Here is a 144179-nt window from a genome sequence, read left to right on the forward strand (position 1 = left end):
CAGTGAACTCTTCTGTTTGAAAAACTAGTAGAGTTAAGAATTAAAATAGGTTCTGACTCTAGTATGAGCTTTTTGGTTGGCAATTCTTTTTGTCAATGTAACAACTTAATGCCTAATTTCCTTTTTATTTTTTGGAATAAAAGAGAAATTTCCTGTTCCATGTAACAAAATAGCAGGAAAGGCAGAGATATGGCTTGTCTCAGAAGATAACACCACCAGGAACTTCTTCCTTCTTCTCTAGTTCTGCATCTCTATATGGTCGGGTTGCTTTTCTCAGCTTCTCCCGTTATACAGTGCCTGAGAACATGGCTACTCCTGGAACCATGTCTCACACATTCCCCTCACATATTCCCCCTTGTGAGGTAATGGAAAATATATATTGGTTCTGCCCCCAGTTCCTGGCACAGAGCTCCTGAAACCCTTGTAATTTCCTAAGTGATAAGAGCTCTTGAGGCATTTCTGTTCTAATATTTGGTCTTTGACCCTGGTTCCTGATGGTGCTTCTAAACCTTTGTCATTTCCTGGGTGATAGGAGCATCTTTTGGAGAAGGCAATGGCACCCCACTCCAGTACTCTTGCCTGGAAAATCACATGGATGGAGGAGCCTGGTAGGCTGCAGTCCATGGGGTCGCTAGGAGTTGGACACAACTGAGCGACTTCACTTTCACTTTCATGCATTGGAGAAGGAAATGACAACCCACTCCAGTGTTCTTGCCTGGAGAATCCCAGGGATGGGGGAGCCTGGTGGGCTGCCATCTCTGGGGTCGCACAGAGTCGGACACGACTGAAGTGACTTAGCAGCAGCAGCAGGGGCATCTTTTAGTTTAATGTAGTAGCTCTGGATAGCTCCCGGATGGTGGGTGGTCACCAGAAAAGCTGAACCATATGATTAGAAGCTTGGAATTTTCAGCCCCACTTACCATGTTCTTGAGAAAAGAGAAGGCCTAAAAACAGAGTTAATGATTGATTGTGCCTTCATGATGAAGCCTCCATAAAAATCCCAATAATAGGAAGTTCCAAGAGCTTCCAGGCTGGTGAATGTGTAGAGGTTTGGGGGCAGGTGGTACACACAGAGAGAGCATAGAGGTACATGCCTTTTCCCCCTATGTTGCCCTATCACCCATTTGGTTGTTCCTGAGTTATATTCTTTTGTAATAAACCAGTGATCTACTAAGTAAAATGTTTCTCTGAGTTCTGTGAACTGCTCTATCAAGTTAATCAGGGCTTTGATCCCTGGGTTGAGAAGATCCCTGGGAGGAGGAAATGACAACCCACTCTGGTATTCTTGCCTGAAAAATCCCATGGACAGAGGAGCCTGGCGGGCTACAGTCCAAAGGGTCACAAAGAGTCAGACATGATTGAGTGACTGTGCACACACTAGCAAGTTAAATAAAAACCTGAGGGTCCTCATGGGAACCTTTGATTTTTAGCTAAGTTGGACAGAAGTTGGGGAAAACTTGGGAACCTACTAGTCGTGACTGACATCACAGTAAGGTGGGGATAGTCTTGTAGAACTGAACCCATAGCCTGTGGAATCTGATACCATCTCTCAGTAGATAATGTCAGAATTGAGTTGAATTCTGATATCTGGAGCATTGCTTGGAGGTGTGAAGAGAACCCTCACTCTCCTCCACCACAACACACACATTGGAATTGGTGATCAGAAAATACCCCTCCTAGAGCTCTAATTTAGAAGCCAGAGTAGAGCTCTGAATGGCACAGTTTCAGTCAAATTACTACACCCAGGCCATCCAGTTGAGGTTCTTTGATGGACCCAATTTGGATTAGGTGTCTAAGCATAGGCCTATCATTGTGGCAAGGAATGTGGGGCTTATAAGAGAATTACAACTCCATAGTAAACACTTGGGTAGCTAGCATGTATCTGAGTGAAAGTGGGAGGTTCACATCTAGGCAAATAAAGCAATATTCAATAAGAAGCCAATGTGGGGGGTAGGTTATTACTAATTACTAACAAGGAATGATTACCATGGTGCTGGAACTCTCCTATAAGCTTATTATTGCATTTAATACAACTAACTTTGATTTTTTTTATTGTCAAATGTTTCAAAGTTTTTCATTGCAGCACTGCATTGTTTTTAATAACAGAGAGGTTATGACAACCCCAAACTCTATTACAGGAAACTTAAAAAAAACCCCAAACCTGTTGCATTCATCTGGTGGAGTACTGTGCAGCTGTAAAAATGAGCAGGAAGATCTCTGTCCACAGATATGGAGTGATCATCATCATATATTATTAAGCAAAAAAAAGTGAAAGATGCAAAACACTTTTATAGTATTTGAATTTTGTGTAAGAAAGAGAAGGGAGTGTGACCATATTTAAATGCATTTGCTTGTATTTTTAAAAGAAACAATGAAAGGATAAACCAAAACTAAGAAAACTGCCTAAAGAGAGAGGAAAAGAATTGCAGAGATGAGGAGGAAAGCAAATTTTCTATTAATGTTCTTTTTTTAGAATAATTTTGACTTGTAACCATGCAGATATTTTCATAATTAAAACACAAAGGAAAAATAATTCTAAAAATTGAAAAAAAATAAAGTGAACATAGCTGTATGTCAAGTGAAAGGGATATAATTATATAGTAAAATAAGCTCAACAAAATTCTATTATCTTTTCTACGAATGGGAAATAAATATCAACTTAAAAATAGGCTTTTTTTAAAGAGAAATTTTAGGTTCACAGCAAAATTGAGCAGAAGGTATGTGAGTTCCCATGTTGACATCGTGCACCAGAATGTATATTTGTTAAAGTGATGACCCTGCATTAACACATCACTGTCACCCAAAGTTCACAGTTTATTTTACCATTCTACTTTTGATGTTGTATATTCTATGGGTTTTGACAAATGTATAATGACATGTATCCTCTATTATAGTATCATATACTAAATTATCATATACTACCCTAAATTTCTCTGTGCTCCCCCATTCATCCTTCCCTCCTGCCTCTCTAACCTTTGGCAAATACTAACCTTTTTACTAATCTCATTATGTTAATGAGTGCTCTAACGAAAACTTCATTTTTTTTCATCTTCCCCATTTACCTCCATCTCAAAGATACAAGGGTGGGAATTTACCACCAGGTATGCACTGCTCAGCTTTCCCTCTTCAGAAGAACTGTCCAAATTGCTTAAGAAGGCAGTTTTGTCGACTTATTTCTTCATAGGTCTTGTCTTCTTTCTGTCTTTTTGATTCTTCTTTTAAAGCTCTTTTATGTCCACTACAGGAGGAAAAACTTAAGCAGAAACAGGGACTTAATTGGATAAAGGTAGTGGATGGAGTATCAGATGACCATCAAATAGCTGTAAGAGCCACTGATGCTTTGAACTGAACACAAAGAAACTTACAGGTTAAATGGTAGGGATTTTTCAGTCTGCAGTTGAAAAGCTACAGCTTCTTATCCTGGAATTGCTCAGAGATGATAAAGTTCTTAATTTATATGACATTTATTTAATGCAGTTTTTGCAAAATCAAATCAAAGTTAATTCAGACTTTAAAGAAAACTTTTTCAAATTTTCTCTATGTCAAGGAGAGATCAATTAATGCTAAAACTCAGTGTATTTGGATTGCAGTACAACAGAAGCAGTTTGTTTCTTGTGTAAACAGGTCTTGAGAAGATAAAAGTGCAGAGGACAAAAAGAGAAGACTATGAGAGTCATTCTTTGGAACAGGTGATGACATTACTATCCACTCCCAAGTAGTGAAAAAATAAAGTTAAATAGGTAATTAAAATATTTTTAAATGCATATGTTATAATATGTTTAAATCCATATCAGAAACAAATCAGACTCCCATTTGTTTAAACATTGGAACCTGGTATTTATATTTTCAGAGTAATGGAAGAATCAGGAAAAAGTGTATTTACCTTCCCTAGGGCTAAAATCTTTAGCATCATAATTTAATTATACAGAAGAAAGATCATAAAATTCCTTTTGAATTTTCAAAAATAAATGTAGTTATATTAAACCATACCTCCTTTGATATTTTATTAACTTATTGAATTGGGAAAATAATTAAGGAGAAAAATAGGTTACTTTGGAATATTTTCCCATATATTTTACAGAACAATCTTATTGTGCCAGTATTATAAAACAAATTAAAATTATAAATCTGGTACTTTATATTAAGTTTCTAAATCTAGCTTTTAATGAAAAATCTTTGCTGTTTCTGTAATGGTAAGATATATTAAACTTCTACCTTATAATTGATAAGCTCACAATTAAATTTATTTTGTTAGAACCTGAAGAGAATGTGTGAGTGTGTGTTTTGGTGGGGGTTGAGGAGTGTGGGTGGAGAATATTAGGAGGAGGAATTTTGCATCTGAGTTATTCTTAGAGAACCACAGTCTACAATTTTGCCTTGATAGACTATTGTGATAGGGCATGATTTTATTCTGATTTTATATTTCAGTGTTGCTATTTCAGTTGTCACCTTTGTCCTCAAGTGGTAAGGTACAAGTGTAAATTAAAATGTCACATGTTATGGAAATATTAACTGAGTGAACAGTGGTTTCTCTTTGTATGTGAGTTTAACTGTACAGATGGCAATATTTCAACTTTATCACGCTCTAGATAGAAATCATTTAACACTTCTTTTCTAAAGCCGCTTGATACTTTAGTAAGTAGATAGTTTCAGACAAATTTAACAGGAATCCAGCAAGATACCACAGGGCATTCAATTGCTTAATTAGAATTATGTTAAATATTCCATACTAATAGTATAGTGATAGTAGGTATCAGTTAGTCAGTTCAATTCAGTCGCTCAGTCATGTCCGACTCTGTGACCCCATGAACCGCAGCACGCCAGGCCTCCCTGTCCATCACCAACTGCCGGAGTCTACCCAAACCCATGTCCATTGAGTCGGTGATGGCATCCAACCATCTCATCCTCTGTCATCCCCTTCTCCTCCTGCCCTCAATCTTTCCCAGCATCAGGGTCTTTTCAAATGAGTCAGATTTTCGCATCAGGTGGCCAAAGTATTGGAGTTTCAGCTTCAACATCAGTCCTTCCAATGAATATTCAGGACTGATCTCCTTTAGGATGGACTGGTTGGATCTCCTGGCAGTCCAAGGGACTCTCAAGAGTCTTCTCCAACACCACAGTCCAAAATCATCAATTCTTTGGCACTCAGCTTTCTTTATAGTCCAACTCTCACATCCATACATGACCACTAGAAAAACCATAGCCTTGACTAGACAGACCTTGTTGATAAAGTAATGTCTCTGCTTTTCCATATGCTGTCTAGGTTGGTCATAACTTTCCTTCCAAGGAGTAAGCATCTTTTAATTTCATGGTTGCAGTCCCCATCTGCAGTGATTTTGGAGCCCAGAAAAATAGTCAGCCACTGTTTCCACTGTTTCTCTATCTATTTGCCATGAAGTGATAGGACCAGATGCCATGATCTTAGTTTTCTGAATGTTGAGCTGTAAGCCAACTTTTTCACTCTCCTCTTTCACCTTCATTAAGAGGCTCTTTAGTTCTTCTTCACTTTCTGCCATAAGGGTGGTGTCATCTGCATATCTGAGGTTATTGATATTTCTTCTGGCAATCTTGATTCCAGCCTGTGCTTCCTCTAGCCCAGCATTTCTCATGATGTACTCTGCATATAAGTTAAATAAGCAGGGTGACAATAAACAGCCTTGATGTACTCCTTTTCCTATTTGGAACCAGCCTGTTGTTCCATGTCCAGTTCTAACTGTTGCTTCCTGACCTGCATACAGGTTTCTTAAGACACAGGTCAGGTGGTCTGGTATTCCCATCTCTTTCAAAATTTTCCACAGTTTATTGTGATCCACACAGTCAAAGGGTTTGGCATAGTCAAAGTTATGACCAACCTAGACAGCATATTAAAAAGCAGAGACATTATTTTGTCAACAAAGATCCATCTAGTCAAGGCTATGGTTTTTCCAGTGGTCATGTATGGATGCGAGAGTTGGACTGTGAAGAAAGCTGAGTGCCAAAGAATTGATGCTTTTGAACTGTGGTGTTGGAGAAGTCTCTTGAGAGTCCCTTGGACTGCAAGGAGAACCAACCAGTCCATCTTAAAGGATATCAGTCCTGGGTGTTCATTGGTAGGACTGATGTTGAAGCTGAAAGTCCAATACCTTGGCTACCTGATGCGAAGAGCTGACTCATTTGAAAAGACCCTGATGCTAGGAAAGATTGAGGGCAGGAGGAGAAGGGGATGACAGAGGATGAGATGGTTGGATGGCATCACCGACTCAACGGACATGGGTTTGGGTGGACTCCGGGAGTTGGTGATGGACAGGGAGGCCTGGTGTGCTGTGGTTCATGGGGTTGCAAAGAGTCGGACATGACTGAGCTACTGAACTGAACTGAACTGAACTGAAATATCCATACACCTGGGTAAACCTGACCAAACCTAATGGTTGAGCATAATTCTAGTGTCATCCACACATACACAGTTTGAAGGGAGATCATGGCTCAGCATGTTTATAAATGTCTGACATAAATGGAATGCTACAAAACTGGATCCACAGCAGATCGCCATAAAATGAATTAATAGAATAAAATCAGCATAAAGAAGTTTCCATTTGTTACCTAAATAGCTTTGTTTTTTCAACAATTTCTTGACAAATAATATTGAAAGATTATTAAAAATTATACACTCTGTATTACCAAAATGAATAAACAAAAAAAAGGCTTTGGGAAAATAAAGAAAGCATCATTAATATTTGTTTGTGAAAAGTTTACCAAGGCAAAGGTGTGCTTGATTGATGTGGTGATACTTAGCTCTCTCTTCTGCCTGATGAGGGCAGGGGAGAGAGAGTGCCTAAATAAAGGATAAGTCTTGCATTTCCATTTACACTGAACACACCAATGGATTATTTATTAGGTTTATATATCTGGCAAATTAATACATCTTTGTAGGGTGAATGTTATGAATAAGAAGAGCACAGAAATCATCAGTATGGTATGGTTTAATACCACTGTGATTAGAAGAGATACTTGATATGATTTCTATCTTCTTTAATTTTTGAGACTTGTTTTGTTGCCTTAACATATGATCTATCCTGGAGAATGTTCTACATGCCCTTTCAGATCAGATCAGGTCAGTTGCTCAGTCATGTCCAACTCTTTGCGACCCCATGAATCACAGCACACCAGGCCTCCCTGTCCATCACCAACTCCCAGAGTTCACTGAGACTCACGTCCATCGAGTCAGTGATGCCATCCAGCCATCTCATCCTCTGTCGTCCCCTTCTCCTCTTGCCCCCAGTCCCTCCCAGCATCAGAGTCTTTTCCAATGAGTCAACTCTTCGCATGAGGTGGCCAAAGTACTGGAGTTTCAGCTTTAGCATCATTCCTTCCAAAGAAATCCCAGGACTGATCTCCTTCAGTTGTAGGATGTAATGTTCTATTAGGTCTATAGTGTTGCTCAATGAACACTAATGAAGAAGAACTAAAGAGCCTCTTGATGAAAGTGAAAGAGGAGAGTGAAAACGTTGACTTAAAGCTCACCATTCAGAAAATAAGATCATGGCATCCGGTCCCATAATTTCATGGCAAATAGATGGGGAAACAGTGGAAACAGTGGCAGACTTTATTTTTTGGGCTCCAAAATCACTGCAGATGGTGACTGCAGTCATGAAATTAAAAGATGCTTACTCTTTGGAAGGAAAATTATGACCAGCCTACCCTGCCTGCTGCCTGTTAAGTTGCTTCAGTCGTATCCAACTCTGTGCAACCCCATGGACTGGAGCCCACCAGGCTCTTCTGTCCATGGGACACTCCAGGCAAGAATACTGGCGTGGGTTGCCATTTCCTCTTCTGACCGACCTAGACAGCATATTAAAGAGCAGAGACATTACTTTGTCAACAAAGGTCCATCTAGTCAAAGATGTGGTTTTTCCAGTAGTCATGTATGGATGTGAGAGTTGGACTATAAGGAAAGCTGAGTGCCAAAGAATTGATGCTTTTGAATTGTGATGTTGGAGAAGTCTCTTGAGAGTCCCTTGGACTGCAAGGAGATCCAACCAGTCCATCCTAAAGGAGATCAGTCCTGAGTGTTCATTGGAAGGACTGATGTTGAAGCTGAAACTCTAATACTCTGGCCACCTGATGCAAAGAACAATTCATTGGAAAAGACCCTGATGCTGGGAAAGATTGAAGGTGGGAGGAGAAGAGGACGACAGAGGATGAGATGGTTGGATGGCATCACTGACTCAATGGACATGAGTTTGAGTAAACTCCTGGAGTTGGTGATGGACAGGGAGGCCTGGTGTGCTGCAGTCCATGGGGTCACAGAGAGTAGGACATGACTCAGTGCCTGAACTGAACTGAACTCACAAGTGTAGCAGAACGTTATATCCATTGTTACAAGTCAGGATATTAAGGCTCCTGCTGTTATTGTAGTGCTGTTTGTTTCTTCTTTTAGTTCTATTAGTATGAGCTTTACATATTTAGTTGTTCCAATGTAGGGTACGTAAATATTAAACATGTTATATCTTGTTGAATTGACCACTTTATCATTATATAATGACCTTCTTTGTCTCTTGTGACCAGTTTTAGTTTAATGTTTATTTTGTCTGACTTAAGTATAACTATCCCTCCTCTCTTTTGATAACTTTGCTTGGAATATCTTTTCCCTATTTCTTCATTTTCAGCCCGTTTTTAAAGTTTAAATGAGCCTATTGTAGGCAGAATATTGTGGGATCTTTTTTTTCTCCCTTATTCACTCAACCATTCTGCCTTTTCATGGAAGAATTTAACCTATTCATGTTTAAAGTAATTATTAATAGGTAAAGACTTACTATTGCCATTTTGTTAATTGTTTTATGACTGTTTTGTTGTGCCTTTCTTCTTTTCTCCCTCTCTTGCTGACTACCTTTGTGGTTTGGTTACTTTTATATGGTGGTGTGCTTTGATTCCCTTCATCTTAATCTTTTGTGTATTACTGTACATTTTTCCATTGTGGTTACCATGAAGTTTATGTTATAAGATATCTTATTTTAAAATACTATCTTAAATTGATAATTTTGGCAAAATATGGAAACTATACTTCTCCCTCCTCTTTCACATTTTATTTTTTTATTGGCCATGCCCTGCAGCATTTGGGACTTTAGTTCCTTAATCAGGGATCAAACCTGTGCCCACTGCATTGGAATCATGGAGAATTAATCACTGGATCACCAGGGAAGTCCTCTCCCTCATATTTTAGGTTATTGATGTTTTACAGTTTACAGCTTTTAAAATATTGTGAATCCAATAAAAAGTCACTATAGTCATGGTTATATTTATTTATTTATTTATTTTTTATTTTTTATTTTTTTAAATTTTATTTTATTTTTAAACTTTACATAACTGTATTAGATTTGCCAAATATCAAAATGAATCCGCCACAGGTTTACATGTGTTCCCCATCCTGAACCCTCCTCCCTCCTCCCTCCCCATGTTTGTTTTTTCATTTTAAATCTTGGGTTGAAAGTTATTTAGGCACCACCATTATAACAATATTAGAGAACCTGATTTTTTACTATATATTTACCCAAAGGTCCCCAACCTTTTTGGCACCATGGACCAGGGGGTGGGGGATGGTTTTGGGATAATTCAAGTACATTACATTTATTGTGCACTAATGCTGCTGCAATCCGACAAAAAGTATTGATCCAGAGGCTGGAGACTGGGGACCCCTGTATTTACTTTTACTTCTGAATTTTACATATTCATATGCTTTTACACTGCTAACTAACATTGTTTCATTTTCGCTTGAAGAACTCTCTTTAGCAAATTTTGTAAGGCAGATCTGGTGTAGTTTAGCTTTTGTTTGTTTGGAAAAGATTTTATCTCATTTCTGAAGGACAGCTTTGCTAGGCATAACAATCTTGGTTGACAGTCTTTCTTTCTCCCCAGTATTTTGAATACAACATCCCACTCTCTCTTGGCCTGAGTGATTTTTGCTTTGAAACCCACTGATAGTTTTAGGAGGGAGGCTCTCTTAAACATTACTTTTAAAATTCTTTGTCTTTGACTTTTTCTAATAATTACAATGTCTCTTGGTGTAGCTCTTTTTGGGTTCAACATATCTGGAGACTTTTGGGTCTTGAATATGACCCAAAGTCATGTTCTCTCCCCAAGTTTGTGTCTTTTGGGTCTTGAATATGACCCAAAGTCAGTTCTCTCCCCAAGTTTGGGAAGTTTTCAGCCATTATTTCTTTAAATAGACTGTTTCTTTCTCTTTCTTGAATTCCTATTATGAATATATTATTTCCTTTGATGGTGTCCTACAAGTTCTTTAGGTTTTCTTCATCCTTTTAAATTCCTTTTCCTCTTTCTTCTATGATTGGATAATTTCTAATTATCTGCACCTTTGTTCACTGATTCTTTTTTCTGTTTGGTCAAGTCAGCTATTGAAACTCTCTGTTGAGTTCTTCAGTCATTGTATCCTGAATACAATGGGATTTTAGTGTGTGTTGGTTTCTATTTCTTTAACTTCTCATTTTGTTCATGTATTTTTTTCCTAATTCCACTTAGTTATTTATCTGTGTGTTCTTAATAGTTTGATGAACTTCTTTAAGAGGATTATTCTGAATTCTTTTTCAGAAAGTTAATAGATCTTTAGGGTCCATTCTTAGAACTTTATTAGTTTCCTTTGGTGATGTCATGTTTACCTGATTCTTTGTGATCCTTGTACCTTGTTTTGGTTTCTGTGCAACTGAAGAAGTAGTTTCCTTTTCCAGAATTTACAGGTTTGCTTTGTCAGGGGAAGAACTTCACCAGTTATCTCAGCTTTGTGTCCTGGGCAGGTTATCTGGTAACACCTGTGGGGAAGTAAGGCTTGTTCTCTAGTTAATACTTATACTGCTCATACTCTGAAGTGGGGGGAGAGAAGGCTCTGACTGCTTTTACTCTGAAGTATGGGGAGGGAAGGCACTGATTGGACACCCTGATTAGATGGGGCTGTTGGCTGTGCTCTATGGTCAGGTAGTGCCACTTGTTGGGTTCTATGTTCCTCTCAGGTTGGACAGGTCAGTTTGTGTTCCTTTGTAAAGCATTGCTGCTTATTGGACTCTGTGACTGGGTAGGGCTGCAGGCACACGTTGCAATACCACCTAGTCAGGTGGGGCCTCAGACTGTGCTCCCCATCTGGATAGTGCTACTGGCTAAAGTCTGTGTTCAGGCAGGGCTGCAGGTAGGGCTTTATGATAGGATGGGACTTCAGGCTGTGGTCTGTTGCCAGGTAGGGCTGCAGGCTGTGCCCTTAAATTGGTCAGGGTCACAGGCTGGTTTTGTGATTGGATGCTGCAGGCTGTGTGCCACTGTTGATAAAAGTTGCTCCATTGGGCTCCTTCATTTGGTGGGGCTGTCAACTATACTATACGGTTGGGTGGGGTGGAAACTGTGCTCCACAGTTGGACAGGGTTGCTGTCTGGGCTTACTTGTCAGGAGAGGGCCACGGATTATGCTCAGGCTATTCTCTTTGATTGGGTCACTGGCTAGATGAAGGCACAGGCTGTGCTCTGCAGCCAGGCAGTTCTATACGTTGGGCTTTAAGGCTTCCTGGGAGTCCCTATTTGGTTCTGTGTTCATGAAGGGCTGGAGGCTATACTCTTGAGTTGAGAGGGGCAGCTGGTTTACCTTCCTACCCCAATGCAGCTATAGGATGAACTCCATAACTGCCCATGTTTTTTGTCTAGGCTTTCCAGTTGGGCGAGACTAGAGATTATGTTCAGCAGTTGGAAGGGCTGCTGTCTTACTTCCCTGAGTGGCCCCTAGAATGGATGTTATAGCCAGTAGTGATGGTTGGCTGGGGACCCAAACCTGACATAACTGCCAGTTGAGCTCCCTGGGCACATGAAGCCAGTGGTCTGGGTCTGCAAATGAGCAGAGACCACTGGCTACAATCTCTGCTCAGGCACAACCAGCAGCAGGAATGTGATTTGCAAAGACATTTGTGCTGGCTACTATAAACTCTGCTGCCTTCTTTATCTCTGTCTAATATCAGGTGGTCCAGCTCCACAAATTCCTGTGAGGTGAGATCCAAGTGGGCCTTCTGAGAAGCATCTGCAATGCTGAGGAAGTTGTATGCCCACCTTGGGCTAATTCCCACTAGAGAAACTATAGGCCCAGAGATCTCTCTTGATACAGTGCTGTATCAGCCTTGGGAAGAGGTGATATGATCAAACTGAAACTGCTGCTCTTGCCTTTCTAATGTGGTCCTTTTTTTTTTTTTTTTGTCATCGGTCCAAGGAGAGTGCTTCAGTTTTACCTCTGGGTTCTGGAATTTTCACAAAGGTATCTTGTCTCTGGATAGTTGCTAGTCAGTCTTCCTCTAAGGAGAACTGAGGTCAGGGACAACCTACTCTTCCATCTTGCTGAGGTCACTCAAAATAACTTTTTTTTTTTTGGCCATATTGTGTGGCCTGTGGGATCTCAGTTCCCCAACCAGGGATTGAATCCAGGCCATGGGAGTGAACCCATCCACTAGGCCACCAGGAAACTCCCCAAATTACATCTTAAATGTAACCAGCCCTTATTAAAACTTATCTATTCCTTCAATTATGAACATGGGCAACAAAAATTCGAAGTGTCAGAGTACCTATCACTCCGTCACAAATAGAAATCATAAATATTCTCATGTATCACATACAAGTAGTTATAAGTATTTAGAAATATTGCTTGGCTCATCTCTGCTTTGAAATTATGACAGTTTATATATCTCACAAGAGATCTGGGTATCTTATGTATTAGTAAAGTATCACATTTACTTCTATACCACAAATTATTTTTAAAAATATTTCATTCCTTTCTTTCAGTACATTTGGTTTTCATTGTAATCCTATTATGCTTTATGCATGTAAAAACATCACCAAGAAGGACCATCAAATTGCCAGATTTATCCACTACACCAAACACATTCAGAAGCTAAGACACAAAGATCAATGTCATTGTAATAAGCATATCAAATTTGAGTGACTTTACTTAGTAATATTGCTCTTCACATTTCTCTGTTTTCTTAGTTTAAAATACAACATGCTTATTTCATATGGTGGGTTAATTTTGATTAACACATGCCAATAAGAAACTTAAAGGAGGCAATGCTAATTAGCTGTGGTGATTTGTGAAAAAATAAAAGATACTAACTTTTCATGAAGAGCTTGTCTGCTCAATGGTCCACAGGCATTCAGGGGGCCTTTGGTTTACTTGTATTAAACAGTCCTTCCACAGCAGCCACTCGAAAGCCATGGCTGATTAGGGAAATAAAAGATGCTAGGTCTCCCATAATTATATTTTACAAATAATCTTAACAGGATTCACCAGATAGAGTGAAATTAATTAAAGTAGGATTGCCAGATAATTGGATAGGGAAGATTTATCTCTCAGAAAACTACCCCCTCCAAACTAAAAATCTTTCCCATGGATTTAAAGAATCATCTTGTAGATAAAATAAAACATAAATCATACATCAAATCTGACTAAAACATTTAGCTTCCTAGAAACAATATACTTGGCTTTCCAGTGACTGAGGATATTGACTTAAGCTCTGAGAACTTCCAAGCCACAAACTGGAGAGCATTCAGAAATAAGCAACAGAATTTATATGGTGAAAAATGCTGTTATAGAAACAAAACAAACATTGTCCCTTAAATACATAATTAACCATTGTACATTTAAATAATATGAAAAGGAGGTAGAGCTAGAGGGAAGATGGTGGGGTTAGGAAGGACCAGGAATCTGTCTCCCTACCCAGACAAGAATTATGCTGGCAGAATCTGTCTGATGTAACTATTTTGGAGTCTATTGAAGATTTGCTATTCCTGGAGAAGGGCTGGTCCTATACATTGAAGTTGAATTTAGTCAATTTCAGCTTTTAGCACCATAGCAGTTACTCATCTCACACACTTTGAACCTTGTGCAGACAACCATGAACATGTTCCTGAAGCAGTTTTTATGTAGCTTGTGGAAACAGGGTGAGCAATAAGGAGAATGACCCCCAAATATTGGAAATCTTCTTTTACTGCTGACTACTGCTTCTGATGACAGAAGTGTGGACACAGAGACAGGCTGCCATTCTTGCAAGCCCCTCTTTATCTGGCTGAAGCAACTTCGAGAGGATGTATAAGTCCAGCACTTCTTTTCCTCTCTTAATTTTTCTTTCATTTTTGGGAGCCAGACATTTAAGAAGTAGGGCATTCTAAAGCAATCCCATATGTTAAGGGAATTAAGAAAGTCATAAATATCCTGGGAGGTAAGTAGCCTTTAAAAACACAACTGAAGGGGGAAACAAACATTTCTGTAATAATAGGGAGACGTTCAGTTCAGTTCCGTTGCTCAATCATGTCCAACTCTTTGCAACCCCATGAACTGCAGCACGCTAGGCCTCCCTGTCCATCACCAACTCCTGGAGTTTACCCAAACTCATGTCCATTGAGTCGGTGATGCCATCCAACCATCTCATCCTTTGTCATCCCCTTCTCCTCCTGCCTTCAATCTTTCCCAGCATCAGGGTCTTTTCAAATGAGTCAGCTCTTCACATCAGGCGGCCAAAGTACTGGAGTTTCAGCTTCAACATCAGTCCTTCCAATGAACACTCAGGACTGATCTCCTTTAGGATGGACTGGTTGGATCTCCTTGCAGTCCAAGGGACTCTCAAAAGTCTTCTCCAACACCACAGTTCAAAAGCATCAATTCTTCTGCACTCAGCTTTCTTTATAGTCCAACTCTCACATCCATACATGACTACCGGAAAAACCATAGCCTTGACTAAACGGACCTTTGTTGACAAAGTAATGTCTCTGCTTTTTAATATGCAGTCTAGGTTGGTCATAACTTTCCTTCCAAGGGGTAAGCGTCTTTTAATTTCATGGCTGCAATCACCATCTGCAGTGATTTTGGAGCCCCCCAAAATAAAGTCAGCCACTGTTTACTGTTTCTCCATCTATTTGCCATGAAGTGATGGGACCAGATACCATGATCTTAGTTTTCCGAATGTTGAGCTTTAAGCCAACACTTTTACTCTCCTCTTTCACTTTCATCAAGAGGCTCTTTAGTTCTTCTTCACTTTCTGCCATAAGGGTGGTGTCATCTGCATATCTGAGGTTATTGATATTTCTCCCAGGGAGACTTTAGTACCTCACTAATGAACAGTACAACCAGGCAGAAGATACATAAGGAAATAGAGAACTTGAACAATGCAATTAACCACCTAGATCTGACATATACAGAATATTGTATCCAAAGCCCAATGGGATATTTTCCAGAAGAGATTATATATTAGGCCACAAATTAAGCCTCAGCAGATTTAAAAAGATAGATATCATACCAAATCTCTTCTACAATCACAATAGGATAGTTATACCAAAATCATGGGATACATGAAAACACTGCTAAGGGGGAGTTTATAGCTAAATAATACAAAAAGATTGGAAAACTTCACTAAAGAGGCTAACCAGACTTATTTTAAAAACTGTATTCTTTTCCCAAGAAAAATATATTAATAATATAAAAACAAATTACCAGTGTATTGTTGGTTATAAACATCATTCATGTACTCCTTCCTTTGATAAACCTTTATTATTGATAAGTAGGTGTAATGTGCCCAAGCTTAAAGAAGTCCACACTTAGATGTTGTTCAGCTGCTGCTGCTGCTAAGTTGCATCAGTCGTGTCCGACTCTGTGCGACCCCATAGACAGCAGCCCACCAGGCTCCGCCATCCCTGGGATTCTCCAAGCAAGAATACTGGAGTGGGTTGCCATTTCCTTCTCCAGTGCATGAAAGTGAAAAGTGAAAGTGAAGTCGCTCAGTCATGTCAGACTCTTTGAGACCCCATGACTTAGCCTCTTTAGTGAAGTTTTCCAATCTTTTCATATTATTTAGCTATAAACTCCCCCTTATGCAGTGTTTTCATTGTATCCCAAAAAGACCCTACCAGGCTCTTCTGTCCATGGAATTTCACAGGCAAGAGTACTGGAGTGGGTTGCCACTGCCTTCCCCAGATGTTGTTCAGAGCTAAGTATTGTACGTGTCAGCGGCTGTTGTGCACTCTTTCATGCACAGAGGCTACTCTTTGCTCTTAAAGATTACACAGAAAAGGCACATGTATAGGAAACATTGCTTGACAGCCTGAAGTGTACAGCAAGCAGACCAGCAAAAACACCTGTCATGATCCCCAGCATCCTGAAAACCCCTGGCACCAGTGGCAAGACAGTGCCACCACCCCTGCCTCAGCATCGTATTGTTACCTACCCTGGATTGTTCTCTGTGAAATCAGGCAGAATTAGAAATCCCAGAGGCTTCTGATCCTCAACAGCCATTACAGATTTTGATCTGGGAAGTTGCTCAAACCTTGTAGCCTGGCTTGTTTCCAGTGTGGTACTAGTAGGGCTTTACAGGAGGCCCCTGAAGTCTACCTGGTTTGCCTGTTTGGAGACATCAGCATCTGTGCTGTCTGTGCCAGAAAGGTCACCTTCATGTCCAGGAGCTGCCAGCTACAAAGGGGCTTCCATGGGACAAACACTTGGCTTGTAGACTCAGGATAAGATATTGCTCAGCCTCCTGCAGAGATTAGACACTGGGTTTGCTTTTTCCATGGATAAGTCACCAAAACATATGCTGTAAATTGAAAAATAAAGGCCCAAAACCCTCACTTGCATTTAAAATATGTGGATATAAAGCATTAGTTCAGGGAATAAAGTTGCACAATTGATGGCAACTTAGTGGCTTCTGTTGCATGCTTAATCATGATTGCATCTTTTCACTACAACTTTCTATACTTATTTTCCTTTATCTTGTGAGTACAGTTTGTTTCTGCACTGTTCCAATAATTTTGACATGAAAATGTTATACTATCAAGTAAAAAACCACTTTGTCTCATCACTCCATTTGATTTCATCTCACCTACTGCTGAAGAATTTACAGGTATAGTCATGCCTTCACCACTGATGACTCTAAGTTTCCCTTAGGAATATGGAGGGGCCTCTGAGAGTTGAGTTAAATATTTTTTTCCTATTAAAATTTCTTTTTTATTGGAGTATGTTGCTTTACAATGTTGTTAATTTCTAATGTACAACAAAGTGAATCAACTTTGTATGTCAACCCATGTGACATACATTCCCTCCCTTGGGAACCTCCCTCCCGTCTCCCCATCCCATCCCTCTCGAGACGTCATCACAGAGCACCAAGAAGAGTTTCCTGTGCTATACAGTAGGTTCCCACTAGCCAACTGTTTTATACATGTTCATGTATATATGTCACTCTGCTCTCCAAATTTGTCTCATTGAGCTCAATCTTATCTCAAGGTCCTTCTCAAAATTCTCCACTGACCTTGAAGATGAGTTCTCAAACTCTGGCCCAAGTCATGCCCCCCCAAACTCTGTAACCTGGCAGGAGGCTATCTACTACTTGAAATGGTGTCTTTTTAAGGTTCTGACATAAGCTCTGGTAAAGAAGGAAAAATTTCATGCCTTTTGCCCATGATTAGGGCCAAATCACCTGCTGATCTCTAAATCTTTTGTCAGAGAGGTCACCATGAAGTGACTCCTGTACACAAGAGAACTCAAGATGCAGTTCCTGTGTTAAAAGGCATTAATGGAATCACCTTCAGTATAGCAAGGAAACAGGACTCAGGGCAATAGTGACCATTAGAGGATATGTGTGTGTGTGTTGCTGGTACTATCTTAAAGCGTGACTTCTGTCTAGAATAGTTATACATCTGCTGTGTAACTCCTACCCTGGTTGCAAGAACTTGTAACAGAGAACCCAAGTGACAATATTCCAGTTTAGTTCAGACTTCTATCAGAGAGCAGCTCTGGGGGGAAGGGGAGAGATAGTCACAGGTGGTGATTTCCCTGCTTTAGTGGAAAAGAAATTTCCTGGGAATTGGACACTTAGAAAACATTTTTGGCTGAGGTACATAGGCCAGTGCACAGGTCTGAAGCTTCCAAAATTTCAGGAATTGTATCATCAGATAAAAAGTAATGCCTCAAGAATATGAGGAACTCCCACCTATATTAAGGCTGAATCTCCTTTAGGCCTAATGTATTTTTTATTATTATCAGCTAAAATCTTGCTTTAAGCTCTGTTTTTAATAGTAGTAGTAAAATAGGTAATGGTTTGCTGTTGTTCAGTTGCTAAGTCAAGTCCGACTCTTTGCTATCCCATAAACTGCAGCACACCAGACTTCCCTGTCCTTCACTGTCCCCCAGAGTTCACTCAAGCTCATGTCCACTGAGTTGATGATGCCATCCAACCATCTCATCCTCTGTCACCCTCTTCTCCTCCTGCCCTTAATCTTTCCCAGCATTAGGGTCTTTTCCAGTGAGTCAGCTCTTTATATTAGGAGGCCAAAGTATTGGAGCTTCAGCATCAGTCCTTCCAATGAATATTCAAGGTTGATTTCCTTTCACAGTGACTGGTTTGATCTCTTTGCTGTCCAAGGAACTCTCAAGAGTCTTCTCCAGCACCACAATTCAAAAGATAATGGTTAGTTATTACTTATTGCTCATTCACTCTGTGCCAGGTATTGTTTAAAATAACTGACATAGATTAACTCAGAAAATGCCCTCAAGAAGCATTGTAGGTAATTACCATCATTATGCACCCCTCACAAATGAGGAAACTGAGGGATATAAAGGAGAATTGCCTTGCCCAAGGTCACACAGCCACATGGGAGGGAGAAGGGAATAAATATACAAGGAGTAAAGCAAGTGAACCATGTGACGAATTCAGAATCTGAGTCCCATAATATGCTGGAGATCCAAAATTCACTTTTATAATCTTTAAAATCAGATATATTGATGTGTAATTTATATAAATATGTGGCTCAGATGGTAAACAATCTGCCTGCAATGCTGGAGACTGAGGTTTGATCTCTGGGGTCAGGAAGATCCCCTGGAGGAGAGTATGGCAACCCCCTCCAGTATTCTTCCCTGGAGAATTCCATGGACAGAGGAGTCTGGCAGGCTACAGTCCATGGGGTTGCAAACAGTTGGACACGATTAAGCGACTAACATGAACATGCATTTTTGATACCTTCTGATGAGTTTTGAAAATTTATATACCTTTGTAAATACCATCACAATCTGCATAGAACTTTGTCATATTAAAACATTCCCTTGTTCCCCTACCAAATTAATCTTCACCCCACACCAGGGCAACCAATGGGCTGCTTCCTATCCCTCTAGATTAGACGTCTTTCTTAGAATTTTGCATAAATAGAATCATACAGCTCTACTTTCTTGTGCCTGGCTTCCTTTGCTCAGCCTAATCTTATTATTAATGTTGTTACATGTATTAGTGTAATATTAATAGGTTCTTCATTTTCACTACTGAGTGGTATTCCATTGTTAGGCAACATCACTGACTATACATTTATCTGCTCATGGACATTTTGGTTCTTTCTAACTTGGGGATAGTATAAATAAAGATTCTATGAACATTTTAATACAATTCTTTTTAAAAATTATTTTATTTTTTACAATAATTTAAGTTTTGCTGGGGGTAAACACCTAGAATTGAAATGGTTGGTTTTAGATAAGGTAGCATTACTTTTGGAGAAGGCAATGGCACCCCACTCCAGTACTCTTGCCTGGAGAATCCCATGGATGAGGAGCCTGGTGGGCTGCAGTCCATGGGGTTGCTGGGAGTCAGATACGACTGAGCAACTTCACTTTCACTTTTCACTTTCATGCATTGGAGAAGGAAACGGCAACCCACTCCAGTGTTCTTGCTTGGAGAATCCCAGGGACGGGGGAGCCTGGTGGGCTGCCATCTTTGGGGTCGCACAGAGTCGGACACGACTGAAGCGACTTAGCAGCAGCAGCAGCAGCAGCAGCAGCATTACTTTTACAAGGAACTATCAAATGGATTTTTAATGCTACCACATTATAGCATTATTGTTTTAATTTACACTTTCCTGATGATTAAAGCTTTGGAATCTTTTCTAGTACTTACTGGCTATCTATATATCTTCTGCTGTGAAATACCTGTTTTAATCTTATCTTTTTTCCCAATTTAAACTTAGTTGTTTGTATTACTGGGCTTCTCAGGTGGACTCAGATGATAAACAATCCACCTGCAATGTGGGAGACCTGGGTTTGATCCCTGGGGTGGGAAGATCTCTTGGAGAAGGGAATGGCTACCCACTCCAGTATTCTGGCCTGGAATTATTGCATTATGAACACAGCATATTGTGAATTTCAGTACTTTGACAGATACATCTATTAGAGACATTTTCTCCCAATGTGTGATTTTTTTGTTTTCAAAATAAAATCTTGAAAAGCAAACACTTTAAATTTTATAAACTCCAGCTTATCTTTTTTGCTTTTATGTCTCACACAATTCTTTGTATTACATCTTAAAAATCTCTCCATGCTTCAAAGCAGTTTCTATGTTTCCCAAAAGAAATTTTATACTGTTAGCTATTTTGTTTAAGTTTATAATTTATTTTGAATAAAACTTTAATTATTGTATAAATATCAAGGTGCATTTGAAATATATGAATATCCAATTATTTTATCATCATTTCCATATCAAATTACCCAGGAACATATGTCAAAAATCAACTAACAACTCTCAGTTACATTTCAGATCATTAGAGAGCAGGAAAAAGCATTGTTTCTATTCTTAAATAAGAAGATAGCTGGGAAGAGTTTCAATTAACAACTTTTTTTTGACTACATCAGATATCTGAGATTATGGGGCAAAAAACGAGTCCAAAGTCTGGAGAGCTAGGTAGCTGCAGGGAGAAACAAGAACTCAAGCAGTTGTTTAACTGAGACAGAGAATGCCACACACCATATAAAATGATTGTAAAAAAAGCTAAATAACATTCAAGATCAGATAGGTTAGTTCAAAAGAGAGAGAAATTATAGTAAAATTTAAATGCTGGAAATAAAAAAAAAACAACAAATGAAGAATGCCTTTTAAGGGATGGATTATCAGTATACTTGATACAACTGAGGAAGGATTCAGTGACATTGAAGAGAGGCAGGACACAAACACATTTACATAAATTTGTATGTGTGTAGGCTTCAACACAATATTTGTATTAGTGACCCTGAGATAATACAAAAGTACACAGAAAACAGGGTCTGTCTTTGTTGAAAAAAGACAGCTTAGTAAAAATGGCCTTTCCTATATGCACATGTCAGGAGGCAACAAGAGAAAAGAGATGTGGTATAGGATTTCGAATTTTCAGATACTTCCTGTGAAAGGTTTATTTGTTATTAATATACATGTAGATGATGTATTAATATCAGAACAGTTACTAAATAAGGGGTACATAATACTATTACAATGCTGTAGAGTTCTAGGATACATATAAAACAAACATTTAAGTGGCATGCACATACAAACTGATGTAGACAACAGAAAACTCAGAAAATATTCACATATATTCAACACTGTTTAACTTATACCATTTATTTCTTATTTTTAAAAATCTTCTTATTCTAGTAAATGTCCATGAACCAATACTGTTATAGTTCATTAAATGTCTTAATATTACACAAGAAACAACAGTTTTGATTAACATAAAGGCTATTATTAACTTTCTCAAACTGATAAATTTTTCCCTCATAACAAACTCTGAGTGATATTAAACTTTGATGACTCATTAAAAGCTTTGACACATTCACAGCTCAATTATCAGATATTCAATGAGATCTCATTTTTGGGGTAATGGATTACCTATAATATGCAGTAATATTAGATATCTTCCCCTGATACTCACCTGACTGACGAGGAAGAGATATGGACAAAAGCTATGGTCATTCAGGATTTGCCAGGGGTTTTTCCTGTGTGATATTTCTGATATACTTCACTGAGTTCACATGTCCACAGAAATCATATTCATAGGTTTGAGTATATGTCAGTATTAAGTATACTCGAACCTGCAGAAGCTCAATAAAGAACAATTCTATTTCCTCATAGCAAAAAGTCTGTGTACATGTAGGAAAAAATTCCATTCAATATTTATTCTTTGGCCCTGTTTCTTTCTATTTTGTACTCTTTCATCTTCTGTGCATAAGCCCCTTGGTTTTGCTGGGGGTCATATCCACAGCATTCTGACAAGGGACAGGAGAAGACATTAAGAATTTGAGAGATGTATTTAGTAAGACTTGTCATTGACCCCTACATTTCACTATCTAGAGGTCAAAAATATGATTTCAAGTTGGATGACAGTGGTTGAGAAATTTAAGCTAGGTGTGGCATTAGAAAAGGAGGAAATGGTTATTGGTGAACAATGAATATTTCATTATGTCATATATCATATGACATATGGCATTATATGTCATATAGTTATTACCCTTATGTTAGTCAAATTGAGGCTGGACATAGTAGAAGGATTCCCCACATCCATTACCTTGTTTTCTTGTCTGTTTTAATATACTGTAAGGTCTCTACCCTTTATGTTATTTTCTGCTTATTGAAAAAACTGGTGTTTGACTAACAGTTCTCACATTTACTCCATTCCCAATTTTCTCACTGTTTGATTTCTCTGATGATGAGTGAATTTTGATTTGCTGGGACAAAGTTATGACATATTCATTACATTCCCAGAGTTCTTCTGCAGCGTGAGTTTTCTAAGGATTGAATGCCTAGAGTATTTCTTGTATTATTTTAGTTTCTTTACTGGATTGAATTCTCTGATCTACAATGAGGACTACAGTCAAGATGAAACTGCCCATATAAAATATACTCCAAGAGATTTGCTCATGTTAAGTTTTCTGATGTTGAGTGAAACTAGTATCTTGCATAAGAACTTCCAAGTTTTTATTATATTCTTAGGAGTTCTCTCATATGTATTTTATATTGTGAGGCTTTATTTTCAGCTCAGAGTTTTTCCGTCTTCATTATATTTATATTTTTATTTCCCTGTATGGGCTTTCTGATGTTCTCTAAGGCTTGATTTTTGACTGAAAGTTTTTCCACATTTATCACATTTGTAGGGTTTCTCTCCAGTGTGAGTTCTCTGATGTACTCTGAGGTTTGATTTCTGGCTGAAAGCTTCACCACAGTGATTACAATTATAGGGTTTCTCTCCTGTATGAGTTCTCTGATGTTTTCTTAGGACTGACTTCTCACTGAAAGATTTGGCACATTCGTTACATTCATAGGGTTTCTCCCCAGTGTGAGTTCTCTGATGTCCTCTAAGATTTGATTTCTGCCTGAAAGTTTTTCCACACTCATCACATTTATAGGGTTTTTCCCCAGTGTGAGTTCTGTGATGTACCCTAAGGTTTGACTTCTGGCTAAATGCTTCCCCACAATGATTACATGTATAGGGTTTTTCCCCTGTGTGAATTCTATGATGTCCTCTGAGTTGTGATTTCTGACCAAATGCTTTCTCACACTGATTACATTTATAGGGCTTCTCCCCTGTATGAGTTCTATGATGTTTCCTTAGGCCTGACTTCAGTTTGAAAGCCTTCCCACATTCATCACATTTATATGGTCTTTCACCTGTGTGAGTTCTCCGATGATTTCTTAGGCCTGACATATGGCTGAAAGATTTTCCACATTCATTACATTCAAAGGGTCTCTCCCCTGTGTGAATTCTTTGATGTACTATGAGGATTGATTTATAGTTGAAAGATTTCCCACATTCATTACATTCAAAAGGTTTCTCTCCTGTGTGAGTTCTCTGATGTATTCTTAGTCCTGACTTTGCACTGAAAGCTTTCTCACATCCGTCACATTTATAGGGTTTCTCTCCTGTGTGAGTTCTCTCATGTTTTTTTAGACGTGACTTCTCACTGAAAGCTTTCCCACATTGATGACATTCAAAGGGTTTCTCCTCCATGTGACTTTTCTGAGGCTGAATTAGGCATGAAGTTTTAGTGCAGGATTTTCCACATTCATTACACTCATAGGGTTTCAACATTATTTGAGTTTTCTTATGCACATTGCAAGCTGACTGGTAACCCAAAGTGTCTGTACATGTGCCATAGTCATAGGTTTGTTCTATTGTGTGAATTCTCTGATGCACTGGAAGGGTTGAATTATGGCTGAAATTCTTTCCATATTCAAAGGATTTCACCCCTATATAAAAATTTTCCTGTTCTTTAGTGTGTAATTTTTGGCTGAAAGATTTCCCTTCTATGTCAGTTTTTTGAGTGATCCTACTAAAATTATTTCTGTTTTTAGTACATTCATATTTATTAAACTCATAGTGACTCTTCTCCTCTGGATGACTGCTCTGAGAAACTATCAAGGTTGATTTCTGATGTTGGTTTTCCCCAAATTTATTGAATTTATAAGGTTTCATTTTTGGATGGGTACTCTTGGACATAACAAGGGCAGTCTTTTCAAGAAAATCTTTTCTACATTCATTATATTCAAAAGCTTGCTGCAAAGTCTGAATTGTCTGATGCTGGATAACTTTGTCTTTATGTCCAAAGGTTTTCACATTTTTACTACAAACAAAAGAATTCTCTCCAGTATTAGTTCTGCCATCCTTAATACTGAAAAGCCAATTCTCACATACATTAGGCACATAAGTCTTTTTTGAATATTGACAGTGTGGGGCCAGTGAGCTAAGAAGCAAGTAAGTAGACCCTGTAGTGTCAAATTTACAGGGTATTGTTTCTGCAGGAAAAATGTTTATGTCCAGAGTACATGGTTTTCCTGATATTTCTTGTTCCATAGTCAATGATTTGTTGATGAATAAAACTTGCCTCAAACGTTTGCCTTGGTTTTCTAGGCTCTCCTCTAAGAGTTCATCAGGTTGGAATTCTTCTAAAAATGAGAAAATTAAAAATATTTTATGATATTTAACACACTTATAAAATGAGATTTATATACCTATGCCCCATTATGTGTTTGACTCCTTGGTGTCTGGCTCAGTTTCTTTCCCAAAAATAAAGTAATTTCAAGTTTATATTCTCTCTTCTTTTGTTGTTAAAAACTTTTTCTACTGGAAAAAGAGAGCAATCTAGAAATGAAATTACACATATCTTTGGTAACTTAAACCATAATTTTCAAAACTGGAAAGAGAAGAGGATATAAAGGAAAGCAACAATTAAGAAAGGAGAATATATTTAAGAGAGCTGAATCCTGGGAACAGAGAAAACAAAGACTGGAATGAATTTCACAAGGATTTTGCTCTAAGTAGATAACAAAATGTATCAATGGAGAATTGCTTTTTAGTGGCTTTACTGAGATCGAGTTTGCATTAGGGAAGCACACCAGTGACTATATTCACAGTGAAACATAGAGTACAATGATAAGAAAACCACTAGTCTGTATGTTTCCAAATGGAGCTCCACCCTGGTCTGGGAACTAAGATTCTGCAAGCTACATGGTATGGCAAACAAACAAACAAAAATCATGGCACCAACTTTCTTACATTGAAAGAAAGAATCAGAAACATAAGTGTATAGGTGGAAGTGAGAAAACTGATGAGAGTTAAAGTAATTTTTCTGCCTATGTTGGAGTTACCCCTCTTTCCTGGTTCTAGTGCCTTGGTATTATATCAGGGTTGTTCAGCAGTGAATCCCTCTTAATCATCAAATCTTTACTTTCCTTTTTTTTAATTTGTTCACTTATGTCCTCCAGACTAGTCTTGCTCCTGTCCAATCCTTAATTTCCATCTATTTTTCCACATATCTAGTTTTTATTCACTGCAAGATCTTAAGGATTGTGTTTCAAGTTGGCCCTAGAAATCTTATAAGTATCCTTTTTTATATTTATTTACCACAAATTTCCTGTGAACATTTGACTGCTATTGTCTTCTTGTTACCACACTCCATGCAAAAATGTCATGCCCATGCTAAAAATATTTGAAGGCTTTGGCTATACTACCTTAGGTACCAACAGATGAAAGATTAAAGTGATGTAATTCAGAAAAAGAAAGTTTTACACTAACTATATGCTCAGTATGTGTTCTTGCTACCAATCCTCTTAGCATGAGCATGCATGCATACTCAGTTGTGTTTGATTTTTTGCAAGCCCATGGACTATAGCCCACCAGGCTCCTCTGTCCATGGAATTTCCCAGGCAAGAATACTCAAGTGGATTGCCATTTCCTCCTCCAGGGGATCTTCCTGACCCAGGGATCGAACCCAGGTCTCCTGTCTAGTACACACGATTTTCTGCTCTAATTTTTGATAGCATATCAGTCCTCATTAAGTGGTTCATTTCCAACAATAACTTCATACTCAATTCTTTCCCTAAATTATCCTCCATTCTAGCCTTAGAACTATTGAGAACCTAGGTACCCTTCAGGTAGGGCACACTATTTTCCCAAATCTTAACAACAAAAAACAAAGTTTGTAACATCCTTCTCACAAATTTAAGCAACATTTATTTTAAAACCTGAAAGAAGCTACTACCTGTATATCATTCACTTTATAAAGGGATAAAAGCACCCATATCTGTGACTTTATAGTAAATACCCATCACCAAAATCAAGAGGCATCTTAAAATTGAAGGAAAATCCATAAATGAGAAGCATTTTCTCTTTCTTGGTTGTACCTAAAATAATAGTTCACCTTTTAATCTATAGCACCATAGATATGCTTTATGAAGATTTCTTTGCTCACTTTTCCAAAATAAAACCTTCACTGTGATATTCTTTGCATCCCTCTATAAATTTAGAGGTACATAAAAAGCTCCATGTCTAAAAGTTACCTAGAGTTCTTTCACATATAAGGGCTCAGATGCAATAACAACCCATACCTGATGATTCAAAAGTCACAGAAATTTGCTTATTTACATTCATGGACATTTTTTTCTGAGTGAATCAATATGAAATACCTCTCTCCACCTGACTTTGGAATCAGCCTACAATACTATTAAATAATATTTATTATGTGAAAAGTGCCCAGGCAGGAAGAGTGAAACAGAGACCATTCTTCTTGGGAGATTGTAATCCAGGTGAGGAAAGGAACTCTTGGTAACTGTATGCTATCTGGCACAGAATCTTATTTTCTTTAGACACATCCATCACATGGGTTAAGAGTTTACAAAAGTAAGAGATCACGTATAGACTAAAATATTCTGAGATTATATGATAGAAGTAGGAATCTGAGCCAAAATTTAAATGAGTAATAGTACTTTCTTCCCTTTTTCTAGCTGAGGTTAGCTATTTTATTTGCTTTTATTCCAAGAACCACCTTTTGGCTTTATAATTATAATGACTTATAACTATAATGTTTTATCTTTATTGCATCTTTTAGCTTGCTTAGTTTTCTTTTAAAACTTTATTGCTTTTAAAAATAAGTATATGAGGTGAAAATAGTTTCCTCTCAGCATTGCTCTGTCTACAGCTCAAAGGGTCTAATAATCATGCTTTTCATTAAAAAAGATTTCTGCATATTGTACCAACTTTGAAGAATAGGTTTTTAAAGATATATACATATATATAGTCATTATTAATTTTAAGATAGAATAATTTAAAATTTTCTCATATTGTCTGCAATTTATAGTGTTATATAACAATGCCTTTACTTTGTAGAATTTGCCTAAAATAACTTTGCTAAGTTACTTCAGTCGTGTCTGACTCTTTGCGACCCTATGGACTGTAGCCCACCAAGCTCCTATGTCCATGGGATTCTCCAGGCAAGAATACTGGAATGGGTTGTCATGCCCTCCTCCAAGGGATCTTACCCACCCAGGGATTGAAACTACCTCTCTTATGCGTCCTGCATTGGCAGGAGGTTCTTTACTGTTAACGCCACCTGGTGCCACCTTTACATTTTATCAATGTTCTAAGGTCATGACTTAAAAGGAAGTTTATTCTTTAAGAATAGTTATGTAGTGTGTTTACATAGCTTTGTTTTCAGAACATATTACATTCATCTTTATAAAATATGCTATTTATATTTCTAGATAAGAGGTTGGTAAACTTTCTGTGAAAGGCCATAGAGTTAATGATTTAGGCTTTACTGGTTATTCAGTCTCTATTGTAGCTATTCAAGTCTGCCTTGTAGCTTGAATACGTAAACAAATGGCTATTGCTGTGTTCCAATAAATGTTTCTTTGCCAAAACAATCAGTAGGCAGGATTTGGCATGTGGGCCACAGTTTGCCAAGCACTATTCTAGAGTCCTGGAGAAGGAAATGGCAATCCACTCCAGTACTCTTGCCTGGAAAATTCCATGGATGGAGGAGCCTGGTAGGCTACAGTCTATGGGGTAGCAAAGAGTTGGACACAACTGAGCGACTTTAGTTTCTTTCTTTCTATAGTTCCTTTTGGAGAAGGAAATGGCAACCCACTCCAGTGTTCTTGCCTGGAGAATCCCATGGACGGAGGGGCCTGGTGGGCTGCAGTCTATGGGGTTGCAAAGAGTCAGACACGACTGAGCAACTAACACACACACACACACATTCTAGAGTCCACAGGTTGTGAAACAAAATTAGAGAGGGATATTAAGGTTGACTACATATAATGAGTTCCTGTTTCTCCTTATAACTCTTGCAGTTTTTTGTTTTATGAATCTTGATGACAATTTATTTGGTGTACTAATATTTTGAACTTTTCTGTATCCTTTAAAAATTATCTTCTTTAGCATTATCAAAATGTCCTTTTTCCACCTGTTTTTGACCTGAACTGAACTTTGAAATAAATAAACACTGAGTTGCTTTTATGTTTACTGGCTTAATAATTCATGACTGCATTTTCAAACTTCCTAAACTATTTTGTAGATGTACTATTTGATGGGCTTCCCTAGTGGCTTGGCGGTAAAGAATCTGCCTGCCAAACAGGAGACGTGGATTCGATCCCTAGGTTGGGAAGATCCCTTGGCTAATGAAATGGCAACCCACTCCAGTATTCTTGCCTGGGAAATCCCATGGACAGAGGAGCTTGGAGGGCTACAGTCCATGGGGTCGTGAAAGAGTCAGACATGACTTAGTGACTAAGCAAGAACAATCTCTTTGATACAATATGATAGCCTTTTCTCTTAATAGGTGTATTTAATCCATTTACATTGAGAGTTGATATGTCAGATATGTTTGTCTTCCTCTGTTTTATGTTGTGTGTTTGAATAGCTTTTGTGGTGAAAATTTTTAACACAGCAGGCCTAGACTGTTACCCTTAGAAAAGCCTGCTTACAAGATGAGCCCTTAACTAGCATTTGGGAACTCAGATTTCAAGATGGTTACCAAGATTCCCAGAATTGCTAAGAGGGGCTCAATGTGCTTAAACTGTTTGTACAAAAAATATATTTATGCTGAATAATTAGCTTCTATCAGAAAGCCTAGAATTTTGACATATGGGTGCCTACAGTAAAAACTCTGGGTTCAGTTCAGTTCAGTTCAGTTCAGTTGCTCAGTCGTGTTCAACTCTTCGTGACCCCATGAATTGCAGCACGCCAGGCCTCCCCGTCCATCACCAACTCCCGGAGTTCACTCAGACTCACGTCCATTGAGTCAGTGATGCTATCCAGCCATCTCATCCTCTGTCGTCCCCTTCTCCTCCTGCCCCCAATCCCTCCCAGCATCAGACTCTTTTCATTGCAAATGAACTTTTCAGGTAGATATTTCACATGAGTTGTCGTAACTGGTTTTCTACTGACTTTGCTCCATACATCTGTTCTCTTTACTGATTTTGCTCTGTATGATTTCACGGTATAAATCTTAGTTACGAGTATGCCTGTGTGCTGAGTCCTCCAGGTGAATTAATAAACCTGATGATGATCCTGAGGACCCTGATATAGTATTTATAAGAAACTTCTCTAGTAATAGGTCTGTTTTCTTTAGTCTGTCAAATGTAAATAACTTTTAACAATTAGGAGGGTTGCACTTTGCTCTAGTCTTTATCCTTTCTAACTATACAATTTCTTAATCATCTATTAATTTTGATTGTATCTAGTAATTTATTATATAATGATAAAATTAATTTATTTCTCTCTTCTGCTCTGTTACTCCCAATTTCAGTTTATTAACTTTTCTTAGTTTTTACCTTTTTACTGTTAAATATGCATCCATTACTTAATTTTTCAGTTTCAAAGGGTATACTTAGCTCCCATCTTTTAAAGATGAGAATATCAACATGCTTACATTCCATTCCTTTTAGTTGTCCCCTTCTCACATTTTATTAGATTTATTATTTCTAAAATTTCAAATGTAAAGACCTCTAATAGGAGAGTGCTGAAAAACATTTCAAACTGCTGACTTCTATCTAGGTGATCACTTCGGATCTAATTTTCTTGGATGCCTTCTGCCAGTATTCAGTAACTCACCTGGGGAACTTCTGTTTATAAATTCTTTCTCTAATAACCATGGATCTTCTCCTTGTTCCAACATGAAGATCAGTTCTGGCTTTGTAAAGCAGTACCCTGTAAATGGGAAATACTTTAGCACTTGAGTTAGCTGCATAGGTTTCATTGTTTCTGAATGTGAAGAAAGGTACAGCTTCAGAAATGGCACATTGAGGGTGCTTGCTAGAATTGTTTTTTGGTGGAGGGAATGATAGCAAAAACCATTTTCTTATACTTATAAAGGATCACTCTTCTTAAAACTGTAAGTCACAAGCCTAAATAACATTAAGTTCTAAAATTGTCAATGTCTGTTCCTTAAGCAAGATTTCATCAGGACTGACTCTATAGCTGGCCGTAATGGAGTAAAAGAACCAATTTACCTCTCCACGAGGGCTTCTCAGGTGGTGCTAGTGGTAAAGAACCTGCCTGCTAATGAAGGCAACGTGGGTTACATCCCTAGGTGGGCACGGTAATCCACTCAACTGTTCTTGCCCGGAGAATCCCATGGACTGAAGAGCCTGGTGGGCTACAGTCCATGGGATCACAGAGTTGGACATGACTGAAGCAACCACACACACACACAAACACACACACACACCTCCATATCAGACATCTAAACAAACTATACAAAGTGTATGAAATGGGTTTTAGACTTTAGAAAACAGGCAGTACAGACAGTGATACTTGAGAACAGAGAAACAAATGAGGTGAGCCCTGTGATTACCAAAGCTTATTGCTTAGAGAGTTTTCAACCCTAAACAAAAAGAGACCACCAAAACTGCTTGGCGGACTCATTAAGTTAAGGCAATAGAATTGGACTTCAAGAAAGTCATGACAAATAGGATTTGTAAGAGAAAATACAAGAGAAGAAAGATACAGAGTCTTTGTCTGATCTGCAGAAGGGTCTCCTGAGTACTAACTTTTGAAAATGTAAGGAAAACACTTGAGGTTGGGGAAAAACCAGTGAAAAAGCGTAGGCTGAAATTTCACAAAGCACACAGAGAGGTATAAAACTTCGTAACCCATGGCCAATTGGATACAATAACCAGAAGGGCATTTATTGCCTTGGTAGAGGGGCCAAATGAGTCTGAGAGTAAAATGAGTTCTGAATCCAATATAACAAAACTTAAAGCAAACCTTAAAAGGATTAAAGTAATTCCAAGTAATTTAAATTCATCCTAGGAAAGGGCCCAGAAGATTTCAGACAATACAGCAATACTACCACTTAACAACATAAAATCTGTAACATCGAGCCCTCGATAAAAAATCACTTAATATGAATAAAAGGGATATATTATTGTAATCAAGAAGAAAAATGAATCAGTAAGCCACAGAATAAGAAACAACACATAAAATTAATAGTCAAGGCCATTAAAACAGTAAAAATACTCCATATGTTCAAGAATATGATAAGAGAATTTATTAAAAAAAGTTCTTAACTGGAATTCTCAATATGAAAAATATCTGAAATGAGTAAACAAATCAACCAAACAAGAAACAAAAAAAATGGATAAGATTAATAACAGTATACACACACACACACACACACACACACACTACATATGGAAGGTTAAATGACATAAGGCACAATGGATAACTTTAAGGTTAAAAACTATGAAAGAAGAAACCCACAGTGGATAAAGACTAGAAAATAATAAACAGTTATCTCTGACCTATGGGATAAAGTTGTCTAATATGGGTAACTAGTATTTCAGAAGGAACAAAGAGAGAATGGAAAAAGCAATAATGGGCAAAAGTTAGATTTTTGAAAGCAAAGTGAAAGTGAAAGTCGCTCAGTTGTGTCTGACTCTTTGCAACCCCATGGACTATACAGTCCATGGAATTCTCTAGGCCAGAATACTGAAATGGGTAGCCTTTCTCTTCTCCAAGGGATCTTCACAACCCAGGGATTGAACCAAGGTCTTCCGCATTAGAGGCAGATTCTTTACCAGCTGAGCCACAAGGGAAACCCAAGAAGTGTATAAATCCATGGACCTAAGAAGCTAAACAAATGCCAAGGAGAAGAAACATGAAGAACACCACACCAAGATACATTATAATTAAATTGCTAAAGTCACAGATAAAAAGAAAATGTTGAATAGAAAAAGACATAATATGTATGGAAGAAGAAAAAAGAATGGATGCCTACTTTTTGTCAGAAATTATACGTCAGAAGACTATGAAGTAACAATTTTAAAGTACTGAAAGAAAAAAGCCTGCCTAGAATTTTATACTTGACTAATATGAGGCATTTTCAAACAAATAAAAATTGAAAGACTTTATCACCAACTGATATGTATTACAGGAAAGTTAATTCTCTGAAAGAAATTCTTCAGCTAGAAGAAAAATGAGATCAGGTGGAAATTTGGATTAATATATAGAAAAAAAAGAGCACCATAATCTGGACACAAGTGGATAAAAATAAAATAAACTTTTATCATTTTCAGAACTCTTAAAAATAGTAAATTGTGTTTTAAAACAACAATAATGTACTGTAGGAGATGGGAAATAGTGCGAGTTAGGAATATTGGGGATTTTAAACTTATGTAGATCAGGCGTGCAGAGTTGCTGAGAAATTTACCAATATTTATTATAAGTTCAGTTCAGTTCAGTTCAGTCGCTCAATCGTGTCCAACTCTGCGACCCCATGGACTGCAGCATGCCAGGCTTCCCTGTCCATCGCCAATACCTGGAGCTTGCTCAAACTCATGTCCATTGAATTGGTGATGCCATCCAACCACCTCATCCTCCATCATCTCCTTCTCCCGCCTTCAATCTTTCCCAGCACAAGGGTCTTTTCCAATGACTCAGTCCTTAGCATCAGGTGGCCAAAGTATTGGAGCTTCAGCTTTAGCATCAGTCCTTCCAATGAACACCCAGGACTGATCTTCTTTAGGATTGACTGGTTTGATCTCCTTGCAGTCCAAGGGACTCTCAAGAGTTTCTCCAACACCACAGTTCAAGAGCATCAATTCTTCGACACTCAGCTTTCTTTACAGTCCAACTCTCACATCCATACATGACTACTGGAAAAACCATAGCTTTGACTAGATGGACCTTTGTTGGCAATAGTAATGTCTCTGCTTTTTAATATGTTGTCTAGGTTGGTCATAGCTTTTATTCAAAGGAGCAAGTGTCTTAATTTTATGGCTTCAGTCACCATCTGCAGTGATTTTGGAGCCCCCAAAATAAAGTTTCTCATTGTTTCCCCATCTATTTGCTATGAAGTGATGGGACTGGATGCCATGATCTTTGTTTTCTGAATGTTGAGTTTTAAGCCAACTTTTTCACTCTCCTCTTTCACTTTCATCAAGAGGCCCTTTAGTTCTTCTTTGCTTTCTGCCATCAGGGTGGTGTCATCTGCATATCTGAGATTATTGATATTTCTCCTGGCAATCTTGATTCCAGCTTGTACTTCATCCAGCCTGATATTTCGCATCATGTACTCTGCATATAAGTTAAATAAGCAGGGTGACAATATACAGCCTTGACATACTCCTTTTCCTATTTGGAACCAGTCTGTTGTTCCATGTCCAATTCTAACTGTTGCTTCTTGACCTGCATACAGATTTCTCAGGAGTCAGGTAAGGTGGTCTGGTATTCCCATCTCTTGAAGAATTTTTCAGTTTGCTGTGATCTACACAGTTAGAGGCTTAGTCAATAAAGCAGAAGATGTTTTTCTGGTACTCCTTTCCTGTTTCAATGATCCAACAAATGTTGGCAATATGATCTCTGGTTCCTCTGCCTTTTCTAAAACCAGCTTGAACATCTGGAAGTTCACATATTGCTGAAGCCTGGCTTGGAGAATTTTAAGCATCACTTTACTAGTGTGTGAGATGAGTGCAATTTTGTGGTAGTTTAAGCATTTTTTGGCTTACCCACCCACAAATGATTGATTTGTTTCCTGTGTTTACACTGTCAGCTGCATGATCTTTTTTACTATGTAAGTTGAAATTATTTATATTTTGGAGATTGACCCTTTGTCAGTTGTTTTGTTTGCAAATATTTTTCCCCATTCTGAGGGTTGTCTTTATGTCTTGTTTGTGGTTTCCTTTGTTCTGCAAAAGCTTTTAACTAGGTCCCACTTGTTTATTTTTATTTTCATTACTCTGGGAGGTGGGTCAAAAAACATCTTGCTCTGATTTATGTCAAGTAGGTAAGTAAGTGTTACTCGCTCAGTTGTCCCTGACTCTTTGCGACCCCACGGACTGCAGTTCACCAGGCTCCTCTGTCCATGAGATTTTTCCAGGCAAGGATACTGGAGTAGGTTGCCATTTCCTTCAAAGAGTGTTCTTATGTTTTCCTCTTAGAGTTTTATAGGGTCCAGTCTTACGTTTAGGTCCTTAATCCATTCTGAGTTTATTTTTGTAGATGGTGTTAGGGAATGTTCTAATTTCATTCTTTTACATGTAACTGTCCAGTCTTCCCACTACCACTTATTGAAGAGACTGCCTTTTTGCTATCGTTTAGTCTTGCCTCATATGTCATAGATTAGGTGACCACAGGTGCATGGGTTTATCTCTGGGCTTTCTATACTGTTCCACTGATCTTTATTTGTTTTTGTGTCAGTACCAAATTGTCTTTTTTTCTCTTAAAATGAAACAAAGATGAATATTTTATTAATAAAAGATACAACTCACAAAGAAGATAGACATCATAAACCATTAGATACCTAACAACCAAGAAACAAAGATACATAAAACAAAAATAAGAAATATAAGGGAAAACAAAAAATATATAATCATTGTAAGACATAATAACATTTCTCTGAGAATATTTTATCAAGTGCAGAAAAAATAATAGGAGCATCTTGAATGAGGTCATTAATAATTTAAATATAATAGATTTCTATTTATAGTACTCATATCATATACAAATATATTTAAAATTTTGTATCTCATACATTGTTATTAGATGTCCATAGGACATTTAGAAAAACTGGCAAAAAGATAAACATTACTAAATTTCAAAAAGTAGAATTCTTTTTTTTTGTGATTTATACATATATGCATATATTATTTTTGAAATTATTATCCATTATAGGTTATTATATGGAGAAGGCAATGGCTACCCACTCCAGTACTCTTGCCTGGAAAATCCCATGGATGGAGGAGCCTGGTAGGCTTCAGTCCACCGGGTCGCGAAGAGTCAGACACTACTGAGCGACTTCCCTTTCACTTTTCACTTTCATGCATTGGAGAAGGACATGGCAACCCTCTCCAGTGTTCTTGCCTGGAGAATCCCAGGGATGGCAGAGCCTGGTGGGCTGCCATCTATGGGGTCGCACAGAGTCGGACACGACTGAAGTGACTTAGCGGCATAGGTTATTATAAGATATTGACTATAGTTTCCTGTGCTATACAGTAAACTTTTGTTGCTTGTTGCATATCTATTTAAGTTAGAAATCTAACATTCTATTTATACTAAGTCAAACAAGTACAATAAAAATGCCATAAATTTTTTAGTTAGAAAAATTCATAAGTTTTCTAAAATATATATATATTATACATAATATTTATATATGTGTATACAAAAGCATTTCTACTATGCTTGATAAAGGCTTGAGAAAGAACATCAAAAAAGATCTTCATATATTCCAGCAGTCTTTAAACATGGCTACTCATTAGAAACATATCTGGAGCTCTGGTGAAAAAAAAAAGCAAAACCTGGGCATTTTCAAAAAATTCCAAGATAATTCTGATATGCATCTGAATTTTAAAAAGTGATTACAGGTTTTTCTATTAAATGGTAGTTTTGGTGATATAGAATTCTATCATTTTTCTGTTGACCAGTGATGATACAATGGTATTGTTACAGTTACATAATCACAATAGAGAAAGATGTTTATCAGTTTTCACAATCAATAGACAAAAAAATAATTACAGTTGCAAGTCATAATGGGAACATGATTAACCTAACAATATAAAATAATTATATACAATCTGGGGGGATCAAGTAGAGTCATGTGGTTAAGTGGAACTGGATACATGCACATGTTTTCATCTGTTCAGTTAGTCTATATATCTTTTGGTTGGTGTACTTAATCCATTTACATTTAAGCTAATTATTGATATGTATGATCCTATTACCGTTTTCTTAATTGTTTGGGGTTTATATTCTGTAGGTAGGTCTTTTTCTTTTCTTGTTTTCTGCCTAGAGAAGTCCCTTTAGCATTTGTTGTAAAGCTGGTTTGGTGGTGCTGAATTCTCTTAACTTTTGCTTATCTGGAAAGCTTTTGATTTCTTCAAGAAATCTGAAGAAGACTCTTTCTGGGTAGAGTATTCTTAGTTGTAGGTTTTCCCATTTCATCACTTTAAATATATCATGTCATTCCCTTCTGGTATGTAGAGTTTCTGTTGAGAAATCAGCTGATAGCCTGATGGGAGCTCACTTTTATGTTGTCGTTTTTCCCTAGTTGGTTTTAATATTTTATCTCTGCCTTTAATTTGTGTCAGTTTGATTACTATGTGTCTCAGTGTGTTCCTCCTTGTGTTTATCCAGCCTGGGGCTCTCTCTGCTTCCTGGACTTGGTTGCCTATTTCCTTTCCCATGTTAGGGAAGTTTTCAGCTATTATCTCTTCAAATATTTTTTCAGGTCCTTTTCCTCTCCCTCTTCTCCTTCTGGGACCCTTGTAATGCAAATGTTGGTGCGTTTAATGTTGTCCCAGAGGTCTGTCCCAGCCTATTATTTAAAATAGGCTGTCTTCATTTCTTTTCATTCTTATTTTTTCTATATTCTGTTCTGCGGCAGTGATTTCCACCATTCTGTCCTCCAGGCCACTTATCTGTTCTTTTGCCTCAGTTATTCTCCTATTGATTTCTTCTAGTGTATTATTCATCCCTGTTTGTTCTTTGTCCTCTTAGGTCTTTGGTAAACATTTCTTGCATCTTCTCAATCTTTCCCTCCATTCTTTTTCCAAGATCCTCAATCATCTTCAGTATCATTATTCTGAATTATTTTTCTGGAATGTTGCCTATCTCCACTTCATGTAGTTGTTTTTTTCTGGGGTTTTATCTTGTCCCTTCATCTAGGACATAACTTTCTGCTTTTCCAAGCTAATTAAGTTTCTGTAATGTGGCTTTTGTTTTTGTCACTGTGGGACTGTGGTTATTTTTGCTTCTTCTGTCTGCCCTCTGATGGAGGTTAAAAAGCTTGTGTAAGATTCCTGATAGGAGGCACTGGCAGTGGGGAAAAACTGGGTCTTGCTCTGTTTGGCAGGGCCATGCTCAATAAAGCTTTAATTCAAGTACCTGCTGATGAGTGGGGTTGTGCTCCCTCCCTGGTAGTTTTTTGGCCTGAAGCTACCCAGGCCTTGGGTATACGGGCTCTTTAGTAGGGCTAATGGCAACTTCCAAGAGGGTTTACACCAAGGGGGACCTTCCCAGACTGCTGCTGCCAATGCCCCCATCCCTGTGGTGAGCGCCTGCCAATCCACACCTACACAGGAGACCTTCCAACACCAGCAGGTAGTTTTGGTTCAGTCTCCTGTGGGGTCACAGATCCTTTCCTCTGAGTCTTGGTGTGTGCAAGATTTTGCTGGTGCCCTCCAAGACTGGAGTCTGTTTCCCCCAGTCCTGTGGAAGTCTTATAATCAAATCCCATGGCCTTCAAGTTCAGATTCCCTGGGGATTCCCAGTCCCTTTGTTGGATCCCCAGGCTGGGAAGCCTGACAGAAGAGCTTCATAAGCCCAAACTTCAAAAGAACCAACTGATGCGTTTTATGTCTCAATATCTAAAGAGAAAGAAATCTAGCTTTAGGTTTTGGTTAAACTTTAAATATCTTTCCACTTTTGAATTTACTGTTTTCATGTATTTACAACAGATATGCCAGCTTTGTTTCTACATTGCAACTCAGAGTTAATGCTTCTTGTCACTTAACTTGGAAATCTTTATTTACCCTTGTACCAAACTTCAGATTACCTTTCTGATATATTAACAAAATAGAATTAAGTGAAGGGGATGGAACTGAAATTTAGACCACACTTTTTTATTCTTGTTAATGTTCAGTTGTTAAGATATGTCTGAATCTTTGTGACCCCATGAACTGCAGCACACCAGGCTTCCCTGTCCTTCACTATCTCCCTAAGTTTGCCCAAACTCATGTCCACTGAGTTGGTGATGCCATCCAACAATCTCATCCTCTGTTACTCTCTTCTTCTCCTGCTCTCATTTCCCAACACCACGGTTATTTCCAGTGAGTCAGCTCTTCACATCAGGTGGCCAAAGTCCTGGAGCTTCAGTTCCAGCATCAGTCCTTTCAATGAATATTTAGGGTTGATTTCCTTTAGATTGACTGGCTTTATCTTGCTGTCCAAGAGACTCTCAAGAGTTTTCTCCAGAACCAAAATTTGAAAGCATCAATTCTTTGACACTCAGCCTTCTTTATGGTTTGACTCTCACATCCATAAAAAACTGCTGGAAAAACCATAACTTTGACTATATGGACTTTTGTCAGCAAACTGGCACCTCTGCTTTTTAATATGATGTCCAGGTTTGTCCTACTTTTTCTTCAAGGAGTTATGGCTGCAGTCATTCTCCGCAGAGATTTTGGAGCCCAAGAAAATAAAATCTGTCACTAGTTTCCACTTTTTCTCCACCTGTTTACCATGCGTGCAGCACTTTCACAGCGTCAGCTTTCAGGATTTGGAATAGCTCAACTGGAATTCCATCACCTCCATTAGCTTTGTTCATAGTGATGCTTTCTAAGGCCCACTTGAATTCAGATTCCAGGATGTCTGGCTCTAGGTCAGTGATCACACCATCGTGATTATCTGGGTTGTGAAGATCTTTTTTGTACAGTTTTTCTGTGTATTCTTGCCATCTCTTCTTAATATCTTCTGCTTCTGTTAGGTCCATACCATTTCTGTCCTTTATCGAGCTCATCTTTGCATGAAATGTTCCTTTGGTATCTCTGATTTTCTTGAAGAGATCCCTAGTCTTTCCCATTCTGTTGTTTTCCTCTATTTCTTTGCATTGATCGCTGAAGAAGGCTTTCTTATCTCTTCTTGCTATTCTTTGGAACTCTGCATTCAGATGCTTATATCTTTCCTTTTCTCCTTTGCTTTTCACTTCTCTTCTTTTCACAGCTATTTGTAAGGCCTCCCCAGGTAGCCATTTTGCTTTTTTGCATTTCTTTTCCATGGGAATGGTCTTGATCCCTGTCTCCTGTCCAATGTCATGAACCTCATTCCGTAGTTCATCAGGCACTCTATATATCAGATCTAAGCCCTTAAATCTATTTCTCACTTCCACTGTATAATCATAAGGGATTTGATTTAGGTCATACCTGAATGGTCTAGTGGTTTTCCCTACTTTCTTCAATTTCAGTCTGATTTGGCAATAAGGAGTTCATGGTCTGAGCCACAGTCAGCTCCTGGTCTTGTTTTTGCTGACTGCATAGAGCTTAATGAAGTTCCTCAAAAACTAAAAATAGAAGCAACATCAGATCAGATCAGATCAGATCAGTCGCTCAGGCATGTCCGACTCTTTGCGACCCCATGAATCGCAGCACACCAGGCCTCCCTGTCCAGCACCAACTCCCAGAGTTCACTGAGACTCACGTCCATCGAGTCAGTGATGCTGAAAGTGCTGCACTCAATATGCCAGCAAATTTGGAAAACTCAGCAGTGGCCACAGGACTGGAAAAGGTCAGTTTTCACTCCAATCCCAAAGAAAGGCAATGCCAAAGAATGCTCAAACTACCGCACAATTGCACTCATCTCACACGCTAGTAAAGTAATGCTCAAAATTCTCCAAGCCAGGCTTCAGCAATATGTGAACCGTGAACTTCCTGATGTTCAAGCTGGTTTTAGAAAAGGCAGAGGAACCAGAGATCAAATTGCCAACATCCACTGGATCATCGAAAAAGCAAGAGAGTTCCAGAAAAACATCTATTTCTGCTTTATTGACTACACCAAAGCCTTTGACTGTGTGGATCACAATAAACTGTGGAAAATTCTGAAAGAGATGGGAATACCAGACCACCTGATCTGCCTCTTGAGAAATTTGTATGCAGGTCAGGAAGCAACAGTTAGAACTGGACATGGAACAACAGATTGGTTCCAAATAGGAAAAGGAGTTTGTCAAGGCTGTATATTGTCACCCTGTTTATTTAACTTATATGCAGAGTACATCATGAGAAACGCTGTACTGGAAGAAACACAAGTTGGAATCAAGATTGCCAGAAAAATATCAATAACCTCAGATATGCAGATGACACCACCCTTATGGCAGAAAGTGAAGAGGAACTAAAAAGCCTCTTGGTGAAAGTGAAAGTAGAGAGTGAAAAAGTTGGCTTAAGGCTCAACATTCAGAAAACGAAGATCATGGCATCCGGTCCCACCACTTCATGGGAAATAGATGGGGAAACAGTGTCAGACTTTATTCTTCTGGGCTCCAAAATCACTACAGATGGTGACTGCAGCCATGAAATTAAAAGACGCTTACTCCTTGGAAGGAAAGTTATGACCAACCTAGATAGCATATTCAAAAGCAGAGACACTTTGCCAACAAAGGTTCGTCTAGTCAAGGCTATGGTTTTTCCTGTGGTCATGTATGGATGTGAGAGTTGGACTGTGAAGAAGGCCGAGCACCGAAGAATTGATGCTTTTGAACTGTGGTGTTGGAGAAGACTCTTGAGAGTCCCTTGGACTGCAAGGAGATTCAACTGGTCCATTCTGAAGCAGATCAGCCCTGGGATTTCTTTGGAAGGAATGACGCTAAAGCTGAAACTCCAGTACTTTGGCCACCTCATGCGAAGAGTTGGCTCATTGGAAAAGACTCTGATGCTGGGAGGGATTGGGGGCAGGAGGAGAAGGGGACGACAGAGGATGAGATGGCTGGATGGCATCACTGACTCGATGGATGTGAGTCTCAATGAACTCCAGAAATTGGTGATGGACAGGGAGGCCTGGCGTGCTGCGATTCATGGGGTCGCAAAGAGTCGGACATGACTCAGCAACTGATCTGATCTGATTATTGTTCTCCCAACTGGTTAAACTTTAATGCAGTCCTTTTAATTATCTTCTGTTATATTATTAAGTAATAAAATATTAATCACTGTAGTACTTGATCTGATATGATTTGACATAATGTTACTGAGCCATTACTTTTTCTGGACATCTATTTATCTCTAAGGGCTTTCTTCAATGTAAACAATGCTTTGATAAATATGCATATTTACAGGCCTATATACAAAAAAGTTTTATTCCTAAGCACAGATTCATCAAAAGGGGTTATTTGGTCAAAGAGTGATTCCTTTTTAATTGTTTACAGGTATAGAAAAATGCTTTAGTTTTTACTTCTACCACTGATATAAATTCCTGGTAGATTAAAACCTATGCTTTTCTTACTTTTAGCCTACTTTAATTAACGTTCTAAATACTAATAAGGTTGAACAACTTTCTCTTATGTTTATTGACAGCTTCTGTGCAGCATAATATTCTGACTTATGCCCATGATGAAATGAATATCAGTTTTAGTATTGTGAATATCCAGTATCTCATATAGAACAAAATAAAAGAAAAAAAAGGATTTGTGATTAGAACTCCTAGGATTTATTCTCTTAAAAATTTCATGTATAAATTACAGCAGTGTTTTTGTATTTTTAACATAATATTTGATATGTCAGTACTGTGTTTGGTAAGACATGTGATATGGGTGTATTTTTATCTTCTCCCAGACAACCAGCTGAGTTAACCTTTATTAAATTATCCAACTTTTTCCTACTGAGATAAACTTTCACATTTTCTATTCACTAAATAAATATCTACATTGTAGAATCTATTCCTCAGTTATTTATTGTTTCACTAAACTGGATATTTACCAACCAAAGTTATCATTGTAATTTACAGCTATTATATTATCAATTTTAAACTTTAAAATAAAAGTTATAAGGTAAAAATTGTAAAATAAATTTTCCATCTGTGAGGTTACATATACAGATTGTGGGTTTTTTAAAAAATATTTTCTGTAAGATTTTATTCCTTCCATTGGCCATTTTTCTTACTATGTATTTAAAAAATTTTTTTTTAATTGGAGGCTAATTGCTTTACAATATTGTAGTGGTTCTTGCCATACATTGACATGGATCAGCCATGGGTGCACTCGTGTCCCCCATTCTGAACTCCCCTCCCACCTCCCTCCTTATCCCATCCCTCAGGATTGTCCCAGTGCACCGGCTTTGAGAACACTGTTTCATGCATCAAACTTGGACTGGTGATCTAGTTGACATATGGTAAAAAAAAGGAGTACGTCAAGGCTATATATTGTCACCCTGCTTATTTAACTTATATGCAGAGTACATCATGAGAAATGATGGGATGGAAAAAGCACAAGCTGGAATCAAGATTGCCGGGAGAAATATCAATAACCTCAGGTATGCAGATGAGACTACCCTTATGGCAGAAAGTGAAGAGGAAGTAAAAAGCGTCTTGATAAAAGTGAAAGAGGAGAGTGAAAAAGTTGGCTTAAAACTCAACATGCAGAAAACGAAGATCATGGCATCTGGTCCCATCACTTCATGGGAAATAGATGGGGAAACAGTGGAAACAGTGTCAGACTTTATTTTTGGGGGCTCTAAAATCACTGCAGATTATGATCGCAGCCATGAAATTAAAAAACGCTTACTCCTTGGAAGGAAAGTTATGACCAACCTAGATAGCATATTCAAAAGCAGAGACATTACTTTGCCAACAAAGTTTTCGTCTAGTCAAGGCTATGGTTTTTCCTGTGGTCATGTATGGATGTGAGAGTTGGACTGTGAAGAAGGCTGAGTGCCAAAGAATCGATGCTTTTGAACTGTGGTGTTGGAGAAGACTCTTGAGAGTCCCTTGGACTGCAAGGAGATCCAACTGGTCCATTCTGAAGGAGATCAGCCCTGGGATTTCTTTGGAAGGAATGATGCTAAAGCTGAAACTCCAGTACTTTGGCCACCTCATGTGAAGAGTTGGCTCATTGGAAAAGACTCTGATGCTGGGAGGGATTGTGGGCAGGAGGAGGAGGGGACGACAGAGGATGAGATGGCTGGATGGCATCACTGACTCGATGGATATGAGTCTGAGTGAACTCCGGGAGTTGGTGATGGACAGGGAGGCCTGGCGTGCTGCAATTCATGGGGTCGCAAACAGTCGGACACGACTGAGCGGCTGAACTGAACTGATTTACCGTGAAGTGATGGCACCAGATGCCATGATCTTAGTTTTTGAATGTGGAGTTTCAAGCCAGCTTTTTCATCACCCTCATCATCCTCAGCTCTTTAGTTCCTCCTTGCTCTTTGTCATTAGAATGGTATCATCTGCATATCTGAGGTTGTTTTCTTCCAGCTACCTTGATTCCAGCTTGTGAGTCATCCAGCCCAGCATTTTGCATGAGGTACTCTGCATATAAGTTAAAAACTTACATATTAAATTCTACTCAAAGTGAGCTTATTCTAATTTTGGGTTCACTTTTTAAAACCACAGCGTTAGTAGCAACAATCAGATTGTCCAAATAATGCACCTTCCCTTAGAGATGTTCTGCTTATCTGTATTCTATTTTTTTTCTCTGTAATGACTGAGCCATTTATATGGTTCTGTCGTACAGTGATTCCCCTCTCCCTTTCCTCTCCATTCTGCTGTACTCATGCCTTGAGGAGCCCCCTCACCCCCCAATAAATGTCTTATTTAAGAATACTTTTAAATTAACAGAAAAATGGCAAAGAGAGAAAGGAGAAATCTTGTATAACTTGTATCCAACTTACCCTACTGTTAACATTCTTTATCACTAGCATGTTTGACATACCTATTAATATAATAATGACACACTATTATTAAGTAAAATCTATACTTTATTCAGATTTCCTTGTTTTTTAACCTAATCATTTTTCTTTTCCTGTTCCACAATTCCATCCAGGATACCACATTATATTTGGTTATCTTGTCTTTTTAGCCTCCTCTGGACTATAAGTAATCATTTTTTAAAATATAATCTTGACAGTTTAGAGGACATTGTAAGAAGGCTTCAGATTTGGTTTGTCTGATGTTTTTCTCATAGTTAAAAATGGTGTTGTGTTTCTGGGAGAAGGACCACAGAGGTAAAATGACTGGCATTCTTACCCCACCAAATCAAGGGTACATGCTATGGATATGATTAATCATTGATGATAACCTGATTAAAATTATATCAGGATTCTCCAATGTAATTACTTCCCAACCTCACCCGATACATATTCTTTATTATCATTATTATTATTAATTTTTAGCATGCAGAGTGGCATGCAGGATCTTTTTTCTGACCAGGGATTGAAACTGTGCCCTCTTCAGTGGAAGTGGGGAGTCTTAAACGTCAGACTGTCAGCTAAGTCCCTATATTGTACTCTGAGAAGGAAGTCACTAGGCAAAACCCACTAAAGTGAAAGTCACTCAATCATGTCCGACTCTTTGCAACCCCATGGACTTTACAATCCATGGAATTTTCCAGGCCAGAATACTGGAGTGGGTAGTCATTCCCTTCTCCAGGGGATCTTCCCAACCCAGGGATCAAACCCTGGTCTCCCACATTGCAAGTGGATTCTTTACGAACTGAACCACAAGGGAAGCAAGCGGCGGGAAATTTTGCTCCACTTCCTTGAAGGTACAGTAACTATATTGTTAGTAATTCTGCGTTGGAGATTTTACGGTTCTCTCCCATTTACTTACTTAATCATACTTATCTGTATGATTAATTGTATTAATCAACCACACTTACTAGTATGGACTCATAAGTAATTTATACTTTGAGTTATAAACCAACACTATTTTATTATTTATCATTTTATTGTTCAAATTGTTGCAGCTTTAGCTATTGCAAGGTCTTTCAGTTAGGCTCCTATGGTCTTTGACATACCCCCATCATTCTGTTTTTTGAGTATTTCCTTATGTTCTTACATACTCATCTTGCATGTTCCATGTTCCAGCTCGAGAACCAGCCATTTCTCCAAGGAACTTTGGTTTCTCTTAATTGGAAAATTATACTAGAAATTACATATAGATCTATGTTATTTTCTATTTCTTTATAATTTTGTTTTGGAAGACAAAGGGTTTCTAGGAATTTGACCATTTCGTCTAGGTTGTCCAATCTGCTGTCATATAATTACTCATAGTATTTTCATAAATATTTTATTTCTGTAGAATTGGTAATATTGCCCCAATTTCATTTCCGATTTAGGTAATTTGAGCCTTCTTTTTTTTTTTTTCTTATTCATCTAGCTAAGGTTTGTGAATTTTGCTTCTTTGTCAAAGAACTAACTTTTGGTTTCACTGATTTCTTGTTTATCCATTTATTTATCTCTTTTCTAATCTGTATTATAATATCTTCTTCTTTCTGCTAACTTTAGGTTTAGTTTGTTCTTTGGTCTCTACTTCCTTAAGGTGTAAAGTCAGGTCATTGATTTTAGAGCTTTTTTCTTGTTTAATATACGTGTTTACAGGTATAAATTCCCACCTTAGTGTTACTTTCACCATATCCCATGAGTTTTCATATATTGTATTTATATTTTTACTGTCTCAAGATATTTTCTAATTTCCCTCGTGATTTCTTCACTCACTGGTTAAGAGCATGCTATTTTCTATATGCTTCCCTGGTGGCTCAGACAGTCAAGCGTCTGCCTGCAATGAGGGAAACCCAGGTTCAATCCCTGGGTTGGGAAGATCCCCTGGAGAAGGAAATAGGAACCCACTCCAGTATTCTTGCCTGGAAAATCCCATGGAAGGAGGAGCCTGGTGGGCTACAGTCCATGAGGCTGCAAAGAGTCAGACATGACTGAGTGACTTCACTTTCTATTTTCTATATATTTATGACATTCCATTTTCTGTTAATGATTTACTTTTATTAATTGTGTTTGGAATAGACACTACATATGATTTTAGTCTTTTAGAATGTGTTAAAACTTGTTTTGTGGTCTATTTTAGAGAATGATCCACGTGCACATCAGAAAAAAATGTGTAGTTTACTGAACTTGGGTGGAGTCTTCTCTGTTAGGTTCAGTTGTTTTATGATGTTCAAGTCCTTTATTTAATCTTTCTCTGGTTGTTTAATCCATTATTTAAGGTGGAATACAGAAGTGTTCATTACTGTAGAATCATATGCTTCTCCCTTCAACTGTCAGTGTTTGCTTCATATATTTTGAGACTCTGATGTTTGATATATATATGCTTATGCATTTCTTATTTTTTGTGGACTGACCCTTTTGTCAATATATAATGTTCTTTTTTTTCCCTCTTATAATAGTTTCTGACTCCAAGTCTATTTTGTCTATTAATAGAATAGCCTCCTCTACTGTCTTTTGGTTACTATTTGCATAGAATATCTTTTCCCATCTTTCATTTTCAACCTAAGTGTGTTTTTAGATCTAAATTAAGTCTCTTATAAGACAGCATAAAGTTGGTTCATTTTTAAAACTCTGACAATCTTTCTCTTTTGATACAGTTTAATCCATTTACACTTGAAGTATTTACTGACAAGGAATGACTTACTTCAGCCACTTTGCCACCGGCTTTTGGTATATATTATAGTTTTTTGCCCTCATTTTCTCCATGACTAGCACCATTTGTGTTTAGCTGATTGTTTTGTTCTGATAAATTTTGATTTGTCTCATTTGTTTATGGTTATTCTGTAGATTTTTTTTGTGGTTATCACAGGGGTTATATACATAGTTATAAGAATTTAATTTAAATCAATGTCAACTTGACGTCAATCATATGAAAGCTCTTACAGTTCTGTCCTCTACGTTTATGCTACTCATCTCACAAATTACATCTGTACACCCTGTGAGCCCAATAATATAGATTCATAATCATTTTTATTTATTTGTTAGTTTTGCAGAATATAAAAAGTGAAGCAACACACCAAAGTTAAAACTAAAACTGGCTTTTCTATTTGTCCATACCTTGGCCTTTACTGGAGATTTTAGATGCCAGTCACCATCTAACATCCTTTCATTTCAACCTGAAGGACTTCCTTTAACATTCCTTAAGGGCAGCTCCAGTGGTAATGAACTCCCTCTAATTTTCTTAGAATTTCTTAATTTCTCCCTCAACTTTAAAGCACTATCTTGCTGCTGCTGCTGCTGCTAAGTTGCTTCAGTTGTGTCCGACTCTGTGCAACCCCATAGATGGCAGCACACCAGGCTCAGCCGTCCCTGGGATTCTCCAGGCAAGAACACTGGAGTGGGTTGCCATTTCCTATGGATATAGAATTCTCACTTGACAGTTCATTTCTTTCAGCACTCTATACATTATCCCACTGCCTTCTGTTCTCCAAAGTTTCTGGGGGGAATAGGGAGATAATTGTGCTCAGGGTCCCATGCATGTGATGAGTCACTTTTCTCACTGCTTTTAAGATTCTCTGTATATATTTTGACAGAGTATGTTTCTCAGTTTGGGTCTTTTGGGGCTTACACTTGGAGTTCATTGAACTTGTTGGATTTATAGATTCATGTATTTCATCAAGTTTGGAGTTTTTAGCCATTATTTTTTCAAGTAACTTTTTATTCCTTTTTCTTTCTTCTCTTTTGGGACTCACATTATGCATTCATTTTTCCTCTTGATGGCACCCCGAAGTCTTTTGGTCTGTTCACTTTTCCTCATTCTTGTTCCTTTGTGATTCTCATTAGGTAATTTCAATTGTCCTATCTTCTAGCTCTTTTTCTTTCTGTCTCTTGTTGAAGTCCTATAGTGAATTTTGCATTTCAGAAAAATTTTCAACTGCAGAATTTGTTTCATTCCTTTTAATTTTTCCTTTTTTTTTTTTTTTGCTGTTCTAATTTTATCCATATGTTGTTTTCCTAATGTCCTTTGGTTCTTTTCCATGTTTTCTCTTTGCTTTTTGGTCATATTTAAGACAGTTATCTTAAAGTACTTCTCCAGAAAATTTGATGTCTGGGTTCCTCAAGGGTGGTTTTTCCTGTCAAAGAATTTTGTTCCCTTCAATGAGGCATGTTTTCCCATTCCTCTGTATACTTTGTGATGCTTCATTGAAAATAGGGCATTTGATTATTAAAATGTGTCAACTCTGGAAATCAGATTTTCCTCTTTTCCAGGGTTTGCTAATATTATTATTTTTTTGACTGTTGGAGGCTGTAGTAGTCCAAGTGTCTTGAGATTTACCCAAACTATTTTTTTGTACGGTCAATTGCTTGTACTGTGTGGATCACCAAACTCTCTGTTCCTTCGGTTCACATTTAGCTGATATTTTGATGCAATTCCTTGATAGAAGCTAAAAAATACAAAACTGCCCAAAAGAAACAACACAAAAATGAGAGAACCAACTCTCCCTATCTGCAAACTGGATCTATTCTGTGGCACTCCGTCACCACTTACCTAGGTTTGTTTTATGCCAAAAGTCAGACTGTGGTGGAAGCTTAAGGTCTTCTCCAGTCTTAGATTCTGAGTATGTGTCTTGCCCAGGCAAGTCAATGGCTTTTTAAATTCACTTATGTTTTTGGCTACTTTTGAGTGTCCTAATTTTCAAGAATCTTTCCCCAGCTTATCCTCTTTGTCTTACATGGCCTATTGTATATCTCCACTCATAATCTCTTGCCCCAGGCATCTATGGACTTGTAGTCTGCTTTGTGTCTTTTACGAGCATGTCTTGTCACTTTTCCTGCCTGTACTCTGTATTATGTGAAACAGATGAACACCCTGAGTTAACCCTTTAGGTATCCCCCCCGATAGGTCAGAACAGACATACAAAATAATTTGCAAATTAATTTGTAAATTTTCTGGTTTGAGGAAGGACCTGGGAACTGGGAAGCCATCTGCTCAAGATCAAGACCATCATTGTACTCAGCAGTGTGTGGGACAAAGATGAGTAAAAACACTAAAGAATTTTCTACCATTTTGTAGATGATCTTTTCTCAATCGTATATTTGTTTAGTTGCTTAACTATAAAACTTCACTCTTCAGAGTTCTGACAAACTTTTAAAACATTGTTTCTACGGGGGAATGAGAGCTTGGAGTTTTCTAGCTCACTATTTTACTGACATCATTATCTCTTACTATTGAATTTTAAGAGCTCTTTGTATATTCTGTACAATTCCTGAGTACAAGTACAATTAACAAATTTTCTTCCAGTCCATGGCTTTTGTTTTCATTCTCTTAAGTGTCTTTCAGAGCACCATTTTAAAATTATAATGAAGTCCAACATATCAATTTTTTTCTTTCATAAATTTCTTTTGGTGGTGTATGTTAAAATGTATTGACAATCCTAGTTCACAGATATTCTATGTTTTTGGCTTCTAGATGGTTCTGTTTTGCATTTTACACTTATGCCTATGATCTATATTAAGCTTATTTTTGGGTAAGATATGAGGCCTGAATTTGAGGTTGTTGTTTCTCTAACATATGGACATTCAATTGTTCTAGCACTACTTGATGAAAGGTTATACATTCTCCATTGAATTGCCTTTGAACTTTGTCAAAATTCACTTTATTATGTTTGTGTATATCTACTCAAGTTTCCATTCTGTTCCACTCAATAACAAGAGTATTCTTTCACCAATATCATATACCTTGAAATCAGGAAATATCATTCTCTGTTATCAGATTCATTTTGGCTATTGTAGATCCCTTGATTTTCCATATAAATCTTAGAATCAGTTTACTGATAAAAATTTCCTGTAATCAAGACAGATACTGCCTTGAATCTATAGATCAAGATAGCAGAGAGAACTGATATCTTAAGTTGTCCAATCCATAAATAAAAAACATCTCTCCATTATTTGGATATTGTTCAATTTCTTTCATCTGCGTCTTGTAGTTTTCTGCAAACATATTTTGTAGATTTATCCTTAAGTACTTCCTCTTTTTGGAAGGAAAGTTACGACCAACCTAGATAGCATATTCAAAAGCAGAGACATTACTTTGCCAACAAAGGTTCGTCTAGTCAAGGCTATGGTTTTTCCTGTGGTCATGTATGGATGTGAGAGTTGGACTATGAAGAAGGCTGAGCGCCAAAGAATTGATGCTTTTGAACTGTGGTGTTGGCGAAGACTCTTGAGAGTCCCTTGGACTGCAAGGAGATCCAACTGGCCCATTCTGAAGGAGATCAGCCCTGGGATTTCTTTGGAAGGAATGATGCTAAAGCTGAAACTCCAGTACTTTGGCCACCTCATGCGAAGAGTTGACTCATTGGAAAAGACTCTGATGCTGGGAGGGATTGGGGGCAGGAGGAGAAGGAGACGACAGAGGACGAAATGGCTGGATGGCATCACTGACTCGATGGATGTGAGTCTGAGTGAACTCCGGGAGTTGGCGATGGACAGGGAGGCCTGGCGTGCTGCGATTCATGGGGTCGCAAAGAGTTGGACACGACTGAGCGAATGTTCTGATCTAACTTCCTCTTTTTAACACAATTATTATTATTTTTTGTACTTAAGTTTCAATTGTTCATTTTTAATATACAAGACAGAAATAACTTTTACAAATAGACCGTGGATCCTGTAAAGTTGTTATATTCGCTTATTATTTCCAGGAATGTTTTGGTATATTTTGGGGGGTTTTCTATAGGAAATGTCATGTGTGAATAAATGCAGTTTTACTTGTTCCTTTTCAATCTATATACTTTCTTCCCCCTTTTCTTAACCTTACTTTACTAGTAAGGAGTTCCAGTAAGACACTAAATAATAGTGATGAGAAATTGATCCTTACCTTATTTTCTAACTTAGAGGGAAAGTGTTCTATCTCCCACAACAAGTATGTTGTTAGCATTAGATCTTTCATATATATCCTTTATTGGGTCATATTCTCATATTCCTAATTTTCTGAGAGTGATTCTTTACTTTTTTCGCAATGAATTGTGTCTTAGTATTCAGGCTGCTGTAACAATTCCATAAACTGCGTGGTCTATAAACAACAAACATTTATTTCTTATAGTTCTGGAGGCTGGGAAGTCCAAGATCCAGGTGCCAATAGATTCGCTGTGTGATGAGGACCCATTTCCTGGTTCAGAGATGGCTGATTTCTTGAGGTATCCTCATATGATAGAATGGTGAGTAAGCTCTCTGGGGTTCCTTTTCTAAGGACACTGATCCCATTTATGATAGTTTTGGCCTCATGACCAAATAACTGCCGAGTGGCCCCACCTTTAAATACTTTGAAGGCTGAGATTTCAACATGATATTGTGGGGGATGCAAATATACAAATGCCTTGGAAATTTAAAAAATTTTCCATTGCTATGATCACACAGTATTTCTTACTGTCTATTACTGTGACTTACATTTATTGGTTTATACATGTAGCACCAGTCTTGCCTTTCTGCAGTGAAACAAATTTGAATATATCACCCTTTAATAAATTGCTGTATTTGGTTTTTTAATATTTATAAAAGATTTTAGATCTAAGTCCATGAGAAATATAAAGTCCGTAGCTTTCTTCTAGTTTTCCCATTGTATGTTAATACTGGACTAATGAAATGGTGGGGAATTCTTTCCTGCTGCTTACTTTTCTGGAAAAGTTTGTACAGAATTGGTATTATTCCTTAAAAATTTGATAGAATTTACTGGTGAAATCATTTAGGTCTGGCACTTTCTTTTTTAGATGGTTTTAAACTCTAAATAAAAATTCTTTCACAGATATAGAACTATTCAAGGTATTTCATCAGAAGTACATATGGACATTTGTGTTTCAAGGAATCGGTCTATTTCATTCAAATAATCAACTTTATGGGCAGAGAACTGTTTGCAGTATTCCCTTATTATATGTATTTTAGTGTCTAAGGGATCAGTAGTGCTGACTGTTCTTTTATAACTCATATTGGTAATTTGTCTTTCTTCTTTTCTCTGTTAGCCTAGCTAGGGATTAATCAATTTATTGATCATTTTAAAGAACTTGTTTTATTTTTCTTCATTTTTTTCCTATTTTCAATTTCACTGATTTCTGCTTTGTTATTATTTCCTTCTTCTGCTTGCTTTAGGTTTAATTTCCTTTTTCTAGTTTCCTAAGATGGACACTTTGGTTACTGACCTTAGATCTTTTTTCCTACTATGTGCACTTAGTACTATAAACTAACCTCTGAGTACTGCTTTAGCTGCATCTACAAGTTTTGGTTTTTTTTTTTTCATTAAAAAATTCTCAAGCTTTCTCTTATAACCTCTTTTTCTGACTCATGCACCATTTAGAAATGTTTTGGCTAATTTGCAAATATTTTGGAGTACTCCAGCTATCTTTCTATATGTGATTTCTTGTTTACTTTTGGTGTAATCTGAGAATATACTTTTAATTTCTATACATTTAAGTTTGTTGAAGTGTGTTTTTGGCCTAGAATGTGTTCTATTTTGGTTAACGATTTATGTATCTGTTGTTTTCATTGTTGTTCAGTTGCTAAATCATGTCTGACTCTTTGCGACCCCATGGACTGCAGCATGCCGTGCTTCCCTGTCCTTTGCTATCTCCCAGAGTTGGCTCAAACTCATGTCCATTGGGTCGATGATGCTATCCAACCATCTCATCCTGTTGCCCCCTTTTTCTCCTGTGCTCAATCTTTCCCAGCATCAGGATCTTTTCCAATGAGTTGGTTCTTTACAACAGGTGGACAAAGTATTGGAATACATATTTCATGTATACTTGCAAATAAAGTGTATTCTCTTGTAGCTGGAATAGTCTGTGTGTGTGTGTGTGTGTGTACACATATATATGTACGTGTGTATGTATTGGTATCCAAACTGGCTGACAGCACTATTCAGGTCATCTATATCCCTATCAATTTTATGTCTTCTTGATCTATTAATAGTGACAGAATAGAGTTTAAGGCTCCAACTCTAATAGTGGATTTAACTGTCTCTCTTTCCAGTTCTATCAGTTTTTTCCTTCTGTATTTTGAATTTGAATTTCCTCCTGTATTTGAATTTATGTTAGGTGCATAAATATTTAGGACTTTAATGTCTTCTTAGAGAACTGACTTCAGTATACAATTTTCTCTATTCTTGGTAATCTTCCATGTTTTAAAGTATACTTTGTCTAAAATTAATATTTACTTCCATTTTCTTTTGGTTAGTGTTATCATGGTGTATTACTCTTGCAGCCATTCTTTTTATATGAATCCATTTCATTTCTTCTCTTAGTGTATCATTTACACTTCTTTTAAAATCTTTCTAGTGGTTGCCCAGTGTTTACAATATACATTTTAAAGTAATCTGTGTCTGTATTACAGTAACACTGTAACAATTCACTTCTAATTTAGTGCAGGCCCCTGTTAATAGCTTATTCCCTGTGACCTTTGCCATCCCTTGTGCTACTGCTGTCATTAACTTATCCAGATGCTTTAATTCACCTTATAACTTGTTACTGTTAATATTTTCAACTGCATCCTGAACATTCTAAGCATTATGTTATGTGACTGTGAATCTTCTTTATCTTCTATTATAGTAGGCTGCCTCTGACACCATGGAAGCTAGAGAGATACTGTTTTTTACTGCCAGATGAGGTTTGAAGTCCAGGTTCTCCACTTGGCCTCTCACCAGACACCATGAGGGAGGGACTGGGGCCACTTTTTGCTGCTAGTCAGTGCTGAAAGTCCTGGTTCCCCATCAGGCTTTCTCTGTCATCATGCTATTGGAAAGGTGGAGTGGTACCTGTTAGAGCAGAATGATAGAAGTCAGTCTTTACTAATGCAGATGGGCTTCAGTTTTTCCATGGTGTTTTAGCTGAGGTAGGGCAGCTATCTAAAATTTTCTATTTTTCTATGCCACCTCTATTCTTTTCCCTGTCTAGAGGAAGCAGGTTTTACTTGGGCTTTATTTTTTTTTTGTCCGTTCTGTTGGTGTTTCTGGATTGTTTTTTTAACCCACTGTCCAAAGTATTATGTTTGTTTTATATATAATGTCTAGGGTTTTAGCTGTATTTAAGAGAAGGAACAAGGTGAAGTATGTCTAATCAAAATTGTATGAAACAGTCTCCAAATTTTCACACTTAACAAAAACTGCTTTAAAATTTTTCTGTAGCTTTTTAAGTATGTAAAATATTCATGTAGTTAAAAAATTCAAATTGTATAAAAAGGTATAATTAAAGTCTCACATTTATTCCTGTCCCCTCCAGTCATTCCCGTCCCCTCCAGTCACTCCCCTCCCTCCCATTTTTATTATTTTCTGATTTTCTTCCAATATTTTCATTTTTTCAGATATAAGCAATTGAATATATTCCTCTCTCCCTTTCTTTACTCAAAAGATAACTTTTAATGCACACTATTCTAACTTCTTTTTGATTTAATATATACTGAATATTACTCCTTATCTGTGTATAAACTCTTCTTATGTTATGGCTGCATAACAGTAATTTGTGGGTAGATGTAATCTAAATCAATCAATCAATGATGAATGTTTGGGTTGTTGTTGTTTTATTCCTATTATCAACTATGTTGTGATGAATGACCTTGTGTATGTATTATATTATATTTGTGCAGATATAGCTTTAGGATAGATTCCTGAAGATGAAGTTGTTATGTAAAATCTAATACACCTGGAATTATTTTTAGTGTCAAAAATGTACATTTATTAAAGGAACAATCTGATTGAGTTACTATTTTATTTAAAACACTTAATGTCTACCTATTGCTTAAAAACTTCAGAATATGGCTTCAATATATTCTCTTGGTCCTTTTCCACATGTTATACCATTTCCTTCTCCAGGGGATCTTCCCAACCCAGAGATCAAACCCATGTCTTCTGTATTGCAGGCAACCTTTGACTGTGTGGATCACAATAAATTGTGGAAAATTCTGAAAGAGATAGGAATACCAGACCACCTGACCTGCCTCTTGAGAAACCTGTATGCAGGTCAGGAAGCAACAGTTAGAACTGGACATGGAACAACAGACTGGTTCCAAATAGGAAAAGGAGTACGTCAAGGCTGTATATTGTCACCCTACTTATTTAACTTCTATGCAGAGTACATCATGAGAAACGGTGGGCTGGAAGAAGCACAAGCTGGAATCAAGATTGCCGGGAGAAATATCAATAACCTTAGATATGCAGATGACACCACCCTTATGGGGCAGAAAGTGAAGAAGAACTAAAAAGTCTCTTGATGAAAGTGAAAGAGGAGTGTGAAAACATTGGCTTAAAGCTCAACATTCAGAAAACGAAGATCATGGCATCCGGTCCCATCACTTCATGGGAAATAGATGGGGAAACAGGGGAAACAATGTCAGACTTTATTTTTCTGGGATCCAATATCACTGCAGATTGTGACTGCAGCCATGAAATTAAAAGACGCTTACTCCTTGGAAGGAAAGTTATGACCAACCTAGATAGCATATTCAAAAGCAGAGACATTACTTTGCCAACAAAGGTCCATCTAGTCAAGGCTATGGTTTTTCCTGTGGTCATGTATGGATGTGAGAGTTGGACTGTGAAGAAAGCTGAACGCCGAAGAATTGATGCTTTTGAACTGTGGTGTTGGAGAAGACTCTTGAGAGTCCCTTGGACTGCAAGGAGATCCAACCAGTCTATTCTAAAGGAGATCAGCCCTGGGTGTTCTTTGGAAGGAATGATGCTAAAGCTGAAACTGCAGTACTTTGGCTACCTCACGCGAACAGTTGACTCATTGGAAAAGACCCTAATGCTGGGAGGGATTGGGGGCAGGAGGAGAAGGGGACGACAGAGGATGAGATGGTTGGATGGCATCACCGACTCGATGGACGTGAGTTTGAGTGAACTCCGGGAGTTGGTGATGGACAGGGAGGCCTGGCGTGCTGCGATTCATGGGGTCGCAAAGAGTCGGACACGACTGAGTGACTGAACTGAACTGAAAGAACACCATATACTCCTTGGAATACTTATATTTCCTTATTTCATTTCTTCCTATACTTTCTTTAGAGATGTGTTCAAGCATCACTTTATCTTAATAATTCTTTTGGAATTTAAAAAACTTTATAAAATAGTACATAGTTCACTGAATACCTCTCCTGATGTATTCTTCATCCCGTACTAATGAATATCAGGCATTTTAATTTTTATTAAAAAAATGTTTTCAGGCTGCACTGTGAAGCACACAGAATCTTATTTCCTTAACCAGAGATCGAACCCATGTCCCATTGGGAGCATGAAGTCTTAACCACTGGACGGCCAAGGAAGTCTCATATCATACTTTTTTTTATAGAAAGATTTCATGGGGCTCTCTAAAGTACTGTTACTAGAGAAACTGCATTGCATATTTTTGCTTCCTGATGCCTATCAAATTTAGTTACATTGGTTTATATAATTTATTTCCCTCTCAAAATGTCACGCTCCCTGAAAGCAGAGATGCTCTGTGTTTTGTTCATAATTATTAATACTTCTCTACTAGTTAGTTCAATGACTAGACTGAGTATTCAGACCACCCTATGAAAATTGGGGATATGTTATATATCTTCAAGACTGTACAGGGGTCCACCAAATAGTAGGTATTAAGTAAAGACCCAGAGGCTGGGAAAGATTGAAGGCAGGAGGAGAAGGGGAAGGTAGAGGATGAGATGGTTGGATGGCAACACCAACTCAATGGACATGAGTTTGAGCAAACTCTGGGAGACAGTGATGGACAGGAAGCCTGGTGTGCTGCAGTCCAAGGGGTCGCAAAGAGTCGGACATGACTTTGTGACTGAACAACAGCAAACAGTTGTTATACTTTAATTTCATTTCTTCAAGATCATATATCATGTAAGTGATGATTCTATCAGAGAAGGAGATAGAAATTAAAAATGTTTTAGTGACTTTATATACAATTTATATAATGCAGCTAAAACAGTGAAGAGAGAGAGATTTATATCATTAAATTATTACATTAGAAAAGAAACATCTAAAAGAGTCTCACAGTCAGAAACTATAAAAGACCACAACCCAACTTAAGCAGAAGGAAAAAAATAAAGAGCAGAAATCAGTGAAATTAAAAACAGAAAAACTACAGAGAAAAGTCTGTAGTTGGTTGAAAGCTGGTTGATAGAAGCTGGTTGAAAAGAGCAATGAAACTGACAAATTTTATTTGAGAGAGAACAAATTATCAACATGATGAATAAAACAAGGATATAAATACAGATCCTACAGACTTTAAAATGAAAATAAGAGAATAGTATGAGAAACTCTACTCTTTAAATCTAATAGACTCAATTTATATAGTACTATAACTATTAAGGAAACTGAGTTTGTAAGTTAAAACATCCAAAAAGGAAATCTGGCCCTGGTGCTTTTGCTAGGGAATTCCTCCAAACATTTAAAGAAGAATAAACAAAACTTCTACATGGTCTCTTCCAGAAAACAGAACAGGAGGAAAAAATTTCCAATGAATTGAATGAGGCCAGCATTATATAAATAATGTAAATTTACATTATAAATTTATAAATCGTAGATAAACACAGTATAAAAAATATAGACCAATGTCTCTCATGAATAAAAGTGAAAAAACTACTTTAAAAATACTAACAAATGTAATTGAGCAATAAATAAAAATATATGACAAAGTAAGGTTTATTCCAATTATGCAAGGCCAATTTACTACTTGAAAATCAGCCAGTGGAGTCTACCATGTTAATGGGGCAAGTAAGGAAAAAAACATAATCACAGCAGTAGATACAACAGAAGTGTCTGACAAAATTCAATACTCATTCATGATAAATACTCTCTGAAAACAAGGAATAGAGGAAAACTTCCTCAAGTTGATGAAGAATAGCTGAAGAAAATCTTCTAACATCACTTGGTGAAAGACAAGATGTTTTTCCTCTGAGGTTGCAAACGAGGCAAATGTGTCCACTCTCATCACTCACAAGAAAGTTCAGCAAGGTGTCAGTATAAAGGAACATCATATAAAAATGTTTATATAAACTAGCAACTGATAAGGAGACAGAAACTTAAAATATAGTAACATTTGCAATCACCCAAAATAAAATATTGAGGTATAAATCTATTTCTATACATTAAGAATGAATGAAACATGTAAAAGAAAGAAAACTCTTCCATTCACCATAGCATCAAAAACAATAAAACATTTAGAAATAAACTTAACAAAAGGAAGTAAAAATCTCTACAATGAAAACTGCAAGATTTTGCTGACAGAAATCAAAGAAGACACAAACAAATGGATGTGTGTGCATGGATCATAAGAATTGCTAAAATGTCCATATAATCCAAAGTCATCACTAGATTCAATGCAATCTCCATCATAATGATGATGGCATTCTTCACAGAAATAGAAAAAAAAAAATCTTAAAATCTGTATAGAACTACAAAAGACCATGAATAGCGAAAGCAACCTTGAGGAAAAAGACCAAAGCTGAAGGTATCATACCTCCTGATTTCAAACAACAGTAGTAAACACTGTATAGTACGGGCACAAAAATGTACAAACCAGTGGAACAGAATAGAGATCCCAGAATTAAATACTTGCTTATGAGGTCAACTAACATTTGACAAGGTAGCCAAGAGTACTAAATGGGGAAAAGATAGCCTCTTCAATAAATGGTGCTGGATAAACACATGCAAAGCAATAAAACTGGGGCCCTAACTTACACCACCCACAAGAATTAATTTGAAATGGATCAAACATTTAAACACAAAACCTGATACTATAAAATTCTTATTAATAGAAGAAAACACAAGGAAGAAGGTCCTTAATATTGATCTTGGCAATACTTTTCTGAATATGACACCAAAAAAAAAAAAAAGAAAGAAATTCAGCAAAAGTAAAAATCAACAAATGGGACTATATCACACTTAAAAGCTTTTGCACATCAAAAGAAACAGCAACATGAAACGGCAACATACAGAATGGGAGAAAAAAATCTGCAAGTCATATATATGACAATATCCAATATATATAAAGAATTCATACAGCTCAATAACAAAAGAACAATTAAAAATGTGCAGAATACTTGAATAATATTTTTCTAAATAAGTCATATAAATGGCCAACAGGTATATAAAAAGATGTTCTACATGATAAATCATCAAGGAAATACAAATCAAAGCCACAATGAGGTATCACATCACACCTGTTAAAATGGCTATTATCAAAAAGATAAGAAATAACGTGGCAGTGAGGATGTGGAGAAAAGGGAACAGTGTCTGTGGGAATGTAAACTGGTACAGCCTTGATGCAAAAGAGTATGGAGGCACCTCAGAAAATTAAAAAATGATCTAACATGTCCAACAATTTCACTTCTGGGCATTTATCTAAAAAAAAACAAAAAAAGACATATATAACCCCATGTTCACTGCTGCATTGCTTACAGTAGTCAAGATTTAGAAACACCCTAAATGTCTATTGATAGATGAATGGATAAAGAGAATGTGGTACATATATACAATGGAATATTTAGCCATGAGACAGGAGGATAGCTTGTCATTTCATTTACAACACTGGATGGACTTTTAGCACATTATACATTGTGCTAAGTGAGAAAAGTCAAACAGAGAAAGATAAATACTGTATGATATTACCTATATGTGGAATTTTAAAATGCCAAACTTGTAAAAACAGAGAATAAAATTGCAGTTTCCAAGAATGGGGGGGGGGGGAGGGCAAGGGTGGTAGGTGGTACAGAGCAGGATAGAAGTTATTTAAGATTACAAACTTGTAATGAGTGGTAAATAAGCCTAGAGATATAATTCACAGCACAGTAAAAATAGGCAATACTGTATTATAATCATCAAATTTGCTAAGAGATTATAACTTAATTACTCCAACTACTAAGAAGAAAAGCTTCCTCAGTGGCTTCCATCCACAATGCAGGAGACATGGGTTCAATCCCTGGATCAGGAAGATCCATCCCCTACAGAAGGAAATGGCAACCCACTCCAGTATTCTTGCCTGAGAAATCCCATGGAGAGAAGAGCCTGGTGGGCTACAGTCCATGGGGTCACAAAAGAGTCAGACACGACTTAGCTGAAAGAATAATTATGTAGTGTGATAGAGGTGCTAATTGTCACAACAATGGCAAACATATCACCATATAATGTATCAAATTAACAAGTTGAATACCTTAAGTTTATACAGTGTTACATGTCAAATATATTTTAATAAAAAAGTAAAAGAATAAAAAAGGTATTAGGGCTAAAAAGTTCTCAAATCTTTGGAAAGGAAATGAACATCCAGATTGATCAAACTCAAAGGTCCCAAATAAGATTAATTAACCTAAAGTACATTGAGACACATCATCAAATTGTCAAAAGTTATGGACAGAGAATTTTGACAGCAGCAAGGGAAAAGTGACTCATCCCATAGAAGGGAGCTCCCGTAAGACTATTAGTCAATTACTCAGCACAAACCTTGCAGGTTAGGAGAGAGTAGGGTGTCACCTTCAACACACTAAAAGAAAAAACCTGCCAACTTAGAATACTAGGCTTATCAAAAGTATCCTTTGCAACGAAGAAAAAGAAATCTTTTCTGAGAAAAATAAAACTCAAAAAACTAATTGAGTTTGTAACTATTGGACCTGCCTTATAACATATGTTGAATTAAGGGAGTTTTTCAAAATGAAGTGAAAATATATTAAACAGCAAATTGAAAGTCTCACTGATGAAGGCAAATAAATAAATACAGAATAATGTAATACTGTAATAGTTAAAATAATTTTTATGCTAATAAAAAATTAAAAGACAAAAATTAGATAAAGATTATATAATAGATCCATAATATAAAAAGAAGCAAACTTTGACTGCAAGAACAAAAAGTATGGGGGAAAGAGTAAAAGTGTAGAGTTTTTGTGAGCAGTTGAGGCTATCAACCTAAAATAGATGGTTATAACTACAAAATATTTTGGCAAAAGTCAAGCTAACTACAAAGAAAAAAATGCAATAGACATGCAAAAGATACTGAGAGAAAGAATCAAAAGAAATCATACAAGAATTACTAAATAATAAAAAAAGACAACAAGACAGGAAGAAAGGGACAAAACAACTGTAAGAGAGAAAACAGTTAACAATATGGTAACAGTATGTCCTCACTTATCAATAATGACTTTAAATGTAAACATATTAAATTCTCAAATCAAAGGCATAGAATACATGAATGGATTAAAAAACAAGATTCAGAGATGTGTTATCTACAAGAGATTCATTTTAAATTTAAGACAAACATAGGCTAAAAGTGAAGGGATGGAAAAAGATATTCCACAGAAATAGTAAAAAGAAACGTAAGTGGCTATACTTACAGCAGACAGAATACTGTCTCTGGTGACTAAACAGGTCACCATAAAATGATAAAACGGTCAATTCCACAGAAGATATAACCATTATAGACATATACACATCTAACTCTAGACTGCATGTGTGTGTGTGTATATATAAACAGATATATACAGAAGATTTCACCCAAGAGAAAAATATACATTCTCTCAAGCACACGGGGATCTTTGTTCATGATAGATGTTTGGTCACAAACCAAGCCTTGACAAACTTAAGAAGACTGAAATCATTCTAAGCATCTTTACTGAACTAGAAATCAACAGGTAGAAAAAAAGAAAATTCAAAAATGTGGAAATTAAGTAACATACTGTACTGGGTCAAAAAGGAAATGAAAAGGGAATTCTAAAAGTATCTTAAGAAAAACAAAAACACAACATACTAAAACTTATGAGAGGCAGCAAGAGCAGTGTAAGAAGAAAATGATAAATGCCTACATAAAAAATAAGCATATCAAAGAAATAATTTTACACCACAAGGAACTAGAAAAAAGAACTAAGCCAAAGTTAGTAGGAAGAAGAAAATAATAGAGATTAGAGCAGAAATAGAGAACAGAGTAATATAAACTAGAAGTTGTTTTTTTGAAAAGCTAAACAGTCAACAAACCCTTACACTAAAGGGAAAAAGAGAGAAATTCAAATAAATAAAATAAAAATGAAAAGAGGAGATATTACAACAGATACAATGGATAAATTACTAGAAAGATACAACCTGTCAAAACTGAATCATGAAGAAACAAAAGCCTGAACTGACCTATTAAAAAATAAGGAGACCTTAAGATACTTTTAGAATTTCCTTTTCATTTCCTTTTTGACCCAGCATTTGTCCAGGAGTAATCAAGCAGCTTTACTGGCAGCTCAGTGGTAAAGAACCCACCTACCAATGCAGGAGACATGGGGTCAATCTCTGGGTCATGAAGATCCCCTAGAGAAAGAAATGGCAACCACTCCAGTGTTCTTGCTTGGGAAATTCCATGGACAGATAAGCCTGGCGGGCTACAGTCCATGAGGCTGCAAAAGAGTCAGACAGGACTTAGCGACTAAACAACAATAATCAGTAATCAAAAACCTGAGAAAGAAAAGTCCAGGGCCAGATGGCTTTATGGTAGAATTCTACCAAACACTCAAGGAATGAATACCAATTCTTCCCAAACTCTTTTAAAAAATGGAAAGCAAGCTTCTACTGTATAGCATAGGAAACACCACTCAATATTCTGTAATAACCTATATGGGTAAGGAATCTGAAAAAGAACAAATATATATATATACGTATAACTCAACCACCTTTCTATATGCCTAAAACTAACACAACATTGTAAATCAACTATACTCCAATACACACACTTTTTAAAAAGGACAGGGGACACTTTCAAACTCATTTTACAAGGTCAGCATCACTCCTGATTCTAGAACCAGAGAAAGTTACTGCAAGAGAACTATAGGCTAATATCCCTAAAGAACAGACATTCAAAAATCCTCAACAAAAGACTAGCAAACTAAATTTAACAGCACATTTAAAAGAACTTAAACCATGAACAAGTGGGATTTACCCTTGGTACACAAGGATGTGTATTAACTACATGCAAATCAATCTATGTGCTATACCATATAAAATGAAAGAAGAAGAGATCACAAAAAATGTGGGCAAAGCGTTTGACAAAGTTCAACAGCCATTCAAAATTAAAATTCTCAACAAAATAGGTACAGAGGACAATTTTCCCAACTTAGTAAAGGCAACATATGAAAAGCCTATAACCAATGGGGGAAAACCGAAAGTTTTCCCTCTAAGTGAGAATGCATACTGTCACTTCTATTAGAACCATAAGAAGTCCTACTCAGGGCAATAAGACAAGAAAAAGAAACAAAAAACATCTAAATAAAAACTAAGAAGGCAAACTATCTCTCTTTGCAGATGACAAACTTCCATATGTAGAAAATCCAAACGACTCAACCAAAACAACTGTATTAAAACTAATAAATACATTTAGTACAGTTAGAGGATACAAAAATCAATCTACAAAATTCAGTTGCATTTCTATACCAACAATGAATTATCCAAAAAGGAAATTAAAAAATACTTAGAAATTAACCAAAGAGGTCAGAGACTTGTACATTGAATATTATAAAATGATGAAAGAAATTAAAGATACAGGTAAATGGAAAGACATCCCATGTTTACAAATTGAAGAAATACTGTTAAAATGTCCATGTGACCCAAAGTGATCTATAGATTTAATGGCATCACTGACTCAATGGTCATGAGTTTGGGTAAACTCTGGGAGTTGGTGATGGACAGGGAGGCCTGGCGTGCTGCGGTTCATGGGGTTGCAAAGAGTTGGACATGACTGAGCGACTGAACTGAACTGGACTGATATAGTCATCAGAATAATGGGGTCACAGAGTCAGACATGACTGAGTGACTGAACTGAACTGAACTGAATCCCTATCAAAATCCTAGTGGCATTCTTTATAGAAATGGAGAAAATGATCCTAAATTTCATATGGAAACAAAAAAGATGTTGGATAGCCAAAACATCTTGAAAAAGAAGAACAATTAGAGGCACCACACTTTCTGACTTCAAAATATACTATAAGGCTATACAGTAATGAGGGCAGGAGGAGAAGGGGATGACGGAGGATGAGATGGTTGGATGGCATCACCGACTCAATGGATATGAGTTTGGGTGAACTCCGGGAGTTGGTGATGGACAGGGAGGCCTGGCATGCTGTGGTTCATGGGGTCGCAAAGAGTTGGACATGACTGAGTGACTGAACTGAACTGGACTGATATAGTCATGAGAGTAATGAAAACAGTTTTACACTGGCATAATGAGATTTACAGATCAGTGGAACAGTACAGAGAGCCCAAATATACATCCGAACATCTACAGTCAACTGGTCTTCACAAGAGTGCTAAAAACACAAAATGGGGAGAGGACAGTCTCTTCAATAAACAGTACTGGGAAAATTGGACATCCACATGTAGAAACTGAATCTGGACTCTTGTCTCACACTGTATACAAAAATCAATTTAAAACGGATTGAAGACATAACGGTAAGGTCTGAAATCACAAAACACTTAGAAGAAAACTTAGGTAAAAAGTTCCTTGACGTCAGTCTTGGCAACGGTTGTTATATGACAACAAAAGCATGGACAACAAAGGCAAAAACAGGCAAGTGAGATTGCATCAAACTAAAAAGCTTCTGGATAGAGAAGGAAATAATCAACAGAATGAAAAAGTTAACTCAGAGAATGGGTGAAAATATTTGAAAACTATAATAATAATTATGAGTAGATATCTAAAAAAAGTAAGAGTCTTACAACTCTATAGGATAAAAGCAAATAACCAGGTTAAAAATGGGAAATGGACCTGAGTAGACTTTTCTCAAAAAGAAGCCATACAATGTCCTACAGGAATATGAAAATGTGCTCAACATCACCAATCATCAGGAAAATGCAAATCAAAACCACAATGAGATATCACCTCACACCTGTTAGAAAACGGTGATTATCAAAAAGACAAAAGATAAGTGTTGCTGAGGATGTAGAGAAAACAGAACCCTCCTACACAGTTGATGGGAATGTAAATTGGTGTAGCCATTATGTAAAACAATAGAGTTTCTTCAAAAAACTAAAAACAGAACTAATTTCTGAGCCAGAAATTTTACTTCTGGGTATTCAAAGCCAGTGAAATCAGTATCTGCACTCCATGTTCACTTCAGTATTATTCAAAATACTCAAGATATTTAAACAATCCAAAAATGTCTATTGGCAGATGAATGATTAAAGAAGATACGGTATACATACAAACAATAGAATATTATTTAGCCACAAAATGGAAGGAAATCCTGACATCTGCCCTGACATGGATAAAACTAGAGGACATTATGCTAAGTGAAATAAGCCAGAAACAGAAAGACAAATACTGCACAATCTTGGTGGAATTCAAAACAAACTCATAGGAACAGAGAGTAGAATGTTGGTTTCCAGGGCTTGGAGAGCTAGAGAATGGGAAGATACTGGTTAAAGGGATGCAAAGTTCAATTAACCAAGATGAATAAGCTATGGAGATCTAATACACAAATGTGACTATAGTTAACAATACTGTATTTTATACTTGAAGTCTGCCAAGAGAGTAGATCTTTTGTGTACTCATGGCTCCACCCCCAACCTCCAAAACAGGTAGCTATGTCAGGTGCTGGGTATGTTAATTAGCTTGATTGTGGCCATTATTTCACAAAGTATACATATACAAACACATCAAGTCTTACACCTTTGTTGCTGTTGTTTAGTTGCCCAGTCATGTCCAATTCTTTGCAGCCCCATGGACTGCAGCCTGACAGGCTCCTCTGTCCATGGAATTTTCCAGGTAGGAATACTGGACTGGGTTGCCATTTCTTACTTCAGGGGATCTTCCTGACTCAGGGAGTGAACCCACATCTCCTGCAAGTCTCCTGCATTGCAGGCAAATTTTTTACTGCTAACCCACTAGGGCTTCCCTGTGTCTTATACCTTAGATATAAACAATTTTTGACATTATACCTCAATAAAGATAGAAAAAAATATGCAAAAGTCATGAACAGACATTTACTATCTAAGGATATAGAGATGGCATATGAACACATGAAAAAATATTTTAATTATCACTAGCTATTTAAAAAAAGCTAGTTAAGACCAAGATGAGATATTACTACACACTTATTACCATGAACAAGTGGGGTTTACCTTTGGGACACAAGGATGGTTAACTACATGCAAATCAATTTATGTGCCATACCACATTAAATAAATGAAAGAAAAAAAAACCATCTCAAAAGATGTAGGGAAAGCATTTTTCTAATACAAAAAATACTGACAATACCAAGTACTAAGAAGGATAAAAAGTAACTGGATTTCTCACAAACTGTTGGTGAATTTGCAAAATGGTACAGCCACTCTTAGTAAACAGTTTGGCAGTTTCTATTTTCTTAAATTGAGGCATAATCGATCTACAAATTATATAAGTTTCAGGTGTATGACATAGTCATTCACAATTTTAAAGGTTATAATCCATTTATGATTACTATAAAATATTGATTACATTCTCTATGCTATACAATACATTCCTGTACCTTATTTATTTTAAACATAGTAGTCTGTCCATCTTACTCCCCTACCTCCATCTTACCCCACCCCCTTCACTTTCCTCACTGGTAACCATTAGTTTGCTTTCTCTGTGAGTCTGTTTCTTTTTGTAATATTCCCTAGTTTGTCTTATTTTTAGGTTCCACATATTATATTGGCTACACTATATAATACAGTGATATTATACAGTATTGGGAAAACTACAAATACAAAGCTTCCTTTGTAGCTCAGTTGGTCTGCCTGCAATGCAGGAGACCCAGGTTCAATCCTGGGTCAGGAAGATCCCCTGGAGAAGGAAATGGCAACCCACTTCAGTATTCTTGCCTGAAGAATCTCATGGACAGAGGAGCCCGGCAGACTACAGGCCATAGGGTTCACAAGACTGGGACACAACTCAGTGACTAATCCACCGAACAGTATTTGTCTTTCTCTGTCTGTGTTATTTCACTAAAGAATAATGCAGTCCAAGTCCATCTATGCTGTTGTATATAGAAAATTTTTTATAGCTGAGTAAATATTCCATTATATACATATATATTTATCTGTGGATGGAAACGTAGGTAGCTTCCGTATTTTGGCTGTTGTAAATAATGCTATGAATATTGGTGTGCATATATCTTTTTTGAATTAGTGTTTTAATTTCCTTTGGATATATACCCAGGAGTGGAATTGCTAGTAGTTCTATCTTTGGTATTTTGAGGATACTTCATACTGTTTTCCACATTTACTGCTTACTGCACCAATTTCTATTCCCACCAATAGAGTACAAAGTTTCCCTTTTCTCCATATGTTTTCTGACATTTGTTATTTGTAATCTTTTTGATAATAGAGTTTGGTAGTTTCTTAAAGAACAAAATATATACTTACTATACAACTCCAATCACATTTCTGGGCATTTATCCCTGAGAAAAATTTGTCTTACACAAAAATCTGAACATGAATGTTCGTAGCATCTTTATTTATAATAGCCCCAAATTATTAACAACTAAATATGCTTTAATAAGTGAATGGCTAAACAAACTATAACATATTCATTTATAGAGTGGAATACCATTGTAGTAAAAAATAAACTATTGATACACACACACTACAACTTGGATGGATTTCCATCTCAACACGTCAGAATCTGCATGATTCCATTTACATAACGTCCTGGAAATTGTACAGATGAAGAGCCAAGTAATAGTTGGCAGAGATTATGCATAGTGTAGGAGAAAGGATGAATATGAAAATAAAGAGGTATCATGGAAGAAATCTTTGTGGTGATGGAATAGTTCTGAGTCTGAATTGTCGTGGTGATTACACGAATCCACATATGACAAAATGGCCTAGCACACCAAAATCACAATTAACTGCTGAATAACCATTGATAAGAAAGACTGGAATCTACCAGAAAAAGGATATTCTACATCCAAAGACAAAGAAGAAACCATGACACAGTAGTGGGGGAGTCCTCACAATGTAATCAAATCCAGCATCACCCAGGTGGGTGAACCACAAACTGGAAAATAATTGTCGCAGAAATTCTCCCACAGGAGTGACAACTCTGAGCCCCATGCCAGACTTCTCAGTCTAGGGGTCCAGAATAGGGAGGAGTAGCCCCCAGACCATGTGGCTTTGAAGACTAGTGGGGCTTGATTACAAGAGTACCACAGGACTGGGGAAATACTCCATTCTTGGAGGGTACATACAAGGCCCTGCACACACTGGGCCCAGGGGCAAAGCAGTGACTCCGAAATGAGAAAAAAAAAAAAAAGGTTGTGACTCCATGGGAGCTCGGGCCAGACCCACCTACCAGTCTTGGAGGTCTCCCATGGTGGCTGTGGCTCTCTCTGGGCTCTATAAGCTGGTGGCGGACACAGCAGGGACATAAACTCTGGCTAGAAGTAGACATTTTTGGTTCTTGGCAATGAGATTTTGCCCCACCCAACAGCCTAAAAACTCCAGTGCTGGGACACCTCAGGCCAAACAACCAACAAGGTGGGAGCAAGCCCGATCCATCAGCAGATAGGTTGCCTAATGACATCTTGAGCCCATAGGCACCTCTAGATATGCCCCTTGACACAGTCCTGCCTACATGAACAACAAGACCCAGCTCCTCCACCAGCAGGCAGGTACCAGACCCTCCTGCCAGGAAGCATGCAAAGGTTCCAGACAAACCTCATCTACCAGGGGACAGACATAAGAAGCAAAAAAATTACAATCATGCAGTCTGAAGAATTGAGTCCTCAAACAGGTCAGAACCTATCCTAGGACCAGCTGATCTCTGGCCCTTACGTGATGAGAGGGGAGTGTACTGATGGGACACATAGGACATCCCCTACAGAAGGCCAGTTACCCAAAGTAAAAAAAAAAAAAAAAACACACATAAGTACTTTATTCATAAAAATACAAATAGAAATTTAAAAAGGGATGGCAAAACAGCATTTCCCAGATGAAGATACAAGATAAAACCCAGAAGAACAACTTAGTGAAGTGGAGATAACCAATTTATCAGAGAAAGAGTTCAGAGTAATTATCGTAAAGATGAACACAAAACTGAGGAAAAGAATGGATGCATAGAGTGAGAAGATACAAGAGGTTTCTAGCAAAGAGTTAGGAGTATAAAGAACAACCAAAGAGAGTAGATGAATACAGTAACTAAAACAAAAATACACCAGAAAAAAGCAATAGAATAAACGAGGCAGAAGAATAAATCAGTGAGCTAGAATAGTGATGGAAATCACTGCTGTGAAATGGAATTAAGAAAAAAGAATGAAAAGAAATGAGGATAGTTTATGAGACCACCGGGCCAAGGTCAAATGCAATAGCATTTGGATAGTAGGGGTCCAAGAAGAAGGAAAGAAAGGGACTGAGAAAACATCTGAAGAGGTAACAGGTGAAAACTTCCCCTACATGGGAAAGGAAACAATCACCCATGTCCAGAAAGAACAGGGAATTCCATGCAGGATACACCCAAGGAGGAATATGTCAAGACACTGAGATCAAAGTGATAAAAATTAAAGACAAAGAAAAAAATATTAAAAGAAGGTAAAAGCAAAAAATAACATACAAGGAAATAAGACTATCAGTTGATTTTTCAGCAGAAACTCCGCAGGCTAGAGGGGAGTGGCACAATGTGTTCAAAGTGCTAAAAGGGAAAAACCTACAACCGAGAACACTCTACCCAGAACAGGCTTTTGTTCAGATCTGATGGAGAAATCAAAAGCTTTATGGACAAGCAAAAGATAAGAGAGTTCAGCACCACCAAACCAGCTTTACAATAAATGCCAATGGAACTTCTCTAGGTGCAAAAGAAATGGCAATAACTAGAAACACGAAAATTACATAGTGGTAAAGTTCACTAGTAAAGACAAACATATAGTAAGGTAGGAAATTATTCACACACAAATATATCAAAACCAGTAACTGTGAGATATGGAGAGTAGAAGTACAAGGCTTTCTGAAATGTAAATTGAAATGAAGAGATCAGCAACTTAAAACAATCACTTATATATCAATATATGCATACTGCTATATGAAAACATGGTAACTGCAAACAAAAATCCATGATAAACAAACAGAAAAGAAAAGGAATCCAAACCACAAGAGAAGAAAACAAAGGAAAGAAAGAAAAGGCCTGCAAAAAAATCTAAAACAATGAACAAAATGGCAATAAGAACTTACATACGGATAATTACCTTAAATGTAAACAGAGTAAATGCTCTGACCAAAAGACAGAGACTAGCTGAATTGAGAGAAAAAGAAAGAATTGTACATATGTGGTCTACAAGAGACCAACCTCAGATCTAGAGACACATACAGACTGAAAGTGAGGGGATGGAAAAAGGTGTTCCATGCAAAAGGAGATCAAAAGAGAGCTGGAGTATTAATACCGATTCAGACAAAATAGACTTTAAAAATAAAGATTGTTACAGAGGACAAAGAAGGACACTACATAATGATCGAGCAATAAATCCAAGAGGAAGATAAAAGAATTCTAAATATGTATGCACCCAGCACAGGAGGACCACAATATATAAGACAAATGTTCAGTTCAGTTCAGTTCGGTTCGGTTCAGTCACTCAGTCCTGTCCGACTCTTCGTGACCCTATGAATCACAGCATGCCAGGCCTCCCTGTCCATCACCAACTCCCAGAGTTCACTCAGACTCATGTCCATAGAGTCAGTGATGCCATCCAGCCATCTCATCCTCTGTCGTCCCCTTCTCCTCCTGCCCCCAATCCCTCCCAGCATCAGAGTCTTTTCCAATGAGTCAACTCTTTGCATGAGGTGGCCAAAATACTGGAGTTTCAGCTTTAGCATCATTCCTTCCAAAGAAATCCCAGGGCTGATCTCCTTCAGAATGGACTGGTTGGATCTCCTTGCAGTCCAAGGGACTCTCAAGAGTCTTCTCCAACACCACAGTTCAAAAGCATCAATTCTTCAGTGCTCAGCCTCCTTCACAGTCCAACTCTCACATCCATACATGACCACAGGAAAAACCATAGCCTTGACTAGACAGACCTTTGTTGGCAAAGTAATGTCTCTGCTTTTAAATATGCTATCTAGGTTGGTCATAACTTTCCTTCCAAGGAGTAAGCGTCTTTTAATTTCATGGCTGCAGTCACCATCTGCAGTGATTTTGGAGCCCCAAAAAATAAAGTCTGACACTGTTTCCACTGTTTCCCCATCTATTTCCCATGAAGTGATGGGACCAGATGCCATGATCTTCGTTTTCTGAATGTTGAGCTTTAAGCCAACTTTTTCACTCTCCTCTTTCACTTTCATCAAGAGGCTTTTGAGTTCCTCTTCACTTTCTGCCATAAGGGTGGTATCATCTGCATATCTGAGGTTATTGATATTTCTCCCGGCAATCTTGATTCCAGCTTGTGTTTCTTCCAGTCCAGCGTTTCTCATGATGCATAGAAGTTAAATAAGCAGGGTGACAATATACAGCCTTGACGTACTCCTTTTCCTATTCGGAACCAGTCTGTTGTTCCATGTCCAGTTCTAACTGTTGCTTCCTGACCTGCATACAGATTTCTCAAGAGGCAGGTCAGGTGGTCTGGTATTCCCATCTCTTTCAGAATTTTCCACAGTTTATTGGGATCCACACAGTCCAAGGCTTTGGCATAGTTAATAAAGCAGAAATAGATGTTTTTCTGGAACTCTCTTGCTTTTTCCGTGATCCAGCGGATGTTGGCAATTTGATCTCTGGTTCCTCTGCCTTTTCTAAATCCAGCTTGAACATCAGGAAGTTCATGGTTCACATATTGCTGAAGCCTGCTTGGAGAATTTTGAGCATTACTTTACTAGCATGTGAGATGAGTGCAATTGTGCAGTAGTTTGAGCATTCTTTGGCATTGCCTTTCTTTGGGATTAGAATTGGAAACTGACCTTTTCCAGTCCTGTGGCCACTGCCGAGTTTTCACAGGCCAACAAAAATCAACAATAAAATGGACACCCAAGAAGAAACAGTTAAATCCTTAAAAGGTAAAATCTCCCAAGATTGAACCAGGAAGATACAGAAAATATAAACAGACTAATTACAAGTATTGAAACTGAATCTGTGTTTTTAAAAAATTCCCAACATAGAGAAGTCCAGGACCAGATAGCTTCACAGGTAAATTCTAGCAAACATTTAGAGAAGAGCTAACACCTATCCTTCTGCAATTATTTCAAAAAACTGTAGAGGAAGGAACATTTCCAGACTCATTCTATGAGGCCACCACCATCCTGACACCCAAACTGTACAAGGACACCACAAAAAAGAAAGCCAGTATCAGTGATGAACATAGACACAAAATTTCTCAACAAAGTACTATCAAATCAAATCCAACAATACATTAAAAGGATCATACACCATAATCAAGTGGGATTTATCCCAGGGATGCAAGGATTTTTCAATAACCACAAATCAGTGTAATACACATCAACAAACTGAAGAATAAAAACCACGTGATCCTAAACAGATGCAGAAAAAGCCTTTGATAAAATTCACCTTCCATTTATGATAAAAACTCTTCACAAAGCAGGCACAGAGGGAACCTACCACAATAAAGGCCATATATGACAAGTCCACAGCTAACATCATACACAATGCTGTAATCTGAAAGGAGTTCCTCTAAGATCAGGAACAAGACAAGAGTGTCCACTCTTGATACTTTTATTCAACACAGTTTGAAACTCTTAACCACAGCAATCAGATGAAAAAGAAAAAAAAAAAAAGATCCAAATTTAAAAAGAAAAAGTAAGACTGTCACTGTTTGCAGATGATATCATACTATAAACAGAAAATCCTAAAAATACTACCAGAATACTCCTTTGTTGTTGTTTAGTCACTAAGTCATGTCCAACTCATTGTGATCCCATGGACTGCAGCACACCATTCCCTGTCCTTCACTATCTCCCAGAGTATGCTCAAACTCATATCCATTGAGTCGGTGATGCCATCCAACCATATCATCCTCTGTTGCCCGATTTTCCTTCTGCCCTCAATCATTTCCAGCATCAGGGTCTTTTCCAATGAGTTGGCTCTTTGCATCAGGAAGCCAAAATACTGGAGCTTCAGTTTCAGCATCAGTCCTTCCAATGAATATTCAGGGTTGATTTCCTTTAGGAGTGATTGGTTTGATCTCCTTGCTGTCCAAGGAACTTCCAAGAGTCTTCTCCAGCACACAGTTCTAAAGCATCAATTCTTCATTGTTCAGCCTTCTTTACAATCCAACTCTCATGTTTGTACATGACCAAAGGAAAAACCATAGCTTTGACTATACAGATCTTTGTCAGCAAAGTGATGTCTCTACTTTTTAACACGCTGTCTAGGTTAGTCATAGTTTTTCTTCCAAGGAGCAGGCATCTTTTAATTTCATGGATGTAGTCACCATCTGCAGTGATTTTAGAGCCCAAGAAAATAAAATCTGCCATTGTTTCCATTTTTTCTGAATCAATTTGCCATGAAGTGATGGTACTGGACACCATGATCTTAGTTTATTCAATGTTGAGTTTTAAGCCAGCATTTTCACTCTCTTTCACCTTCATCAAGAGGCTCTTTAGTTCCTCTTGGCTTTCTGCCACTTGGATGGTGTCATCTGTATATCTGAGGTTTTTGATATTTCTCCCAGCCATCTTGTTTCCAGCTTGTAATTCATCAAGCCCAGAATTTCACATAAAGTACCCTGCATAGACGTTAAATAAGCAGGGTTAAAATACAGAGCCTTGGGAAGAGGGTTCAGGATGGGGAACACAGGTATACCTGTGGCGGATTCATTTTGATATTTGGCAAAACTAATACAATATTGTAGTTTAAAAATAAAATTAAATTAAAAAAAAAAAAAGAAAAAAAATACAGAGCCTTGACATACTCCTTTCCCAATTTTGAAGTAGTCCACTGTACCATGTTGCTTCTTGACTTGCATACAGGTTTCTCAGGAGAGAGGTAAAGTGGTCTGGTATTCCCATCTCTTTAAGAATTTTCCAGTTCGTTGTGATCCACACAGTCAAAGGCTTTAGCATAGTCAATGAAGTAGAAGTATATGTTTTTTTGGAACTCTCTTGCTTTTTCTATGACCCAATAAATTTTGGCAATTTGATCTGTGGTTCCTCTGCTTTTCAAAATCCAGCATGTACATCTGGAAGTTCTCGATTCATGTACTATTGAAGCCTAGCTTGAAGGATTTTGAGCATGACCTTGCTAGCATGTGAGATAAGTGCAATTGTACAGTAGTCTGAATATTCTTTGGCATTGCCCTTCTTTGGGATTGGAAAGAAATCTGACCTTTTCCAGTCCTGTGGCCACTGCTGATATCCAAATCTGCTGGCAGACTGAGTGTAGCACTGTAACAGCATCATCTTTTAGGATGTGAATTATCTCAGCTGGAATTCCATCATCTCCACTACTTTTCTTTTCTTTTTTTTTTTTTAATTTAATTTTATTTTATTTTTAAACTTTACATAATTGTATGAGTTTTGCCAAATATCAAAATGAATCCGCCACAGGTATACATGTGTTCCCCATCCTGAACCCTCCTCCCTCCTCCCTCCCCATTCCATCCCTCTGGGTCGTCCCAGTGCACCAGCCCCAAGCATCCAGTATCGTGCATCAAACCTGGACTGGCAACTTGTTTCATACATGATATTTTACATGTTTCAATGCCATTCTCCCAAATCTTCCCACCCTCTCCCTCTCTCACAGAGTCCATAAGACTGTTCTATACATCAGTGTCTCTTTTGCTGTCTCGTACACAGGGTTATTGTTACCATCTTTCTAAATTCCATATATATGCATTAGTATACTGTATTGGTGTTTCTCTTTCTGGCTTACTTCACTCTGTATAATAGGCTCCAGTTTCATCCACCTCATTAGAACTGATTCAAATGTATTCTTTTTAATGGCTGAGTAATACTCCATTGTTTTCTTCATAGTAAAGCTTCCTATGGCCCACTGGACTTCAACTACAGTATGTCTGACTCTAGGTGAGTGACCACACAATCATGGCTATCTGGGTCATTATGACCTTTTTTATACAGTTCTTCTGTGTAGGGAATGGCAATCTATGTCAGTATTCTTGCCATGGGAACCCCATGAATAGCATGAAACAGCAAAAAGATATGACACTGGAAGATGAGCCTCCAGGTTGGTAGGTTCCAATATGCTACTGGGGAAGAGCAGAGAAACGGCTCCAGAAGGAATAAAGAGGCTGAACCAAAGCAGAAATGATGCTCATGTGTGGATGTGTGTGGTGGTGAAAGCAAAGTTCGATGCTGTAAAGAATAATAACGTAGCAATCTGGAATGTTAGGTCCATGAATCAAGGTAAAGTGGATGTGGTCAAACAGGAGATGGCAAGAGTGAACATCAACTTTTTAGGAATCAGTGAACTAAAATGGACAGGAATGAGAGAATTTAATTCAGATGACCATTATATCTATTAATGTAGGCAAGAATCCCTTAGAAGGATTGGAGTAGCCCTCATAGTGAACAAGAATTTGACAGAATGATCTCTGTTCATTTCCAATGCAAACCATTCAACATCACAGTAATCCAAGTCTATGCTTCAACCACTAATGCCAAAGAAGCTGATTTTGAACGGTTCTATGAAGACCTACAAGACCTTCTAGAACTAACACCCAAAAATGATATCCTTCTCATCCCAGGGGATTGGAATACGAAAGTAGGAAGTCAAGAGACACCTGGAGTAACAGGCAAGTTTGGCCTTAGAGTACAAAATGAAGTAAGGCAAAGACAAACAACAGTTTTGCCAAGAGAACACACTGATCATAGCAAACACCCTCTTCCAACAACACAAGAGACAACTCTACACACGGATATCATTGGACGGTCAATACTGAAATCAGATTGATTATATTCCTTGCAGCCAAAGATGGAGAAGCTCTACAAAGTTAGCAAAAACAAGACCTGGAGCTGACTGTGGCTCAGGTCATGAGCTCCTTATTGCCAAATTCAGACTTAAATTGAAGAAAGGAGGGAAAACCACGAGGCCATTCAGGTATGATCTAAATCAAGTCTGTTATGATTATGTTACACTGGAAGTGACAAATAGGTTAGACAAGGGATTAGATCTGATAGACAAAGTCCCTGGGGAACTATGGATGGAGGTTTGTAATTAAATCTGATAGACAAAGTGCCTGAGGAACTATGGTTGGAGGTTCTTAATAATGCATAGAAGGCAGTGACCAAAACCATCCCAAAGAAAAGAAATGCAAGAAGGCAAAATGGTTGTTTGAGGACGCCTTACAAAGAGCTGAGAAAAAAAAAAAGAAATGAAGGCAAAGGAGAAAGGGAAAGACATATGCAATTGAATGTAGATTCCAAAGAATAGCAAGGAGAGATACAAAAGAATAGAATGGGAAAGACTAGAGATTTCTTTAAGAAAGTTAGATACCAAAGGAACATTTCATGCAAAGATGAGCATAATAAAGGACAGAAACAGCAAGGACCTAAAAGAAGCAGAAGAGATTAAGAGGTGGCAAGAATACACAGAAGAAAATTACTACAGCTTATATATAAACTCAGTAAAGTTGCAGGATACAAGATTACTACACAGAAATCTATGCATCTCTATACACTAGCAAGGAAAGATCAGAATAGGAAATTAAGGAAACAATGCTTTTAGCACTGCATCAAAAAGAATAAAGTACCTAGCAATAAAACTACCTCAGGAGGCAAAAGACCTATATTCTGATAACTGTTGATATAAGATATGATGAAAGAAAGAGAAGATGACATAAACAAATGGAAAGATATACCATGTTCCTGGATTCAAAGAATCAGTATTTTCAAAATGATCATATTGCCAAAGGCAATCTACAGATTCAATGCAATTTGTATCAAATTACTAATGGCTTTTTTCACATAACTAGAACCCAATATTTTTTATTTGAATGGGAACACAAAAGATCCTGAAACTTGACAAAGCAATCTTGAGAAAGGAAAATCAGAGCTGGGGGAATCAGGGCCCCTGACTTCAGACCCTACTACAAAGCTGTAGTCATTAAAGCAGCATGGTACTGGCACAAAAACACACAGAGATCAATGGAAGAGGACAGAAACCCAGATATAAACCCACACACTTATGGTCAATTAATCCATGACAAAGGAGGCAAGACTATACAATGGAGAAAAGAGTCTCTTCCCCAACAAATGGTACTGGGAAAACTGAACAGCTACATGAAAACAATGAAATTATAGACATTCTCTAACAATATATTAGAGATACCAAGGGAACATTTCATGCAAAGATGGGCTCGATAAAGGACAGAAATGGTATGGACCTAAGAGAAGCAGAGGATATTAAGAAGAGGTGGCAAGAATACACAGAAGAACTGTACAAAAGAGATCTTCACGACCCAGATAAGCATGATGGTGTGATCACTCACCTAGAGCCAGACATCCTGGAATGTGAAGTCAAGTGGGCCTTAGAAAGCATCACTACCAACAAAGCTAGTGGAGGTGACGGAATTCCAGCTGAGCTATTTCAAATCCTGGAAGATGATGCTGTGAAACTGCTACACTCAATATGCCAGCAAATTTTGAAAATTCAGCAGTGGCCACAGAACTGGGAAAGGTCAGTTTTCATTCCAATCCCAAAGAAAGGCAATGCCAAAGAATGCTCAAACTACCGCACAATTGCACTCATCTCATGCTAGTAAAGTAATGCTCAAAATTCTCCAAGCCAGGCTTCAGCAGTATGTGAGCCATGAACTTCCAGATGTTCAAGTTGGTTTTAGAAAAGGCAGAGGAACCAGAGATCAAATTGCCAACATCCGCTGGATCATAGAAAAAGCAAGAGAGTTCCAGAAAAACATCTATTTCTGCTTTATTAACTATGCCAAAGCCTTGGACTGTGTGGATCACAATAAACTGTGGAAAATTCTGAAAGAGATGGGAATACCAGACCACCTGATCTGCCTCTTGAGAAACCTCTATGCAGGTCAGGAAGCAACAGTTAGAACTGGACATGGAACAACAGACTAGTTCCAAATAAGAAAAGGAGTACGTCAAGGCTGTATATTGTCACCCGGCTTATTTAACTTATATGCAGAGTACATCATGAGAAATGCTGGGCTGGAAGAAGCACAAGTTGGAATCAAGATTGCCAGGAGAAATATCAATAACCTCAGATATGCAGATGATACCACCCTTATGGCAGAAAGTGAAGAGGAACTCAAAAGCCTCTTGATGAAAGTGAAAGAGGAGAGTGAAAAAGTTGGCTTAAAGCTCAACATTCAGAAAACTAAGATCATGGCATCTGGTCCCATCACTTCATGGGAAATAGATGGGGAAACAGTGGAAACAGTGAGAGACTTTATTTTTCTGGGCTCCAAAATCACTGCAGATGGTGATTGCAGCCATGAAATTAAAAGACGCTTACTCCTTGGAAGGAAAGTTATGACCAACCTAGATAGCATATTCAAAAGCAGAGACATTATTTTGCGAACAAAGTACGTCTAGTTAAGGCTATGGTTTTCCTAGTGATCATGTATGGATGTGAGAGTTGGACTGTGAAGAAAGCTGAGCGCTGAAGAATTGATGCTTTTGAACTGTGGTGTTGGAGAAAACTCTTGAGAGTCCCTTGGACTGCAAGAGATCCAACCAGTCCATCCTAAAGGAGCTCAGTCCTGGGTGTTCACTGGAAGGACTGATGCTGAGGCTGAAACTCCAATACTTTGGCCACCTCATGCGAAGAGTTGACTCATTGGAAAAGACCCTGATGCTGGGAGAAATTGAGGGCTGGAGGAGAAGGGGACGACAGAGGATGAGATGGCTGGATGGCATCACTGACTCGATGCACATGAGTGTGGGTGAACTCCGGGAGTTGGTGATGGACAGGGAGGTGTGGCGTGCTGCGATTCATGGGGTCACAGAGTCATACACGACTGAGAGACTAAACTGAACTGAACAATATATACAAAAATAAACTCAAAATGGATTAAAGATCTAAATGTAAGACTGGATGCTATAGAAATCCTAGAGGAAAATACAGACAAAACACTCTTTGACATAAATTGCAGCAATATTTTTCTGGATCTCTCTCCTACAGTAATGGAAATAAAAACAAAAATACACAAATGGGAGCGTAACAACACTTTTGCTTTTGCACAGCAAAGGAAACCATAATAAAAATGAAAGATAACCTACAAACTGGGAGAAAATATCTGCAAATGATGCTACCAACAAGGAATTAATTTCCAAAACACACAACAGTTCATGAAACTCAGTAACAAAAGAAACCAAGCAACTCAATCAAAATATAGGCAGACCTAAATGGACATTTCTCCAAAGACGATGTACAGATGGCTAATAAGCATATGAAAAGATGCTGAATATCACTAATTGTCAGAGAAATGCAAATCAAAATTACAATGAGGTTATTACCTCACACCAGTCAGAATGGCCATCATCAAAACATCTATCAGTACCAAATGCTAGAGAAGCTGTGGAGAAAAAAGTCCTCCCACACTGCTGGTGGGAATGTAAACTGGTATAGCCACTATGGAGTACAGTATGGAGGTTCCTTAAAAAACTGAAAATGATAGGGCTATCATATGATCCATGGAAGCACATCCTAGGCGTGTGCTCAGTCGCTAAGTTGTAACGCCATGGACTGTAGCCTTCCCAGGCTCCTCTGTCCACAGGATTCTCTAGGCAAGAATACTGGAGTGGGCTGCCACTTCCTTCTCCAAATCCTAGGTATATATTTGGTGAACACCATGGTTTGAAGATATATATACTCCAATGTTACCACAGCTCTATTTATGATAGCTAGGACATGGAAGCAACCCAATGTCCATACACAGATGAATGGATAAAGAAATTGTGGTAAGACAGATATAGATATAATCTCATACACAGAATGAAATATTATTCAGCCACAAAAAGAATAAAATCATGTCTTCTGAAGATACATGGTTGACCTATAAATTATCATGCTAAGTGAAGTAAGCCAGATAGAAAAAGAAAAATATCATGAAATATGCTTTTGTGCAGAATAAAAAAAAAGATACAAATGAATTTAATTCAAAATATAAACAGACTCAGACACATAAAATAAACTTATGGTTATCAGAGGGTAAAGGAGAAGAAAGGGATACATTAGGAGTTTGGGATTAACCTATACACACTGCTATGTATTGAGGTGGCCAAGAAGTTCCTTTGATTGAAAAAAAAAAAAGCCACATTTTCCATTTTCACCGAGAACTTTATTGTGCCATGAATTCACTGTTTTGTTCCTTTACCTTCTGCCATTTTTCAGGTAACTTCATAATTCCATTTCCCCAAAACTTTTTTATCTTTTTGAGCAAAGAATTGTTCCAGGTTCCTTTTACAGTCTTCCAGGGAGCTGAAATTTCTTCCATTAAGAGAATTTTGTAAAGACCAAAATAAAAGGAAATCTGAAGGTATAATGGCTGGTGAATATGGTGGGTGAATCAGAACTTCCAGCCAAAGCATAACAGTTTATGCCTAGTCATCAAAGAAACATGTGGTCTTGCATTATCCTGATGGAGACTATGCATTTTCTGTTGACTAATTCTGGACACTCTTCATCAAGTGCTGCTCTCAGTTGGTCAAACTGGGAGCAATTCTTGTTGGAATTAATTGTTTGATTCCCCAGAAGGAGCTCATCGCAGAGGATTCCTTTACAATCCCACCATACACACAACACCATCTTCCATGGAAGAAGACGCCTTTGGTGTGATTGGTGGTGGTTCATTTCACTTGCCCCCACAATCTCTTCCATTTCACATTATTGTACAGTATCCACTTTTCAACACCCATCACAATTTGTTTTAAAAATGGAACATTTTTATTATGTTTCAGTAGAGAAACACATGTGAAATATGGTTAAGAAGGTTTTTTCACTTAGCCTAGGTGGAACCTAAACATCAAAGTGATTAACATAACCAAGCTGGTGCAAATGACTTTCAAATCTTGATTTGGATATTTTGAGTATGTCAGCTATCTCCTGCATGATATAACACTGATTCTTCTCAATTAATGCCTCTATTTGATCATTATCAACTTCAACCACCTGACCATGGAGCATAGTCCAGCAAGAAATCTCCAGCACAAAACTGCACAAACCACTTTGTCATGTTTGATCAGTCACAATACCTTCTCCATACATTGCACGTCTATTTTTGTGTTTTAGTTGCATTTTTACCTTTGTTGAAATAATAAGGCATAACATGTCAAAACTGTTGCTTTTTTCTTCCGTGTTCAATATTAAAATGGCTACACAAAAATTCACCATTTGATAAGTTTTTTTTAAATGTATGCTGATATGACAGCTGTCACAATAAAATCTAACAAACTGGTTTCGAATGACATGAAAGACAACTAAAGCACTACTAGAGCCATCTTATGGGAAAAAAACAAATGAACCTTTTGGCCAACCCAATATATAATAGATGACAACAAGGATGTGCTCTGTAGCACAGAGAACTACACTCAGTATTTTGTAATAACCTATCAGGGAAAAGAATCTGGAAAAGAATATATAACTGCATCACTCTGCTGTACACCTGAAACTAACATCATATTATAAATCAACCATGCCTCAAAACAAAATTATAAAGTAAAAAAATGATACAAAGCTATTCACATTCATTGTACCAATGCCTATTTCCTTGTGTTAAGACTATACTATAGTTATGTAAGATATAACCATTAGGGGAAACATGAAGAATACCATTGATCTAAATCCCTGAATCTTAATCATGTCATATAAAAATTTTTTTAAGTATATAGCAAACCAAAACCATCTGTAAACATTTTCTTCTAAAAAGGCAAGCCAGACCTGGAGAAGAAACATTTTCAAAACATGTATCTGGTAAGGTCTGAACTCCTTCAACTCAACTGTAAGACCCAAACCAAAAAACAAAACGAAAAAAATGGGCAAAAGATTTGATGAAACACTTCATTAAAGATTATGAATGGTTAAAAAGCACATGAAAAGAAGTTCAATATTGTTAATTACCGGAGAAATGCAAATTAAAATCCAATAAGATGCAACTAGACATCAACTACAATGGTTAAAAATAGTAAGACTTACCAAACCAACTGCTGGTAACAGCAATGAGAACTCTTAGGCATTGCTTATAGGCATGAAATTCAGTAGACCCAATGGGGAAACATCTGGAACTTTCTGAATAAGTTACATATAAACTTACCAGAAGACTAGGTAAGCCCACTCCTAGGTATTTACATAAGAAATAAAAACATATTGACACAAAGACTTATATGTGAATGTTCATAGAAGCTTTATTCATAACAGCTCCAAACTGGAAAAACACCCATGTATCCATGAGCTGAAAGACTAACAAACTGTAGTATATGCACACAAAAGAATTCTACTCAGGTTAAAACGAATAAACTGGTGATACACACACAGGAGTCTCAAAAGCATCATGCTAAATGTGGAAGTCAGACAAAAGATACTATATATAAATTCATTTATGTAAGATTCAAAACAAGGAAAAAGTATTGAAATAGAAAATAGATCAGTGATTGGCTGGCATCTGAGAAGAGGTATGAGAGGAAGGGACTCACTGCAAAGGGGTACAAGGAATTTTGGGGGGATTATGAAAATATTCCAAACCATGACTCTGATGATGGTAAGCTACTGCATAACTTTTTAAACTTATTGATTTGTACAATGAAGTGCTGAATTTTATTTTTCATTTAATATTCTTCAATAAAAGTGATTAATATTTAAAAAAAGAAAGAACTGAATCTGCATTCTCGAGGAAGTTGCATGGTAAGGTCTGCTCACCCACTGAGACGAGGTGGCTGTAGTTCTCCAGCATTACATCTCTGTACAAGGTCCTCTGAGCAGAGTCCATCTGATGCCACTCTTCCTGGGTGAATTCCACAGTCACATCCTTGAATGACACTGATGCCTGTAACAATATATTTCTACTCAATCTGAGGGTTCAGAATCAGGACGTAGAAAATATTTTTGAAAACTAACTCTTACTATGTTTTCTGTTTATGTTTTAATGATTATTTTATATTGGTCTATAGGTGATTTACAATATTCTATAAGTTTCAAGTGTACAGCAAAGAGATTTATATATACATATATATTCTTTTTCAAATTCCTTTCTCATTTAGGTTATGACAGAATACTGAGCAGAGTTCCCTGTGCTATACAGTAGCACAACATAGCAGTGCGTGTATGTCAATTCCAAACTCCCAATTTATCCCTCCCTCCCCACCTTTCCATTCATGATGCTGGAAATGGCATTATTTCATTTTTTAATGGCTGAGTAACATTCCATTGTATATATGCACCATATCTATACAGATTCTTTGATGAACATTTAGGCTGCTTCCAGGCTGTGGCTACTGTAAACAGCACTGCAATGAACACTGGGGTGAGTGTATACTTTCAAACCATGGTTTTCTCCTAACATATGTTTAACTGTTTAGAGTTTAAAACAAAATGCTATAAAAGATGAGCAACTCTGCCTTTACACTAGAACAGGGTTTCTTCAATTTGGCACTACTGACACTCTAGACCAGATAAAGCTATTTCTGTGGAAGACTGTCCTGTGTGTTCCAGGATGTTTACCAGCATCCCTACTTCTACTAATCAGATATCAATAGCATCAATCAAAAATATCTTCAAATACTTGCAAATGTCTCCTAGGAAGAAAAATCTCTCCTCATTAGAACTATCACTTTATATGAATAGTGGACAATATCTTCAGCAACAAAACAAACTACCCAATTTTAGGGATGATCTATCCTAAGGCAAAGCAACAGAGATAAAGAAAGGGAATTAATTCTTAGAGGAAAAAAATCTGGTCGCTATTTTTTTTTGTATAGCTATACAAAGAAATGCTCCACAACCAAGATAGATGCTGGTGCCATACACAGAGACTGGAAAAATAAATAAGAATCACAAGTTGGGTCACAGAGAGTAGATGTTGTTCAATTGTACTCAAAACACCTGCATAATTTACAAATGAAATTATTTCATGATTGGCTGCATGATCCTGGAATGGAGAAGGAAGGTCTAAAATGAAAAAAAGGATTTAGAAGACATTAGTCCTTAAGATGGTAATTGAAGTCATTAGAGAAAAAGGGCTGGCTCAGAAAGGATATAGAAATTTTAGGAAAGAAAACAACCAATGAATAAATTCAAGGGAATAGCAAAATTTAAAAGTAAGGTGTAAAGATAAGCCAGGAAGGCTGAGAAATAAATTCTCAGTGGTAAAAAGAGAAAACAAAAATATTAAGAGTGAAGTGAAGTGAAGTTGCTCAGTCATGTCTGACTCTTTGCAACCCCAGGGACTGTAGCCTACAAGGCTCCTCTGTCCATGGAATTTTCCAGGCAAGACTACTGGAGTGGGTTGCCATTTCCTTCTCCAGGGGATCTTCTCGACCCAGGGATCAAACCCAGGTCTTTCACACTGCAGGCAGACGCTTTGCTGTCTGAGCCACCAGGGAGAATTACAACCAAAAATTGTTTCTCTAGTTTAAGGGAATAGACTAAACACACATACTTATATCTCCTGTGTCCAAAAACACATTCAGATAAAATACAAAACGTTTAAAGTAATAAAAATATGACAAAACAGGAATGCAGAAAAAACCTCAGCACAAGGCCTGAATTTTGAAAAAATTCTGGAAGATAGAGGGTAAGGTAATACTAGATTTAAAAAAATTAGAATTCTATTGTCCACAGTCTAATGCAAACATAGAAGTGGGCAAAAGGAGCAGTGCACTGGTGAGAGCCCAGAAAGATGACTAAGCTTAAACTAGAGAAAGTGGATAGTAGGAAGAATGATAAACAGAATCACTTTCCTATTTAAATACAGATAACATCATTTAATGAGTGAGGAAAGGCTGCATACAAATGTCATTTGGATAAATAGATGGCCATCTGGAAAACAGAGGTCTATGTATCACACCACAGAGCAGGAAAAATTAAAATATATTCAAGATTTGAATGTAAAAAATAAAACCATATTCTAAAAGACTACACAGAACAATTCTTTTATATCGTTATAGTGGGAAATGGCCAACAATGACTAAAAATCAACAAAACATAAAAGAAAAAAATGCTAAATTCAACAATATAAAGATAAAATGTTTTCAAAAGACCCTAAATAGACAAAGTAATTTTGAAAAAGAAAATAGAACTGGGACGATGGGGAGAGGGGATCAGGCTACCTGACTAGAGATTATACTACAAAGCTATAGTCATCAAAACAGTATGTTACTACCTCCAAAAAAGACAACTCAAAACTTATGGGATGCAATAAAAGAAGTGTTAAGAGGGAAGTTTACAGAAATACAAGCTAACCTCAAGAAACAAGAAACATCAAAAAAACAACCTAACCTTAGAATATAAAGCAACTAGAAAAAGAACAAAAAACCTGACGAAGTTAGTAGAAGGAAAGAAAGCATAGAAATCAGATATTTGATTTATTTTGAAATAAATGAAAAAATAATGAAATAAGAGCAAAGTTCAATAAAACTAAAAGCTGGTTCTTTGAGACAATAAACCAAGTTGACAATTAGCCAGACTCATCAAAGAAACAGGGAGAAGACTCAAATCAATACAATTAGAAATGAAAAAGAAGCTACAACAGACAATGCAGAAATACAAAGGATCATAAAAGACTACTATCAGGAGCAACTACATGCCAAAAAAATGGACAACCTGGAAGAAATGGACACATTGTTACAAAAGTATAACCTTCCAAGATTGAACCAGGAAGAAACAGAAAATATGAACAGACCAATCACAAGCACTGAAGTCAAAACCATGATCAAAAATCTTCCAACTAACAAAAGCCCAGTGCCACATGGCTTCACAGGCAAATTCTATCAAACATTTAGAGAATAGTTAACACCTATCCTACTCAATTGCACTCATCTCACATGCTAGCAAAGTAATGCTCAAAATTCTGCAAGCCAGGCTTCAGCAATACATGAACCGTGAACTTCCTGATGTTCAAGCTGGTTTTAGAAAAAGCAGAGGAACCAGAGATCAAATTGCCAACATTCACTGGATCATGGAAAAAGCAAGAGAGTTCCAGAAATACATCTATTTCTGCTTTATTAACTATGCCAAAGCCTTGGACTGTGTGGATCACAATAAACTGTGGAAAATTCTGAAAGAGATGGGAATACCAGACCACCTGACCTACCTCTTGAGAAACCTATATGCAGGTCAGGAAGCAACGGTTAGAACTGGACATGGAACAACAGACTGGGTCCAAATAGGAAAAGGAGTATGTCAAGGCTATATATTGTCACCCTGCTTATTTAACTTCTATGCAGAGTACATCATGAGAAACGCTGGACTGGAAGAAACACAAGTTGGAATCAAGATTGCCGGGAGAAATATCAATAACCTCAGATATGCAGAGGACACCACCCTTATGGCAGAAAGTGAAGAGGAACTCAAAAGCCTCTTGATGAAAGTGAAAGAGGAGAGTGAAAAAGTTGGCTTAAAGCTCAACATTCAGAAAACGAAGATCATGGCATCCGGTCCCATCACTTCATGAGTAATAGATGGGGAAACAGTGTCAGACTTTATTTTGGGGGCTCCAAATTCACTGCAGATGGTGATTGCAGCCATGAAATTAAAAGATGCTTACTCCTTGGAAGGAAAGTTATGACCAACCTAGATAGCATATTAAAAAGCAGAGACATTACTTTGCCAACAAAGGTCCATCTAGTCAAGGCTATGGTTTTTCCTGTGGTCATGTATGGATGTGAGAGTTGGACTGTGAAGAAGGCTGAGCGCCAAAGAATTGATGCTTTTGAACTGTGGTGTTGGAGAAGACTCTTGAGAGTCCCTTGGACTGCAAGGAGATCCAACCAGTCCATTCTGAAGGAGATCAGCCCTGGGATTTCTTTGGAAGGAATGATGCTAAAGCTGAAACTCCAGTACTTTGGCCACCTCATGCGAAGAATTGACTGACTGGAAAAGACTCTGATGCTGGGAGGGATTGGGGGCAGGAGGAGAAGGGGAAGACAGAGGATGGGATGGCTGGATGGCATCACTGACTCGATGGACGTGAGTCTGGGTGAACTCTGGGGGTGGTGATGGACAGGGAGGCCTGGCGTGCTGCGATTCATGGGGTCGCAAAGAGTCGGACACGACTGAGCGACTGAACTGAACTGAACAGATCTTACTCAAATTTTTCCAAAAAATTGCAGAAGGAGGAATATTCCCAAACTCATTCTATGAGGCCACTATCACCCTGATACCAAAATGAGACAAAGATACCACAAAAAAAGAAAATCACAGGCCAATATCACTGATGAATATAGATGCAAAAATCCTCAAAAAAATTACAGCAAACAGAATCCAACAACACATTAAAAGGATCATACACCATGATCAGGTGGGGTTTATCCCAGGGCTGCAAGGATTCTTGAATATACATAAGTCAATAAATGTGATACACCATATTAACAAATTGAGAAATAAAAACCATATGATCATCTCAATAAATGCAGAGAAAGCTTTTGACAAAATTCAACACCCATTTATGATAAACATTCTCCAGAAAACTGGCATAGAAAGAACCTACCTGAACATAATAAAGGCCATATACAACAAACCCACACCAAACAACATTCTCAATGGGGAAAAACTAAAAGCATTTCCTCTAAGATCAGGAACGTGATATGGGCGCCCATTCTTGCCACTGATACCTTATGGTGAATGATGTCAGATTTGTGATCTCCGAAGAAGATTTAGCTTTGGGATCAAGGACCAGGCTTGACCACTCAAAAGAGCTTTTGTGTAGCAGTTTTACTAAAGTAAGAAAAGGGACAGAGAAAGCCTCTGACACAGACATCAGAAGGGGGATAGAGAATGCCCCCCTTGCTAGTGTTAGCAAGCGAGTTATATACTTTTTTAATTAGTTATTACAATAAATCAAAAGAATGTCTCAAGGTTGTAAAGCTCTTACTAGACTCACTCCCATAATTTACATTTTAAGATAACAGGATTAGCCAGAAGGTTTTCAGGAAGGAGAAACTGTCCTCATGCAGGACACATTGTTGTTATGAGTGAAGTCGCTCAGTCGTGTCCGACTCTTTGCGACCCCGTGGACTGTAGCCGCCCAGGCTCCTCCGTCCATGGGATTCTCCAGGCAAGAATACTGCAGTGGGTTGCCATTTATATAATCCTTCAATTCAGTTCAGTCACTCAGTTGTGTTCAACTCTGCGACCCCATGAACACAGTACGCCAGGCCTCCCTGTCCATCACTAACTCCCGGAGTTTACTCAAACTCATGTCCACTGAGTCGGTGATGCCATCCAACCATCTCATCCTCTGTCGTCCCCTTCTCCTCCTGCCCTCAATCTTTCCCAGCATCAGGGTCTTTTCAAATGAATCAGCTCTTTGCATCAGGTGGCCAAAGTATTGGCGTTTCAGCTTCAACATCAGCCCTTAGTACAGAGTTTAAACTGAGTTGTTGTGTAATCATCAGACTAAGGAATGTAGAGGGGAAAAAAAGATGTCCTTTCCTCCTCCTTGAGAATTCCAGACCCCTATCTCTGCTTTGAGAACCCAAGACCTCTTTCTCCTCCTCAGGGACCCAGACTTCTTATCAACCTGCCTAGGAACTGACTCTCTCATCACTATTATTCAATATAGATTTGGAAGTCCTAGCCATGGCAGTCAGAAAGGAAAAAGAAATAAAAGGAAGCCAGACTGAAAAACAAGAAGCAAAACTTTCACTATCTGCAGATGACAGGATACTAAACAGAATACCCTAAAGATGCCACCAGAAAATTGCTAGAGCTAATCAATGAATTCAGTAATGTTGCAGGATACCAAATGATACATAGAAATCCCCTGTATCCTATACTAACAATAAAAAAATCAAAAAAAAAATCAAAAGGGGAAATCAGAAAGTAAACAATCCCATTCATCCCTGAAACAAAAAGAATAAAATATCTAGGAATAAACCTACCTAAAGAGATAAAAGACATGTATGCAAAAAACTATAAGATATTGATAAAAGAGATCAAACAGATGGACAGATATACCATGTTCTTAGATTAGGAGAATCAATATTGTGAAAATTTGAGAATACTACCCAAAGTCATCCACATATTCAATGCAATCCCTATCCAATTACCAATGGAATTTTTCCAGAACTAGAACAAAAAATTTTACATATTGTTTGGGAACCCAAAAGACCTCAAATAGGCAAAGCAATTGTGAGAAAGAAAAATGCAGATAGAGGAATCAGTCTTACTGACTTCAGACTATATTACAAAGCTATACTCATCAAGACAATATGGTTCTGTCACAAAAACAAAAATACACCTAAGCAGAATAGGATAGAAACCCCAGAAATAAACTCATGTACTCATGAGTACCTTATTTTTGAAAAAGGAGGCAGGAATATACAATGGAGAAAAAAGAGCCTCTGAGCTGGAGAAAGTGGACAGCTACATGAAAGAGAATGAAATTAGAATACTTCCTAACAACAAACTCAAGTTGAATTAAAGACTTAAAGGTAAGGCCAGAAAATATATATAGCTCTTAGTGGAAAACACAGATAGTACACTCCTTAACATAAATCACAGCAAGATTCTCTTTGACTCCCTCCTAGAGCAATGGAAATAAAAACAAAAATAAATAAATGGAACTTTATTAAACTTAAAAGTTTTTGCACAGCAAAGGAAACTGTAAAGATGAAAAGACAACCCTCAGAATGGGAGACAATAATTACAAAGTAACTGACAAACAATTACTCTACAAAAAACATAAACAGCTCAATATAAGGAAAACAAAACAGAATTAAAAAAATGACAAGACCTAAACAGACATTTCTCCAAAGAAGACATAGATGGACAACAAACACGTGAAAAAATGGTTAATGTCACTCATTACTAAAGAAATGCAAATCAAAACTACAATGAGGTATCACCTCACACCATTTAGAATTGTCATCATCAAAAAATCTACCAACAATAAATGGTGGAGAGGATGTGGAGAAAGGGAACCTTCCTGTACTACTGATGAGAATGTAAATTGGTACAGCCACTGCAGAGAACATCATGAAGATTCCTTAACCAACTAGGAATAAATTTACCATATGACCTAGCAACCCCATTACTAAGCATATAGCATGAAAATATGACAATTCAAAAAGACATACACCCCAATGTTCATACAACATTATTTACAATAGCCAGGACATGGCCGAGTAGAAGGATGTGCACCCTTCTCCTCCAGTGAGAACATCAAAATCCCAACTAGCAGCTGAACAACCACTGACAGAAGGATGTTGGAATCCACCAAAAAAAAGATAACCCACGTCCAAGGACAAAGAAGAGGTCACAACGAGATGGTAGGAGGGGCACAATCATGTTAAAATCAAACCACATACCTGCCAGAGGCTCTTGGAGGGCATAAATAAAATCTTGTGCACACCAGGACCCAGGGAAAGGAGCAGTGACCTCCACAAGAGACTGAGCCAGACCTGCCTGTGAGTGTTTCAGGGTCTCCTGAGGAGGTGTGGGTCAGCAGTGGCCTGCTGTGGGGACAGGAGCACTGGCAGCAGCAGTCTTGGGAGGTGCAATGTGTTGACATTAGCCCTAGCATAGAGCCTGGAGCCCTACCATAGAGCCGCCAGGTGGATGATGCTCAAACTGGAGAACAACTATAACAAAGAAGTTCTCAATGTGATTCGAAGGTTCTAGGCCCCTCATGAGACTTCCTAATCTGGAGATCTGATAAAGGGACCAGGAATCCCCAGGTTTGAAGGTCAGCGCAATTTGACTACAGAACAATTTCCAGAGGACTAGGGAAACAAGCTGGTTTTAGATAAGGCAGAGGAACCAGAGATCAAATTGCCAACATCCACTGGATCATCGAAAAAGCAAGAGAGTTCCAGAAAAACATCTATTTCTGCTTTATTAACTATGCCAAAGCCTTGGACTGTGTGGATCACAATAAACTGTGGAAAATTCTGAAAGAGATGGGAATACCAGACCACCTGACCTGCCTCTTGAGAAACCTGTATGCAGGTCAGGAAGCAACAGTTAGAACTGGACATGGAACAACAGACTAGTTCCAAATAGGAAAAGGAGTACATCAAGGCTGTATATTGTCATCCAGCTTATTTAACTTATATGCAGAGTACATCATGAGAAACGCTGGGCTGGAAGAACCACAAGCTGGAATCAAGACTGCCGGGAGAAATATCAATAATCTCAGATATGCAGATGGAGAAGAAAATGGCAACCCACTCCAGTGTTCTTGCCTGGAGAAACCCAGGGACAGGGGAGCCTGGTGGGCTGCCGTCTATGGGGCCGCACAGAGTCGGACACGACTAAAGCAACTTAGCATCAGCAGCAGCAGCAGCAGATATGCAGATGACACCACTTATGGCAGAAAGTGAAAAACAACTAGAGTTTCTTGATGAAAGTGAAAGAGGAGAGTGAAAAAGTTGGCTTAAAAGTCAACATTCAGAAAACTAAAATCATGGCATCTGGTCCCATTACCTTATGGCAGATAGACAGGAAAACAGTGGAAACAGTGTCAGACTTTATTTTTCTGGGCTCCAAAATCACTGCAAATGGCGATTGCAGCCATGAAATTAAAAGACGCTTACTCTTTGGAAGGAAAGTTATGACCAACCTAGACAGCATATTAAAAAGCAGAGACATTACTTTGCCAACAAAGGTCTGTCTAGTCAAGGCTATGGTTTTTCCAGTGGTCATGTATGGATGTGAGAGTTGGACTATAAAGAAAGCTGAGCGCCAAAGAATTGATGCTTTTGAACTGTGGTGTTGGCGAAGACTCTTGAGAGAGTCCCTTGGACTGCAAGGAGATCCAACCAGTCCATCCTAAATGAGATCAGTCCTGGGTGTTCATTGGAAGGACTGATGTTGAAGCTGAAACTCCAATACTTTGGCCACCTGATGCAAAGAGCTGACTCATTTGAAAAGACCCTGATGCTGGGAAAGATTGAGGGCAGGAGGAGAAGAGGATGACAGAGGATGAGATGGCTGGATGGCATCACCGACTTGATGGACATGGGTTTGGGTGAACTCCGGGAGTTGGTGATAGACAGGGAAGCCTGGCGTGCTGTGGTTCATGGGGTCGCAAAGAGTCGGACACGACTGAGCGACTGAACTGAACTGAATTGAGGGAAACAGAGACTCTTGGAAGGCACAGAGAAAACCTTGGGGCAACAGGACTCAGGGGAAAGGAGCAGTGACCCAACAAGAGACTGAGCCAGACTTGCCTGTGAGTGTGTGGGAGTCTCCTGCAGAGGTGTAGGTTGACAGTAGCCTGCCACAGGGTCAAGGGCACTGGCAGCAGCAGTCCTGCTAGATATGGTGTGTTGGCATAAGTCCTCTTGGAGGAGGTCAACATTAGCACTACCATAGAAAATGCAGACTCCAGGATGGGTCCATCTCAGGCCAAACTACAGGGAGGGAGCTCAACCCCACTCATGAACAGAAAATTGGATTAAAGATTTACTGGGCAGGATCCTGCCCACCAGAGCAAGACCCAGTTACCCTCACAGCTATTCCCTTCCATCAGAAGCTTGCACAGCCCTCTTATCCTCATCCATCAGAGGGTAGACAGAAGCGGCAAGAACTGCAATACCATGACCTCCAGAATGAAAACCACAATCACAGAAAGCCAACCAAATGATAACATCAATTACAGCCTTGTAACTCAATGTAACTCAATGAAACTATGAGCCGTGCCATTCAGGGCCACCCAAGTCAGATGGGTCATGGTGGAGAGTTCTGAGACAATGAGGTCCACTGGAGAAGGGAATGTCAAACTGCTTCATTTTTCTTGCTTTGAGAACACCATGAACACTATGAAATGGCAAAAAGACATGAAACTGGAAGATAAGCCCCCAGGTTGGTAGATGTCCAATATACTACTAGAGAAGAGTGAAGAAACAGCTCCAGAAAGAATGAAGAGGCTGAGCCAAAGTGGAAAAAGTGCTCAGTTGTGGATGTATCTGGTGGTGAAAGTAAAGTCCAATGCTGTTAAGCACAATATTGCAGAGGAACCTGAATGTTAGGTCCATGAATCAAGGTAAAGTGGATGTGGTCAAACAGGAGACGGCAAGAGTGAACATCAACATTTTAGGAAGGGAATGCTGCTGCTAAGTCTCTTCAGTCATGTCCAACTCTGTGCGACCCCAGAGATGGCAGCCCAACAGGCTCCCCCATCCCTAGGATTCTCCAGGCAAGAACACTGGAGTGGGTTGCCATTTCCTTCTCCAATGCATGAAAGTGAAAAGTGAAAGTGAAGTCGCTCAGTCGTGTCCGACTCTTAGTGACCCCATGGACTGCAGCCTACCAGGCTCCTCCATCCATGGGATTTTCCAGGCAAGAGTACTGGAGTGGGTTGCTACTGCCTTCTCCCTAGGAAGGGAATGGGTGAACTTAATTTAGATGACAATTAAATCTACTATTGTGGACATAATCCCTTAGAAGGAATGGAATAGCACTCATAGTCAACAAAAGAGTCTGAAATGCAGTACTTGGGTGCAATGCCAAAGATGACAGAATGATCTAGGTTCAATTCCAAGGCAAACCATTCAACATCACAGTAATACAAGCCTATGCCCCCAAAAATAATGCCAAAGAAGTTGAAGCCAAACAGTTCTATGAAGATCTATAAGACATTTTAGAACCAACACCAAAAAGAGATATCTTTTTCATCACAGGGGATTGGAATGCAAAAGTAGGAAGTCAAGAAACACCTGGAGTAACAGGTAAGTTTGGCCTTGGAGTACAGAATGAAGCACAGCAAAGACTAACAAGAGTTTTGCCAAGATAACTCACTGATCATAGCAAACACCCTCTTCTAGCAACACAAGAGATGGCTCTACATATGGACATCAATGGATGGTCAATACCTAAATCAGATTAATTATATTCCTTGCAGCCAAAGACGGAGCTCTACACAGTCAAGAAAAACAAGACCAGGAGCTGACTATGGCTCAGATCATGAGCTCGTTATTGTAAAATTCAGACTTAAAGGGAGTAGGGAAAAACACTAGGCCATTCAGGTATGAACTAAATGAAATCCCTTGATTATACAGTGGAAATGACAAATAGATTCAAGGGATTAGATCTGATGGACAAACTGCCTGACAAACTATGGATGGAGGTTCATAACATTGTATAGGAAGTGGTGAACAAAACCATTCCAAAGAAAATAAATGCAAGAGGGCAAAATGGTTGTCTGAGGAGGCCTTACAAATAGCTGAGAAAAGAAGAGAAGCAAAAAGTAAAGGAGAAAGGGAAAGATATACCCAAGTGAATGCAAAGTTTCAAAGAATAGCAAGGAGAGATAAGAAAGCCTTCTTAAGTGAACAATGCAAAGAAATAGAGGGAAACAATAAAATGGAAAAGACTAGCAACTTCTTCAAGAAAATTAGAGATACTGAGGGAACATTTCATGCAAAGATGGGCACAATAAGGGACAGAAACAAGTATCTAAGAGAAGCAGAAGAGATTAAGAAGAGATATCAAGAACAAAGAACTATACAAAAAAGATCTTAATGATCCAGATAACCATGAAGGTGTCCTCACAAACCTAGAGCCAAACATCCTGGAGTTGAAGTCAAGTGGACCTTAGGAAGCATTACTACAAAAAAAAACTAGTGGCGATGATATTATTCCAGCTGAGATATTTAAAATCCTAAAAGATGATGCAGTTAAAGTGCTACACTCAATATGCCATCAAATTTGGAAAAGTCAGCAGTGGCCACAGGACTGGAAAAGGTCAGTTTTCATTCCAATCCCAAAGAAGAGCAATGCCAAAGAATATTCAAACTACTGTACAATTGCCCTCATCTCACATGCTACCAAGGTCATGCTCAACATCTTTTAAGCTAGGCTTCAAAAATATGTGAACTGAGAACTCCCAGATGTACAAGCTGGATTTAGAAAAGGCAGAGGAACCAGAAACCAAACTGTCAACATCCACTAGATCAGAGAAAAAGCAAGAGAATTTCAGGAAAACATCTACTTCTGCTTCATTGACTATGCTAAAGCCTTTGACTGTGTGGATCACAACAAACTGTGGAAATTTCTTAGAGATGGGAATACCAGACCAACCTATCTGTTTCCTGAGAAACCTGTATGCAGGTCAAGAAGCAACAGGTAGAACTGGGTATGGAACAATGGACTGATTCAAATTGGGAAAGGAGTATGTCAAGGCTGTATACTGTCACCCTGCTTGTTTAACTTTTATGCAGAATACATCATGTAAAATGCCAGGCTGGATGACTCACAAGCTGGAATCAAGATGGCGGGGAGAAATATCAACAACATCAGATATGCAGGTGATACCACCCTAATGGCAGAAAGCGAAGAGGTACTAAAGAGCCTCTTGATGAAAGTGAAAGAGGACAGTGAAAAAGCTGGCTTAAACTTAACATTAAAAAAAACTAAGATCATGGCATCTGGCCCCATCACTTTATGGCAAATAGATGGGGGAAAAAATGGAAATAGTGATGGACTTTATTTTCTTGGACTCCAAAATCAGTGCAGACAGTTGATTGCAGCCATGAAATTAAAAGATGCTTGCTCCTTGAAATAAAAGCTATGACAAACTTAGTGTATTAAAAAGCAGAGACATCAATTTTCCAACAAATGTCCATATAGCCAAAGCTATGGTTTTTTCCAGTAGTCATATTCGGAAGTGAGAGTTGAACCATAAAGAGCACTGAGCACCAAAGAACTGATGCTTTCAAACTGTGGTGCTGGAGAAGACTCTTCAGAGTCCCTTGGAGAGTAAGGAGATCAAACCAGTCAACCCTAGAGGAAATCAACCCTGAATATTTATTGGAAGGACTGATGCTGAAGCTGAAGCTCCAATAATTTGGCCACCTGATGCAAAGAACCAACACATTGGAAAAGACTGTGATGCTGGGAAAGACCGAAGAAAGGAGGAGAAGGGGGCAAAAGAGGATGAGATTGTTGGATGACATCACTGACTCAATGGACATGAGTTTGAGCAAAACTCCAGGAGATAGTAAAGCATAGGGGAGGCTGGCATGCTGCAGTTCATGGACTCACAAACAGCCAGACACAACTTAGTGACTGAACAACACCACCAACAGTACATGGAAGCAACCTAGATATCCATCACCAGATGAATCAAGAAAGATGATGTGATATATACACAATGGAATATTAGTCAGCCTAAAGAGGAACAAATTTTACACAGTTGTAGTGAGGTGAATGTGGAGAAGGCAATGGCACCCCACTCCAGCACTCTTGTCTGGAAAATCCCATGGATGGAGGAGCCTGGTAGGCTATAGTCCATGGGGTCGCTAAGAGTCGGACACAACTGAGCGACTTCACTTTCACTCTTCACTTTCATGCATTGGAGAAGGAAATGGCAACCCACTCCAGTGTTCTTGCCTGGAGAATCCCAGGGACGGGGGAGCCTGGTGGGCTGCCATCTATGGGGTCGCACAGAGTCGGACACGACTGAAGCAACTTAGCAGCAGCAGCAGCAGTGAGGTGAATGAACCTAGAGCCTGTTATACAGAATGAAATACATCTGAAACATAAAAACAAATAATGCATCTATATGGTTTCTAGAAAAATAGTACAGTTTTACTACACAGAAGTAAAGAACAGACTCATGGACACAGTGGAGGAAGGAGAGAGAAGGTCGAAATGAGGAAGTAGTATTGCCATCTGTACACTATCATGTGTAAAATATATAGCTAGTGTGAAGCTTCTATTTAACACAGGGAGCCCAGCCTGGCACTCTGTGACAAACCAGAGATGTGAGATGGGAGTGAGGAGGGAGGCTCAAGAGGCAGAGGATATATATATATAATTATGGCTGATTCATGTTGTTGTACAGCAGAAATCAACACTACACTGTAAACCAAGTTGCTGTTGAGTTGTTCAGTTGCTAAGTTGTGACCAACTCTTTGCGACCTCATGGACTGTAGAATGTCAGACTCCTCTGTCCTCCACTATCTTCCAGAGTTTGCTCAAATTCATGTCCACTGAGTCGGGGATGCTGTCTCATCTCCAACCATCTCATCCTCTGATGCCTCCTTCTCCTCTTTCCTTCAGTCGTTCCTAGCACTGAGCACCAAAGAACTGATGCTTTCAAACTGTGGTGCTGGAGAAGATTTTTCCAACGAGTTGGCTCTTCACATCAGGTGGCCAAATTATTGGAGCTTCAGCAACAGTTCTTCCAATGAATATTCAGAGCTGATTTCCTTTAGGACTGACTAATTTGATCTCCTTGCACTCCAAGGGACTCTCAAGAGTCTTCTCCAGCACCACAAGCCTAAATCAATTCTTCAGTGCTCAGCCTTCTATACAGCCCAACTCTCACATTCGTACATGACTCCTGGAAAAACCATAGCTTTGAGTATACAGACTTTTTCTGGCAAACTGATGTCTCTGCTTTTTAATACGCCGTCTAGGTTTGTCATAGGTTTCCTTCCAAGGAGCAAGCGTCTTTTAATTTCATGGCTGCAGTCACCATCTGCAGTGATTTTTGGAGCCCAAGAAAAGAAAATCTGTCACTGCTTCCACTGTTTCCCCTTCCATTTGCCATGAAGTGATGGGACTGGAGGCTATGATCTTAGTTTTTTGAATGTTGAGTTTCAAGCCAGCTTTTTCACCCTTCACTTTCACCCTTATTATGAGCTTCTTTAGTTCCTCTTCACATTCAACCATTAGAGTGGTATCGTCTGCATATCTGAGGTTGTTGATATTTCTGGCAATGTTGATTGCAGCTTGGGATTCATCCAGCCTGGAGTTCTTAATGGCTTGGATAACCACAATGGTGTGGTCATTAACCTAGAGCAGGACATCCTGGACTATGAAGTCAAGTGGGCCTTTGGAAGCATTACTACAAACAAAGCTAGTGGAGGTGACAGAATTCCAGCTGAACTATTTCAAATCCTAAAAAACGATGCTGTTAAAATACTGCACCTAGTATATCAGCAAATTTGGAAATCTCAGCAGTGGCCACAGGACTGGAAAAGGTGTTGTCACTCCAATCCCAAAGAAGAGCAGTGCCAAAGAACGTTCAAACTAACATACAGCTGCACTCATTTCACGTGGTAACAAGGTCATGTTCAAAATCCTTCAAGCTAGGCTTAAGCAAGATGTGATGCTAAATCCAGCCTGTACATCTGTATTTTCTCGGTTCACATATTGCTGAAGCCTAGCTTGGAGAATAACTGCTTTACAACATTGTGTTGGCTTCTGCCATACAACAACATGAAAGCAGCTGTATGTATACATATGTCCTTGTCCTCTTGAACCTCCCCTCCACACCCCCACCCCATCCAACCTCTCTAGGTTATCATAGACTACTGCATTGAGCTCCCAATGTTATACAGCAACTTCCCATTAGCTTTCTATTTTACATATGGTGATGTATGTTTCAATGCTATTCTCTCCATTTGTCCCTTTCTCCCCTTCCCTCACTGTGTCCAAAATCTGTTCTCTAAGTCTACACTTCAATTCCTGCCTTGCAAATAGGTTCATCAGTAGCAGTTTTCTAGATTTCATATATATGTGTTAAGGTATATTTTTTACTTTCTCACTTATTTCACTCTGTATAACAAGCTCCAGGTCCATCCACCTCACAAGAACTGACTTAAATGTATTCCTTTTTATGGCTGAGTAGTATCCCATTGTATATATGTATCACAACTTCTTTATGCATTTATTTGTCAATGGACATTTAGGCTGCTTCAGTGTCCTAGCTATTGTAAATAGTGCTGCATTGAACACCGGGGTGGGCAGAAGACCTAAACAGACATTTCTCCAAAGAAGACATACAGATGGCCAACAACACCATGATAAGATGATAAGACAGCTCATTACTAGAGAAATGAAAATCAAAACTAAAATGAGTTATCACTTCACACCAGTCAGAATGGCCATCATCGAAAAATCCCCAAACAATAAATGCAGAAGAGGGTGTGGAGAAAAAGTAACCCTCTTGCACTGCTGGTGGGAATGCAAACTGCTACAGCCATGATGGAGAACAGTATGGAGATTCCCTAAAAAAACTAGGAATAAAATTACCACATATCTAGCGATCCCACTACTGGGCACATATCCTGAGAAAATCATAACTGAAAAAGACCTTTATTGTATGGTTCTGAATATTCTTCCTTCTTAATTTCTTCTACTTCTGTTAGGTCCTAAGCATATCTGTCCTTTATTATGCCCATTTTTGCATGAAATGTTCCCTTGATAGCTCCAATTTTCTTTAGAGAACTCTAGTCTTCCCCATTTTATTGTTTTCCTCTATTTCTTTGCATTGTCATTTAAGAAGACGTCCTTATCTCTCCTTGCTATTCCCTGGAACTCTAAATTCAGCTGGGCATATCTTTCCCTTTTCCCTTGCCTTTTGCTTCTCTTTCCTCAGCTATTTGTAAAGCCTCCTCAAATACCACTTTGCCTCCTTATATTTCTTTTTCTTTGGGATACTTTTGGTCACTGTAACACTGTACAATTTTATGAATCTCTGTCCACAGTTCTTCAGGTATTCTGTCTACCAAATCTAATCCCCTGAATCTATTCATCACCTCCATTTAATCATAAGGAATTTGATTTAGGTCATACCTGAATTGCCTAGTGGTTTTCTCTAATTCCTTCAATTTGAGCCTGAACTTTGCAATAAGGAGCTGATGATCTGAGCCACAGTCAGCTCCAGGTCTTATTTTAACTGAGCGTCTCCATCTTTTGCTGCAAAGGACATAATCAATCTGAAATTGGTACTGACCATCTGATGATGTCCATGTGTAGAGTCATCTCTTGCTCTTCCCCAGTAGCATACTGGACACCTTCTGACCTGGGAGGCTCATTTTTGGTGTTGTATCTTTTTGCCTTTTCATACTTTCCATGGGTTCTCCAGGCAAGAATACTGGTGGGCGTTGCCATTTCCTTTCCCAGTGGAACACAATTTGTCAGAACTCGTTAATATGACCTGTCCATCTTGGGTGGCCCTGCATGGCCACCCATAGCTTCAGTGAGGTATGCAAGCCCCTTCTCCATGATAAGGCTGTGATCTATGATGGGATTATTAAAGCAGTTATCCTCCAATTTAAAAATATGTTAAAAAATAAATAGGAAAAAACCCAATATGGTATTGGCACAAAAACAGACATAAAGATTAATGAAACAGGATAGAAAACCCAGAAATAAACCCAAACACTTATGGTCAATTAATCTACAACAAAGGAGACAAGATTACACAATGGAGAAAACAGAGTCTCTTCTTCAACCAGTGGTACTGGGAAAACTGAACAGCTACATGTAAAATAATGAACTAACACCATATAGAAAAATAAATGGATTAAAGTCCTAAAGGTAACACTGGATAATATAAAAATCTTAGAACAAAATACAGGCAGAACACTCTTTGACATAAGTAGCAGCAACATTTTTCTGGAACTATCTCCTGCAGTAATTTAAATAAAAACAAAAATAAACAAATGGGACCTAAATTGAATGGAACAGCTTCTGCACAGCAAAGGAAACCATAAAAAAAAATGGAAGACAACCTACAGACGGGGAGAAATATCTGCAAATGATGCTACCAACAAGGGATTACTCTCTAAAATATACAAACAGCTCATACAACTAAATAACAAAAGAAATCAAGTAACCCAATCAAAAACTGGGCAGAAGCCTTAAATGGACCTTTCTCCAAAGAAGACATACAGATGGCTAACAGGCATATGAAAAGATGCTCAGTACCACTAATTATTAGAGAAATGCAAATCAAAAGTACAATGAGGTGTCACCTCACACCAGTCAGAATGGCCATCATCAAAACATTTACCAGTAACAAATGCTGGAGAGTGTGTGGAGAAAAGAAAATCCTCCTACACAGCTGGTGGGAATGTAAATTGGTGCAGTCACTATGGAGAACATTATGGAAGGTCCTTAAAATAACTAAGAATTGAGTTACCATATGATTCAGCGATCCCACTCCTAAGTATATATCTGGAGAAAACCATACTTTGAAAATACCTGCACCCCAATATTTACCACAGCACTATTTATAATAACCATTCAATATCACGATAATTCAAGTCTATGCCCCGACCAGTAACACTGAAGAGGCTGAAGTTGAACAGTTCTATGAAGACCTACAAGACATTTTAGAACTAACACCCAAAAAAGATGTCCTTTTCATTATAAGGGACTGGAATGCAAAAGTAGGAAGTCAAGAACCACCTGGAGTAACAGGTAAATTTGGCCTTGGAGTACAGAATGAAGCAGGGCAAAGAGTTTTTGAGTAATAGAGTTTTGCCAAGAGAACGCACTGGTCATAACAAACACCCTCTTCCAACAACAGAAGAGAAGACTCTACACGTGGACATCACCAGATGGCCAACACCGAAATCAGATTGATTATATTCTTTGCAGCCAAAGATGGAGAAGATCAATACAGTCAGCAAAAACAAGACCGGGAGCTGACTGTGGCTCAGATCATGAACTCCTTATTGCCAAATTCAGACTTAAATTGAAGAAAGTAGGGAAAACCACTAGACCATTCAGGTATGACCTAAATCAAATCCCTTATGATTATACAGTGGAAGTGAGAAATAGATTTAAGGGGCTAGATCTGATAGACAGAATGCCTGATGAACTATGGACAGAGGTTCGTGACTTTGTACAGGAGGCAGGGATCAAGACCATCCCCAGGAAAAAGAAATGAAAAAAAGCAAAATGGCTGTCTGGGGAGGCCTTACAAATAGCTGTGAAAAGAAGAGAAGCAAAAAGCAAAGGAGAAAAGGAAAGACATATCCATTTGAATGCAGAGTTCCAAAGAATAGCAAGGAGAGATAAGAAAGCCTTCCTCAGCGATCAATGCAAAGAAATAGAGGAAAACAACAGAATGGGAAAGACTAGAGATCTCTTCAAGAAAATTAGAGATACCAAGGGAACATTTCATGCAAACATGGGCTCGATAAAGCACAGAAATGGTAAGGACCTAACAGAAGGAGAAGATATTAAGAAGAGGTGGCAAGAATACACAGAAGAACTGTACAAAAAAGATCTTCACGACCCAGATAACCAAGATGGTGTGATCACTCACCTAGAGCCAGACATCCTGGAATGTGAAGTCAAGTGGCCTTAGGATGCATCACTACAAACAAAGCTAGTGGAGGTGATGGAATTCCAGTTGAGCTCTTTCATATCCTAAAAGATGATGTTGTGAAAGTGCTGCACTCAATATGCCAGCAAATTTGGAAAACTCAGCAGTGGCCACAGGACTGGAAAAGGTCAGTTTTCATTCCAATCCCAAAGAAAGGCAATGTCAAAGAATGCTCAAACTACCACACAATTGCACTCATCTCACACACTAGTAAAGTGAGTCTCAAAATTCTCCAAGCCAGGCTTCAGCAGTATGTGAGCCATGAAATTCCAGATGTTCAAGCTGGTTTTAGAAAAGGCAGAGGAACCAGAGATCAAATTGCCAACATCCTTTAGATCATTGAGAAAGCAAGAGAGTTCCAGAAAACATCTATTTCTGCTTTATTGACTATGCCAAAGCCTTGGACTGTGTGGATCACAATAAACTGTGGAAAATTCTGAAAGAGATGGGAATACCAGACCACCTGACCTGCCTTTTGAGAAACCTCTATGCAGGTCAGGAAGCAACAGTTAGAACTGGATATGGAACAACAAACTGGCTCCAAATAGGAAAAGGAGTAAGTCAAGGCTGTATATTATCACCCTGCTTATTTAACTTATATGCAGAGTACATCATGAGAAACGCTGGACTGGAAGAAGCACAAACTGGAATCAATATTGCTGGGAGAAATATCAATAACCTCAGATATGCAGATGACACCACCCTTATGGCAGAAAGCGAAAAAGAACTAAAGAGCCTCTTGATGAAAGTGAAAGTGGAGAGTGAAAAAGTTGGCTTAAAAGTCAACATTCAGAAAACTAAGATCATGGCATCCCATCACTTCATGGGAAATAGATGGGGAAACAGTGGAAACAGTGGCTGACTTTATTTTTGGGGGCTCCAAAATCACTGCAGATGGTGATTGCAGCTATGAAATTAAAAGACACTTACTCCTTGGAAGGAAAGTTATGACCAACCTAGATAGCATATTAAAAAGCAGAGACATAACTTTGTCAACAAAGGTCCGTCTAGTTAAGGCTATGGTTTTTCCAGTAGTCATGTATGAATGTGAGAGTTGAACTACAAAAAAAGCTGAGCACCGAAGAATTGATGCTTTTAAACTGTGGTGTTGGAGAAGACCCTTGAGAGTCCCTTGGATTGCAAGGAGATCCAACCAGTCCATCCTAAATGAGATCAGTCCTGGGTGTTCATTGGAAGGACTGATGTTGAAGCTGAAACTCCAATACTTTGGTCACCTGATGCAAAGAGCTGACTCATTTGAAAAGACCCTGATGCTGGGAAAGATTGAGGGCAGGAGGAGAAGGGGACGACAGAGGATGAGATGGTTGGATGGCATCACCAGCTCAATGGACATGAGTTTGAGTAAACTCCAGGAGTTGGTGATGGACAGGGAGGCCTGGCATACTATGGTTCATGGAGTTGCAAAGAGTCGGATACGACTGAGTGACTAAACCGAACTGAATGGATTTATAATAGCCAAGACACAGAAACAACTTAAATGTTCTTCCACAGTAAAACGGATAAAGAAGATATACATATACACAAAAGCAGACATACATACATACATACAATGGAGTACTGTTCAGCCACAAAAAAGAAATTATGCCATTTGCAAAACATGGATGAATCCAGAGATTATCATATTAAGTGAAGTAAGGCATAAAGAGAATGGGAAAATACAGGATACCATTTATATGTAGAATCTAAAAAGATACCAATGAACTTATTTGCAAAAGAGAAATAAACTCAAAGACATAGAAAACAACTTATGGTTACCAAACAGAAAAAGGATGGAGGGATAAAATAGGAGTTTGGGATTAACATATGGACATCACTATATATAAAATAGATAACCAACAAGGACTGATTGTATAGCACAGGAAACTATACTCATTATCTTGTATTAACCTTTAATGGGAAAGAATCTCAAAAAGAATATATACACTGTATTTTATACATGTGTGTGTGTGTTTGTGTACAAATATGTGCGTGTATATTTATATAACTGAATCATTTTGCTATATACCTGAAACTAACACAACATTGTAAATCAACTATATTTCAATAAATATTTTTCAAATGCCCAAACAATTCACCACAGTTAAAAAATAAAGATAAAAAGCATGAGCAGAGAAAAAATACAAAAAACTAGGAAAATTGTACAATTTATATTGCCAAAAAATGGCTATAAAGCTATGCTGGATACAGTAATTAAAAATTAGCACATCAACAGGAAAATGTTTAAGAAATAAACAGTTCAATAAAAAAGAAATATAGATGAATTATAAACAAAAAAGATGTTCTACCTCACTTATGAGAAGAAGAAAGCTTGTAAAACTAAATTTTAGTTATCATTTTTTAATCACATTTGTAGAAATGCAAAAAGTTTGATGACATACTCTATTTGTAAGGTCGTAGAGAAGAAACACACACTCTTAGACTGCTGGCTCTTACCTAAGGTACCTCCAGAATCCGACTACTTCTTGTAAATAACTCTTACGATCATCATCCCTGCTAGGATTACAGAAATAGCTTCCTATATTGTTCCTGCTTTCACTACTACACCACTAGAGTCTTATCTTCAAAACACAGACTTTTCTTTTAAACTGTAAAAACTGTAAGTCAGAACTATGATTTTGACTCAAAAGAATAAAAATGAAAACCTTGGGACTTTCCTGGAGACTCAGTGGTTAAGATTTCACCTTTCAACGCAGGGGGTGTGGGTTCCATCTCTGGTCAGGGAGCAAAGACCCCACATGCCTCATGGCTAAAAACCCAAAACACAAAACAGAAGCAATACTGTAAGAAATTTAATAAAGACTTGAAAAAAGTGGTCCACATGAAAAAAAAAAAAACTTCAAAAAAAAATGAAAACCCTCTGAATCCCCCAGTGAGAGAGATAATGTGCTCATGAATTGGAAGACTCATTTTGAAGAAGATGCCAATTCTCCTCAAATTGAGCTATATTACAGATTCTATAGAGTTAGTGCAGTCAAAATCAAAATCTCAGCAGGTTTTCCTGAGATCAACAAGCTGATTTTCAAAACTTTCTATAGAGAAGCAAAGAACTTTGAATCTCCAAAACACTCTTTAAAAAAGTACGAAGACACATGTTATTTATTTCAACAGCTACTGTAAAGAGACACTCATCAAGAAAATGTGGTATTAGCAAAAGGATTTAAGATCATCAGAAATGAACAGAGTCCACAAAGATATAAAAAGTAGACTTGTGGTTCCCAAGTGGGAGCAGAGGCAGGGGAGGGAAGGACTGGGAGTTTGGGATTAACAGATGCAAACTATTATATATATGATGGATAAACAACAAGGTCTTACTGTGTAGCACAGGGAACTATATTCTATATCCTGTGATAAACTATAATGGAACAGAATATAAAAAAGAATGTACTAAATATATATATATATATATATATATATATATATATATATATACACACACACACACATATATATATTCAACTTAGTCAATCTGTCATGCAGCAGAAATCTGTAAATCAACTATATTTCAATAAAAATATTTAGAAAATAAAAAAAGAAGTAAACAGAATCCAGAAACAGATCCATACGTAGGATGCTAGTTGATTTCCCTCAGAAATGCTAATGCAATTCAATGGAGAAAGCATATTCTTGTCAACAAAGGGTGCTGACAGGTACGTACTCAAAGGTAAAAATCACAAACAAGGCAAGTGTATGTTCTTCTACTCACAATATTTAGATTCCACTGCTAGCACAGAATACTAAGACCCTCAGACACAGAAATTCTTAGCTTTAGATTGGGCCTAATAGAACATACTTTGTCCTTTCCTGATTGGCAACAATTATACTGAATAAAATTTTAAAGCTGATCAAAAAGGATATTGCTGATAAAAGAAACAAATACTTAGAAATCCTAAGAGAATACTATAAACAAGCTCATATAAATACATTTAAATAAAAATGAACAATTTTCTATGAAAATGTAATGATAAAAGAAAAAAAACAAATCCACCATAGACTTATGACCAATAAATACTGAAAATCTTCATGCAAAAAGTCTTCATAAGGCCCTAATTCATAAGTGAGCTTTACAAAACCTACACATAAACACAATTTTCTCATCTAAAATATTATTAAAGGAGCAGGAAAATGTCCCATTTCCTTTCATGAAATTATGATCATGCCATGATACCATAATTGGACATAGAAACAAGAAAGTATGTGTAATTCAACTTGTGAATACAAAAATTAACATCCTAAATACAGTACTAGCAAAAAGTCCTAGGAAAACATGTAAGAAGCAACTTACCAAACTTATTAACAATTAAGGTCTACACAGGGATTTTAGAACACTGTTGTTACTGCTGCTAAGTCACTTCAGTCGTCTCCGACTCGATGCGACCCCATAGACAGCAGCCCACCAGGCTCCTCCGTCCCTGGGATTCTCCAGGCAAAAACACGAGTGGGTTGCCATTTCCTTCTCCGATGCATGAAAGTGAAGTCGCTCAGTCGTGTCCAACTCTTAGCGACCCCATGGACTGCAGCCTACTAGGCTCCTCCATCCATGGGATGCTCCAGGCAAGAGTACTGGAGTGGGTTGCCATTGCCTTCTCCGTTTAGTACACTAGAAAATCTATTATATTGTTTACAGTATTTATAAAGGATATATAAGCTATAGTTTTTCTCCAATAGATAACAAAATGTGTGTGTGTGTGTGTGTGTGTGTTAGTTATTCAGTCATGTCCAACTCTTGCAATCCCATGGACTGTAGCCTGCCAGGATACTCTGTCCATGGAATTCTCCAGGGAACAATACTGGAGTGGGTAGCCATTCCCTTCTCCAGGGGATCTTCTCAACCCAGGGATCAAACCTGGGTCTCCTGCATTTCAGGCAGGTTCTTTAATCAACATAATTTAATATGCATTCATGACTAATGTAAAATTTTAGCAAACTGGTTCCTGGAAGTAACCTACTTACCCTGACAAAGGTTACCTATCAAAGGCTGACAGCAAACATCACAGTGAATAGTAAGACAGTGTATATATTAGCCCTCAAGATTGACTTCATCTATTTCTAGTTTTCCTTTTCCATTAATACATGTATGCTTCTTCGACTTATAAATCCAATACAATGCAGAATGGAGAAAGAATAAAGAGCTCACCTGAATTATGTTCATTTTCTGCTTTTGGGAGAGTAGAGAATTGTGGTTCGGCTGAGAGGACAGAAAGAAGATTAATGTCATGAGATTTAACCTGTTGTAGAGCTCCCAGATTCACCTCCCCAAATCTCAGCACCCCAGTTGGGGATCATCTTCCTTATTTTCCTCATCTTCCTCTGGGCCTTGAAAAGGATGAGAGGGATCATGTACAGGTGGTACCACCTCTCTCTGTGTGACTCTGAGATGACCATGAGGATTACATCTGTGGTTTTTTACCAAGTGAATGTAAACTTTTCTCAACTGTTTAAAAATAATGCATGTGTCCTTCTAACACAAATAAATAAAAACAAGAGATTAGTTTAATCAAATACACCAAATAAGACACTATTCTTTCATTAAAACTAACTTAGAAAAATACTCAGTATGTATCATTTATCTATTTTTCTTACTATTAATAATATTATTTACCCCCTGGTATAAACAATCCACAGAAAGCCTAGATGGGATGCTATAAGGCAATAATTTGAAATTGTTTTAGCTGTGATGTATTTGTTAAAAGGCCTTTTTGATAAGATGCTTTTGGTGACTAACCTACGACAGCATCGAGTGCACTGTTCTCCTAATTTTGTCACAAACTGAGTTTCCCTGGACAAATTACTGAACCTTTCAGGTTCAATGTCTTTAAAGTTTTCAAGAGAGTTAAAATAGATGACCTTGGAAAGCCCGTCACGTATTATCATCCTGGGATCCTGTGAGGTCAGGATGTCACAAGGGTCACATGTGATGGACACGTGACAGCAGCACAGCATCTGTAATAAGTGGGGCCATTCAAGGGGAGGAGAGACAGCATTTCCTCCCTCTGCTGGTTATTTCTTACCCCCAGCCCTTGCCCTTACAAGCTCTCCAACAAAATGTCTCTTCCTGAGTAGCCTGCCCCTGGACCACCTCAGCTCACTTTGCTCTTCTCAGCAATGGCCCAAACTCCCCAAGGTCAAGAGTTTGGTGGCTTCTGGAGGTGGCATCATCACCAAGACTGGCTCATTCTGAGCAGGGGGATTAAGAACAGCTTCTGATCTTGCAAATTTAGCATCTACTCCTTTCTAGGCCCAGTCTGTCTCTGCTATGAGATTCTGGAGCGAGGTCTAAAGTCTTATGCATGCTCTCTTCCAGGTAAGACTCCCTTTTACAGAGACTCCCTGCTTCCAACCTCACAAGGATAGCTTTATTTCAAGGTAAGTGGGATGTGGATCTAAGAAACAAATTCATTTTAGGAGCAAACGCCTAATTCTTAGAATTTATTATAATACTAAATGTAAAAGAGAGACTTCCTGACAATGTAGAAGAGGCCAGGGACCTCTGTCTGCCCCAAGTGACAGGAAGAGACAGTAGAATTCCCAGAACACATCTGACACATGGTAGGATTCCATCTACATTCAGGTTCCTTATATTTCTGGAAACTGGGGGCAGGCCACTTTATTAAGGGCTGTGAAGGCTACAATGACGGTTTTAGGCTGGTGTGATATTTAGATAAAGCCTGAGGTTGTAAGTAAAGCGCACCTACTCTCCAATCTGAATTCCCTCACCACTAATTTATGACCTGAGCACATCGTTCCACCACCCTGAGCCTCCGCTTTTGTTAAAGTGGTTGTGAGGTTACATAAAGCCGTCCAGTGAAAAAGAATAAAGTGTCTTCCAACTATAATAGCACTGGAACTTATTCAGTGCTCATTATCTGGAACTTGTGTAAATACTTTGCAAGGGATGACTTAGGTCTAAGTTTCAAAACAACGCCATGAAACAGTCATCATTAGTATCATTTTCATATGAGAAACTGTACTCTTATCCAGGTTCCTTCTGTAACCCTGCTTACAGGTGACAGACCTGGCATTTACCCAGCCCTTCTGGCTCCGTAAGCTAGGGTTCTCATTGCAGACCCATGGCCATCATCAGCGGTATAAATTCACTCTCTCTCCTGTCGCCGACATGGGCTTTTTCCCCTGTTAGGCTGCAGGCGAGGCCAAATCCAAGGTCCCACACAACCAGGCCTAGACTGAACACCTGCTCTTAACCGAACCAACCCGACCTGCACCCTCCGAGCCCGAGGGCCCGGGTCACCCCTTACTGGCCTTCCCCAGGCTGAGGGCCCGCTCGGGCATGTACACCAGCGTTGGTGGGAGTGCGTGTCAAAGATTTTCCGCTCTCATCCCTAGGCACAAAGGCACCCCCTCCCAGCTGACCCCCCGCCCCCTCGCACTCTCACCCCAGGTGCGCACCCTTCACTTTCCGAGCAGAACCCCACGTAACGACACCGCTCCCCTCGAGTTCAGAGACGAATGAGGAGGCGGGGCTACGGCTGCACACGCGCTGAAGAAGTCCAGAATGCTCTTCCCAGAGTGCCGCGCGGTGAAACAGACGGATTCAAGACTACATTTCCCATAGACCTCCGCGTCCACAGTTGTGGTCTCTCTGGAGGCTTTTATGCATTTTAGAAAGCAGTAGAGCAGTGTCTTAAAAGTAACCTGCCCAGAATCTCAAAGATCCTGAAGAGAACAGGTTAAATTTTAACTTAACTGCCAAATGCGACGGGTAGTCTTCTATTGGCTCCCGATTGAAATAGCAGTTTTTTTCCTAAAAGAGACAGTTTGGGAAACTTGAATATGTGTTCAGTTCAGTCGTTCAGTTGTGTCCTGACTCTTTGCGACCCCATGGACTGCAGCACGCCAGGCTTCCCTGTCCATCACCAACTCCAGGAGCTTGCTCAAACTCAAGTCCCTTGAATCAGTGATACCATCCAACCATCTCATCCTCTGTCCTCCCTTTCTCCTCCTGCCTTCAATCTTTCCCAGCACCAGGGTCTTTTCAAATGAGTCAGTTCTCTGCATCAGGTGGCCCAAGTATTGGAGCTTCAGCTTCAGCATAAGTCCTTCCAATGACTACTCAGGACTGATTTCCTTTATGATTGACTGGTTTTATCTCCTTGCATTCCAAGGGACTCTTAAGAGTCTTCTTCAACACCTCAGTTCAAAATCATCAATTCTTTGGTGCTCAGCTTTTTTATAATCCAACTCACATCCATACATGACTACTGGCAAAACCATAGCTTTAAGTATACCGACTTTTGTCAGTAAAGTAATGTCTCTGCTTTTTAATACGCTGTCTAGGTTGTTCATAGCTTTTCTTCCAAGGAGCAAGTATCTTTTAATATCATGGCTACAGTCACCATCTGCAGTGATTTTAGGGCCCAAGAAAATAAAGTCTTTTGCTGTTTCCATTGTTTCCCCATCCATGTGTGATGAAGTGATGGGATCTGATGCCAATATCTTCATTTTTTGAGTGTTGACTTTTAACCCAGCTTTTTCACTCTCCTTTTTCACCTACATCCAGAGGCTCTTTAGTTCCTCTTCACTTTCTGCCAGTAACGGTGGTGTCATCTACGTATTTAAGTTTATTGATATTTTCTTCCAGCAATCTTGATTCCAGCTTGTAATTCATCCAGCCCAGCATTTCACATGATGTGCTCTGCCTATAAGTTTAATAAGCAGGGTGACAATGTACAATCTTGACATACATACTCCTTTCCCAATTTGGAACCAGTCTGTTGTCCCATGTCTGGTTCTAACTGTTGCTTGGAGTCCTGCTTTAATACCTAACATTTATTCCACAACTATGTTTTTCACATTTTTTTAATACAAAGAAAAGAATAGGCATTCTTTTTCCATCAATGCTCCCATTAAAACTCAAGGTTGCCAAAAGAAGTCAAGACACATTTTGGGAATAAGGCAAATAAGACATTTGAACGTTGAGCACAGCGATACTATAAAAGAAAGTATTTGAGACAAACAGAATTTATCTCAGGAAAGGGAAAAGAGGAATTTAAAAAATGATTAATGTATGAAGATGCACACAATCCAAAATAAGAAAATGATTATCAAGAAAAGCACTGGCAGTTCCATGGTTAAGACTCTGAGTTTCCTTGGGTTGGTTCCCTGGTCAGGTAACTAAGCTCCCACAACAGTGCGGCAAAAACAAAAAACACGTATTTCTCAGAGATGACTCTGCTGCCACCTTAAGTAAACATCCTGGTTTGTTTTTAACCAAATTAGGTACATATGAGAATAATATTATAAGGACATCTTTTAACTAAATTACATATATTGTGCTTGTTAACATCTGCAATATGTTACTATATTAACTAAATAAGAACGAATGTATTAATATAAATCACTAGTAAATATTTGGAGAAGGCAATGGCACCCCACTCCAGTACTCTTGCCTGGAAAATCCCATGGATGGAGGAGTCTGGTAGGCTGCAGTCCATGAGGTTTCTAAGAGTGGGACATGACTAAGCAACTTCACTTTGACTTTTCACTTTCATGCATTGGAGAAGGAAATGGCAATCCACTCTGGTATTCTTGCCTGGAGAATCCCAGGGAGGGGGGAGCCTGGTGGACTGCCGTCTGTGTGGTCGCACAGAGTTGAACACAACTGAAGTGACTTAGCAGTAGCAGTAGCAATAAATATTTATATATTTAAAGTTAATATATTAACTATATGTAATTTAGTTAATATTAATAAGGTCAATATTAATTCACATCAAACATATTTTTTCTATAACAATGATTTTTAAAGTTTGTTCTTATTCATAAGATGAAAAAAGGAATACAATCATCAAGAAGTTAGTGCAATCTACGTGAGCAGAGACATAAAGCTTCAGCAGCTTTCCTAGGAAATTCTCAGCCTGACCCGTGCCTGGAACACCCTGCCCCTGGTGCTCAGCCTCCTCAGTTCCCTGCTGCCAGGGTGGACAGGGCTCTGGGCCAGCAGAGAGGGCAGTGGGCGCATTTCAGCGGGCGCTAATGGCCTCTTCCCTTGCTCCCAGCCACCACTGCTGCCGCTCCCTCTTGGCATCCTCTGGCCTTGCTATGCCTCGTTTAGGGAATCCACCGCAGTCCTGCGTCTGGGCGTGTTCTCCCGCCTTGCTTGGCTGGATCGGGAGGCGTCTTCCCGCCGGAGTGGATGTGCTAGTGCTCGACTGGGCGCGTCCTCACCTGCCCTGCAGGAGTCTGTGGGCGTGCTCCCACGCCTGGGTTTTGGTGTTGCAGAAACCAAGCACCACACTCGGGAGCGTTGGAGAACTCAAGTTTATTACGCCAGCGAGCCCAAAGGAGTTAACATTCTAAGCTCTGAGCCCAGAACAAAGGGGTTTTACATTTAACAAAGGAGTTAACATTCTAAGCTCTGTAACAAAGGGGTTACAGAGTTTTTATAGACAGACTATAGTGGGCAACACTAGCTGCTAATAGGCTGGTTTAAACTAAGGGGTTTTGCACGCTTGGAAACAGCAGTCAAGATGGGGAGGGGGATGCCTGACCTTTACCATGGACAGGCATGATTAAGCAGGTTTGCAGGGGCTGGGCAGTTGCAAAGAGCAGGACAAGGGTGAGTAAGATAAGCTCCAGTTCCTAGTATTGTAAGTCCCCCCTTTCTGAGACTATATGACCTACGTGATCCAGACTTTGCAAGGAGTAAGCTGAGTTAGAGAGGCAGAAGGAGCACGAGGTTATGTAAAATTTTAACTTTTCCTCTTCACTGGGAGACAGGGTGGGTTTCCCCGCAGCCGGGATCTAGGCACGTCTCCCGTGAAGATGAGCTCCTGCCACATCCCACACCCCACCCTCGACCCTCTTCCCCGGCTAGGCCCCAGACCAGAGTGAAAGGAATTCAGGTTTACCTCAACTGGGTAAGGAGTCTTCTGTGTTGGTCAACTCCCAATGGTCATGGATCGTTAATCAGATTGAATTTTCCATCTTTGCAAAAATGGACCCACTCAGTGTCATGTGGACTCTTTAGGAAGGACAAAAAAATGTGTTTTCCATAAACAATGCAGTTGGTTTGTTAATAATCAAATACCCTTCTTTTTCTTTAAATGCAGCTTTTAAGGTAAATACCATTGAACTTGTACTGGGAAAGCAAAATGTGACAGTTCAGTAGATGGTCATCCCGACCGCATTTATTAGTGTTGTAATAAGCTTCGCAACTTGATATTTTATCATCCTTACATTCTGTGCTGAGCAGAGCTATTAAATAAGCCTGTTTTCTTTTAAACACTTCAGTTGTCCCTGTTTATTTTTTAATGTAAGTATATTTTAATGTTTCTCTTTAAATTATAAGTCCTTGCCGGATAATGGAATTTCCCTCTACTCTCCATCCCATCGTCCATATAAAACCAGTATTAACTGATGTTGACTTCTAGACTTTATGTTAGAGCTAACTGCGTTTTCCAAAAAGCATGATCACTACTTATTTACTACTTGTTTTTGCACAAAGTGTCTCCTGATCCAGTTATCTGGTCAGGTTGAAAGTGAAGTGGAAGTCTCCAGTTGTGTTCAACTCTTTGTGACCCCAGTGGACTGTAGCCCACTAGATTTCTTTGTCCATGGAATTCTCCAGGCAAGAATACTGGAGAGGGGAGCCATTCCCTTCTCTAGGGTATCTTCCTGATGTAGGAGTTGAACCTTGGTCTCCTGCATTGCGGGCAGATTCTTTACAGTCTAAGCCACCAGCGAAGCCCATCTAGTCAGGCTATGTAGAACTAAAGCATTCTTTTCCTTGGCTGCATTGTAGGGGTATCTCATGTTTATTTAATCAGTCTCTTTGTGACTGATGTTCAGTTTGTTTCCAGTTTTCACTTTTATAAATAATATATAGCACACATCATTGCCCATACATTTTTTGTATGTTTGTGATTATTTCTTTAACAGAAATGCCAAAATGATAGACTTGCCCAGTTAAAATGTATACACATGGGAATTCCTTGGTGGTCCAGTGGTTAGGATTCTGTGCTTTCACTATCAAGGGCCTGATTCAGTCCCTGGGCAGGGGAATCAAGATCCTGAAAGCCAGATGGCATTAAAAAAAAAAAAAAAAAAGGTCATGTTTGTAAGGCAAGTGTGGAGAAAAGAGAGTGAGCCAGACAGTCAGGCAAGAAAAGGAAATTTATTAAAGCGAAACCAAGAGAGTGACTGGCCCTTGAGAAGAACCAGTGTCCTCTCTTCCTGATGGGGTCCTCCTTATTTCTTGCCAATGAAAAATTCTCTGAGCAGGTGGTTAATTTTTGGCCCGCAGCTAGGGTCTTGTGGTCATGTAACCTGAGGTCTGGAATCTGGTGGTCACATAGCCTTGAGAAAGTCGGCACTAGTGGGAAAACAGAATGTGTGCTTGAGCAATGCGATCAGTCTCAAGGGTCAATGTGACTTCATTCTTTGTGAGGTCAACATAATGAGCCATTTTAACCATGAGCCTCCATGTAGGCCCTGTTAATGTTAAATATTTAACAGACGCTAACAGTGAACTCCAGGAGTTGGTGATGGACAGGGAGGCCTGGTGTGCTGCAATTCATGGGGTCTCAAAGAGTTAGACATGACTGAGCGACTGAACTGAACTGAACTGAACTGAACAAATTGTCCTCAGAAAAACTGTATCAGTTTATGTTGTTTTCTCACATCCATTCCAACACCAGATAGCAGATAGCATGCATTTTTGAAAACTAATTATTAGTGATGCCAAATGAATTGCTATTCATGTTGTGAAATGGAGTATTTATTTCCTGCCATATCAGTAAACAATGATGTCACAGTCATGAGTGTTGCAGCTCTTCTGTGTGAGCCAGTGAGTCCTAAGGGAATTCAGGAAGAAGAATACCTGCTATCTAATAGCCATCAGGCTGAGGCACTCCCTATTGGGAGTGTGGAAACCCAAGATGCTGGCCACAGACAGCTGAAATGCATCCGAAAGGAATGATTTTAGTGAGCCCAGACCCTTGCATCTTCTCTTGCACAGAATAGTGCTAAATTCTTAACTTGAAACAATAATCTTTGATGTTCAGACTACCTGCCCCCTTTGTTGCAAATTTGAATATGGCCTGACTCCTTCCCCTTTTCTCTTCGGAACAATTCTCTGAGGGTCACTTGAGATGCTGTCTCCCAGGCTTGAAGTCCTAAACATTCCAACAATTACAAAAGAAACCAAAAACGTAACTCTCAGTTTCTAGGTTGTGACTATTTTTAAGTCTACAGTGTTCTAATGGAGAGAAAATGGGCCATACATATATTTGTTCAACAAACATTTATTGAAAACCTGCTGTGTGGTAGACATGATCCTAGATGCTGGGACTTTAACAAACAATATTAAGAGATAAAAATCCTTACTCTTGTGGAGTTTATGATCAGGGTTGCTGTGGTCAGTTGTTAGGAAACAATGGGATACTTAAGGAGATCTAATAAAATACGGGCAGGGTTGCTGAGACACACCCTGTGACTAGTAGCTGTATGGAGCCATTATCACCACCAGACCTATGGTGGGGGGCTGGGTATATAACTACAGCTTGGCAAGAAATTGCCCCAAGAGGAGCTATGGTCTTCAGAAGAGGAACATTAAAATGGCCAACTCAAGGCTTCGTATAGAGGGCCAAAGGAATAAATACCCAAATTCTACTTGTTTTTCACCCTCTTGTCCTGTCCGGTATGATTATTTGTATCCTCCTTCTCTGTTTGGTTCCTAGAAGTGCATCCACATAGTCTCTTCCAAGTCTCCTTGATAATTTTCCAGTCCTAGACTACCAGTGAACTCATTGAATCATTAATCTTGAGTTAGTATGATTTTCAACATCAGCTCAGTTCAGTTCAGTCACTCAGTCGTGTCCGACTCTTTGAGACCCCGTGGACTGCAGCACACCAGGCCTCCCAGAACATCACCAACTCCCGGAGTTTACTCAAACTCATGTCCACTGAGTAGGTGATGCCATCCAAACATCTTATCCTCTCTCGTCCCCTTCTCCTCCCACCTTCAATCTTTCCCAACATCAGGATCTTTTCAAATGAGTCAGCTCTTCCCATCAGGCGGCCAAAGTATTGGAGTTTCAGCCTCAACATCAGTCCTTCCAATGAATATTCAGGACTGATTTCCTTTAGGATGGATTGGTTAGATCTCCTTGCAGTCCAAGAGAATTACTATGATTTTAAACATATCTTCCTCCAAACAAAGTGGACAATTAAATATACCTCCCCAAACTCTGCCCACTAAGGAGTATTTCTCTTCACTACAGCTTTTTAGGGTCACCATTCTGCCACCATTCCTTGCAGACACATCTGTAACCTAAGAAAAGTACTCTTTCCTCCTCTGTTAAATGTTTATAGGGGACTCCCCATGGGGCTCTAAGGTGCTTGGGGGGTCATGTGTTGAGTCAATAAGAGTAAGTGTTGCAGGAAGGGGACCCCTTCCAAGGCCTGAGAGTGGGCTTTTGTCTAACACTTGGAAATGAATTGTCCAAGGAGACATCCATACTGACAAAGCAAAAGATTTTATTGGGAAGTGGTATTCAGGCAGAGAGCAGCAAAGTAAGGGAAACCAGGAGAACCGCTCTATCATGTGGCTTACAATCTCGGATTTTATGGTAATGGGATTAGTTTCCGGGTTTTCTCTGGCCAATCACCTTGCTTGACCTGTATTCAGTATGACTCAGGGTCCTTCCTGGTGGTGTGTGTGTCTCTCAGCCAAGATGAATTTCAGTGAGAAGGATTATGGGAGTTTGGTAGAATATAGATTGACATCTCCTTCCTCTTTTAGGCCCCTCCTGAATTCTCCCAGTTAGTTTTTGACTACAGCACCTTATTCCTTATCTGGACCTCTGTTGCAAAACAGCTCTTGCAAGTGATTATCATTATGGCTGCCCAAGTATGCAGGTGGCTTTGGTCAACAGTTTTCTAAAATAAGTATTGATACCATGATACTGTGAACTACTTTATTATACAGTTTGCTTATACTTTCTGATTCTGTTTTGCTCTGGTCTCTTTTTTAAATATAATTTATTTATTTTTGTCTGCACTGGATCTTCGTTGCTGTGTGTGGGCTTTCTCCAGTTGCAGTGAGCAGGCTCCTCATTGTGGTGGCTTCTTTTGTTGTAGAGCATGAACTATACAGAGCACGGGCTTCAGTAGTTACTGTTGGCAGGTTCCAGAGCATGGGTTCAGAAGTTGTGGTACACAGGCTCAGGTGCCCCTCGGCATGTGGGATCTTCTAGGAACAGTGACCAAAACTGTGTCCCTTGCATTGGCAAGTGGATTCTTAACCACTGGACCACAGGGAAGCCCTCGTTTGGTCTTACATTTTGCTATCCCATTTAACAAAGAAATAGCTTTATGTATCCATTATTTTGATTCAGTGAAGAAGATTACACAAGTAAATGATGGATATTTTGGGTCACATGTCACTTGCTTTCCCATGTTCAGGAATTTAGTGTCTATCAGGATCCAGTGGCAAATCAGAAGCTGCTTTTCAGATGGAGGATGGTTATCATGAGGTAAAGGCAAACTTTACTCCAAAACCTCAGGAATCTGAGCTATACTGAGTCTTTTAATCTATAAACATGGCATGTATCTCCATTTGTTTTTTTTTATTTTTTTAATCAACATTTTGTAATTTTTGCCATACAGATCCTGCTTATGTTTTATCAAATTTGTTTTTTTTTTGGAGAATTGTAAATAATCATAATATGGTTTTAAAAATTTCAATTTCCGATGTTATATCACCTCCCGTTTCACTAAGGTATGATTGACAAAAATCATTTACATTAAAGGTGTATAACTTGGTACTTTGATTTACATATATATTGTGATCATCACAAAGAATCTAATTTACATATTCATCACCTCACACAGTTACCATTTTCTTTTTCTTTTTTTCTGTGGTGAGAACAGTTAAGATTTAATCTCATAGCAAATTTCAAGTACTGTTAATTATAGTCATCACATTGCCCACTGTTCTTTCAATTTCCAGAATTTATTTATCTTGCATACTGAAGTGTTATACCTTGTGACCAGCATCTCCTCATTTCCTCCCCCTCCCAACCCTGGGCAATTATAATTCTAATCTCAGCTTCCATGAGGTTGACTAGATTCCACACATTAGTTCATCTTTAAATGTTTGGTAGATTCACCAGTGAAGACAACTGATCTGGAGATTTCCTTTTTTGCAAGTACTTTTTTTTGGTTTGTTTTTACTGCACATTCAATTTATTTAACATAAGACTACTTAAACAATCAGCTTCATCCTGGATGAGTGCTGTGTTTGTGGTTTTCAAGGAATTGGGACATTTTGTCTAATTTGTTGAATTTCTATGTATAGACTTGATCATGTTATTGTCTTATTATCCTTTCTAATATCCGTGGGTTCTGTAGGAATTCGCTTTCATCCTTGATGTTGGTAATTTGTATCTTCCTTTTATCATTGTCAGTCTTGCTAGATGTTTATCAATTTCATTTGTATTTTTAAAAGGCCCAAAGCTTTGACTTTGATTTTCTCTTTTACTTTCATGTTTTCTGTTTTACTGATTCTTGTTTTTATCTTTATCATTCCCTTTCTTCTAGCTTTCTGTTTAGTTTCTCTTCTTTTACTGTTCTCTTGAGGTGGAAGCTTAGATTATTGGTTTTATTTCCTACTATATAACTTTAGTTCTCTAAATTTCCTGATAAGCACTGCTTTAACCATATCCAACAGATGTTATGCTGTATTTTTATTTTCACACATATATTATTTTCCTGAAGCTTCATTTTGACCATTGGAATGTTGAGTTTGTCATAATTGAGTAAAGTGTTGTTTAATTTCCAAGGTCAGGAGACTTTCTGATCAGTGTTATTGCTTTCAAGGTTGATTTCCCTGTGGTCAGAGAATATATTTTGTATGACTTTAATTCTTTTAATGTTTTTCATATTTGTTTTATATCCTAGGACATCAGTTCAGTTCAGTTCAGTTCAGTCTCTTAGTCGTGTCTGACTCTTTGCAACCCCATGAACCACAGCACGCCAGGCCTCCCTGTCCATCACCAACTCCCAGAGTCCACCTAAACCCATGTCCATTGAGTCAGTGATGCCATCACCATCTCATCCTCTGTTGTCCCCTTCTCTTTCTGCCCTCAATCTTTCTCAGCATCAAGGTCTTTTCAAATGAGTCAGCTCTTTGCATCAGGTGGCCAAAGTACTGGAGTTTCAGCTTCAACATCAGTCCTTCCAATGAACACCCAGGACATAGACTGTCTTTATACTTGAAATGATGTATTCTGCTGTTGTTCAGTATATTTCAATTAGATCCTGTTTTTTTGCTTGTGTATGTGTGTATGGCCATGCTACATGGCTTGTGGGATTTTATTTTTCTGACAAAGGATCAAACCCAGCCCACAGCAGTGAAAGCACCAAGTCCTAACCACTGGGCCACCAAGGAGTCCCCTAGATTATGTTGATTGATGGGGTCCTTCAATTCTTTTCTCTTTCTTCTGAATTTCTGTTCATTACTTCTGTCATTATTGAGGGAGGGGTGTTAAAATCCCAAACTATGTGTGTGTGCTAACTCACTTCAATCACGTCTCACGTCTCACTCTTTGGGACCCTATGCATTGTTGCCCTCCAGGCTCCTCTGTTCAAGAGATTCTCCAGATAAGCATTTTGGAGGGGGTTGCCATGTCCTCCTTCAGGGGATCTTACCGACCCACAGATAGAACCTGAATCTGTTTGCATCTCCCGCTTTGGCAAGAGGGTTCTTTACCACTAGCACCACCTGGAAAGCCCAACATACAAACTATAATTATAATCTATTGTCCATTTCTCCTCTCAATTCTGTCAGATTTTACTTCATCTACTGTGTTTTGAATCTCTGTTGTTTGATGAATATATATTTAGAACTGTTATCTTTTCTTCATGAATAGACTGTTTTATAGTCATATAACATTGTTTTTGTCTCTGGTAATTTTTTTTGCTCTGAAATTTACTTTGTCTGATATTAATATAGTCATTCCAGGTTTCTTGGCTTAGTGTTTGCATGTTATATCTTTTTGGTACTTCTAGGTTTAGCATACCTAAATCATTACATTTCATGTGAGATTTTGTGCATAGCATGTAGTTTGGTTTTTTAAAATTTTGTCTTCATCTTTTGTAATCCATTCTCCCAATCTCTGTAACATATCATTGGCTACTAGTATCAATATTTTACTGCTTCAAAGATTATATAGAAATTTTATCAACCCTTAACCTCCCTCTTTATAATATGATTGTCTTAAATATTAGTTCTACTTACACTGAGAATCACATTAGACAGTGTTATCATTTTTACTTTCACCCACTGAAAAGGAAAATCTCAAAAGATAGAAAAAATAGTATATTGTATTAACTATATATTTACTCTTCCTGTTGATTTTTTTCCATTTTGGGCGTTGTAAGTCTTCTTTTGCTCTCATTTCCTTTCTGTCTGAAGAACTTACTTTAATCATTATTTTAGAGAAGATCTGCTGGTGACAGATTCTCTGAATTTTGTTTCATTTGAAAATATAGATTTCATCTTTGTTCTTAGAGAATATTTTTTTCTGGATGTAAAACTTTGGTTGACAGTTCATTCTTTCAGCACTTGAGAAAGGTTGTGCCTTTTTTGGCTTCCATCATTTCTAATGATAAATCAGCTGTTACTCAAATCATTATTCTCCTGTAGGTTTAACCCTCATTTATCTCTGGCTGCTTTCAGGATGTTTCTTTGTGTTTATTTTTCAAAAATTTTCTTCTGATATGTCTTGGTACAGATTATTTGGATTTTTCTTTTAGTGTTTGCTCCGCTTCCTCAGACATTAGATTTTTGTGTGTGTCTTTTTCTAAGTATTAGGGCTTTGCAGTTACTATTTCTTCAAATATTTATTCAGTAAATATTAATTCACACTCTTTCTTCTCTCTTTCTGGTGCTTTGATGATTTAAATGTCAGACCTTTGGTTTCTGTCCCATAGGTCCCTCAGGTTGTCTTCTCTCTGTGATTTATTGGGTTGGCCAAAAGGTTCTTTAATTTTTGTTCTTCGTATGATGGCTCTAGTAACACTTACTTGTCTTTAACTTCATTTGAACAATTAGATTGTATTGTGACAGCTGTCACAATACATGCATTAGAAAAACCTTATCAAAATTGGTGAATTTTTGTGTAGCCATTTTAATATTGAAGATGAAAGAAAAAAGTAACATTTTGGCATATTATGCTTTATTGTTTCAAGAAAGCTGAAAACACAACTGAAACACAAAACTTGATTTCTGCAGTGTATGCAGAAAGTGTTGTGACTGATCAAACATGTCAAAAGTGGTTTGCAAAGTTTTGTGCTAGAGATTTCTTGCTGGACAGTGCTCCATGGTTGGGTAAACCAGTTGAAATTGATAGCAATCAAATTGAGACATTAATTAAGAACAATCAATGTTATACCTGGAAGGAAAGTTATGACCAACCTAGACAGCATATTAAAAATCAGAGACATTACTTTGTCAACAAAGGTGTGTCTAGTCAAGGCTATGGTTTTTCCAATAGTCATGTATGGATGTGAGAGTTGGACTATAAAGAAAGCTGAGTGCCAAAGAATTGATGATTTTGGACTGTGGTGTTGGAGAAGACTCTTGAGAGTCCCTTGGACTGCAAGGACATGCAACCAGTCCATCCTAAAGGAAATCAGTCCTGAATATTCATTGGAAGGACTGATGCTGAAGCTGAAACTCCAATACTTTGGTAACCTGATGCGAAGAGGTGACTCATTTGAAAAGATCCTGATGCTAGGAAAGACTGAGGGCAGAAGGAGAAGGGGATGACAGAGAATGAGATGGTTGGATGGCATCACTGACTCAATGAACATAGGTTTGGGTAGACTCCTGCAGTTGGTGATGGACAGGGAGGCCTGGCATGCTGCAGTTCATGGGGTCCCAAAGAGTCGGACACGACTGAGTGACTGAACTGAACTGAACTGAATGTTATACCATGAAGGAGATAGCTGACATACTCAAAATATACAAATCAGGCATTGAAAATCATTTGCACCAGTTTGGTTATGTTAATCACTTTAATGTTTGGGTTCCACAAAAGTTATGTGAAAAAAACCTTCTTGACTATATTTCTGCATGCAATTCTCTACTGAAACATAAGGAAAATGTTCCCTTTATAAAACAAATTGTGATGGGTGATGGAAAGTAGATGCTATACAATTAAATGAAATGGAAGAGATCACGAGGCAAGTGAAGTAAACCACTACCAACCACACCAAAGGCCAGTCTTCATCCAAAGAAGGTGATGTTGTGTATATGGTGGGATTGTAAGGCAGTCCTCTATTATGAGCTCTTTCTGGAAAACTAAACAATTAATTCCAACAAGCACTGCTCCCAGTTAGACCAACTGAAAGCAGCACTCACAGAAAAGCTTCCAGAATTGGCAACAGGAAATGCATAATCTTCCATCAGGATAAAATAAGACCTCATGTTTCTTTGATGATCATGCAAAAACTGTTACAGCTTGTCTGGGAAGTTCTGATTCATCTGCCGTATTTACCAGACGTTACACCTTCAGATTTCCATTTATTTTTGTCTTTACAAAATTTGCTTATTGCAAAAAATTTCAATTCCCTGGAAGAATATAAAAGGTACCTGGAAGGGTTCTTTGCTCAAAAAGGTAAAAATTTTGGAAAGATGGAAGTATGAAGTCACTTGAAAAATATCAGAAGGCAGTGGAACAACCCCCTTCATATATCACAGGGACTTGTGTGATGAAGAGGCTTGCATAACTCAGTGAAGCTATGAGCCATGCGGGGCAGGGCCACTCAAGACAGATAGGTCATAGTGAAGAATTCTGACAAAACATGGTCCACTGGAGGAGGGAATAGTAAACCACTCCAGTATTCTTGCCATAAGAACCCCATAGACAGTATGAAAAGGCAAAAATATATGAAACTAGAAGATAAGCTCCCCTTACAAGACACCTAGGAAGATGTCCAATATGCTACTGAGGAAGTGTGTGTGCATGCTAAGTCATTTTAGTTGTGTCCGACTCTCAGCGACCCTATGGACTGTTGCCCACCAGGCTCCTCTGTCCATGAGATTCTCCAGGCAAGAATACTGGAGTGGGTTGCCATGCCTTCCTCCTGGGGATCTTTCTGACCCAGGAATTGAACCCATGTCTCTTGAGTCTCCTGCATTGGCAGACAGGTTATTTACCACTAGCGCCACCTGGGAAGCCCCAGTGTAACTGATCCCTTGTGGGTGGCAATTACTAATAGCTCCAGAAAGAATGAAGTGGCTGGGCAAAAGCAGAAACATTGCTCAGTTGTGGATGTGTCTGGTGGTGAAAGTAAAGTCTGATGCTGTAAACGACAATATTGCATAGGAACCTGGAATGTTGGGTCCACGACAAGGTAAATTGGATGTGGTCAAGCAGGAGTGGCAAGAGTGAACATTGACATATAGATGAGAATGAACTCAAGTGGACGAGAATGGATGAATTTAACTCAGATGACCATTTTATCTACTACTGTGCACAAGAATTCCTTAGAAGAAATTGAGTAGCCCTCATAGTCAACCAAAGAGTCTGAAATTCAGTAGTTGGGTGCAATCTGAAAAATGACAGAATGATCTCAGTTCATTTCCAAGGCAAACCATTCAACATCACAGTAATCCCAAGTCTATGCCCCAAGCACCGATGCTAAAGAAGCTGAACTTGACTGGTTCTATGAAGACTTACAACACCCTCTAGAACTAACACTCAAAAAATTAAAAATGTCCTTTTCATCATAGCAGACTAAAATGCCAAAATAGGAAGTCAAGAGACACCTAGAATAACAGGCAAGTTTCACCATGGAGTATAAAATGAACAGGGCAAAGAGTAACAAAGTTTTGTCAAGAGAACACTGTTCATAGCAAACTTTTTCAACAACCCAAGAGATGATGACGGAGAAGCTCTATACAGTCAGCTAAGACAAGACCTGGAGCTGACTGTGGCTCATATCATGAGCTCCTTATTGCAAAATTCAGTTTTTTGTTTTTTTTTTTAACTTTTAATTTTTTTAAATTATGACAGCATTTGAAACCTGGGCAAAAGTCCACATCAGTGTTCAGTTCTTAAACCTTTTCTTATTTTTTTGGTTTATGCATGGGCTGTTTAGAGTTCTGCACAGGACTTCATGCAAAGATTAAGAAAATTTCTCTTTCTAGTTCAGTTCTCTCTATAGTCCTCTGTACCCCCATCCCTCCTTATTTAGTCGGGAGGGGTATCCCTTTTTCTGAAGGGTGGTAAGCACAGACAGAACTTTGCTGATATTCTCTGCAGCTGCAGCATCCCATGTGGAGGGAAAGGGACACCACCTTGCTATTGTAGATTAGTGATGAAAGACAAGTGTGTTCCCACAGTCTGTGATCATTTGGCGAGGGCTGAGTTCTACCTAGTTACTGAAGGGAAGAGACCGAAAATCAGTCTTTGCCCAGAGTCTCCATGGCTGTAAATGTAAAGTGCTACTCCATTATTACTTGTCAGGAATGAGTGTCAGGACTTCATGTCAGCTCCATGGCTGACAAGAAGGTGCCTCCTTGTTATTGCAGGGTGGGGTAAAAGACAAGACTGTCTACAATCCTTGCAGCTTCCGTGGCCAGTGACTATTAAGGGGTGAGTGTGTGCGTCTTTGTGTGTGCTCTTTTATGTATCCCTAAATTGGGAAGGAATGGTCAAAAGTTTTTTGTCCTTTTTCCTGGTTCTTATGCTGGAGAAAGTGGGCTTTTTCTGGAAGTTTTTCTCTTTTTGCCCATTGTTCTTTTCAGGTCACAAGACTCTTAAGTGCCCAGGCTATGATATGTGAGGCAAAAAACAAAGACAAACAAACAAACAACACCTACAAGAAATCACCACTGGCTTTTCTCTAGTCTCAGGGTCTCTATACAATCTATCTTCTTCCCTCTACTTCTGGCATCTTTTGTTGCTTGCTTTATAAATTTCATCTAGAATTATTTTGGTTCTTTGTTTGTTTTGAAAGCAGTGTGAGGAACATAGATAGGGGCATGTGCTTACATCTAGCCTGGAACCAGAAAAGTGTCAGTCATTTAATTTTAGCCACTCAGTTGGATGGAGATTTCACTTGCATCTCTGGGATAGACAATTATGTTGAACATATTTTCCTGTCATTGTTTGTATGCAACTTTTTCAGTGAGTGGTCTGTTCAAATATTTTACCTTTATTAAGTTTCATCATCTTATTTTTTAGCTCTAAAATCTTGAAATATATTTTGTATATAGGCTGTTTGTTAGATATATATTTTGCAAATGTTTTCTCTGTCTGTGATGTGCTCTTTTTAGATTAAGCCTTTAATTTGAGATAATTATAAAGAGTCGGACACGACTGAGTGACTGAACTGAACTGATAGATTAATATACAGTTTCTAGAAATGTAAAGAGATGTACCCATTTTATTCCAATGGAAATATCTTGTAAAGTATCATAACCAGGATTTGACATCGATGATTATGTTATATAAAACCTTTCATCACATGGTTAGTTTTTGTTTTCTTAAGAAACTCTCTCAAATTGCAGAAGGTTTAATCATGATGAAGTCTCATTTATTGATTTTTTCTTTTTGCTTAACGTTATTGGTAAAGAAATCCTTGTTTAAAAAATTTTCACCCTTTAGAAACTATATTTTTAACCTTTAAAGTCAGGACTATGATCCACTTTGTGTAAATTTTTATACATAATATGGAGTATGGGGTAATGATTAAGCTTTATCCCTATACAAATATTCAGTTATTCCATCACTATTTATGGAAAAGACTATCATTGTTCATTGAAGTACTTGGCTCCTGTATAGAAAATTAATTGAACAAATGTTTGTGTCTATTTCTGGATTTGCCATTCTGCTCTATTGTTCTGTAGGTCCATCCTTATGCCAATATCACACTATCATGATTATTATAAGTTTTTTTGACATTATATTTGACATTGTAAGTTTTTTAAAAAGTTTACTTTTAACTGGAAGATAATTGCTTTGTAATATTGTGTTGGTTTCTGCCATATATCAACATAAATTGACCATAGGTATATGTATGTCCCCTCCCTCCCACCTCCCACCCCATGCCAATTACTATAGTTTTATAGTGATTTTTCAAATCAAATAATATAAGTTCTCCAATTTTATTTTTATTTTATAAACTGTTTTAGTTATTTAGATCTTTTGCATTTCCATCTGAGTATTAAACTTTTCTTGTTAATTTGATAAAAAGTGCCTGGATTGCATAAAATGAAATATTTTGGAAATGTGTGTGTATGCTTATTCTAACAACATATTATCAGAGATCTAATAAAATGTGGAAAATCATATTTAGATTAAAAGTGTGCAGAATTTAGTCAATTACTTGACATTTATGTAGATTGATTTGACCAAAAAATAGGTTAAGTCCAAAGGACCTAAATTCATGAAAAGTCATTTTGTATTTTAAGACTCTCCAGTCCAGGTTCGATGCATAATACAGGTGCTCAGGGCTGGTGAACTGGGATGACCCAGCGGGATGGGATGGGGAGGGAGGTGGGAAGGGGGTTCAGGATGGGGAACACATGTACATCCATACTGGATTCAAGTCAATGTATGGCAAAACCAATACAATATTGTAAAGTAAAATAAATATAAATAAATTTTAAAAGATTCTACAGTTTTCTGTGAACAGCAGTATTTTAAAGGCTGTGAGAAATGTGGCTATCAGTTCAGTTCAGTGGCTCATTCGTATCAGACTCTTTGCGACCCATGGACTGCACAACACCAGGCTTCCCTGTCCATCACCAACTCCCAGAGCATACTCAAACTCGTGTTCATCGAGTTGGTGATGCCATCCAACCATCTCATCCTCTGTCGTCCCCTTCTCTTCCCACCTTCAATCTTTCCCAGCATCAGGGTCTTTTCAGATGCATTAGCTCTTCGCATCAGGTGGCCAAAGTATTGGAGTTTCAGCTTTAGCATCAGTCCTTCCAAAGAACACCCAGGACCGATCTCCTTTAGAATGGACTGGTTGGATCTCCTTGCAGTCCAAGGGACTCTCAAGAGTCTTCTCCAACACAGCATTTCAAAAGCATCAATTCTTTGGCGCTCAGTATAAAGATATTGTCCAACAACATAAAGATATTTTTCAACTCTCACATCCATACATGACCACTGGAAAAACCATAGCTTTGACTAAACGCACTTTTGTTGGCAAAGTAATGTCTCTGCCTTTTATGCTGTCTAGGTTGGTCATAGCTTTTCTTCCAAAGAAGAAGAGTCTTTTAATTTAATGGCTGCAGTCACCATTTGTGGTGAATTTGAAGCTCAAAAAAATAAAATCTGTCACTGTTTCCATTATTTTCCCCACCTATTTTCCATGAAGTAATGGGACCAGATGCCAGAAACTTAGTTTTCTGAACGTTGAGTTTTAAGCCAGCTTTTTCACTCTCTTCTTTCACTTTCATCAAGAGGTTCTTTAGTTCTTCACTTTCTGCCATAAAGGTGGTATCATCTGCATATCTGAGGTTATTGATATTTTTCTGGCAATCTTGATTCCAGCTTAGCCCAGCGTTTCTCATGATGTACTCTGCATATAAGTTAAATAAGCAGGGTGACAATATACAGCCTTGACATACTCCATTCCCAATTTGGAACCAATCTGTTTTTCCATGTCTTGTTCTAACTGTTGCTTCTTGACCTGCGTACAGATTTCTTAGGAGACAGATCAGGTGGTCTGGTAATCCCATCTCTTTTAGAATTTTCCACAGTTTGTTGTGATCCACACAGTCAAAGGCTTTGGTGCAGTCAATAAAACAGAAATAGATGTTTTTCTGGAACTCTCCTGTTTTTTTGATGATCCATCAGATGTTGGCAATTTGATCTCTGGTTCCTCTGCCTTTTCTAAAACCAGCTTGAACATCTGGAAGTTCACATACAGTTGAAGCCTGGCTTGGAGAATTTTGAGCATTATTTTGCTAGTGTGTGAGATGAGTGCAGTTGTGCAGTAGTTTGACATTCTTTGACATTGCTCTTCTTTGGGATTGGAATGAAAACTGACCTTTTCCAGTCCTGTGGCCACTGCTGAGTTTTCCTAATTTGCTAGCATATTGAGTGCAGCACTTTCACAGCATCATCTTTTAGGATTCTTAAATAGCTCATCTGGAATTCTATCACCTCCAGTAGCTTTGTTTGTCATGATGCTTCCCAAGTCCCACTTGACTTCGCATTCCAGGATGTCTGGCTCTAGGTGAGTGATCTGGGTTATCTGGGTCATGAAGATCTTTTAGTTTTTAAAAATGCAAACTACTTGCTAAGTTATTGGAGGGAAGCAACCCTAGTTATTTAGAATTAGAGCATATTTATCTATTAGTAACCATAAGGACAGAGAAGGCAACAGCACCCCACTCCAGTACTCTTGCCTGGAAAATCCCACGGATGGAGGAGCCTGGTAGGCTGCAGTCCATGAGGTCGCTAAGAGTCGGACACGACTGAGTGACTTCACTTTCACTTTTCACTTTCATGCATTGGAGAAGGAAATGGCAACCCACTCCAGTATTCTTGCCTGGAGAATCCCAGGGACGGGGGAGCCTGTTGGGCTGCCGTCTATGGGGTCGCACAGTTGGACATGACTGAAGCGACTTAGCAGCAGCAGCAGCAACCATAAGGAAGACATATTAGTAGCCTTTAACCAGTAAGTTTTTCATTATTTCCTTATGCAAATTTCAAATGATAAATTCTTTTTAAGCTTGAGTACCAATGGAAAATTGGAAATTTCTAAAAGAAGGATCAGATCAGATCAGATCAGTCGCTCAGTCATGTCCAACTCTTTGCGACCCCATGGATCGCAGCACACCAGGCCTCCCTGTCCATCACCAGCTCCCAGAGTTCACTGAGACTCATGTCCATCGAGTCAGTGATGCCATCCAGCCATCTCATCCTCTGTCGTCCCCTTCTCCTCCTGCCCCCAATCCCTCCCAGCATCAGAGTCTTTTCCAATGAGTCAACTCTTCACATGAGGTGGCCAAAGTACTGGAGTTTCAGCTTTAGCATCATTCCTTCCAAAGAAATCCCAGGGCTGATCTCCTTCAGAATGGACTGGTTGGATCTCCTTGCAGTCCAAGGGACTCTCAAGAGTCTTCTCCAACACCACATTTCAAAAGCATCAATTCTTCGGCGCTCAGCCTTCTTCACAGTCCAACTCTCACATCCATACATGACCACAGGAAAAACCATAGCCTTGACTAGACGGACCTTTGTTGGCAAAGTAATGTCTCTGCTTTTGAATATGCTATCTAGGTTGGTCATAACTTTCCTTCCAAGAAGTAAGCATCTTTTTATTTCATGGCTGCAGTCACCATCTGTAGTGATTTTGGAGCCCAGAAAAATAAAGACTGACACTGTTTCCACTGTTTCCCCATCTATTTCCCATGAAGTGCTGGGACCGGATGCCATGATCTTCGTTTTCTGAATGTTGAGCTTTAAGCCAACTTTTCCACTCTCCACTTTCACTTTCATCAAGAGGCTTTTGAGTTCCTCTTCACTTTCTGCCATAAGGGTGGTGTCATCTGCATATCTGAGGTTATTGATATTTCTCCCGGCAATCTTGATTCCAGCTTGTGTTTCTTCCAGTCCAGCGTTTCTCATGATGTACTCTGCATAGAAGTTAAATAAGCAGGGTGACAATATACAGCCTTGACGAACTCCTTTTCCTATTTGGAACCCGTCTGTTGTTCCATGTCCAGTTCTAACTGTTGCTTCCTGACCTGCATACAAATTTCTCAAGAAGCAGATCAGGTGTTCTGCTTTTCCCATCTCTTTCAGAATTTTCCAGTTTATTGTGATCCACAGAGTCAAAGGCTTTGGCATAGTCAATAAAGCAGAAATAGATGTTTTTCTGGAACTCTCTTGCTTTTTCCATGATCCAGCAGATGTTGGCAATTTGATTTCTGGTTCCTCTGCCTTTTCTAAAACCAGCTTGAACATCGGGAAGTTTATGGTTCACATATTGCTGAAGCCTGGCTTGGAGAATTTTGAGCATTGCTTTACTAGCATGTGAGATGAGTGCAATTGTGTTGTCGTTTGAGCATTCTTTGGCATTGCCTTTCTTTGGGATTGGAATGAAAACTGACCTTTTCCAGTCCTGTGGCCACTGCTGAGTTTTCCAAATTTGCTGGCATATTGAGTGCAGCACTTTCATGGCATTATCTTTCAGGATTTGGAATAGCTCAACTGGAATTCCATCACCTCCACTAGCTTTGTGCGTAGTGATGCTTTCTAAGGCCACTTGACTTCACATTCCAGGATGTCTGGCTCTAGGCCAGTGATCACACCATCGTGATTATCTGGGTCGTGAAGATCTTTTTTGTACAGTTCTTCTGTGTATTCTTGCCATCTCTTCTTAATATCTTCTGCTTCTGTTAGATCCATACCATTTCTGCCCTTTATCGAGCTCATCTTTGCCAACCACACGTCCAAGGAGCCGTGGCTGCACCGGCGCAGAAGGGCCTAGAGGAGCTATCCCACTTGAAGGTCAGGAAGGGTGGTGGTGAGGAGATACCCCTCGTCCAAGGTAAGGAGCAATGGCTGCGCTTTGCTGGAGCAGCTGTGAAGAGATATCCCACGCCCAAGGTAAGAGAAACCCAAGTAAGACGGTAGGTGTTGCAAGAGGGCATCAGAGGGCAAACACACTGAAACCATACTCACAGAAAACTAGTCAATCTAATCACACTAGGACCACAGCCTTGTCTAACTCAATGAAACTAAGCCATGCCCGTGGGGCAACCCAAGACGGGCGGGTCATGGTGGAGAGGTTTGACAGAATGTGGTCCACTGGAGATGGGAATGGCAAACCACTTCAGTATTCTTGCCTTGAGAACCCCATGAACAGTATGAAAAGGCAAAATGATAGGATACTGAAAGAGAAACTCCCCAGGTCAGTAGGTGCCTAATATGCTACAGGAGATCAGTGGAGAAATAACTCCAGAAAGAATGAAGGGATGGAGCCAAAGCAAAAACAATACCCAGCTGTGGATGTGACTGGTGATAGAAGCAAGGTCTGATGCTGTAAAGAGCAATATTGCATAGGAACCTGGAAGGTCAGGTCCATGAATCAAGGCAAATTGGAAGTGGTCAAACAAGAGATGGCAAGAGTGAACATTGACATTCTAGGAATCAGCGAACTGAAATGGACTGGAATGGGTGAATTTAACTCAAATGACCATTACATCTACTACTGTGGGCAGGAATCCCTCAGAAGAAATGGAGTGGCCATCATGGTCAACAAAAGAGTCCTAAATACAGTACTTGGATGCAATCTCAAAAACGACAGAATGATCTCTGTTCGTTTCCAAGGCAAACCATTCAATATCACAGTAATCCAAGTCTATGCCCCAACCAGTAATGCTGAAGAAGCTGAAGTTGAACGGTTCTATGAAGACCTACAAGACCTTTTAGAACTAACACCCAAAAAAGATGTCCTTTTCATTATAGGGGACTGGAATGCAAAAGTAGGAAGTCAAGAAACACCTGGAGTAACTGGCAAATTTGGCCTTGGAATACAGAATGAAGCAGGGCAAAGACTAATAGAGTTTTGCCAAGAAAATGCACTGGTCATAGCAAACACCCTCTTCCAACAACACAAGAGAAGACTCTCTACATGGACATCACCAGATGGTCAACACCGAAATCAGATTGATTATTTTCTTTGCAGCCCAAGATGGAGAAGCTCTATACAGTCAGCAAAAACAAGACCAGGAGCTGACTGTGGCTCAGACCATGAACTCCTTATTGCCAAATTCAGACTGAAATTGAAGAAAGTAGGGAAAACCACTAGGCCATTCAGGTATGACCTAAATCAAATCCCTTATGATTATACAGTGGAAGTAAGAAATAGATTTAAGGGCCTAGATCTGATAGAGTGCCTGATGAACTATAGAATGAGGTTCGTGACATTGTACAGGAGACAGGGATAAAGACCATTCCCATAGAAAAGAAATGCAAAAAAGCAAAATGGCTGTCTGGGGAGGCCTTACAGATAGCTGTGAAAAGAAGAGAAGCGAAAAGCAAAGGAGAAAAGGAAAGATAGAAACATCTGAATGCAGAGTTCCAAAAAATAGCAAGAAGAGATAAGAAAGCCTTCTTCAGCGATCAATGCAAAGAAATAAAGGAAAACCACACTGGAGTGGGTTGCCATGCCCTCCTTCAGGGGATCTTCCCGACCCAGGGATTAAACCCGGGTCTCCTGCATAGCAGGTGGATTCTTTACCATCTGAGCCACCAGGGAAGCCTCTATGGTTTATTATAGGATGTTGAATATAGTTCCCCATTCTATGCAGCAGGACCTTGTTGTTTATCCATCCTATACATAATAGTTTATATCTGCCAATCCCAGACTTCCAGTCTTTCCCTTTCCCTCCCCATCCACCTTGGCAACCGCAAGTCTGTTCTCTATGTCTGTGAGTCTCTTTCTGTTTCATAGGTAAGTTCATTTCTGTCTTATTTTAGATTCAACATATAGGTAATATCATATGGTATTTGTCTTTCTCTCTCCGACTTACTTTACTTAGTATGATAAGTGATATATGACACATATTGCATGAGTCTCTTTATATGAAAGGTATACAGTACCTTTATATGAAAGGTATACAGTAGGTAAATCTATAGAGGCAGAATGTAGAGTAGCAGTTGGAAGGAGAGGTAAATAGGGAGTGACTGTTAATGAGTATGGAGTTTCTCTGTGGGGTGATCAAATATTCTGGAATTAGATAGTGATGGTTGTAGAACTTTGTGAAATAGTAAAAATCACTAAATTGTCCACTTTAAAAGGGTGAAATTTATGGCATGTGAGTTATATCTCAATAAAGGTTAAATAATTAAAAAAAAAAAGAAATAAAGGAAAAGAAGGATAGGCTTCCTTTAATAGGGATTTTGAATTATCCTTTGATTCTCAACTAGAGAAATTAATTTCTTGATAAAATTACTTTCTATTTCATTTTAAAAGATGACTTTTTAAGACTCATTTTAATCTCTATTGCTTGGCAACTGTGGAACCAAGCCTCTCACTTAAAAAATCGCAGAAGCATTAGTAGGGAAGAATCAGTCTCGGTCTTAGTCATGTGGCAAGACTTTTATGTATTAATTTTAACTGGATGCATATTTATATTATGCCTAATTATAAAATGTTAATGTCAATATAGAAATTTTAAACTTGAAAAATACATCCCATCTTTCCACATTGTTGGATGTAAAAGACTAGCTAAAGTTTCCTTTACTTCAATTATCACCATTGATAATTGAATTGATAATTGAAAATGATAACTCTTTTTCTTTTTCTTCTTCTTCTTCTTCTTTTTTTTTTTAAGGAAACCATTGTATGTTTAATTTACCTTTTTTGTTTATTGGTCTCCTCTTCGTCATGAACCCCTCCCCCCTTTTCCCAATGAAAGCAGTGTTAAATTAATCACTGGATTGACTGCTTCATCTTTTTATTTTTAGTGGAAGGTATGCCACAGTTGTAAAGCAATGAGATTTGAGGTAAACATATGAAATTTTGCCTTTGCTAAATGGTAGCAAGTTCAACAGTAATCAAAAAATGTAGAAGGTTTTAGTTAAAAGTTATTGCTTCTTTCTCTACCTGAATTTTTAAAAAATCAGTTATCATCTAATATGAGTTTATATTCTATATGCAAAAATATGGATGTCCAAAAAAAATCATGACTTTGAACTTCCATTGATGGGTCAGGTAAGAGATAAAGATAAATTCTGAACTGCTACCTAAAGTATTCATGTTTTTTACCATGGGGCAGGGAGGGAATTGAGGTTGCCTAAATTTGTTGGGAAATAGATGGGGAAACAGTGGAAACAGTGTCAGACTTTATTTTGGGGGGCTCCAAAATCACTGCAGATGGTGATTGCAGCCATGAAATTAAAAGATGCTTACTCCTTGGAAGGAAAGTTATGACCAACTTAGATAACATATTCAAAAGCAGATATATTACTTTGCCAACAAAGGTCTGTCTAGTCAAGGCTATGGTTTTTCCAGTGGTCATGTATGGATGTGAGAGTTGGACTGTGAAGAAAGCTGAGCACCGAAGAATTGATGCTTTTGAACTGTGGTGTTGGAGAAGACTCTTGAGAGTCCCTTGGACTACAAGGAGATCCAACCAGTCCATTCGAAAGGAGATCGATCCTGGGTGTTCTTTGGAAGGAATGATGCTAAAGCTGAAACTCTAGTACTTTGGTCACCTCATGCGAAGAGTTGACTCACTGGAAAAGACCCTGATGCTGGGAGGGATTGGGGGCAGGAGGAGAAGAGGATGACAGAGGATGAGATAGCTGGATGGCATCACCGACTCGCTGAAGGTGAGTTTGAGTGAACTCTGGGAGTTGGTGATGGACAGGGAGGCCTGGCCTGCTGCAATTCATGGGGTCTCAAAAAGTCGGACACGACTGAGTGACTGAACTGAACTGAAACTTGTTTAGGGATGTGGGTTTGCTTGTTTGTTTTAGTTTCATCACTTGTTGTCTCTAGGAGACTTGGAGCCAGTGATCCTTTTATTCTGCTATAGTCTTTAAAAAACTTAAAAAAAAAAGGCAAGGGCCACCAAAACTTAAATCTTTCTTGATTCCCTATTTCATTCTCTAATGGTTCATGTATCTACTCTGTTTCTTGGATAAAAATTTTTTTATCAAGGATCAAAAGAAGAAACCCTAGAATTTAGATGGAGAGATCTATGTATCTCAGTGGATTACTTCTCAAACTGACAATGCTTAGGTTGTAAGCAAATAAAGTGCCAGCTAATGTGAAACTCAATCACGAAGACTTGAGATTTTTGCTTTATGAAAACAGAGATTTGAAATTCTTTTATGCCATAAATGTGCATTCACAGTCCATGAACTGCACTCTGTTTTTATTTAGGGATAAAATGTTTCCCTGTCAGACTGGGAACATTTCTTGGTAGAAACATGGTGTGGAGTGCATCTCTTGGCTTCCTGGTAGTGCACAGGACACTCCTACACAGCCTACTCGCAGTGCCCACCAGCCCTGCTCTAGGACATGATTTCTCCATTCTGTTCTTCACTTACTTCATATCCTGTGCTTGATGGGAGTATGTGAAATGCTGCTCTGACACTATTCGATTAGCATTTGTCTTTATACTGGTGACCTTGCTTACTGCATATGTCTCTTACAACAGCAGTTTAAGGAGCTCTGTAGGATAGGGAAACTATGCATTCGGGAGGCCTGTGTGCAGTTGATAACAGACCAGTTACATGCCTTAGGAAAGCAGTCAGGAGACAGATCTGTAGGTTTACTTCTCCTCATTCTGATACCCTGAGCTAATAGGAACAAGGTTTAGGGGGTCTTAAAGTGAAAGGGGAGAGTGAAAAAGTTGGCTTAAAGCTCAACATTCAGAAAACTAAGATCATGGCATCTGGTCCCATCACTTCGTGGGAAATAGATGGGGAAACAGTGAAAACAGTGTCAGACTATATTTTTGGGGGCTCCAAAATCACTGCAGATGGTGATTGCAGCCATGAAATTAAAAGATGCTTACTCCTTGGAAGGAAAGTTATGACCAACCTAGATAGCATATTCAAAAGCAGAGACATTACTTTGCCAACAAAGGTCCATCTAGTCAAGGCTATGGTTTTCCAGTGGTCATGTATAGATGTGAGAGTTGTACTGTGAAGAAAGCTGAGCACCGAAGAATTGATGCTTTTGAACTGTGGTGTTGGAGAAGACTCTTGAGAGTCCCTTGGACTGAAAGGAGATCCAACCAGTCCATTCTAAAGGAGATCGGTCCTGGGTATTCTTTAGAAGGACTGATGCTAAAGCTGAAACTCCAATACTTTGGCAACCTCATGCGAAGAGTTGATTCATTGGAAAAGACTCTGATGCTGGGAGGGATTGGGGGCAGGAGGAGAAGGGGACGACAGAGGATGAGCTGGCTGGATGGCATCACTGACTCGATGGAGGTGAGTTTGAGTGAACTCTGGGAGTTGGTGATGGACAGGGAGGCCTGGTGTGCTGCAATTCATGGGGTTGCAAAGAGTCAGACACGACTGAGCAACTGAACTGAACTGAACCGAATGTGCTAATGGGCTTCCCAGGTGGTTCAGTGGGTAAAGAAACTGCCTACAATGCAGGAGATCCCAGAGATATGGGTTCAGTTCCTGGGTTAGGAAGATCCCCTGGAGGATGGCATGGCAACCCACTCTAGTATTCTTGCCTGGAGAATCCCCATGGACAGAGGAGCCTGGCTGGCTACAGTCCATAGGTTGCAGAGTTGGACGCAACTGAAGTGACTGAGCACATCATCACTGAACTTGTGGGAGGGATGGCTTAAATCAGTCATTGACTCAAAATGAGAATTCTCTCTTCTGTTTGGATAACCTGTGAGTACCTGTGATGCCACTTTATCCATGAAGAAACAATGGAGAGAGAGTACCACACAGACTATTCTGAGAAGAATGAATGATAGAAAATGAAGAATGGAAAGAGAGATGGGATTCTTGGAAGACAATGAAAGTGGCAAAAAAGTTTAGTCATTCTAAACTACTACATAAAAAAAAAAAAACTAGGTATCAAAACAAAACTAAACATCAAGCATCAGGGATAAATTTACCAAGAAAAAAAAAAAAAAGGAAAAAAGATGACAAGATAGCCCCATAAATCCCAAAATATGGGTGTAGAGACACACCATCTGCACATTAGTAGCATCTGTGCAAGAGAATGCAAGGGAAACAATGAAATGGGCTAGTTTGAGAACAGCAGCTCTAAAAGGAAGTTCATTGTCTCCAGTACCACTTTAGTGCAAGGGACCTATGTTAAGATAGAATAAAAACAGAGAGAGCAATATAACTGCTATGAACTCTGAGTTGACCTGCTGGGGTTCCCTTTTTGTGAGACAAAGTCCCACAATGAAAAGAAATTGTTTGCAGTTGAATCAAAATCAAGCTTGATAAGGAAAACAGAGATGATGAAAAGAGATTTAAATTAAAATGAGAGAGGAGAATAAAAACAGGAGATCTCACAAAGCAAAGCCATCATATTTTTAAAACCCAGACACAAAGAAGGAGAGAAAGAGTAGTATTGAAAGGGCTGAAATTCTGTATTTTCCTAGATGCAGGCAGTGGCCTGATTCCCCTCTGCTTCTTCAGGAGAACATCAGTGGGGTCAAGCCTTGAACTGATCCTCCACTCCCACATGGCAACAGTGAAACTTCACAAGGTTGTACAAGGCAGACGTAGTTACAACGAGGCTTCACCTCTCTTACCCCTGTCATCAAGGCCTATTGGGGAGCTAACTCTCTACCTTATATGGCATCAGAGAGGCAGAACGAACTGGTACAATGAGAGGAAGTTCATGCTTTGCTTCTCCCCTCGCCTTATGTCAGTGGGGCCCCATGGGGAGCTGACCCTTTACCCCTACCCACAGTAACAAAATGGTGTAAGTCAGACTTCTGCTCACTCTTCTTTCCCACCTGGAAGGCAGTAGAGCCAAGCAGTGAGTTGATCATACAACATCACTCAGAGAAAACAATGTGATGTGAGTCAGTGCCCCACCTTTGCCAGACAAATGACGATGAGGTGATGAGGGATCTGAACTTTTACCCTACCCATTTGCAATAAAGGAGCATGAGTCAGTGCCCCATTTTGGCCAGGATGCTTTGGAAGATCCTAACAGGAAGCTGAACAAATACACCCACCTGGCTCTTGAACTATGACTGCTAAAAAGAAGATTAAATAAGATCCATAATCTCATAATATAATATATAAAATATCTCAGATATAATAACAAAACAAACACACACACACAAAAAACATGTGTTTTACCAAGACCAGGAAAATCACAAAAGAAATGAGAAAAGACAATGAACAAATACCAGCCCCAAGATATATATGATATAATTATCTGACAAGGGTTTTATTTATTTATATATTTTATTATTATTATTATTATTTTTACTTTACAATATTGTATTGGTTTTGCCATACATCAACATGCATCCTCCATGGGTGTATGCATGTTCCCCATTCTGAACCCCCCCTCCCACCTCCTTCCCCATACCATCCCTCTGGGTCATCCCAGTGCACCAGCCCCAAGCTTCCTGTATCCTGCATCGAACCTGGACTGGCGATTCATTTCTTATATGATATTATACATGTTTTAATGCCATTCTCCCAAATCATCCCACCCCCTCTCCCACAGAGTCCAAAAGACTGTTCTATACATCAGTGTCTCTTTTGCTGTCTCGTATACAGGGTTATTGTTACCATCTTTCTAAATTCCATATATATGCATTAGTATACTGTATTGGTGTTTTTCTTTCTGGCTGACTTCACTCTATATAATAGGCTCCAGTTTCATCCACCTCATTAGCACTGATTCAAATGTATTCTTTTTAATGGCTGAGTAATACTCCATTGTGTATATGTACCACAGCTTTCTTATCCATTCATCTGCTGATGGACATTTAGGTTGCTTCCATGTCCTGGCTATTATAAACAGTGCTGCGATGAACACTGGGGTACACGTGTCTCTTTCAATTCTGGTTTCCTCAGTATGTATGCCCAGCAGTAGGATTGCTGGGTCGTATGGCAGTTCTATTTCCAGTTTTTTAAGGAATCTCCACACTGTTCTCCATAGTGGCTGTACTAGTTTGCATTCCCACTAACAGTGTAGGAGGGTTCCCTTTTCTCCACATCCTCTCCAGCATTTATTGCTTGTAGACTTTTGGATCGCAGCCATTCTGACTGGCGTGAAATGGTACCTCATTGTGGTTTTGATTTGCACTTCTCTGATAATGAGTGATGTTGAGCATCTTTTCATGTGTTTGTTAGCCATCTGGATGTCTTCTTTGGAGAAATGTCTATTTAGTTCTTTGGCCCATTTTTTGATTGGGTCGTTTATTTTTCTGGAATTGAGCTGCAGGAGTTGCCTGTATATTTTTGAGATTAGTTGTTTGTCAGTTGCTTCATTTGCTATTATTTTCTCCCATTCTGAAGGCTGTCTTTTCACCTTGCTTATAGTTTCTTTTGTTGTGCAAAACTTTTAATTTTAATTAGATCCCATTTGTTTATTTTTGCTTTTATTTCCAATATTCTGGGAGGTGGGTCATAGAGGATCCTGCTGTGATTTATGTCAGAGAGTGTTTTGCCTATGTTATCCTCTAAGAGTTTTATAGTTTCTGCTCTTATGTTTAGATCTTTAATCCATTTTGAGTTTATTTTTGTGTATGGTGTTAGAAAGTGTTCTAGTTTCATTCTTTTACAAGTGGTTGACCAGATTTCCCAGCACCACTTGTTAAAAAGATTGTCTTTTCTCCATTGTATATTCTTGCCTCCTTTGTCAATGATAAGGTGTCCATAGGTGCGTGGGTTTATCTCTGGGCTTTCTTTCTTTTTTTTTTTTTAAACTTTACATAATTGTATTAGTTTTGCCAAATATCAAAATGAATCCACCACAGGTATACATGTGTTCCCCATCCTGAACCCTCCTCCCTCCTCCCTCCCCATTCCATCCCTCTGGGTCGTCCCAGTGCACCAGCCCCAAGCATCCAGTATCGTGCATCAAACCTGGACTGGCAACTCGTTTCATACATGATATTTTACATGTTTCAATGCCATTCTCCCAAATCTTCCCACCCTCTCCCTCTCTCGCAGAGTCCATAAGACTGTTCTATACATCAGTGTCTCTTTTGCTGTCTCGTACACAAGGTTATTGTTACCATCTTTCTAAATTCCATATATATGCGTTAGTATACTGTATTGGTGTTTTTCTTTCTGGCTTACTTCACTCTGTATAATAGGCTCCAGTTTCATCCACCTCATTAGAACTGATTCAAATGTATTCTTTTTAATGGCTGAGTAATACTCCATTGTGTATATGTACCACTGCTTTCTTATCCATTCATCTGCTGATGGACATCTAGGTTGCTTCCATGTCCTGGCTATTATAAACAATGCTGCGATGAACATTGGGGTACACGTGTCTCTTTCCCTTCTGGTTTCCTCAGTGTGGATTGCTGGATCATAAGGCAGTTCTATTTCCAGTTTTTTTAGGAATCTCCACACTGTTCTCCATAGTGGCTGTACTAGTTTGCATTCCCACCAACAGTATAAGAGGGTTCCCTTTTCTCCACACCCTCTCCAGCATTTATTACTTGTAGACTTTTGGATCGCAGCCATTCTGACTGGCGTGAAATGGTACCTCATAGTGGTTTTGATTTGCATTTCTCTGATAATGAGTGATGTTGAGCATCTTTTCATGTGTTTGTTAGCCATCTGGATGTCTTCTTTGGAGAAATGCCTATTTAGTTCTTTGGCCCATTTTTTGATTGGGTCATTTATTTTTCTGGAGTTGAGCTGTAGGAGTTGCTTGTATATTCTCGAGATTAGTTGTTTGTCAGTTGCTTCATTTGCTATTATCTTCTCCCATTCTGAAGGCTGTCTTTTCACCTTGCTAATAGTTTCCTTTGATGTGCAGAAGCTTTTAAGGTTAATTAGGTCCCATTTGTTTATTTTTGCTTTTATTTCCAATATTCTGGGAGGTGGGTCATAGAGGATCCTGCTGTGATGTATGTCAGAGAGTGTTTTGCCTATGTTATCCTCTAAGAGTTTTATAGTTTCTGGTCTTACGTTTAGATCTTTAATCCATTTTGAGTTTATTTTTGTGTATGGTGTTAGAAAGTGTTCTAGTTTCATTCTTCTACAAGTGGTTGACCAGATTTCCCAGCACCACTTGTTAAAAAGATTGTCTTTAATCCATTGTATATTCTTGCCTCCTTTGTCAAAGATAAGGTGTCCATATGTGCGTGGATTTATCTCTGGGCTTTCTATTTTGTTCCATTTATCTATATTTCTGTCTTTGTGCCAGTACCATACTGTCTCAATGACTGTGGCTTTGTAGTAGAGCCTGAAGTCAGATAGGTTGATTCCTCCAGTTCCGTTCTTCTTTCTCAAGATTGCTTTGGCTATTCGAGGTTTTTTGTATTTCCATACAAATTGTGAAATTATTTGTTCTAGCTCTGTGAAAAATACAGTTGGTAGCTTGATAGGGATTGCGTTGAATCTATAGATTGCTTTGGGTAGTATACTCATTTTCACTATATTGATTCTTCCAATCCATGAACATGGTATATTTCTCCATCTATTTGTGTCATCTTTGATTTCCTTCATCAGTGTTTTATAGTTTTCTATATATAGGTCTTTAGTTTCTTTAGGTAGATATATTCCTAAGTATTTTATTCTTTTCATTGCAATGGTGAATGGAATTGTTTCCTTAATTTCTCTTTCTGTTTTCTCATTATTAGTGTATAGGAATGCAAGGGATTTCTGTGTGTTGATTTTATATCCTGCAACTTTACTATATTCATTGATTAGCTCTAGTAATTTTCTGGTGGAGTCTTTAGGGTTTTCTATGTAGAGGATCATGTCATCTGCAAACAGTGAGAGTTTTACTTCTTCTTTCCCAATCTGGATTCCTTTTATTTCTTTTTCTGCTCTGATTGCTGTGGCCAAAACTTCCAAAACTATGTTGAATAGTAGTGGTGAGAGTGGGCACCCTTGTTTGTTCCTGACTTTAGGGGAAATGCTTTCAATTTTTCACCATTGAGGATAATGTTTGCTGTGGGTTTGTCATATATAGCTTTTATTATGTTGAGGTATATTCCTTCTATTCCTGCTTTCTGGAGAGTTTTTATCATAAATGGATGTTGAATTTTATCAAAGGCTTTCTCTGCATCTGTTGAGATAATCATATGGCTTTTATTTTTCAATTTGTTAATGTGGTATATTACACTGATTGATTTGCAGATATGGAAGAATTTGATTTGTGGATATTGAAGAATCCTTGCATCCCTGGGATAAAGCCCACTTAGTCATGGTGTATGATCTTTTTAATGTGTTGTTGGATTCTGATTGCTAGAATTTTATTAAGGATTTTTGCATCTATGTTCATCAGTGATATTGGCCTGTAGTTTTCTTTTTTTGTAGCATTGTCTGACAAGGGTTTTAAAGTAGTCATCTTAAAAATGTTTCAACAAGCAGTTACATATTTTTGGAAATGTGAAAAATAGAAAATCTAACCAAAGAAATAAAAATTCAAAAAATAAGCAAATGAAGATTAAAGAACTGAAAAATACAATAATCAGAATGAAAAACTTGCTGTATAAGCTCAATAGTAAGGTGGACACAACAGAAGGTAGATTCAGAGATATGAAGACAAATCAATAGAAATCACCATATGTGAGAAACCACAACTACAAAATAGAAGTTTAAAAAAGACAGCATCTCAAGGACTTGTAGGACAATAACAAAAGAGTTAACACACATGCCATCAGAAACACAGAAAGAGAGGTGAGAAAGAGTAGCACTGAAAAAGTACTTGAAAAAATAGTGTTTGAAACTTCTCAAATTTGGGAAAAGATATAAATCTTGGAGTGCAAAGTCAAGTGGGCCTTAGGAAGCATCACTAGGAACAAAGCTAGTGGAGGTGATGGAATTCCAGCTGACCAGGCTCCTTTGTCCATGGGTATTCTCCAGGCAATAATACTGGAGTGGGTTGCCATCCAGTCCAGGAGATCTTCCCAACCCAGGGATCAAACCCAGGTCTCCTGCATTGCAGGCAGATTCTTTACCAAGTGAGGCACAAGGGAAGCCCAAGAATACTGGAGTGGATAGCCTATCCCTTTCTCCAGGGGATCTTCCTGACCCAAGAATCAAACTGGTGTCTCCTGCATTGCAGGCAGATTCTTTACCAACTGAGCTATGAGGGAAGCTGCAAGAACTATGGCTCAGTTAGAGTATTTTCCTAGCCTCTGGCAGTTAACATTCCAAGGGTCTCTTTGGCTGGTTCTTCTCTGTTGCTCCACACATTAGGCACTTAAAGGGCCACCCTCTATGGAGTCTTTCTCTATTTCTCTGTTGCTGGTGCTGGTGTGTGGGAAGAGAGAGGCTACAGTGATGGCTCCACCCACTGTGTGTGACTCAGGAGTATCGCCTTGCCTCCACAGCTGCTCAGCTTTCCTGCACAGGCATTTCAAACTGCGATCTCCTGACTCACATCCACTTTGGCCATTTACCCATAGTCAACAGCAGACTTCACCCTGGGACTGCTCTCCAATCCCTGCACTTGAGCTTCCAGCCACTGTGCTGGAACTGTCTCTCTGTCCAGGGTATGTAGGGCAACAGCAAGAATTGCTGACCCCTGTGTAAGTTCCCCCACCCAATGGGTGCAAATCCAGTCCTGCTCACTCTCCTTGCCCCCCCTCCCTTTCCTTCATCTTACCAAGTTTTATATGGATCTATATATTCCTTTCTGGTGGTCAGGGACTCCTGGCCACTCTGAGCTGGTATTCTGCAAGATATTCTTTGTCTAAGGTGTATTCCTGATGCATCCAAGGAGAGAGATGTACTCCACGTTCACCTACTCTTCCGCCATCTTGTCTCTCACCCTCATCAAGAGGCTCTTTAGTTCCTCTTCACTTTCTGTTATTAGAGTGGTATCATCTGCATATCTGAGGTTGTTGTTATTTCTCCTGGTAATCCTGGTTCCAGCTTGTTATTCATCAAGGCTGGCATTTTGCATGATGTACTCTGCATATAAGTTAAATAAGCAGGGTGACAATATACAGTCTTGATGTACTTCTTTCCCAATTTTGAACCAGTCCATGGTCCCATGTCCAGTTCTAACTGTTGCTTCTTGACCTGCATACAGGTTTCTCAGGAGATAGGTAAGCTGGTCTGGTATTCCCCTCTATTTAAGAATTTTCCAGTTGTTGTGATCCACACAGTCAAAGGCTTTCATGTAGTCAATGAAGCAAAAGTGGATGTTTTTCTGGAATTCACTTGCTTTCTCTATGATCCAATGTATGTTGGCAATTTGATCTCTGGTTCTTCTGCTTCTTTTAAACCCAGTTTGTACATCAAGAAGTTTTTGGTTTACATACTGCTGAAGCCTAGTTTCAAGGATTTTGAGCATAACCTTGCTAGCATGTGAAATGAGGGCAATTATATGGTAGTTTGAACATTCTTTGTCACTGTCCTTCTTTGGGGTTGGAATGAAAACT

General features: G+C 38.6%; 1 protein-coding gene across 5 annotated transcripts; it reads right to left on the reverse strand.

The window, feature by feature from the left end:
• Nucleotides 1-20432: 20432 nt before the first annotated feature.
• LOC129650488 (zinc finger protein 782-like) lies at nt 20433-109665 on the reverse strand. 5 transcript variants are annotated; one of them, XM_055579036.1, is made up of 6 exons: nt 109528-109657; nt 107271-107321; nt 104779-104882; nt 82744-82870; nt 30165-30260; nt 20433-24718 (listed from the first exon to the last, which is right to left on the reverse strand). In XM_055579036.1, exons 4-6 carry the CDS (start codon nt 82811-82813, stop codon nt 22848-22850), a joined length of 2037 nt encoding a protein of 678 aa, XP_055435011.1. In that variant the 5' UTR covers nt 82814-82870; nt 104779-104882; nt 107271-107321; nt 109528-109657; the 3' UTR covers nt 20433-22847. The 5 variants fall into 5 exon arrangements, with proteins under 5 accessions (XP_055435011.1, XP_055435012.1, XP_055435008.1 ...); XM_055579037.1 differs by having other exon boundaries at nt 109541-109610; XM_055579033.1 differs by lacking the exon at nt 104779-104882 and adding an exon at nt 107981-108076 and having other exon boundaries at nt 109541-109600.
• Between the last annotated feature and the right edge of the window lie 34514 nt (nt 109666-144179).

The sequence above is a fragment of the Bubalus kerabau genome, chromosome 4 (assembly GCF_029407905.1).
Source record: "Bubalus kerabau isolate K-KA32 ecotype Philippines breed swamp buffalo chromosome 4, PCC_UOA_SB_1v2, whole genome shotgun sequence".
Lineage (NCBI taxonomy): Eukaryota > Metazoa > Chordata > Mammalia > Artiodactyla > Bovidae > Bubalus > Bubalus kerabau.

What these genes read in the sequence shown, in the direction of transcription:
- LOC129650488 (XM_055579033.1), bottom strand. Translation starts at nt 108,076, where the DNA reads ATGCTGTGCTGCTGTCACGTGTCCATCACATGTGACCCTTGTGACATC. An exon ending in TACGTGACGGGCTTTCCAAG is followed by an intron (nt 107,322 to 107,980) that starts GTCATCTATTTT and finishes CTGTCCTCTCAG; the next exon opens with CCGAACCACAATTCTCTACT. An exon ending in TATAAACAGAAGTTCCCCAG is followed by an intron (nt 24,719 to 30,164) that starts GTGAGTTACTGA and finishes TCTCATTTTTAG; the next exon opens with AAGAATTCCAACCTGATGAA.